The sequence below is a fragment of the Oncorhynchus nerka genome, linkage group LG24 (assembly GCF_034236695.1).
Source record: "Oncorhynchus nerka isolate Pitt River linkage group LG24, Oner_Uvic_2.0, whole genome shotgun sequence".
Classification (NCBI taxonomy): Eukaryota; Metazoa; Chordata; class Actinopteri; order Salmoniformes; family Salmonidae; genus Oncorhynchus; species Oncorhynchus nerka.
Genome location: NC_088419.1, coordinates 36,173,269 through 36,295,265, shown reverse-complemented (window position 1 = coordinate 36,295,265; position 121,997 = coordinate 36,173,269). Strand labels below are relative to the sequence as shown.

The 121,997-nt window shown below is 43.9% G+C and overlaps 3 protein-coding genes across 8 annotated transcripts; 1 reads left to right on the top strand and 2 right to left on the bottom strand.

Annotated features, from left to right (window-relative positions):
• Positions 1-10,939: 10,939 nt before the first annotated feature.
• On the bottom strand, positions 10,940-15,324 carry LOC115107332 (prostaglandin E2 receptor EP2 subtype-like). Its single transcript, XM_029630733.1, has 2 exons — positions 14,349-15,324; positions 10,940-12,262 (listed from the first exon to the last, which is right to left on the bottom strand). Exons 1-2 carry the CDS (start codon positions 15,141-15,143, stop codon positions 11,969-11,971), a joined length of 1,089 nt encoding a protein of 362 aa, XP_029486593.1. The 5' UTR covers positions 15,144-15,324; the 3' UTR covers positions 10,940-11,968.
• Positions 15,325-45,105: 29,781 nt separating this feature from the next.
• On the bottom strand, positions 45,106-120,057 carry rad51b (RAD51 paralog B). Of its 6 annotated transcripts, XM_065008851.1 has the most exons (12): positions 119,481-120,057; positions 116,495-116,584; positions 116,199-116,312; positions 116,017-116,121; positions 115,771-115,907; positions 115,479-115,598; positions 115,118-115,301; positions 111,307-111,379; positions 105,648-105,757; positions 99,394-99,472; positions 79,937-80,067; positions 63,305-65,634 (listed from the first exon to the last, which is right to left on the bottom strand). In XM_065008851.1, exons 2-12 carry the CDS (start codon positions 116,576-116,578, stop codon positions 65,569-65,571), a joined length of 1,203 nt encoding a protein of 400 aa, XP_064864923.1. In that variant the 5' UTR covers positions 116,579-116,584; positions 119,481-120,057; the 3' UTR covers positions 63,305-65,568. The 6 variants fall into 6 exon arrangements, with proteins under 6 accessions (XP_064864924.1, XP_064864923.1, XP_029487552.1 ...); XM_029631692.2 differs by lacking the exon at positions 116,495-116,584 and having other exon boundaries at positions 119,481-120,056; XM_029631690.2 differs by lacking the exon at positions 119,481-120,057 and having other exon boundaries at positions 116,199-116,374; positions 116,495-116,578.
• On the top strand, positions 48,302-53,747 carry zfp36l1b (zinc finger protein 36, C3H type-like 1b). Its single transcript, XM_029631693.2, has 2 exons — positions 48,302-48,479; positions 50,761-53,747. Exons 1-2 carry the CDS (start codon positions 48,429-48,431, stop codon positions 51,817-51,819), a joined length of 1,110 nt encoding a protein of 369 aa, XP_029487553.1. The 5' UTR covers positions 48,302-48,428; the 3' UTR covers positions 51,820-53,747.
• Positions 120,058-121,997: the final 1,940 nt, after the last annotated feature.

Here is a 121,997-nt window from a genome sequence, read left to right as displayed (position 1 = left end):
GGTTGTGAGGGCCGTCACCCACCCAGAGGATTGGGTGATCTCGCTCTCACAACATGCTATTCCAGGGCACGTTCTCAGAGCATGCACAGAACAGCTGGCAGGCATATTCACGGTCATTTTCAATCTCTCATGGTGGTTGATGGTTGATGGAGTTGCAAGGGTGTGCCTGGACGGTGCGTTGGGTGTCATTTGCAGATAGAAATGTGTTCAACGTCCACTGAAGTAGCTAGCAAGTTAACTAGATATCTACACTAGTTGCCTTGGTAACCAAAGACATAGACTTGCTAGTTAGCTAAACAAACCATCAGTCCTAGCTTGCTATAATGAACATTTAATACAATACTGCAATAATGTTTTCAATTGGACTTTTGCTTTCAAAAGCAGCTCAAACATAGAACATGTAAGAATGAACTATAGCCATTGAATGATATACCATGCATTATAGGGAAATAATGCACACTCTAGAGTGACCTTCAAGCCAATCAGAAATGAGTATTCAACAATGCCATTGTCTAAATTAGATAATGAAGTGGGTGGTTCGAGCCCTGAATTTGGATTTGGCTGACAGCCGTGGTATATCAGACCTTTTTTCAGATTGGAGTGCAGTTGTGAGTCGCCTTTTGATTTGTACCCACCTCCTAAGGATGAGGAGTCTCTTCAGCTTTGGCTCAAAACATTGAACTTGAAGAAACCACCAAACCGTGTGTGTGTTCCTGTCACTTCTTGGACAAGAGGCCGACTGAAGAGCATCCTTTCACTGAGAAGTAGTTGGGCTATTTTGCTCCAGTACAGACCAGAAGGTGACGTCTCATCATGACATCAACAAATACAGGCCATGTAGCTGTTAGCTAGCTGCTGCTCGCTAGCTATTGTCACAGATGGGGTGTTCCAAATCAGGCAGAAATTTCCTAGCTTAGCTATGTTAGTAGTAGGTAGCCACTCCTAAGTCCTAACATATTGTAACTAGCTACATACTGTACTCACTTAGCTAGCTAGCTTGGGGGCAGCCCATCTGAGACAGTGTGCTCACTAACTAGCCTAGCTAGTTAGTCCCTACATTATTAGCTATCCAACAACTAATGTCTGAAAATGTCTCCCCCATGCCATGACTACATTGCTGGCATGCCACTGGTGATGCTCATGAAATGTCTAACTAGCTAAATTATTAAATGTTCAAGTGTTTTTTTACCTAACCATGACCAGTAGGCTGTCTGTGTATTCTTGTTTTGTTAAACTTGTGGTCTCTCTTATATTTGCTTGACAGATGAAGACAACTGTGATGATGCAGAGTCTGATCTGAGTGTGCCAATGCCACCGCAGCATAAAGATGTTGATACTCAATGGAGGTTCCAGCACTGACTGATCACAGCTACGTGTCAAGAGAACCAGTTAACAAGCCCACCTGCCACAAACAAACCCAATGTGGTAGTGCACAGCCATTGACCCATACCATCCTGAAGAATGACACTAGCTCAGTGTTGTATACTGGCCTTCTTAGTGTTTTCCTTGACCGTGTAGAATAAATTCTATATGGCTAGCTTAAAAATGCATATCACTGATCAAATACTGATAACCTTTATGAAGCTGAAGCTGAATCTTCTCCAGGGTGATCTTGCTGAAGGCTTTGCTGTGTCCCAGGGAGTAGTGAGCAGAATCTTTTCCTACTGGATTGACACAATGGAGGAGCACATGAGGATCTATATTCCATGACTGCCGAGGGAGACAATCCAGAACACAATGCCTCAGTGCTTCAAAGAGAAGTTCCACAACACTACATGCATCATTGACTGCTCTGAAACCACTCTTCAGAAAGCACACAATATCGATTCCAGAGGGGAGTCAATCAGCCACTATTATTCCAGCAATACTATCAAGTATTTGGTTGTCATTGCTCCATGTGGACTCATTATGTTCATTTCTCCTGCATATGGAGGCAGATGCAGTGACAAGTTCATCACCCAAAACTCTGGCTTCCTGGAATACCATAGGCCTGGCAATGAAGTAATGACAGACTGGGGCTTCACCATCTGAGAACTGCTGTATGAGAGGAAGGTAAACCTTGCCATACCAGCCTTCACTCAGAAAGGAGGCCAGCTGTCTGATGAGAATGTCACAAGCACAAGAAGGATAGCTAATGTGCGTATACATGTTGAGAGAGTTATCAAACTACACAAGGTGTTCAAAAATCCTCTCCCAGACTGTTCCCATCAACCTGACACACAAAATGGACAACATCCTTAGAATCTGTGCAGCACTTGTTGACATGCAGGTTGAAATCATTCATGAGAAAGCCGAGTGAGCAGTGAGAATGTTCATACATCCTAAATGTGACTTTATACACTATAATGTATGTGTGCGTATGAATGTATATATATATATATATATATATATATATATATATATATATATAGTTTCCTGTTTATTCCGAATCATTTGAATGTTTCTACATTTGAAATATACTGTAACTTTGCCTGTTCCTGATAATTACAGGAATCCACTAGGTGCCACTATCATGCCTTCTTAAATCTATTTTAAATACATTTTCTTCAAAATCAAAATATCTAACGGACCAAGAGGGAAGACAACTGTTTATCAAGTGCCACACAGTTTTGTTCATTTGTGGTCTTGAAAACCAAATCCCGAATCAAACCTGAAAACACATTTGAAACCTTTAGACATGCCTCCTCGTCCTTCATTTCAAAATGTTAAGAATCAAAGAAAATGTCAACAAGTGGAATTTCATCGTGTTTTTCTTCACGCCATAATTTGCCACGAGCAAGAGGAGTTACTGTATGCTTAGATAAATTCATAGTGCCATATGAGAAGAAAGAGATATACAAGGTACAATAAAAAATATTCATACATCATAAGGAGTTATCCTTAGGCCTTAAATAAACATGTACTGTATGAAAAGAGCTGTACGAGGCAAGACATAAAAAACACCATGAAGAATTATGCAAATATAATCAGGTAAATGTGCATATATGAAGAGAACTGTACAATACAACAACAAAAAAACACGGAGTTATACTTAGATACGGTAGAGCTAACAGAGTGAGCTTTAGAACACAAAATAACACAAAATAAGAACTATTTAAAAACAAAGTATTAGGCCCCGAGCCTAGATACCACACAAAATAACATATTTGGAGCACAGACTTAGTATATCTGTGAAATAAAATGTCTTCAGTTTAGGGATAACATCAGCACAGAACTTCACATCAAAAGGCACATCAATAACAACCTGCTCGGGATGGAGCCCAGACAGCAGTTTGTGTCTCTCCAGTCCTGTGCAGAACATGCCCATTTGCGGCCGGCATGTAGTACCCACGGGCGCCATTCGGTTGCAGCTGAGGAACCCCATCCACCAGCTTCACATCGTGAGTTTGCTAGAGAACAGTTCAGTCAGAGATTCACACTTCTTACTCAGAACAGGACATTTGATTTCTAGAAGTTCTTGAGAGTTTAACATTATCTGGGCTTGCAGAAAGCCATGGCTCCTTGACACTCACTACTGTGCCTCTACTCTCTAGACTAATGTGTAGGCCACCTGCTTGTTCTACTTGCCATATGTGCTTGCTGCGTTCCCATGGAACCTGGGGAAGAGATGCTGCCGCACAAAGTTGTCTGGATTTGTTGAGGTGTGCACAGGAACCTTCTTTGCTGAGCTAGCAGTTATCCAAAGTTTACGTCCTTCATACCACGCATAGGAGGCACTCTGTGCTTTAGTGACCTCCTCCAAGCTGGCACATTTCCACTCCTCCAGCTTAACATAAACGTCCTAAAATGACAAGCATTTCTGACACTGCATGTTGATGCCGTGTTCAGTGCCTTAGACCGCTGTGCCACTCGGGAGCCCTAAAACGGACTACCATTCAAATTGGAGTTAATGACAATGCTATACATAAAAGACTATAAATCACAACTTAAAGCAACCACTAAGACGAACTGTCAATAGACAAACAGAGAACACGGGTATAAATACACAGGGGATAATAGGGCAGATGGGCGACACCTGGAGGGGGGTGGAGACAATCACAAAGACAGGTGAAACAGATCAGGGTGTGACTGTACCCCCCCCTCTATGGGCGCCACTTGGCGTCTCACCTGGACGCATACCTGGTTGACCGGGGTGTTGGTGGTGGAAGTCGGCGCTGAGGGCTGGATCCAGGATTTCTCTAGCGGGGACCCAGCAGCTCTCCCCCGGGCCATAACCCTCCCAGTCAACCAGGAGGGGTGGGCCTGGAAACAAGACAAAGGGCTGTAACACACGGGCTTAATCCTAGACACATTGAAAGTATGGTGAATAAAGAGGGTACGGGGTAACAAAAGACAAACAGCAGTGGGGCTAATGACTCTAGAAATGGGAAACGGACCGATGAAATGGGGGGAAAATTTACGGGACTCCACCTAGAAGGGCAGGTCGCGGGTGGAGAGCCATACCCTCTGCCTGAGCCAATAGCGTGGAGCAGGGGTCCGATGGCAATCTGCTTGTCATCTATACCTGGTAGTGGTCTTCAGCAGAGTGGCCTGGGCTCTCTTCCAGGTATGGCAACAGTGGGGGATGAACATCTGGGCAGAGGGATTGCTGACTTCTTCCTCTTGCTCTGGGAAGAGCGGAGGCTGGTATCCCAAGGAACACTCGAAGTGCAAAAGACCCGTGGCAGAGCAAGGGAGGGTGTTGCGAGCATACTCAACCCATACCCGTTGTTGACTCCAGGTGGGAGGGTTGGCGAAGTCTAGGCAGCATCTCTCGTCTCCAAGTTCTGGTTGGCTCGCTCTGACTGGTCATTGGACTGGGGGTGGAATCCAGAGGACAGGCTGGCCAACGACCCAATGAGCGTGTAGAATGCCTTCCAGAAAAGTGACGAGAACTGCGGACCCCGGTCGGAGACCATTAGTATACTACCTGTGGTGTCAAAGGTTGTTGAAAAGTGTGTAGCAGAACAACTGATTGCCCACCTCAACAACAGCCCCTTCACATTACACTCCATGCAGTTTGGCTTCAGAGCGAAACACTCCACAGAAACGGCCAACTGCTTTCTTCTGGAAAATGTGAAGTCCAAGATGGACAAAGGGGGTGCTGTTGGGGCTGTGTTTCTGGACCTAAGGAAGGCTTTTGATACTGTTAACCATGAGATTCTCATCACAAAATTGTCCAAGTTCAACTTTTCCCCTGATGCCTTGAGATGGATGAAATCATACCTTGAAGGCAGAACTCAGTGTGTCAGAGTGAGCAATGAGCTGTCGCCCACTCGTAGCTATGATGTGGGCGTGCCCCAAGGGTCAATACTGGGGCCCCTCCTGTTCAGCCTCTACATTAATGATCTGCCTTCTGTCTGTACTGGGTCTGAAGTTCAAATGTATGCAGATGATACAGTGATATATGTGCATGCAAAGAGCAAACAACAAGCTGCACAAGAACTCACTACTGTAATGGTCCAGGTTACAAAGTGGCTCAGTGACTCGTGTTTGCATCTCAATGTGAAAAAAACTGTTTGTATGTTCTTCACAAAGAGGGCAACATATGCTACTGAGCCAGATGTCTATGTGTCAGGGGAGAAGCTCCAGGTGGTATCCGATTTTAAGTACCTTGGCATCATACTTGATTCCAACCTCTCTTTTAAAAAGCATGTGAAAAAGTTCATTCAAATCACTAAATTCAATCTAGCTAATTTCCGATTTATACGAAATTGTTTGACTACAGAGGTAGCAAAACTGTACTTCAAATCTATGATACTCCCCCACTTAACATACTGCTTGACTAGTTGGGCCCAAGCTTGCTGTACAACATTAAAACCTATTCAGTCTGTCTACAAACAGGCTCTCAAAGTGCTTGATAGGAAGCCCAATAGCCATCATCATTGTCACATCCTTAGAAAGCATGAGCTCTTGAGTTGGGAAAATCTTGTGCAATACACCGACGCATGTCTTGTATTCAAGATCCTTAATGGCCTGGCTCCCCCTCCACTCAATATTTTTGTTAAACAGAAAACCCAGACATATGGCAGCAGATCCACAAGGTCTGCCATGAGAGGTGACTGTATAGTTCCCCTAAGGAAAAGCACCTTTAGTAAATCTGCATTCTCTGTGAGAGCTTCCCATGTCTGGAATACACTGCCATCAGACACACATAACTGCATCACATATCACACTTTCACAAAATGCTTGAAGACCTGGCTAAAGGTCAATCAGATTTGTGAACATGGTCCCTAGCTGTGTGTTGCCGCTTTCCATGTTGTCTGTTGTCTGTAGCTTGTGAGGTGTGGAAACACTTTGTTGCTTTTATGAATTTTGTCTTGCTGCTTTTTGTTCTATGTTGCTCTGTCTGTATGCTATGTCTTGCTTGTTCTATGTTGCTATGTCTTGCTTGTTCTATGGTGCTATTGTCTATATTGTAATTGTTTTTAATAACCTGCCCAGGGACTGCGGTTGAAAATTAGCCGGCTGGCTAAAACCGGCACTTTTACTGAAACGTTGATTAATGTGCACTGTCCCTGTAAAAATAAAATAAACTAAACTAAACCATGTCCACCGGGAATCTGTGGATCCAGCAGATGTGCTGCACCATAAGCTGGGCCGTCTCCTTGGCCGAGGGTAGTTTGGGGAGAGAAATGAAGTGGGTGACTTTGGAAAACCGGTCGACCACAGTCAGGATGGCCATATTTCCATCAGACAGGGGGAGACCCGTGATGAAATCCAGAGATATATGGGACCACAGACGATGAGGGACAGGCAGTGGTTGGAGAAGACCAGCTGGAGCTTGCCGAGGAGTATTGTTCTGTGTGCAGACCGTGCAGGCGCCAACAAACGCGGCAAGATCCGGAACCATAGTAGGCCACCAAGAGCGTTGTCGCACGAAAGCCAGGGTCCGACGAGAACCCGGGTGTCAAGCAAGCCTGGGGGAATGGGCCCACTCCAGGACCGCGAAGCAGAAAGTGTCAGGCACAAACATCCGGTTATCTGGGCCCCCCAAGGGTTTGGCTGGGACCGCTGCGCCTCCCGGACCTGTTTCCCTATAACCCAACTGAGTGCGGTCGCCAGACACGAGGTAGATAGGATGGTCTCGGGCTCCGGCGTAGTAACCGTGTGGTTATAGTGGTGAGACAGGGCCTCCGGCTTGACATTCTTGGACCCCGGCCGGTAAGGGAGGGAAAAGTTGAACCGGGTAAACAACAGGGCCCATCTCGCTTGCCTGGAGTTGAGGCGCTTGGTGGTTCGGAGATACTCCAGGTTTTTGTGGTCGGTCCACACAATGAACGGATGTTCCGCCCCTTCTATCCAGTGCCTCCATTCCTCCAACGCCATCTTCACCGCGTGATGCTCCCGATTCCCCACATCGTAGTTCCTCTCCGTGGCTTTGGGGCGGTGGGAGAAGAAGGCGCAGGGGTGCAGCTTAAGGTCCAGGGTACAACGTTGGGATAGGACAGCCCCCACTCCGACATCCTTAGCATCGGCCTCCACCACAAACTGATGGGACGGGTCAGGATGAACCAGGATAGGAGCAGTGGTGAAGCTGTGTTTAAGGTCCCGGAACGTACGGTCAGTGGCAGATGACCACGTGAACGGAATCTTGGTACATTTACATTTACATTTAAGTCATTTAGCAGACGCTCTTATCCAGAGCGACTTACAAATTGGTGCGTTCACCTTAAGACATCCAGTGGAACAGCCACTTTACAATAGTGCATCTAAATCTTTTAAGGGGGTGAGAAGGATTACTTTATCCTATCCTAGGTATTCCTGAAAGAGGTGGGGTTTCAGGTGTCTCCGGAAGGTGGTGATTGACTCCGCTGTCCTGGCGTTGTGAGGAGTTTGTTCCACCACTGGGGGCCAGAGCAGCGAACAGTTTTGACTGGGCTGCGCGGGAACTGTACTTCCTCAGTGGTAGGGAGGCGAGCAGGCCAGAGGTGGATGAACGCAGTGCCCTTGTTTGGGTGTAGGGCCTGATCAGAGCCTGGAGGTACTGAGGTGCCGTTCCCCTCACAGCTCCGTAGGCAAGCACCATGGTCTTGTAGCGGATGCGAGCTTCAACTGGAAGCCAGTGGAGAGAGCGGAGGAGCGGGGTGACGTGAGAGAACTTGGGAAGGTTGAACACCAGACGGGCTGCGGCGTTCTGGATGAGTTGTAGGGGTTTAATGGCACAGGCAGGGAGCCCAGCCAACAGCGAGTTGCAGTAATCCAGACGGGAGATGACAAGTGCCTGGATTAGGACCTGCGCCGCTTCCTGTGTGAGGCAGGGTTGTACTCTGCGGATGTTGTAGAGCATGAACCTACAGGAACGGGCCACCGCCTTGATGTTAGTTGAGAACAACAGGGTGTTGTCCAGGATCACGCCAAGGTTCTTAGCGCTCTGGGAGGAGGACACAATGGAGTTGTCAACCGTGATGGCGAGATCATGGAACGGGCAGTCCTTCCCCGGGAGGAAGAGCAGCTCCGTCTTGCCGAAAGGTTGGTAGAGGTGAGTGCAGACAGGGGGAAGGCCAGGGTGCTGTAACCCCAGATAAAGTGGCGATACAAGTTGGCGAAACCCCAGGAAGCATTGCAGCTGCACCCTGGACGTAGGGCCAATCCACCACCGCTCTCACCTTCTTGGGATCCATCTGGACACTCCCAGCAGAGATGATGTAGCCCAGAAAAGGAATGGTGGAGCAATAGAACTCGCACTTTACCGCCTTAACAAACAACTGGTTCTCCAGAAGGTGCTGGAGAACCTTTCGGACATGGAGCATGTGTTCTTGGGGGGAGTGGGAGAAGACGAGGATGTCATCAATGTAGACAAAGACGAACCGGTTCAGCATGTCACAGAGAACATCATTCACCAGAGCTTGGAACATTGCAGGGGCGTTGGTGAGGCCAAAAGGCCAGACCAGGTATTCGTAGTGGCCCTAGCCGTGTTGAAGGCAGTCTTCCACTCGTTCCCCTCTCGTATCCGCACGAGGTGGTAGGCGTTTTGTAGATCCAGCATGGAGAAAACAGTGGCCCCCTGGATCGGCTTGAAGGCCGGGGAAATGAGTGGTAGCGGATAATAATACTTCACAGTAATGTCATTGAGTCCCCGGTAGTCAATGCATGGGCGCAGGGTCTTGTCCTTTTTCTCCACGAAGAAGAAACATTTCCCAGAGGGAAAGGAAGAGTGACGGATATATCCTGTAGCTTGGGAGTCCCCAATGTAGGTCTCCATAGCCTTGGTCTCTTGTCCCGACAGAGAGTACAGACGTCCAAGGGACGGCTTGTTGCTAGGGAGAAGGTCAATCTCGCAGTCATAGAGGCGGTGCGGCGGAAGGGAAGTGGCCCGGGACTTGCTGAACACCTCCCGGAGGTCCTGTTACTCCGCGGGAATGGCTGAGAGGTCCGGAGCAACTTCCGAGCCCGCAGGAAGATGTCCAGGGGCAGATTGCGCCGACTTCAGACAATGGGCGTGGCAGAACAGACTCCAGCCCATGATAGCACCCGTAGACCAGTTAATTTTATTTATTTATTTTTATTTATCCGTTATTTTACCAGGTAAGTTGACTGAGAACACATTTTCATTTATTGCAACAACCTGGGGAATAGTTACAGGTAAGAGGAGGGGGATGAATGAGTCAATTGTAAACTGGGGATTATTAGGTGACCGTGATGGTTTGAGGGCCGGATTGGGAATTTAGCCAGGACACCGGGGTTAACACCACTAGTCTTACAATAAGTGCCATGGGATCTTTAATGACCTCAGAGAGTCAGGACACCCGTTTAACGTCCCATCCAAAAGACAGCACCCTACACAGGGAAGTGTCCCCAATCACTGCCCTGGGTCATTGGGATATTATTATTATTTTTTTTATAGACCAGAGGAATGAGAGGATTGTGTCGCTGGAGCCAGGAGAATGGTCTCACTGTGATTCCCTGATACACATAGTTTGATGGGATTGGTGTTATGGGTGACCTGATCAATAGAGCACCCGTCCAGCGCTCTAAGTCCCTGGACGTGCGAGCGGAATCGAATTTCCTCTCCATCCGTCGTTCCCACAATCGCCCATCGATGCAGATGGTCAAAGCGATGAGGGAGTCAAGATCTGTGGGTAAATCCTGAGCAGCAAGCTCGTCCTTAACCTCCTCCGAGACGCTGTGCAGGAACATGTCGAACAGTGCTTCCTGGTTCCACGCAGTCTCCGCAGCCAACATGCGGAAATCCAAAGCATAGTCGGCCACTCTGAGGGCATCCTGCCGGAGCTGGATTAGCTTCCAGGCAGCTTCTCTCCCGGAGAATGGGGCATCAAAAACCTTCCTCACCTCCCCCATGAACCCCTCCAAACTCATGCACATGGCCGGCTGCTGTTCTCATACGGCGGTGGCCCAGGTGAGAGCCTTCCCAGACATCAACGTGATGAGGTTGGCTATCTTGGAGTGATCTGAGGAGGGCTGAAAATACGCCCGACAGGTGCTCTCCATTAAAGCATTCCGGGGGAGGTAAACAAGGCTCCCAGGAAGGTGGAGGGCCGGTGGGGCACTGCAAACCGCCAAGTTTTAGGGGTGGTACATGTTGGCAGGCAGGCTCAGGGTCAGTGGCAGGCAGAGTGGTCAGGCAGGCGGGCTCAGAGTCAGTACAGTCAAGGGTCAAAACCAGGAGGGCGAGAAAAAGAGAGACTGGGAAAGCAGGAGCTAAGACACAAAAACACTGGTTGACTTGACAAATAAGACGAACTGGCAACAGACAAACAGAGAACACAGGTATAAATACACAGGGGATAATGGGGAAGATGGGCGACACCTGGAGGGGGGTGGAGACAATCACAAAGACAGGTGAAACAGATCAGGGTGTGACATAATGCAAACATTCAATACAATACATACACATTATATTTGGTTCTCCAATCAACAGCCAGTTTAAGATTAGCCGACTTGTGATTGTCATTGACCTTCATAAATACAGTAAATACTCGACCCATTCATCCAGAAGTAGTTTGGTCAAATTTTAATTTCAGTCCTATAAAGTGCTGATAATAAACCTTTTTTAATAAATCAATGATATAAATAGACACATAATGAATTCTTAAAATGCTAAGTCCTATTCCAAATGCATATTGTATGGGTATAACCTATCAGCGCCACAGCCAGCATTTCACTACATCTGCTAAACACATGTATGTGACCAATAAAATTTGATTCGATTTGATTTGACCCCAAAGTCTGATCTCTTCCTAGATGTATTCCAATCTCAGCTACATGTATGTTGACACTTTGATGTTGATCTGAGCTTTGCTGTTGGAAACTACAGTGTCTGACATGGAAGTCAGTAAGTGAATGTCCCCTATATTATTGAAGACACTGCACTTCAGTGTCCGGGTGTCCTTTCAACCAGTCAGTGGATGTCTGACAAATCACTTCCTGTGACCTCTTGGGCTCCTGCTGATGTCAGAGGGTTATTATTATGCGACAGCCAAAAGTCGGACACTGTAGTTTCCAACAGCAAAGCTAAGATCAACATGGCAGTGTCAACAAACATGTAGCTGCTATTGTTTCTAAAAGTTTGTCTGTATAAATATCAAAATACACTTTTCTGTATCCCCATATCACACACTCACAAACTGGAAACATAACTTGTGTACAATTCATTGGTTCTTGAGAGATCTCAAATATCACTTTTCATTTGTATCCCCTGGAACTTTAGAATCGTTCAAAGTTGATTCCTGTTTCAGTCATGTATTTGACCACATGCGCGTGGGTCATAAAATAAAAAAAAAGAATGATTGGTTGACCAATAGTGCCTCGCACAATGCAGGCAATGGCTGCATGGTGCAGTTGGTGAGAAGCAACTGCTGCGACTTGAAGACGACTTCATCAAGAACTGCATGACATTTGATCACGTAATTTCATGCTGTCGACATGTCAAGTCGGACCATTTTTATAACCATAATGCAACACACTTTGAGTGACGGTGACCAATGATGGTCAACGACTTGACGAATGTGATCCGCTCCAACGTGCCCTATGTCTTGTCCACTCCCTCCACATCGTCGTTCTGGAGCTCGATAAGTGGGCTTGGCAGAGGGAGTTTGCACCCAACTGGGAGAGACTTTTCCTGGGGGAATGTGGGGGCCTCTGGAGGCCTCTGGGCCTTACTCAGTGTCAGCTTTCTCCAGAGGAAGCGCAGCACTGATGGCCTGAGGATGATGAAGACCCAAGGGTTGATGATGGAGTTGAAGGACAGCAGGCGAAGCACAGCGAGATCGGTGGCATGGCTCTCCTTTGACCTGCCTGTAAAGTTGACATACACACGGAGCTATATGGGGGAAAAGAGAAAAGGCATCACAGTCAACAAAATCAACAAAACCATGTAATGGTCATCAATTAAGACCAAATGTTTCATTATTATTTATTACAATCCAGGTAGTCTTGGTAGTAGTAAGTAGGCTTAGGCTATAACAGGTGCAAGAAAACTACAGTAAGTAGGACGCAGCGGTCTAAGGCACTGCATCTCAGTGCTTGAGGCATCACTACAGACACCCTGGTTCGAATCCAGGCTGTATCACAACCGGCTGTGATTGGGAGTCCCAAAGGGCGGCGCACAATTGGCCCAGTGTCGTCCGGGTTTGGCTGGTGTAGGCCATCATTGTAAATAAGAATTTGTTCTTAACTGACTTGCCTAGTTAAATAAAGGTTAAATAAAAGATCAATTAAAAGGGCCTGGCAGTGGCGGTCTTACCATTAGGCAGAAAAGTAAATACCTTCAGGCCTCACATCACAAAGGCACCTCATGAGCTGGGCATAATTTTAAAACCAGCTGGAAGCTTCAAAAGTTAAGATTGAAATGGGAAGGGAGGGGTTTTGCCTGGCCACTGTGCCCAGCGGTGGCAGTCGATGCCATATAAGATAAGGTTTTTAAAGATTTTTTATTTTCATGAGCATGACCTTATTTCTATTACAGCATATTGGATGACTGTCATTCATATTCCAGTCACTCAGTTCAATGTATCAGCAAGAGGTTTAGGCTACGATATGATACTCAAATTTGACCTATACCCTAGCCAATGAATGAATGTCTACAACTTAGTGCACACAGGTCGATAGAAAACAATTGAGGTGACAGACAGTGACACATGGACAAACAATGAAACATTCAATACCACCTTGCACACTCTTGCCTGCATCTATCTGATATAGGGTGTAATCATTAGTCCAACAGTTGCAAACGAGAGTTTCCCTTCGCTTGTGGACTTCAATGCACAACACATCAGCTGTATATGACCATGCGAAAAAAAACTTTCCAAACAAAACCATATCATAACCGCTACACACAGCCTACATTGTTGTCACCATATTAACTAAAGTAATGTCATAGTCAACACAGCTAATAGAACTAATGCTTTAGTAAACCCGCTACAATCATGCAGTAACCTTGCAGTGTCAATAAGCAGTTTAGCACTTACACCGGCGGGCCCAGATGGCAATAAATTAGTATAACCAAAAGCTTACCTTGACTTGGAAGAGTTCCAGTGTTGTTGTTGGACAGTCATAGCCAGCTAGCTAACATAGCATCCCTCTGTTTGAGTAGGCTAAACTAGTGAATCAAAGTATTTTGGAATAAATGAATTTGTACAAAACTGGTTAACTATTGTCTTTCTCTCTTTTTGAGTCAACTACTCACCACATTCTATGCACTGCTTGCTAGCTGTAGCTGATGCTTTCAGTACTAGATTCATTCTCTGATCCTTTCACTGGGTGTACAACATGTCAGTTCATGCTACAAGAGCTCTGATAGGTTGGAGGACGTCCTCCGGAAGTTATAAGTTATACTCCTAAGTTATAATTACTGTGTAAGGCTATGGAAAGGGGTGCGAATAACCATGAGCCTCCTAGGTTTCATAATTCATAATAGATCAATATACATATATTTCATATCAATATTAAAATCCAAGTTTTTCTCATAATAGTAGAAACAAATGTTATTAATTACCCATGGACTGGTTCATAATAATGGACTATTTCACCCTGGCCGAGCTCCCATGCATTGTTTCATGTGATGTGATTGCAAATGTGACTTTCTTTTAAATTAAGCTGCAGCAATGAAGTGCATTCAGATTGGGGCCTGAGACTGGTCTGCCTGGGGCCTCCAAATCAATGTCTGCCTCTGGGCCCTGGTAATATGTCATCAATAAATAATCATAATTTGTCAATGGTATTGCTCCATGTAGGCTATGCCATTTGTTCTGTGCAAGTTACATTTGAAATGATGGCTTATTTCTAGATGTAGCAGAAGCAGAAGTGGTGATGTGGAAGACCACAAGAAAAATCTCCACTGCACACGTGACTGTCTCAATATTTTCCACATTTAGACCAGCTTTATCGAAACGAATGATCTTACTTACCACTAAAGGAAACGAACAGATGACGAAAGCCACTGTTATGAACACCAGTAGCAGAAGATGCTCCACTTCCTCAGTCATAGCGAATGATTTTTGGTAGAACCGTATCCGTCGCGTAACTCCCCCACGGTGCGCTTTGCACATCCGATACATTATAATCAAATGGTAGACGACAGATAAGTTACTAATTAGTGTCGTCGAAATCATGATAAGAGCCAATGACGCATACACACCGACGTAGACTTTGTGTTGGGTCACGTTTGGGTTCATGTCAAAGAAGCACCAAGTCCCTGGGCAATATTGGACGTAGTCTCCAAAGCCCATAAAAGGTGCTAGGCAGAAGAAGATGCAGACCAGATAGATGAGTGGAATGGTGATATATCCGCAGCGCTTTGTCAAGTGCCGCTCGTAAAAATACGGCTGTCCAAAGGAGAGGTAGCGCTCCAAAGCCATGGCGCACAGAATGGCCAAAGTGGCGAGGCTGAAAAAAGTCATGCTGAAACCAAAGTAGGCGCATACTGCTCTGTTTTTACTCATATCTACCAATGTCCTGTTTTGTGTATAAGAGGCTAGTACAAGAGGACTGATGGATAAGGAACCTAGTAGGTCTGTAGTCACCAGTGCAGTCACCAGCACCTGGAACAAGGATGGAATTTGCCGCCGGCGCCGCATCTCCAAAAGGACCAAGGCGATTAAATTGCCTAGTACCTCCGCAGAGAAGATTGCCGCGGAGATATAGGGATTCCCCGACGAGACAGTGACTCTGTCATGGCAGGTTATACTATCATTGTATTCCATAACAACTGGTCGTAGCCTACTCCCCTAATCTTGAACTGATAAATATCCCTTTTGCTCACATCAGTGCAAACAAAAGAGGAATTAAGTCCGCATCCAACTCTTTCACTGCCATATGAAATGAGGCTCATGCTGGCTCCTCTGGTGTCAACAAAAACTGATGTTAATCTTTCCGGCACAACCTAGTGACCCACCCACTCACACACAACCATGCGTGTTATAGTGCTGAGAGTGCAGTACTGTCACACACTGTCAGCCCACTCAGGATGGAGAGGGCGCCCCCGTGCATTTAATTTGTTTTCGCTTTTTGTTCATTTGTATTTAAAAATATATATTTTTTGTAGGCCTATGCAGCCTCCGTTTGTATAGGCCTACAAGTCAATAGAGGTGGCTGATGGCAGGGTAGTAATGGCTGGAAACGAATTTCTGGGCGTGTATATCAAACACATCCAACAAATGGTTTCCATGTGTTAGATACCATTCCATTCTAGCCATTACTATGAGCAGCCCTCCCCAAACCAGCCTCCTGTTCTTTCCGGGATGTTTTTTTCATGAAGAAGATGCTGAATATAGATAAAGTATAAAGATAATGTAGAAGACAAGGCATGCACACATGACTGTAAGTCACTTTGAAAAAAGTATCTACTAAATGGCAAATGTTGTTATTAATATATTATAGATAACGCAATCTGACAGAGGTTTCCCATGTATGGAAGGAATCACAGTTATCCCGTCTCCCTGTTCCTAAGGTAAGGTAAGAAGGTAAGAATACATCAGTTCTATATCTATGCTGTCAATGGTCAACCATCCCATACAAACCAATAGCTCTGGGGCTGTATGTATCAAGCATCGAAGTGCTGATCTAGGATCAGTTCCTGCCCCGTGTCCATGTAATCTTATTCATTTTCATCTAAAAATCTAAATTGATCCTAAATCAGTACTTCTACTCTGAAACCATTTATGAATACTGGTCCAAATAGTAAAACATATATCAGAGGCCTGTATTTCAGATTACATTTCTGGTATGTGACTTGTCCTCAGAGCAGAATTCAGCTCAGCTGTTGACTGCTATGGACTTTCTCCACTAGATGGCGATCTTATCGTGGATATTGTCAACTACAAAATGCTTATGGCTATTCAGCTTTAGCTTACTCAAGACAGTAAAGACTAATGGAGACACATAACAAGGGAGACAAGAAAGGTTCTACTTCATTGGATATTGCTATGGCCTACAATATGCACTCGTAGTGCTAGAGGGTTATGTGTATTTTGTGTGTGATGATATCACTGTGGATTAAAGATTGAAGCCCCCTTTTTTGACCACTAATTCTGTCATGTCATGGTCATGGAAGTGGATGTAACATGCTACAGCACATTCATCCCTCTGTTGGTATGTTGAACGAATGGGACATCTGACTAAGACCACGGGTCTGGAAGGCAAAGAGACATTCCAACAAACATGGTAGCACACACTAAGTGCTTTCTCACTCACCCAGAAACAGAAGCCACATAATTCACAGCAATTAAAGAACCACAGTGGCCTGGGAGAGAATGAGGGAGAGAGGGGAGGGTGGATGGGATAGAGGGAGGGAGAGAGGCGACAGAGTCTCTCTCTCTCTTTCCCTCTGGCCGGTTCCCAGTTCTACTCATTTTTGCAGTTTAAAGAGAATGTCCTGCAATTCTACCCATTTGCCATGACTTATGCCTTGTTAATGATATCTGAGTGAGAGTGACTAACAAAATCAATGGGGGCCCCCTGGAGGTCAGGACCCCTGGTTTCTCCGTGTGTTCTAAAATCTCCATATCACTGGCCATTAGCATAGAAGGTCCTTGAATTGGTGATGGAAATGGGCACGTCACGGCATTGCCTTTGAAACATTTTCTTGAAAAAATGGTGTTTGGCTAGACACGATGCTATTTTACAGTAAACAAATTGACAACAGACTTTCAGCACTTTTATAGGGAAGGACATTCAACAAGCACGGCACTTACACAAATTACCTATGATTGGCTGAGAGAAATTGATGATAAAAAGATTGTAGGAGCTGTTTTGTTAGACTTCAGTGCAGCTTTTGACATTATTGATCAGTCTGCTGTTGGAAAAACGTATGTGTTATGGATTTACACCCCCTGTTATACTGTGGATAAAGAGTTACCTGTCGCAGAACACAGAGGGTGTTCTTTCATGGAAGCCTCTCCAATATAATCCAGGTAGAATTGGGAATTCCCCATGGCAGCTCTCTATGCCCCGTACTTTTTTCAATCTACTAATGACATGCCACTGGCTCTGAGTAAAGCCTGTGTGTCTATGGGGTGGCAAGGTAGCCTAGCTTTGGACTAGTAACCGAAAGGTTGCAAGATCAAATTCCTGAGCTGACAAGGTAAAAATCTGTCGTTCTGCCCCTGAACAAGGCAGTTAATCCACTGTTCCTAGGCCGTCATTGAAAGTAAGAATTTGTTCTTAACTGACCTGCCCAGTTAAATAAAGGTACAAAAATGTATTTTAAAAAATTTATATGGATGACTCAACACTATACACGTCAGCTACTACCTTGAGTGAAATCACTGCAACACTTAACAAAGAGCTGCAGTTAGTTTCAGAATGGGTGACAAGGAATAAGTTACTCCTAAATATTTCAAAAAGTAAAAGAGTTGTATTTGGGACAAATCATTCACTAAACCCTAAACCTCAACTAAATCTTGTATTAAATCATGTAGAAATTGAGCAAGTTGAGGTGACTAAACTGCTTGGAGTAACCCTGGATTCTAAACTTCCATGGTCAAAACATGTTGATACAATTGTAGCTAAGATGGGGAAAAGTCTGTCCACAGTAAAGCACTGCTCTGACTTTTTAACAACACTATCAACAAGGCAGGTCCTACAGGCTCTAGTTTTGTCGCACCTGGACTACTGTTCAGTCGTGTGGTGCCACAAAGGGGGACCTCGGAAAATTCCAATTGGCTCAGAACAAGGCAGCACGGCTGTCCCTTAAATGTACACAGAGAACTAACATGAATAATATGCATGTAAATCCCACATGGCTCAAAGTGGAGGAGATATTGATTTCAACACCTCTTGTTTTGACTAGAAGTGTTGACATGCTGACTGCACCGAGGTGTTTTAAACTACTAGAACACAGCTTGGACACCCATCCATACCCCACAAGACATGCCACCAGAGTTCTCTTCACAATCCTAAAGGCACTACATAGAGCCATGTCTACATGGAACTTTTCCACTTCGGGTAACTGATGGAAGCAGTAGAATCAGATTTTAAAAATAGATAAAAATACATTGCATGCAATAGCGGGGACTGTGAAGAGACACACACAAAGGCACAGACACACATTCACATGATAAGACACGCCCTCTACATACATGGATGTTGTATTGTAAATATATGATAGTGGAGGAGTGGCTTGAGGGAACACACTAAATGTACTGGGTAGTGTTACTACATGTAATGTTAAGTAATATTTTAAATAACTGCCTTAATGGTGCTGGACCACAGTAATAAATATAAAAATACAAATGGGATTCCTACCCACACACACACACACACACACACACACACACACACACACACACACACACACACACACACACACACACACACACTGTGGCCTCAGACACTCTCTCCCTCTCTCCTCTCCTCTTGCATTTATGCAAACACACATGTTGTGAAAGAGAGGTCTTAGGTGACCAGGTTTGAGGTTTTAAATGGGGGGTGTTGGTTTACCTGTCAGTGTTACTGGGGACAACTGAGTGGGAACACAATCTGTCCCCTAAGCTAGACTATTATTTAACCCAAGACGCCCTAGTTCACCCTCCTCCGAAGTCATAGTTCATGCGGACTCAATCAAACAGTGTGTGCGTGTGCGTGTGTCTGTATGCGTGTGTGTGCGTGTGCGTGGACAAGAGGCATGTTGTTCCATTGAAATAATTACATGTGGTTATGTAGTTGAGCTGTCCTATAATAAGTAGGGAAGAGAAAAGCCCACAAACCTGCTCACTGAATGGGAAACTAGGGCTTTTCCTGTCGAAAATGACTGGTATTTACATACTTTGTCCCAAATATGTTTCCAGTTTCAGTATTAGTAGGCTTCAATCTCTTTACACGACAATGCTGTATATAAGACTATGTTGATCTTTACTAGTATATGAAATGGATTTGACTCTAGGCGAGAGAAAACAGCATTTTTTTCTTGCAATCTGAAAGCTGAACTTTCTTACGTAAGAGCATATTTGGGTTGTCTGTATGTCTATCCATCCATTGCATGCTCCTCTTTGCTATCTCCCTACACCAAATAGATATACGAATCAACAGATCCGAGTTATCCTACAGCGTTGCATACTGTTATAGGATCTATAGTTTCTCAAGTTTGTACAATCCTTAGGATTCGATGACAATGAAAATAGCTCTTCACGAGGCATCATTGAGGGGGTAGGAATGCTATCGGACCACAGGTTGGGTTCCTGTAAATAAGAAACCTGATGATATCCTAAAACAAACATGTTGGCTTTGCTAAAGACGTGACGGCTGCCAAGACACAGAGAGGTCCAGCCACTGACCACGAGGAGACCAGACCTCCCAGTCTTCCTCTGTCTCTCCCTCCCTCCCCTCTCTGTCTCCCCTACCTCCCCCTAGTCTAAGAGGGAGAGTGAGAGAGAGAGAGAGAAAGAAAGAGAATGAGCCTGCTATTACCCAGGGTGCTCTGCAGTGGGAGTGTGTGATGACCACAGAACAAACGAATTCCACTCCGACCGCACGCAAGTGGTTCAGCAAGTTCAGCCAAGATTGCTCAATGCAGCGGTCACTCTCTAGAGTGGGGCTTGACCTAAACCCTTGCCTGGTCACGGTCACAGAGGTTGAACACTATGTGACCGCTGGCTGGTCAAGTGCCCAGTGTGATCACTGATCACTTAAGAGCATATTGTGTTTTTTCTGCCTTTCCATTTTGTTCTTCATCGGTTTTAACCAGCTCTGGATAAGAATGGGCATTTCCTAGAACACTGCTTTACACTGACCCAACGCGCATTAAAGATCCAATGTAGCCGTTTTGACCTATATATGAAATCACTTCGGGGTAACAATTAAGTGCCTTACTGTGATTGTTTTCAATTAAAATGGGCAAAAAGTAGGGGGGAAAAAAAGAAAAGAATATTAGAGAAGAAAATAAAAGGAGAGAAGAGAAGAGAAGAAAGAGGGAGGGAGGGAGGGAGGGAGGAGGGAGGGAGGGAGGGAGGGAGGGAGGGAGGGAGGGAGGGAGGGAGGGAGGGAGGGAGGGAGGGAGGGAGGGAGAAATTGACTGCTATATTTGTTTTGTGTGTAGTCCTTTTTTACTATATTACCTGGGACATTATTGGACTAGATTAGTTGAATGTATTCACCTTTGTCACCTGATCAGGACTTACTGTTATAACATCTATCTCCATAACAGCTCCTTGGATAACTTACAGCTTATCTATGTGCAAGATAGAGATGCCTTCAGGCAGTCATTGAACAGCTCAATCTATGTGTCATGAGCCCCGGTGGTAATCTGTTCATGTAGTGTGAGAGGGTAGAGTACAGCCAGAGGCTGGGAATGTGAGTGTGTGTGCGTGTGCGTGTGTATGTGTGTGTGTGTGTGCCTGACGGTGAGGAAAAACATCAGTCAGAAACCCTCACAAAGGCCCTGCAGCCACAGTACTCACATGTCACCCATCCACCCTGTTACAAACGGCAGAAGGAGTGGCTCTTATACCGCAACTACGCCCCTATACCCCACAGTGCTCCCCTTCTCTATCCCCCTCCTCTGTTCCCCTCTTCTCCCTCTTCTATTTCTTTACCCCCCTCTCTTCTTATTTATTCTCTGCATTCACAACCACAAAAATATGACCTCTTTTATTTGTAGTCCTACCCCCCCTCACACCTCTCCACCCGACCCTGTCTCATTCTATTCATCACCACAGACTGCAGTGAAATTGAAGGAAAAGAAAGAATAAGGAAAATAAAAGTGGAGGCTGGATGGCTTCCATCATGATTTAGTCAACTTTTACCTGTGTGAAATGTTGGCTTGCAGCCAAAAAGTGAAACAATACTCTTTCCAGGCCCAGAGTCATTAGCTGTACACAACTCAACTCTGTGTGTGTGTGTGTGTGTGTGTGTGTGGGTGCACGCGTGTGTGTGTGTGTGTGCGTGTGTGTGTGTGTGTGTGTGTGTGTGTGTATGTGTCAGCATGTGAGTGTGACTGTTAGGGGTGTGGTTGAAATAAAGTTGGGTCATAAGCACCTCGTGAAAAGAAGACTGTATATCCGCCATACTATCAATACAATTAATCACACAAAAACTCACACACCCACTCATACACACAGACTGCCCAGTTAGCACATAAGGTTCTGAGAACCATAGCTTGGTGAGAGCTCGGTTGTCCTGTGGTTATTTTGCATACAACCTTCCAAGAACTTTCTGGTAACGGTGCAGGATAGTTGCTTGGCTTTGGAACATTCTCAGCATATTTAAGGAGCTTGACATTATCTTCTTGATATTTAATTACTTTAACAGAACGTGGTGGTCTTAGGTAACGACCGTAAGAGGAAAACACACACTGTAAGTCGCTCTGGATAAGGGAAGGGAGAGGAAAAGGAGATACCTAGTCAAGTTGCACAACCGAATATGCCTGTTGAATGACTGAAATGTAATGAAGTGAGTATCCTACCGCCCCGCCTCACATGTTACATAACCCTTCTGGACTTTGTCTCTGGCCATGTCATGGCTGATGGTCTGTTCGCTGCTGGAGCCATGGTTGGATAACCCCATGAGAGTTCATCATACCGCTCCACCCTCCTCTCCTCTAAAGCGTACATAACATGGAGGAGAGGGAGGAGGGGAGGAGGGGGATGGTGGAGAATCAGAAACCATGTTGAAGAGTAATTGGTGTCCAAGAACACCAGGCAGTAGACTTAATCTAGCAACACAAGTGAAACCACCTGTTTCCCCTCTCAACTAGATAGTGTGGTTAATTCTGAAATGGCACACTATTTCCTATATATGCACTACTTTTGGCCAGGGTTCATAGGACCATAGGGCTCCTGTTGATACCTGGAGTTGTGATACTGTGTACTTTAAATGATATGTACTGTATCTCTGAGAACTGTAACACTGAGAGTGAGTGTCAATTTGCTTTGGCCCTAGTGTGGACACTTTTCAATGACATTGTGTTTGGCATGGCACAAGTCTATTTTGTTTGAGTCCAAACTTCTGTTCCATTCTGTCGGAGTAAACAGACCAGTAGTAGAGTTGTATATCCACCTCGTACAGTATTGGGACTTTGGACAGGAGGACTGGAGCTGAAACATGTAAGGAGGACGGGAGGGCGGCAGGAAGAGGAGACAGGGAGGTAGGACTTCAGATGTGAGGGGGCTTTCTCTGCTAAACTCATCATTGGTCTTGGAGTATTGGGAGATGTCACTCATAGTGGGCCCGCTTTACGTGATTTCACATTGGCTGCATGGATTCCGCCCTGATAACATCATCGTTATGAGAGCCCACCTGTGTAATGTCAAACATACACTGCAATTCCGTATTTTCACAAGCCATTGGTGCACTTTCCCCAGTGGCTGAAGAACAATTGACTTATTATGTTTTATTGGTTGTAATGAGAGCAAACTATGTCAGTACCTCCCTTTTCTCTTATCATGAAATCATATTGACACTTGATTGGAATAAAACTGGAAAGTCTATTGACTCATTTAGTTCTATTCATCTGTGTGTATTTGCGCCCGTTAACCCCTTGTAAAAGTACTAAAGACATGATATGACTCAAAGTTGAAGATCAGAGCTCTGTTTATCAGGGTTGCAGTGGAGTAGTGTGGCAATGACTGTCTGCTCATATCTGTGCCAGACAAGGTTGTCATGCTGTGTTTGAGATAGTAAAAACGGAAGAGGCCCGAGAGAGTGTATGGGGGAGGAGAGAGGGTGTGTGGTGTGGTGTGTGTGTCACAGGAGGTTGGTGGCACCTTAATTGGGGAGGACGGGCTCGTGGTTTACATTTACTTCGTTCCAGCCATTATTATGAGCCGTCCTCCCCTCAGCTGCCTCCACTGGTGCGCGTGCGTGCCTGTCTGTCTACGCTTATGTACTGTATGTCTGCGTACAATTGTCTGTTTACCATGGGGCAAATCCCCTTCCTCAAACTGACTTAATGACAGGTCTTAACTGGGGTCTGTGGGCTGCAGGGCTGGAGGCTTTGGGAGTTGTGGTGGTGAAAGCATGATGGGAACCAAGCCTCCTATCACCATCTCTCTTATTGGAACCAGGCCTTGACTATCTCCTGGAGAGGAACTGTCTACATGAGCCCCCCCCATCCTCTGATGACTCCCCACAAAACCTCTACACAGCCCCCCCCAACCAACCCCTGGAAACCCTCCTTCCCCTCATCCTCTCTTCCTTCTCCAGTCAGAACAACAAACCCGTGCAACTGAAGCCTGCGGCCTGCAGTGTCAGTCTCCTGTGACAGGAAGCCACATGAGAGAGAAACTGCCAGGGAGAGCAGAGAGAGGCACTTATGGCTGTAAGAGAATCTCCCTTTCTCTGTTCCTCTGTTCCCCCACTGGAAAAGACAGAATGAGAAGTTCCCAGTCCCATGGTGATCCACTTAACCCCCCTTGTTCTTATCATCTCTCTCTCTCTCTCTCTCTCTCTCTCTCTCTCTCTCTCTCTCTCTCTCTCTCTCTCTCTCTCTCTCTCTCTCTCTGGATCTCTCCTTCTATCTTCTGTCACACTGATGAAAACCAACCACGCCAACCCCAATAAGGCTCACAAACTCCATATCTCGATCACCCTCATCATTAGACCGAAGCTCTACTCATCCTAAAATCCTACATGAACTGAACTCGGTATCCAGCTAAGCCAAAACAGCCCTAAAATCATTCTATCATACTGATTGCTCGAGTGAAGAATACCTCAAAATCCCAATCAACATTGTCTGCATGGCTTAAGACTTGTTTGTTGAAAAACAAAACAACATTAATTTGATATCATATTAATCATCAGTTTTGTCTGTATGACGAAGACGGACAAAAACAATAAGGCATTCATTAAAATTGTCTTGAAGCCAGAGCGCTCTGTTTCTGGTTAGGTTTTAAAACTCTTTCCTGTCTAACGGTTTCTCTCTGGCTCGGCAGGATTAAGGTGCATCCTGGGAAAGTGGTGAATGACACACACAAACACACAAATGACAGTCTTTCCTGTCCCTCCCCCTCCTCTGATTAGTGCTGGACACTTGGCTCTGATGCAGCCTGCTTATTAATTGGTCCTTTCTCAGTTGGATCCTGGAGAGGCTCCAGAGCATGTTATGTGTCTGCAATTAAACTCTGGCCCACAGAGAGGAGGCTTGTGTGGGTGGGGAGGGCACAGTGTGTGTGTGTGTGTGTGTGTGTGTGTGTGTGTGTGTGTCATGGGGGATCTTGTGGGTTAGGATGTGTGTGTGTGTGTGTGTGTGAGAGAGAGAGAAAGAGAGAGAGAGAGAGAGCTAGAAAGATAAATAGAGAGAGCTAGAGAGAGAGGGGGGAGAGGAAGAGAGGGGGGGGGGGAGAAAAGAGAAAGGTTCACGTCACAGTTATCATAGCTCCTCTCGAGACGACTGCACTCTACACCTTAGTTAGGACCAACAGAATCAAAATGTTTTTCATTCATGTTGTTGACTCACTTGCTGAGTTGAGTAGATGTCATACTCAGTAACTTGTAAAGACTTGCGGCGCGTCCGTGAGAAAGAATGCAACAGTCAGTCGTGGAAAGGGTGTTTCTCCGTACATGTATTTGTCTAATAACCATGAGCAAGAGCAATGGAAACAGGGTTGTACTGGTGTCGTTTGAACCTTTGGATGACACCGTCCCAAAGAGAAACATTGGAAGAGTGCACTAACTGTCTACTCTGGCAGAGGTCCCAACCTCTGCTAATGTCATGCTAATTGGAACCAAATCTCCTGTCACTCCAGCTCCATTTCTCAAACTGGTACCAGTCCAATACTAGAAGAGCTTTACCGTGGATCTACCTTTTCCATCCAAAACATCAACCTGCTATTATTAAATGGCATCCCTGGCCTGGCGTGTCACTTCCCTTGCCGTTGGTTGAATCCCTGGACGATGTTGGGGCTCCAGCGAGCTGTGTCTCCGCCCCACATGTGAAAACCATCGAAGCCCAGGCCGGAGACACAGGACTGGGCTTGGATTGGAACACTGCTCCCTCGGAACACGCTCAGGACCATGCCTTCTCAGAGAGGTTAGGGCCAGGGCGGGTATGTGTGTTTGGTTAGAGCCAGCAACAAGGCAAAAGAGCAAGCCTGTATGTGTGTTTTAGCATGTGTGTGTGTGTATCTATGTGTATCGGCATCACTCCGTCGATACGGGCAGGGTCTGTCTCAGCCTCAGGACTCACTGATGTGGCCATTACATTCACAGGAAACCCCCCCCCCACATTCCCCCTCTTCCCATTACAACCGGGCAATTGGGAACGACAGCTGATTCCGGGAAACTGTCTCGCTGCACCGTCAAAAGTTTATGATTAACAAACAGCCGGAGGAACTCAAACCCTATGTAATGTTGGTGTGCTCTCTGTGGGCTGAAACTGGGGGCTTTTGTTGGCAACAGACTGAACAGCTCATACATTCTAGATGGATGGAAGTAGTTAGACTGGTTTGATCTGGATCCAAAACAGAGGGAAGATGTCTGACAGAGAACAAAACTTTGGCCTACTACAGTATGTGTCTTACACTTACTGGAACATGCAAGTCATTTTCCTGAATTTACATTGGACACATCCTAGTGTAAATTTTGTTTTCCGTCATACCTTGCTGCTCTCCCTGTAGAGATCGTTGGTGATTATGGAGGAGAGAAAGATTGATTTGTAATGCAGCTAGATGTGGTGGGTGGGGTGGACCCCCACTCACAGGAAGAGAGATGTATCCTGAACTGGTCCATAAATCCACAGGTATTTCAGGAGGAGGACAGATCTAGGCTTAGGGAAATGGGCCACTTTTCTACATCTCTCCAGACCTGACAACACAGCCCTTCAGGCCCCAAGCCCTCCCAGCCCTCCCGGCCCTCCCAGCCTACCCCCCACTAGCACCCTAGTACAGTCGGAGTTGAGTATTGAATCTGTGGCACAGCAGCTACAGTATGATATGAGCACGACTGTAAACATACACACACACACACACACACACAAACACACACACAACCCCAAAACAGCCTCAATCCTCAATTTCCTCCATTACATTATTATTAATTTGACATTTAAAAGACAAAAACCCAGTTCCCCGTCTAAAAAGTACAAACATTTGATACAAAAGAGCTATTGTGTTATCTGACGTCAAATGCCATGAACAGGAAGGATACAAATAACGCACCAGGAATCCATACAGGATGTTTTCTATACTTTATATTGTGCCTTACTCTGGACACTTTGTTTCCCAATGCTTCATTCACTTGGCAGTTGTTTTCATGAAAGTAAATCCTGGAACTGGTAGAAGAATTGAGAGAATAAAATCTAGAACTGGCAGAAACCAGGCTGCAAAAAAAAAAAAAAACACAGGGACAAAATGAGCACCACCTCTGTAGGATGTTTACTGTAAAACGTACAGTAACTGTTCAAATGTCACGTGTGTAAAGTTTCCTTAGCTTGTCAGTACAGGTACAGGTAACTGCCAAAATAAAGGAAACACCAACATAGTGTTTTAATAGGGCGTAACAAGCCAGAACAGCTTCAATGATTCTTGGCATAGACTCCTCAAGTGTCTGGAACTCTATTGGAGGGATGGGACACCATTCTTTTACGAGAAATTCCATCATTTGGTGTTTTGTTGATGGTGGTGGAAAACATTGTCTCATGCTATGCTCCAGATTCTCCCATAAACATTGTCTCATGCTATGCTCCAGAATCTCCCATAAACATTGTCTCATGCTATGCTCCAGATTCTCCCATAAACATTGTCTCATGCTATGCTCCAGATTCTCCCATAAACATTGTCTCATGCTATGCTCCAGAATCTCCCATAAACATTGTCTCATGCTATGCTCCAGATTCTCCCATAAACATTGTCTCATGCTATGCTCCAGATTCTCCCATAAACATTGTCTCATGCTATGCTCCAGAATCTCCCATAAACATTGTCTCATGCTATGCTCCAGAATCTCCCATAAACATTGTCTCATGCTATGCTCCAGAATCTCCCATAAACATTGTCTCATGCTATGCTCCAGAATCTCCCATAAACATTGTCTCATGCTATGCTCCAGAATCTCCCATAAACATTGTCTCATGCTATGCTCCAGAATCTCCCATAAACATTGTCTCATGCTATGCTCCAGAATCTCCCATAAACATTGTCTCATGCTATGCTCCAGAATCTCCCATAAACATTGTCTCATGCTATGCTCCAGAATCTCCCATAAACATTGTCTCATGCTATGCTCCAGAATCTCCCATAAACATTGTCTCATGCTATGCTCCAGATTCTCCCATAAACATAGTCTCATGCTATGCTCCAGAATCTCCCATAAACATTGTCTCATGCTATGCTCCAGAATCTCCCATAAACATTGTCTCATGCTATGCTCCAGAATCTCCCATAAGTGTTCAATTGGGTTGTGATCTGGTGACTGAGACAACCCTTCAAATGGCAGAAGATGGCAGACGCTTAACGTGCCCCCAGCCAATTGTGTTATTTTTATTTGCTTATTTGCATTGTTTGTAACTTGGTTTTTTTCAAACTTATTTTGTACATAATGTTGCCACTACCGTCTCTTAAGTACCGAAAATAACTTCTAGACATCAGGACTGCGATTACTCACCATGGACTAGCAGAATCCTCTTTTCCTTTCACGACTCTGACTCTGACGCGAAGGATACGCTGCTTCCTCGGGAACAGGTCCTGATCCCCGTGATCTGCGTGAAAAGGAGGTGGAGAAAGAGGGGCCGAAGGTCCTGCTGCCTTCTGAGATTTCGCAGGTGATGGAATAAACCCCCACTTCCCTTCATTCTGCTAGCAAACATGCAATCTTTGGACAATAAAATTGACGAGTTACGCGGACGATTAAACTAACAACGGGACAATAAAAACTATAACATCTTATGCTTCACGGAGTCGTGGCTGAACGACGATAACATCAACATACAGCTGGCTGGTTATGCGACGTGCCGGCAGGATGGAACAGCTGCGTCTGATAAGACAAGGGGCGGCGTTCTATGTATTTTTGTAATCAACTGCTGGTGCACGATATCTAATGAAGTCTCGAGCTATTGCTTGCCTGAGGTAGAGTTCTTATCTAGGTGTTTTATTTCTGTTGGCCTGGTATGGTTCCAAAACAGAGGCAGCTGTTTATCATTGTCTCTGATTGGGGATCATATTTAGGCAGCCATTTCCCCACTGTGTTTGGTGGGATCTTGTTTTTGTGTTGAGGCCTGTGAGCACTACAGAACATCATGTTTTGTGTATTCTTTATTGTTTTTTGTGCGGTTCACTTAAATAAAAAGATGTCGAACCGATTTCACGCTGCGCTTTGGTCTGAGTATGCTTACAATGACGATCGTGACAGAAGATCCCACCACAACAGGACCAAGCAGCGTGCCCGAGAGGAGAATGTATCCTGGGCTTGGTAGGAGATGAAGGAGGAGAAGACATCCTGGACTTGGGAGGAAATTATTGCAGGAGACGAAAGCCTTCCGTGGAAGGAGACGTAAGGAGAGAAGGGAGGATAGCGACGACGCCGGGGTTTGCGGCCACATAGAAAGCCCCCCCAAAAACTTTTGGGGGGGGCACATGAGGTGGTCGGCAGAGCGTGCCAGAGCCAGTCTGGGAGAAGACGGTCCACGGTCCGGAACCTCCTGCGACGGTCCATGGTCCAGAACGTCCAGCACCAGGACAGGAGCCTCTCTCTGCGCCAGTGCCCAGTCCAGGCACGGCGTCCAGTCCAGCTCCAATGCCAGAGTCTTCCTCTGCACCGGTGCCCAGTCTAGGCACGGCGTCCTGTCCCGCGCCAAGGCTGTAGCCTTCCTCTGAGCTGATGCCCAGTCCAGGCACGGTGGCCAACTCAGCTCCATGGCCGGAGCCTTCCTCGGCGCCGGTGCCCAGTCCGGCATCCAACCCAGCTCCATGGCCGGGGACCTCCTCTGCGCCAATGCCCAGTCTGGGCAGGGCGTTCTACCCGGCCCCATGGCCGGACCCGTGGTCTGGGCGGGGGCAAAGGTTTTGCGGCCGGAGTCCGCACCTTTGGGGGCAGTACTGTCATGCCCTGACCATAGAGAGCCTTTTTATTCTCTATTTTGCTTAGGTCGGGTGTGACTAGGGGGGGTGTTCTTATCTAGGTGTTTTATTTCTGTTGGCCTGGTATGGTTCCCAATCAGAGGCAGCTGTTTATCGTTGTCTCTGATTGGGGATCATATTTAGGCAACCATTTCCCCACTGTGTTTGGTGGGGTCTTGTTTTTGTGTTGAGGCCTGTGAGCACTACAGAATATCACATTTCGTGTATTCTTTATTGTTTTTTGTGCGGTTCACTTAAATAAAAAGATGTCGAACCGATTTCAAGCTGCTCTTTGGTCTGAGTATGCTTACAACGACGATCATGACAGCTAGTGTTATTCATTATGATCTAAAAGGCTAAACTGATCCTAGATCAGCACTCCTAGTCTGAGATGCATTAGGAATATGGGCCCTGTACATGGCTGTTTGTAGGAAGGGTTCATTAGAATGTGAAGTAAATGAGGGACCTAACAGACCATCTCCCTGCAGCCCTGCACTTTGACCTGCTCTCCTGCTATAATTTACAGCCCTCTGTGTGCTGTTGTCTGTTGTATTTAGGTGTGGTGACATACTGATGGATTTGTAATCAACACTCCTGTTTGTTTGTCAGGTCTCAATCGTTAGCAGTTTGTCTGACCTTGCAGACAGAGTGCGTAATCTTTCTCAGGTAGCCTACACAGACGTGACATCAAGAGTTGTAAAAGCTGCTCTTTCTGGCCTCTTTTCTGGCATTGAGGGAGGGGGGAATGTTTGTGTGTGTGTCTTACTCGCAAACTTAGAACAAAAGCATGGTGGACAGGTGTTGTGTGCAGGAAAACATTCCCTCCCCATACACACTGACCCATTTCTGTTGCTTCAAGGAAAGGAACTGGCAACACTGCTGCCACAATCACGTAGGTTAGACACACACAAACACACACGCACACACACACACACACACACACACACACACACACACACACACACACACACACACACACACACACACACACACACACACACACACACACACACACACACACACACACACATACACTAGAGGCATCACCATTATTCATTACAGATCAAAGACCTTGAATCAAATCCAGGGTGCCACAATTAAACATTAAGGAATGCACGATCTGTGGAGTGCTGTTGCATAAGTTCATGAAATATGGAAAGCTTCAGAGGCTGAAATATGTGTCTCCCTAATGTTCTAGCTCTGACATGGTCTGTGACGTTATTTAAGGCAATAGCATTCCTCGGAACCCCTGAGATAACATAAAGCACTGGAAAGGAGGGAAGAAAGAAACAAGCCCCATTTGTGTATTCACTCTATACTAACAGCACTGAGCACCTCTTTCATTGTAACTCACATGACACCTCCTCAAGTCTCTATGGCAATTGTCCATAATGACCAATGTGTAATTTGTTATGATGACCTCATCACTACTCGCCTCAGGTCGAGCAGAAAGTACAGGAAGTTTATTTTTATTTAACCAGGCAAGTCAGTTAAGAACAAATTCTTATTTAGAATGACATCCTACTGGGTAACAGTGGGTTAATTGCCTTGTTCAGGGGCAGAACGGGGCAGAACATTGTCAGCTCAGGGATTCGATCCAGCAACCTTTCAGTTACTGGCCCAACGTTCTAACCACTAGGCTGCGCCCCCAACTTTAGATTGAGGTCATATGTGCTCTCAGTTAGGTGGGTTAACATCAACAAAACCGCACAATGACATAGAGTTGACACTTGACACAAGCGCTGCCCATTGCCTTTACGGCTTTGAACACTTAGGAGTGAACAATGAAATGGACACGGGAGAGGCAGGCTAAAGCTAACTTTACCATTCTGTCATCTTCGGTCAAGTGCTGAAGCACAGCAAAGCTATGATGGGCATGATTCATTATGGAGGGTTCACTTGAAAGCTGTAATTCAGATACGTCAGTTGACTGTGTGTTTATCAAGTTTTGAAGCAAAGGGTCAGATGCATTGTGAAATGTCGAGTGTTTGATTTGGCAGTCCAGCCGCAGTGCAAGGTCCACTGTATTACTTTTGGGTTTGAGACTGCCAAGGAGAGAGAGAGAGAGAGAGAGAGAGAGAGAGAGAGAGAGAGAGAGAGAGCTCACCCTTCTCCGTCATTTCATTTTGAAAAATGAGTTTTACCATACCAATCAGAATCCTTCTCAGAGCAGGCACTGGAAACAATTTAGTGTAAAATAGTCTAATTTTCCTAGAAAAAGTGGAGGACATAACCACTTTATTTTTACAGCGTGCTTCAAAAGTATTCTTCAATCTCTGTGGCTATGAACCATGTCCTGACTCCTCAGCACAAAGGACCTTTGTCTTCACGCGACGTGACAGACTATCTCTGACATGTTCATGGTCGACAATGAGGCGACCGTAACCCAGACCGTTACTGAACCGGCATCTCTAACCACACATGCTGGGTGAGACGGTCGAGTCAGCTTCCAGCCGTATGGTTTGATGTCACCTCCAGTTTCAAGCTCTAGACAGTGATGCAGGGGGGACAATAATGGTGACAGATAATATATCACTTCTCCTCAAGTCCCCAGAATGTCACATCTCTTCCTGTCCATCCTAAGGCTATGGGCCACTGACCTCAAAATACAAACCCTGGGGGTGGACAGGTATCATATGGCAAGTAGAGGTGACTGTGGTGGTAATAGCAGACACCCAAGCTATTCTCTCAGGGAAGTGGAGGGAACTATGGAACTGCACCCTGTAGCCTGGACCAAGATCTGTTTGTGCTGCTTTATAGCCAACTTGTTTGGAATGACATTGACCTTGGGAGTTGACAAGACAACACAAACAGATCTGAGATCAGGCTACATATAGAGAGCTCAACAGGAGAATGTTATGACCATTCGCCAACAGTCTGGGTTGGAGGTTGAAAGCATATCCCTCTATCAGATGATGATAATCAGATAAACATTATGTCATTCACATCAGGTGACTAGCAGGGCTCTGAGCCAAGTATGACATCTTCACTACCGACCACAGAGCTCAAAACATAGCTTGCCGTACTTCCTCACAAATCCTAAAAGCAATGTTAGCTCACTTCAAGATGCCCTAGGAGGCCCCACCAAGGGTTTAGTTTCATAGCTAACTCGAACTCGGTGTGTATGTGTGTATGTGTGTGTGTGTGTGTGTGTGTGTGTGTGTGTGTGTGTGTGTGTGTGTGTGTGTGTGTGTGAGTGTGTGAGTGTGTGAGTGTGTGTGTGTGTGTACTCATATGAGTCATTCTAATATTATTCGCAAATTTTTTATCAAAACTGTCTTATATAATATAGGATTGTATAGTATACATTTCATTACATAATTGTACACATATCATCACTCTTTCTCTTTATTATGTATCCCTGAGTTAATAGCCTGATTATTATCTTGTCATTTCGACAGTGTTCTGGTTCAGTTTGAAACCTAATGGCGATGTTCCTTCCCAGATATAATTCTAGATGATGAGACCCATGAGTCCAACGCTCTTGTCTTCGCCAGAGGAACAATGTGGCTTATGTAATATCGCTGACCCTCATCCAACCATCTGCTCGCGGATTCGAGGTGATCAGTCAAACCAATGACAGTCACAAGTGTGCAGGTGGGAGGGGGGCTAACTACCCCCCCCCAGAGAGGCCTTCCTTCATTCGGTGGTCAGATAAATATGTTACAGAAAAACGAGGAGGGGTGAGAACAGAGTAGACAGGGGAGAGAGAGTGAGAGGTCCACCTCTCAGGCCCAGTGTTGATTCTTCCAGAATACATTGCTCAGAGGAATGCAGGGGTCAACACTCTATTTCAGCAGGCCTGTAAATCCTCAGAGCTTGTTTACAACTCCTTTCTGAATCGGAGAGACAGAGGGAGAGGGAGAGAGAGAGAGAATTTAAAACTGGGTCTACATGTGACTCCGCTCCCCCCCTTTCCTATCCTCCGCTATCTCCCTCCATCCCTACCTCCTCCTCTCACCTCCCAGGCTCAACCATGCAGCCCACGCTGCCAACACACGGACGGCTTCCTCAGATTACTGCTGTGAAAAATGGTTTAGTCACACCGGCAAGCGCACCCACAACATTCCTGAGGCATGACTGAGCATTTTCTCCCCACACACTCTCTCCATACAACTCTTTTTCTTCGACTCATTGCACTCAAGACCTTCTCTTTCACTTTCTCCTTTTTTCTTTTTGCATCGCTGGTCTTCTTCTCTTTTTGTCGTCCTCAGAATGGATCATGCCTCTCTGGTATCTCCAAATCAATTTCCTCCTTTTTTTCAAGCACACCATGAAATAGCATTAATCTTACACACAGCTGTTCTGTTCTGTTCTGTGTGTGTGTGTGTGTGTGTGTGTGTGGAGGAGGAGCCATCTAAACACGAGTGGTCAGAGGCATGTTATCCCTGTTTACGTGCCCACAAATGGACTTCGCTAGTGGAAAAATGCCTCCGTGGAGAACTGCCCGCCTTCTGCGATTGTTGTTTATTATTTCAAGCTTTCAAATTGTTGCATGTGTCGTCTTCCTCAGGGGGTGGAAAGCTCTGTTTTTGTTTGAGTGGTCTGAGCGTAAGCAAACAGAACCAACAGTGACATAGACCACACAACTCCAGATGTGTCCGTTCGTCTGAGGCTCTGAGCCCCTTGTCAGGCCTTCTCTCCTGCTGTGATTGAGGCCTCTCCCTAAGCAAACATGGCTTTTGTACGGCATTCAATGTCAGTCAACCCGACAATAAGAAATCTCACCCTTTTATTATTAGGCTAACACCAAGAAAAAACATCCTTGCATAATCATTTAACGGGCTCTATCCTGCCTTTCGATCATCTCTCCTTCATTTGGCGGGACAAATGAGAGAGTCAAAAAAAGAGAAGAAATCTCTCCGCGCACAAGGAAGGGTTGTCTCAAAGGCTAAGCGAAAGCTTTGCATTTAATCCAGTAAACATGACGGTGGAGAGACTTGATCAAACCTGGATTTGAATGGGGAGCTCTTATCTTACCACGAGCCTCTTGTGAAATAACATACCATGTATGAACTCAAAGAAATCACAGAGGTGTTCTTCAAACAGATTCCCCACCGCTTTCCTCTCCTCCCTGCTCTCCTTCACTCGCTTTCTCTCCCTCTCCCCCGATCAACAGCGCATAGACGTTAATCCACCACGAGCAATAACAAATAATGAAATTGGGAAAATAAGTTGCAACATGGTAGAAAGAAAATATTGTTTTCCCGAAAATAAACCACAGTCCGCTTTGTATTGCAAAACAGCACCGTGTCAACAGTGTCAGGCGTCCAACACCCCGCGCCAAGGTCTCTGGGCTCTGGTGGAGAAAAACATGCTGGTCGGAAGATTGCCATGGGAGATTGGAACAGAGACTGTAAGGAGAAATGGAGAGAAGTAGGAAGAGGAGAGAGAGAGGAGGAGAGAGAAAGGTGGTTTACAATTGGATTGCTGCTTCCAAATCTGCACATTGAAAGCTTTGTGGAACAACGTTCAGATACTGTAGTACACTGTAGCTGTTCCCATATATTCCTCAGCTACCAGAACAGCAATATTAACTGTATTGTTTATGCTTTCTACCCTCCTTTGTCCTCCCTAGCTCCCTCTCTTCGTATAATCTGTTCATCCTGTTTTGGGGGCTCTTTGTTACTTTTATCTTGTGCAGTAAGTCTTTTGGTATGTTTTTAAACTCTCATCCCCATGGAGGAGAAAGTGTCGGTCCTACATTCATTTCTCTGAAGGTAATTGCATAACCTGTGTAATTAATCATCCGAATTGACATAATGTATTTTTCCTGATGCCTGTTTTTTTTGTGTGACTTGATGAGGACCAGTTAATAACTCTGGCCCAAGTTCACCACCACAACTAGCCAAGTCCATTGGGTCGTCCGAATAAAGAGCATACAGTGATCCATTTGACTTGGCCGTCACGTTCCATCTCCACATCAGATCTCCTTTGCCTTCCAATGTTCTGGACAGTGTTTTATTTTTTACAAAACGGAATCTAAATAGTTGAAGGAGTCAGTCGCCCACATTGCTTGAGAATGACTCCTTCCCTCTGAGCGTACACTCCACCCAGCACCGTTGTGTGTGTGTGTGTGTTTGTGTGCGGGCTTGTGTGTGAAATTAGTGCCTTTGATATTTTAAGAAGAAATAAAAGCATGTTATGTTAGATGAAGTGCCATTTAATATATACAACATGGAGAATTCAATCAATCCGATTTTTAATATGAATAAAGACTTGCTGAAGTGGCAAGATTCAGCATTTTGACATGTCCATCCGTGCCCCATCTGTGACATCTAGGAAGATTTTAACCCACTGAACCCCAACATTTCTCCAGGTTTTCAATATAAAGCCCTAGTTATTTTGTTGCTTTGACAGTTATTACAGAAGATGATGATTTATTTCATGTGATTAGTGATTCGCGTACGTCTGTCCCTCATTTTTAAGGTCAACCCTGTTACGTGAACTGAACTCTTGTTTTAATATGGTGAAACAAATTTTTTTTTTTCAAATATTGTTTTCTGAAGAAACATTGAGCGTCTAATAGTCAAATCCTGGTGTAAATGCAGGTGAGCTGGTTCTACTCTTTTTGGCCATTTTCTGGTGTTTAGTGGTGGAAATGTTTTAACAATTAAAATGTTTTTGTGAAGTTTGCGTTCAATTGCCACACCCTGTTGCACACAACAAGCTTCCATTCCCCCTGTCACAAGGGGATTTATGGCTGATTTAAGATGAAAACGTGTTTTTTTTTTATGGAGTTAAATATGTGCTCTTTATAACAGAATGTTGAAATAAGTGAAATCAAACATTGCGTTTTTTTTTTTACTACAAAGTTACACTTCTCAAAAGGCACCGAATTGATGAAACCACCCATGAATTGGTCTCCAGTCTCACCCGGAGAGAGACAATGAAATGGTAGTGGAAAAAGGAAGTAACACATTACATGACATATTTCCTTAGGGCCCCGAGCAAACCAACAAGCTAGCTTCCTCCATCATGACCTGATGGTCATCTCTGTGTTTTGTCATAGCTAGTTTTCATCCATTTAATATTCTTTCTTAACGAATCACTTTGAATGTCAGTTCAAATTTGATTTGGATGGAAACTTAGTTTGTATAATCACTTGATTACTTTTCTTATCTCATACTACTTTGGAGGTTAGGAAACATTTTGAACAGGCTTTCCCACTGGGCACAGGTGTCAATTCAGCGTCTCTTCCATGTTGGTTCAAGGTCATTTTATTGAAATGACGTGGAAACAACGTTGATTCAACCAGTGCGAGTTGAACGGATTATAATGTACAAGGCCTTAAAGGGGAATTTCACCCTGGCTCTGCCACGACGTGTAGTCATTACTATATTAATAATATAAATTTTTATCATAAACATCACAATTATCTAAACCACTAGCTAGAACTTGCACATTTTCATTTTACTGGTAGAATCCGGAAGTTTCGACTCCCCGATGAACCACAAAGTCCAGCACTTATAGCGAATGCTGATACTGCTCGCTAGGTAGAGGGGGCGTGCCCAAAAACGTCAATAATGGCATTGTTTGCTATGAACGACCAACACGCAAAAATGTGTGTGTGTGTGTGTGTGCGGGCTTGTATGTGAAATTAGTGCCTTTGATATTTTAAGTTGAAATTGTACACCAATATTGAATTTTAAAAGCCTGTTATGTTAAATGAAGTGCCATTTAATATAGACAACATGGATAATTCAATCAATCAGATTTTGCATTGATGAATGTGTATAAATCGTCTATGGTTGGTTAGTTGGTTCTCAGCCAGTCTCAGCTGGCTAGCAATCTTGCTACCAATTTAGTGATGCTAGTTAGCTAACAGCAAGCTGACGATATTGAAATGTCCACGTTAGGAATGCTTAGCTAGCCAGTTTAATAGAGGTCAATACAATTAGTGGGGTGGTTAAATTGTGTATTGTTGTGACTACCTCAAGCTCTAAACCCTCAGAGGTGTGACTGGGGAAAAAGGGGCTAAACCACATGACCTTCTTACCAAACCACATGACCTTTGTTTTGGAAGTTCAGAACAAGGTTAAGTGTAGAGAAAGCTTGCTGGACATCAAGAAAGCTTTGTTGTAGAGCATTTAGCACAAAATCCGGGGAGGGGCCAGCTGAGGAGTATAAAACTGTATCATCTGCATATAAATGGGGGAGAGAGCTTCCTACTGCCTAAGCTATGTTGTTGATGTAAATTGAGAAGAGTGTGGGGCCTAGGATTGAGCCTTGGAGTACTCCCTTGATGACAGGCAGTGGCTGAGACAGCAGATTTCCTGACTTTATACACCGCACTCTTTGAGAGAGGATGATCTGTCAAAGTGAATTGGCTGGGGGAGGTTTACAGACAGTACTTTGGTTGTGCAGAGTTGTGCTTAGATAGTAAATATATCGTTGTGTATGAGAGCAATTGAAGTACCATTTCTCCTCAATCTCCCATACACAACCATTCATACTGTGTAAGTACTGCTTTCCTAGGACTTTTAACACCTTCTTTAGCCCCCCCCAGCCCATTCACTTTGTTGACTGATCATTCCTCTCAAAAGCAGCTCCCATTGTCCCCTCATTGTCCCTAAACCCTACACTAGCTGGTACCATTCAGTTGATACCTTTAACAACAAAGGCGTGTTGCCCTATGTCCCTTCCACAAAAAGTAGAAAATGCTAAGACCACAATCATGTCTTTCCAGGAGACGTGCAGTACCAGCAAATCTTCTGCAAGAGGAACAAACAGTTGGTGGTTAAGAAGCTCTACACCACTTTAAGTACAAAGAGTCTCAGCATCCTCAGCCCACCATTGCCAGTGTACCGAAGCCAGATAAAGGACTATGGATGCGTTCACACAGGCAGCCAATTCTGATCTTTTTTTCACTAATTGGTCTTTTGACCAATCAGATCACTTCTGAAAAAGATCTAATGTGCTTAAGACCAATTAGTGGGAAAAATATTAGAATTGGGCTGCCTGTGTAACCACAGCTAGTGTGGCTCAGCGTAATACCATGAAGAACATGGGTCTCCAACTGTGTTCCTGGAGAACTACGTCCTGTAGGTTTTCGCTCCAACACCAGTTGTAACTAACCTGGTTCAGCTTATCAACCAGCTAATTATTAGAATCAGGTGTGCTAGATTAGGGTTGGAGTGAAAACCTACAGGAGGGTAGCTCTCCAGGAACAGGATTGGAGTGAAAACCTACAGGAGGGTAGCTCTCCAGGAACAGGACTGGAGTGAAAACCTACAGGACGGTAGCTCTCCAGGAACAGGGTTGGAGTGAAAACCTACAGGACGGTAGCTCGCCAGGAACAGGGTTGGAGTGAAAACCTACAGGACGGTAGCTCTCCGGGAACAGGGTTGGAGTGAAAACCTACACTACGGTAGCTCGCCAGGAACAGGGTTGGAGTGAAAACCTACAGGAAGGTAGCTCGCCAGGAACAGGGTTGGAGTGAAAACCTACAGGACGGTAGCTCGCCGGGAACAGGGTTGGAGTGAAAACCTACAGGACGGTAGCTCGCCAGGAACAGGGTTGGAGTGAAAACCTACAGGACGGAAGCTCGCAATATATATAATCCCCTAGACTTATGGACACGTCACATATGCCTTTTAATGTGGCATAAACACAACCAGTCAAGATGTTTTCATCTGATTGTCAGACCATCATTTAACAAAGGCACTCCTGTAGGCTACCTACGCACAATCGTCCACTCACAAAATAATTTCAGCATACAAACCCCAATAGTGCACTAGCAATTTGATGAATGGAAAGAGACATCTGTTACTAAACACCAACATGAATTGTAATTCAATTTTGCGATTGTCACTTGCAGCCTGAATTAATGTATCCACTGTTGTTCACGTGCGCCTCGGTCTCGGCCACTCATCTCTGCCTTGCCGGCCACTCATCTCCGCCTTGATAAAATGGAAGTGTTCTCCTCAAACCACAACCCAATTTGGAGCATATACCACCCTGTTAATTCAAAGATGTTTCATGTGGCAGACATGCAGTGATGTTAAATAATGGTATAAAAGCCTCTAGTGTTTTTGGGCATGTTGTATCAATTGTGACGTTTTACCATACCACCTTACTTTCACCCCTGGTTACATGAGGTAATGTTATTTAAGATATTTGCAGACATCTTGTCTATTTCAAGTCTTCTCTCATTGATTCAGACATGTGGGTGTCCTCCTCAAAGGTCTTCGTGTCATGATGGCAGAGACTTAGTCTCGATCAATGAGTGAGAAGACTTTAAATACACATGATGGCGGCGCACATATTGTTGGATTACTTATGGAGCAAAACCATTTTTGTTTTAATAACGGAGCAATTCAAACTGACCCCCTGCAACTGGACACAGACATTTTACTCCTGTTTCCCTGAATTAAGACAAAGACGGCATCAGTAAGGTTGGTTGAAAATTCTCTGTGCTACACCAAACAGTACCTATCTTGTAAATCCCAGTAATGGATACCAAAAATCTTTGGTTAAATCTGGTGTAAGATAACTGGTGATCAGCAGATAATGGGAGAGGTCATAATGAAATTGTCATTCGAAAAAAACACAGTAAGTTCAGGGAATACTTCTAAAACTGTGGGAGGAGTGTTATGGTAGTGCTGCCATTCTGCTTCTCATGTGTAATCTGCTTGAGTGGGATACATTTCATGAGATACAGTCCTGCTACAATGACACACAGGCAAAGGAATTATGTTTCTGTATCTAGAATCTAATGCAGGAAGAAGCCCAGGCACCACATGATATCGCTTTAAAGACAAAAAACTAAATAAATTATACTCTATTCTACAGTTTGAACAACATTTGATCTGTGCCAGTGTAAAATCAACATTAGGGTAAACTAGTTGAACATGCATACATCTGCACAGGCACTGTTACGCGGAGTGGAACAGGGGAACCCAAGAGCAGACTCAGACGAGGAGACTGGGATGAAGTAAACAAGGTATTCATTGAAACACAGGGGGGAGATGGAGTGCAGGTTAGGGGAAGCTCGGGCGACTTGCTGGAAACCATGTGCGGAGGCTCAGGCTGGAGCGAGAGGGGTTGAGACAGGGTAAGCAGGTCCGGAGGGGAATCCAAGGGAGAAGTAGAGTGGGGAATCCAGGACAGAGTAGCAAGATGATGAGACAGGGACCAGAGATAGACCGGGAAGAACTGTAGCGGAGAGGAAAACAGCGTCAGGCAATAAAAACAGGCACAACAGGATAACAGGATCTGAATAGTAACAAACGGCTAGAACTTTAGACTGACTGACAAATCAACTGTACATTTCGGTGTTCCTCAAGGTTCCATTTTAGGACCACTATTGTTTTCACTATATATTTTACCTCTTGGGGATGTCATTCGAAAACATAATGTTAACTTTCATTGCTATGCAGGTGACACACAGCTGTACATTTCAAGGAAACATGGTGAAGCCCCAAAATTGCCCTCGCTAGAAGCATGTGTTTCAGACATAAGGAAGTGGATGGCTGCAAACTTTCTACTTTTAAACTCGGACAAAACAGAGATGCTTGTTCTAGGTCCCAAGAAAGAGATCTTCTGTTGAATCTGACAATTAATCTTAATGGTTGTACAGTCGTCTCAAATAAAACTGTGAAGGACCTCGGCGTTACTCTGGACCCTGATCTCTCTTTTAAAGAACATATCAAGACCATTTCAAGGACAGCTTTTTTCCATCTATGTAACATTGCAAAAATCTGAAACTTTCTGTCCAAAAATGATGCAGAAAAATGTATCCATTCTTTTGTCACTTCTAGGTTAGACTACTGCAATGCTCTACTTTCCGGCTACCCAGATAAAGCACTAAATAAACTTCAGTTAGTGCTAAATACGGCTGCTAGAATCCTAACTAGAACCAAAAAATGTGATCATATTACTCCAGTGCTAGCCTCCCTACACTGGCTTCCTGTCAAGGCAAGGGCTGATTTCAAGGTTTTACTGCTAACCTACAAAGCATTACAGGGGCTTGCTCCTACCTATCTCTCTGATTTGGTCCTGCCGTACATACCTACACGTACGCTATGGTCACAAGACGCAGGCCTCCTAATTGTCCCTAGAATTTCTAAGCAAACAGCTGGAGGCAGGGCTTTCTCCTATAGAGCTACATTTTTATGGAATGGTCTGCCTACCCATGTAAGAGACGCAAACTCGGTCTCAACCTTTAAGTCTTTACTGAAGACTCATCTCTTCAGTGGGTCATATGATTGAGTGTAGTCTGGCCCAGGAGTTGGAAGGTGAACGGAAAGGCTCTGGAGCAAGGAACCGCCCTTGCTGTCTCTGCCTGGCCGGTTCCCCCCTTTCCACTGGGATTCTCTGCCTCTAACCCTATTACAGGGGCTGAGTCACTGGCTTGCTGGGGCTCTTTCATACCGTCCCTAGGAGGGGTGCGTCACTTGAGTCACTGATGTGATCTTCCTGTCTGGGTTGGCGCCCCCCCCCCCCTTGGGTTGTGCCGTGGCGGAGATCTTTGTGGGCTATACTCGGCCTTGTCTCAGGATGGTAAGTTGGTGGTTGAAGATATCCCTCTAGTGGTGTGGGGACTGTGCTTTGGCAAAGTGGGTGGGGTTATATCCTTCCTGTTTGGCCCTCCGGGGGTGTCCTCGGATGGGGCCACAGTGTCTCCTGACCCCTCCTGTCTCAGCCTCCAGTATTTATGCTGCAGTAGTTTATGTGTCGGGGGGCTAGGGTCAGTTTGTTATATCTGGAGTACTTCTCCTGTCCTATTCGGTGTCCTGTGTGAATTTAAGTGTGCTCTCTCTAATGCTCTCTTTCTTTCTCTCTCGGAGGACCTGAGCCCTAGGACCATGCCTCAGGACTACCTGACATGATGACTCCTTGCTGTCCCCAGTCCACCTGGCCGTGCTGCTGCTCCAGTTTCAACTGTTCTGCCTTATTATTATTGGACCATGCTGGTCATTTATGAACATTTGAACATCTTTGCCATGTTCTGTTATAATCTCCACCCGGCACAGCCAGAAGAGGACTGGCCACTCCACATAGCCTGGTTCCTCTCTAGGTTTCTTCCTAGGTTTTGGCCTTTCTAGGGAGTTTTTCCTAGCTACCGTGCTTCTACACCTGCATTGCTTGCTGTTTGGGGTTTTAGGCTGGGTTTCTGTACAGCACTTTGAGATATCAGCTGATGTACGAAGGGCTATATAAATAAATTTGATTTGATTTGATTTGATCACTGAACAGAGATTACATTCTGGCAGTGTGAAAGTGACAGGGCTGAGTATTTGTAGAGGTCTTGATTATGGAACAGGTTGCAGCTGGTGGTGATCTGCTCTGACTCCAGCACAACTGTCTCCGCCCACACAATCACACACACAGAGAGAGAGGGAGAGGGAGAGAGTACTGGGGGAGTGAAGGCACGTCAAGGAGACACAGGATGAGAAGTAGAGGGCGGTGCAGGAGCAGATGTGACAGGCACACAGATTACATTTACAACTATATCTAGCCTAATAGTGTCACGTGTGCTCCCTCTTCGGCCTCTAGGTCACCAGGACTCCATCACTTCCCTGATTACCTTCCCTATATATGTCACTCCCTTAGGTTCCTTCCCCAGGCATTATTGTTTCTGTTCCAGTGTCATATCTGTTCGTGGTTCTTGTTTTTTTACTGTCACGTGTGCTCCCTCTCTGGCCTCTAAGTCACCAGGCTGCTCGTTATGGCTCACACTTGTCACCATCGTTACGCGCACCTGCGTGTCATCAGACTCACCTGGACTCCATCACTTCCCTGATTACCTTCCCTATATATGTCACTCCCTTTCGTTCCTTACCCAGGCGTTATTGTTTCTGTTCCTTTGTCATGTCTGTGCGTTGTTCGTGTTTCTTATTTTGTATTATGTTACATTTATTTATTTAAACACTCACTCCCTGAACTTGCATGCCGACTCTCAGCGCACTCGTTACAAATAGAAAGAAATATGGCATAACCCTCAACAATTGAACAGTGACAAGACCGTACAAATGAGCATACTGTAGGTAGGTATGCAGACAGTATCTACCTACAGCCATGTCTATCAGGCATGCTTAGGCAAATATTCGTTATAGTAAACCAGTGTCATTTTTAGAGATATACAACTGTAAATTGTTGTATTATTATTTCTCCTCATTGTTTGCTAGGTAACTTAGCTAGCTAGCTTGCTAGATATACAATACTTGATATTTAAATCTGTTTGGAATCCTATCTTGCGTCATGCCTATAATTCTGTGAGATTGAAATGCATCCAAGTTCATAATCATAACTGATGTCAACCCTCGTCAATTGTGTTACATAGCTAGCTAGTAAAATTATTTACAGTTGCTGATGTTATACCTGTTTGCTAACAAGTTACAGATACGAGCAGTGGTGTAAAGTACTTAAGTAAAAGTACTACTTAAGTCGTTCTTTGGGGTATCTGTACTTTACTTTACTATTTCTATTTTTGAAAAATGTACTTTTACTCTACTACATTCCAGAATAAACACAGAAATGTCTGCACTTATCAAGAGAACATGCCTGGTCATCCCTACTGCCTCTGATCTGGCGGACTCACTAAACACAAATGCTTAGTTTGTAAATGATGTGTCAGTTTTGGAGTGTGCCCCTGGCCATCCGTAAATTTGAAAAAAAAACAAGAAAATCGTGCCGTCTGTTTAATATAAGGAATTTCAAATGATTTATACTTTTACTTCTGATACTTAAGTACATTTTAGCAATTACATTTAATTTTGATACTTAAGTAGATTATAAACCATATACTTTTAGACTTTTACTCAAGTAGTATTTTACTGGGTGAAGGTGTCTTTACTTTTTAAGTATGACAATTTGGTATTTTTTCCACCACTGGATACAAGGCGTGGTGCATAACAAGTTAGCAGGCTCCAGGCTAGCCAACTCTAGCTAGCCAACTCCAGTCATACGCTAACATTTGCTGGTAAACCTAGCTTTAGGTGGATGGTTGTAAACACTGTAGCTTGCTGTTTAGTAGCTAGCCATATCTACCACTAAAAAGAGAATAGGTTTTACAATCGAGATACAAAAGATATCTGATTATAAACCTCTTTTCTATTTATTTATTTTTATTTTTTCCCCAAGTCAGTCTTGTACCATCGCTGCAATTCCCATAGTGACTCGGGAGAGGTGAAGGTGTCTGTCTATTTCAGACCTTATGGCATTTTTCAAGGATGAGCATAAGAGCACTAAAAGGGGAGAAGACCACTAAGTCTGGCCATGTGGAGAAGTGCAGCTATAGTGAAGGGAATCTTACCAGTTTGGTCAGGGCCAGCATGAGGGATAAAGTTTATCCCGTGTCAGTGAATGTAGCTGTTAAGTTTGAGCATCTTAGCAATACAATGTGTTCTATACAGCTGTCAACATTCTGTAAGAAAAGAGCCACTTAATCAATTATATAATCATTAACCAGATTACCCCGGATACCAGACTTTGATGAGTGATAACTCAGCTCTTGAACGGTATCATTGATGAGAATGAATCTAAAAATCTATTGACATTCAGAATTTACTTTGTTTTGACATCCAGCCTGTACTGTTTCATGACCAGAGACAAATCTTCAAAGGCACAGTATTTATATATTTGGAGTGGTACATGCAGTCACACAGTCTTGATTTATAGGATCCTTCCCACTATATGATTGATATGTCAAGTGGTAAAATCCCAAGTTATCAATAAACAAATTCAAAGAAAAAACTGCACTTGTCCTCATGTGAAAATTACAGTTGATGAAATATTCTACAGCTGTAATGTCATCAACCAAATCCAACTTTATTTATACAGCGCATTTCTTACAACGAATGCATTTCAAGGTGTTCAAAGTCATGCATGGAAAGGCATGGTGCACTTAACATCCTTCCTCTTGGCAGGCCTCTATTGGTGACCAGGGGATTCTCTCTACCACATGGGAATGCCTCCGTGAAGCTCATCAGTGTAGCCATGCAGCCAATTTTGGCAGTTCCCAATATCGGCCGTACGGATGTGGAGTGCGAGTGGAGGAAGCCAACCATGCCCAACCAGGTGCAGTCAGTTAGTGAAGGACCTGCACCCGGCTGAAGACTACAACCCTCTGTTCCGAGAGCCCACAGAGGAGGATCTTCAGTGGCTAAGGAACCGTCTCCGGGGCAGGTTCAGTGGAATATCATGTCTCCTTGAACCTGAGCCACAACAACCTCTACCCTCTCTGTCATCATTGTCTGTACCGGACATAGTTAAAAAACAAGGGCACCTGAGGCATGGAGGCATCCTGGCTGGCATGATGCTGTCGGTGGAGAAGCAGGAGGCTATAGGGCAGATAACAGTTGGACAGAGCACCAACCCCAACTGGCACACCAAGAGGAAAGGGAGGTTGAAGGCCAGCAATTATGGAACAGTGGTTAGGGCCAAGCGTGTTACTGCTTCGCTGCTAAAAAGGGTCCTTAGATCAGTCGTTGGATGAGGTGTTGTCTGTAAAGTGGAGCACAGATAATGAAGAGAAGGGCACCAGACCATCCAGTGAGGCATCATGGCAAATGACCACATAGACGGATGTGCAGGAGTCTGGGATTTGGGTCACGGGGTCTTGGATCCCGTGGGCCTCGCAGGATGGTCTGGTGGACAACACAGCAGTGGTGGATTTCAAGTTTCCCTTTGGTGCAAGGTACCTTACCATTGAAGAGGCAGTAAAGTCGAAGAATTTCTATTTCAAGGACGGAGGGTCTTACAGCCTCTGAAGACCATCCTTACTGGCACCAGGTCCAAGGTCAGCTCCACATCACTGGAAGGGACATCTGCTTCTTCGTTGTGTGTACCACCAAAGCTTCCATCACCATCCCCATCTGGCGTGACGACATCTGACATATTCATATTGCTCCTCTTGTCAGTACCCGTTTTCAGGGAAGACAATGGTCCAAAAATATTCCACATAGTTCATACACACACACACACACACACACACACACACACACTAGGCTCCCAGAATAGGTTATATTCCATACAGGTTTTGCTCAAAGCATCCAACTAAAGTAATGTAAGTTCAACCACAAAGGCTGGTCTGAGTGCATCTCAGTTTCATTCAGTAGTACAAAACAATTCACATTGTATTCTATCATGGGCACAGTGGGAATTTAAATCTGTGACGATTAAATTATGTCTTTCCCTCAGAGTGAGAGAGTACATCACATCCAGCATATTTTCTGAGGGTGTGGTTGATCATTTCTCTTTCCCGCCGGGAAATGACAGCTACAGACCCGAGTGTTGTCACTGGGTTTCTGGTCCACACATCTGAAAGACAAAAAAAAGTTACTTTTACTAGCTAGCTACGTTGATTACTAAAATGATAACATCTATACTAAAATACCATAACTCACAGACTTGACTATAGTAACGGTTAAATAGACTGGGCTTCGGTCTATCTGCACATTTACTATCCTGCTATGTAGATCGGGATTTCTGCTGGGATGGAGGAGTTATCTGGAATGCTCAACTAGATGATCAGGACAGTCTAGGGTACTACATGACCGAAGAGGTGAAGTATTGTGATGAGCTATACGACTGCTCTTATTACTCTACACTAATTCTCAAGAGGAAAGTTAAAATCCTCAGCCGTACGTAAGGTCACTGAGGAGGACCAACAGTGATAGGAGGATCGTCTGAAAGGGACTGACATGTAGGGATGTAACATAAGAATTTATAAAAAGGCTTTTCAACCATAATTTGCAAATAAATTCATTAAAAATCCTACAATGTGATTTTCTGGATTTTTTCCCCCCTCATTTTGTCTGTCATAGTTGAAGTGTACCTATGATGAAAATTACAGGCCTCTCTCATCTTTTTAAGCGGGAGAACATGCACAATTGGTGGCTGACTAAATACTTTTTAGCCCCACTGCATTTCATTTAAGTGCCAGACCTACTGTCCTTTCAAATCCACATTTTTCAGTTGAGTAGTTAGGTTCTTGCAAGAACCCCCACCAACTAAGGAGGTTTTTCGATTAATCCCACCTCCTGTGGGGTTCTTGGAAGAACCTATTGGGGGCAGTTTTCAGTGCCAAGAATCCTAAGGTTCTTTGAAGAACTTTGAGGATCTTAGAAGAACCCTTGTTGATCCCCTCATTTTTAGTCTACCCGAAACTCAGCGAGATGGCAGTGAAGACGTTAATCCCCTTTTATTCTACCTACTTATGTGAAACCAGTTTCTTCTCTCTTGCTGCAAAAAAATATAAATATCGCAGCAGACTGGCTGTTAAAAACACCTTGAGTGTCCCTCTCCTTTCCCCGAGGTTTGAACTGTTGGTTTCCAGGAGACGGACACACCCGTCTCAATGATTAGTTGAGTCAAACATCTTGTACTATTCTATTTTTTTTCCCGTTGGTATATATCGATAGAAGGAAAGATGTATTTGTTTATGAAGATTCAGTTGTTACATTGTTTTTATTGACAGCACAGATAATATGATTGTGTATAACGACTCAGTTATTTCTGTACGGTCTTGTCATTTATAAACAGACAGCCCCAGAACGAACACAGCCCATAAACAGAGCCCCTGAAGACCGCCCATGTAGAAAGCACAGAGAGCGACACTGTCCATGACTACAACACAGACAGACACAGGCAGGCAAAAATATAGACAGACAAACAAAGAGGAAGCCAAGTAAATACATAATTCATTAATTTTTATAAAGAAAAAGCGAGTTTCCATAATGTTTTACCAAAGCTGTCCCCAGAGGAATAAGGCCATGCCTTGCTGGTTGGTCCCTGGGCCCAAAAATGTTTGAAAAAGGGCTGCTCTGACAAGCAACAAATAAGTGGTGAGGGCAGACAGTTACTTGTGTCAATCACACTCAGGCCCCTCCCAGCAGACATAACCATGCATAGAGCTTTTAAAAGGGAACTGGCACAACTGTTGCAGGACAGAGGGGGCTCTCTGCAGGGCAGAAAGAACACTTCAATCTGGACTTACCACCAGCCCTGTGCTTTAGATAAATTATTTTATATTTACTTTACAGTATACACTCAACAAAAATGACTGCAAGTATCGCTTCTCCTTTCTTCGACTACAACGAAATGAACAAGGTAATGAATGTGTATTGCTTGCTTCGAGCTGAGAGGTAGCTAATTGCTAGCTAGCTAACTGGGTTAGCTTCGCCTAGTTCATTTAACTTTTTTTCGGGGTTGTTCAGCAAACGTTAGCGAGTGTTCTTTACACGTTTTGGATCGTAAGTGACAAACTGATGACAAAGTATAAAGTGTTTACTTTAATAATTAGCTAGCTCACCAGGCAACGTAAGTTATCGCTGCTTCTGTCACATGTTCTTGAGTAGTTAGCGTCGCGAACTTATCATTTATTTTAAATGTTAGTTTATGGTTATTTATTAACTAAGTGATCGCAAAAATGAATCTTTGAAAATGCAACACGTAGCTATCTGAGTTCACATCGCATGGCATGCCAGTTATTTTGGTTGAAAATGAGCAACAGGCGGATTCAATCCTAGCTGCTACTGGTTGTCTTGCAACAATTTACGCGCTTTTGTGTGCAAGCTGTGCTGTCGCACGGATAACGTTATGGAAATCTCTCACACACAGATTACCCGAAGTTTACTGGTTATCGTTTTCAATCTATTGTATTATCTAAGATGTCGAACTATGTAAAAGGCATTGGTGCCTACCAGTTTTGGGCATACCAGTTTTGCTGATTCTTCTCATCAAAATAAATCAATCGCAGCACGTTTTTGGACATATTCAGCAGCTATTACCTGATTGAAGTACGATACCATTGGAAATTCATGATGAAAGGTCATGTTTATATTCTTAACTTAAATTGAAATGCTGTCGCTGCTTCAAAAAACACATTTTGATAAATAGCCCAATGTCAATAGTTTTTTTTAATGTCCAAATATATAACCAGTATGCAGAAAAGGTGAAACAGAAAGTACTATGTTTATCTACACATGTGAAACCATAGTAATAATATTACATGTCTTTTTTTTAAACGAGCACCTTATCACTGGTTAGAGGACAACCTGAATGTTGCATTTTTGATAGACGTCACCAAAAGAAACCCAACACTGTTGTCAATATCGATTGTCATGTTTAAAATCAATTAGCTAGAGGGGGGGGAAGATGAGGTTCCACGTCCTGTTAAAACTAACACAGCTCAAAAATCCACTCGTAATCTGGAAATAATGTGTACATCACTTGTTAATCACTTCCATCGATATTATGCTGAAATCAACGTTTTGGAGTGTAGTGCTGTTTAAATGAACACTTCAATGGCCACACCGAATCATGGAATAACCTATACATGGTTGGTTAGATGAGAACTTTTGGAATGTCTGTTGATTGAATTAACATTGGAAGAAGCTAACCACTTAGCAAGATGGATAACTAGCTACTAAATTAGCTAACCAAATGCTGAACTGCAGAGCATTTGGCACATTTTAGGCAGTAACTTAAGTCACAAGATATCTAGCTTGTAACGATTTTGGTTTGAATTCTACACGGTAACTAGATCACCTGGCTGCACAACAGTGACTCAAGAGACTGGGGACCTGTTTACTTTATAATGAAAAATTGTGACCTGTGAAATTAACAATCTTCTATCTCAAGGTATTGCACACGTTGACTACAGGTATTTACTTAAAGTAGATACAAATAGATGTGTATGTGTTTCAACAGTATTGAAAAACCATCCCGTGTCTATTTTCAAATACGCCGGTATAACACCTACTAATCTGAGGTAAAAAAGGATGTATAATTCCTCTCAATTTAATTGGGTGAAATTGCAAGCTTTGTTTAAGGTAGTAAAACAAACTGTCCACATTAGGGGAAATTGACACAATATAAAATCATTTAATATGTCAAAATAATTCAACATGTCAATTTAAGATGATAGTTTCCTACTCAAACTGTTGCAACAATGACATTGTCACTCATTTAACCATTTAGAGTGTTAGGGGGGGGGGGGGATGCTCTCAATCACAATTTATCTGGGTGCTTTAGACTAGAGCCCCTATAGCATCTGTACAGCAGCCTGAGGGTTTGCGGTCTGTACTATCACTGTTGCGCCAACATCCTATGGCCATAATTGTTTGGCAGTGCTTTTTATTTGATTGACAGCTTGTTAGAGTAAATGGATTGCACAATTCTCTTTAACTTGTGACTTTGGAGACGAGTCTTTCTATAGTGCTGTTGAACTAGTAAGTATGTCATTAAGATCCCGGCTCTGCTTTTGTAATGGGTCTGGACTGTAAACTAACACGGCTAGCTCCAAACTTTTTGGGAGAATTGAAGTTTTATTTTTTTTTTCAGTACTGATTGACACTTTTATTAAGCATGACTATTCTTTTCTTTGCAGAACAATAAGATGTTTAACTACAACAACAATACTTTCGGTGGGCCCCACTCCACATCTGTCCCAGTCTGCACTGGTGCCAACAACCCTCCCTCTTGCCCCCCCACTGGTTCCCTGCTGGACAGGAAGGTAGTGGGGGCCCCCTCTGCAGGGGGCAGTGGGCTGTTCCAGCGCCGCCACTCTGTCACCCTCCCCAACACCAAATTCAACCAGAATCAGTTCATCAACAGTCTCAAGGCTGACCCCTCCTCGCTCCTGATTGGTGGTGGCAGTAACAACAAGGAGAACCGCTTCCGGGACCGCTCCTTCTCCGAGACCGGGGATCGCCTCAAGCCGGGCAGCCAGCTCCAGTGCCTTGGCGGCGGGCAGGGCCAGCAGCAGCAGCAGGTCAACTCCAGCCGCTACAAGACGGAGCTGTGCCGGCCCTTCGAGGAGAACGGCACTTGCAAGTACGGTGACAAGTGCCAGTTTGCCCACGGCATGCACGAGCTGCGTAGCCTGAGCCGCCACCCAAAGTACAAGACGGAGCTGTGCCGCACCTTCCACACCATCGGCTTCTGCCCCTACGGCCCGCGCTGCCACTTCATCCACAACGCAGAGGAACGCCGCGGCCCGCCGCCACCATTCTCCACTTTCAACAAGATGGAGCGCCCCCGCCTCCAGCACAGCTTCAGCTTCGCCGGTTTCCCCAGCCAGGGCGGTCTACAGGACAGCCCCACCTCGGTCACCCCGCCGCCCATTTTCTCCACAGAGGACCTGGGCGAGTGGCCTAGCAACCCCTTCACCTACTCCAGCCAGGAGTTGGTCAATCTGTTTGGCCCGAGCCTAGTAGGGGGGCCCCCTGTCTTGGAGCCCAACCTGCTGGCCCCGGCGCCGCACTCCCCCACTACCCCCTGCTTCTTCCGGCCTATGTCGGAGTGTCCCCCCAGCCCCCCGGACTCTCTCTCCGACCAGGAGGGCTACCAGAGCAGCCTGGGCAGTCAGAGTGGTTCCGAATCCCCCAGCCTGGATGCCTCGCGCCGCCTGCCCATCTTCAGCAGGCTCTCCATCTCTGATGATTAGAGAGCCTACACCCCCGGTGCCTGGGATGGATGCATGGAGTGAGAAAGTGAGTGCCTGTCCCCCTCGTCTCCTGGCCTTGTTTACAACCCAGAAGTGGACATGATTCTGTGTAGCAGTGTTGTAGCCACTGAGTCCAATCAGAAAACTCAGCTACCCCCCCCCCATCTCAGATGCCTCCAATTAGTCAATCGAGGTGTTTTTTTTTGCCCAAACAATCATTCAGCCAAGTGGTCACTCAATCGTGAGTAGCAAGTTGGCCCTGGGTGAAGTGCTACAATAATGGTGAACAGTAATCAGAGGGGATGGATAAGGTCTGTGGGAAGTTTCAGTATGTCCCAAGGCAGGATTTCCCTGTCGTTTTGTGTGTAGCGGTGCTGCATATCTTCACTTTGCCATTGCTGCCTGTGCCACAGCTATCTTCAAACATCCCATACTTTTACATCTCAAGAGGACTTGTGACAAATTCGTGCTCCATTTTTAAAGGGTCACATTTCTCCAAGTTAAACCATTAAAAAAATGATTGGACGACCAGATTAAATGAAGTGCCTTGGTGTTGTCCGATCAATGTGCGGGACTACAATTGTTACTTTTTCCACGTCCTAACGATTACAAAAATATTTTTTCAGCTTTTTTTTATTTTTATAAAAAGAAAAGTATATGAGGACTAGACAAACACAGATGTTTAAAAAAAATATTTTTTAGAATCAGGGCTGGAAGAGTTAAATTTTCTTTTGGCGCTACTAAGAACCCTTAGTAAATGTCTACTGGTCTGTTTGGTTTCTTTAGTTGTGTGGAAGGAGTAGGACTGTTCATCAATGTAAACTGGTCGTTAAACATTCATATGTGAGCTTGGCCTGTCCCCCCCCCCCCCCGTTCTCCTAGCCCCCACTCGGCTCAATAGCTGACTGAGATGACACCTCAGTCACCGCTGTCGAAAATCACATGAGCGCCATGCTCTCCCATCGATTCCACCTTGTTCAACTATATTGTTTTGTAAAACCTTCAAACGGAAGGTTTGCTTGTCACTGCTTATTTAACTTATCAAAATGTATTTATTGCTGATCTTAAAGCATTTTTTTTTATTTTGTATTTATCTGGATAATGAAACGATAGAATATATTTTCTTTTATGTTAAATTATGATCTTCCGTATTAATCGTAAGATTGTGAAGACTTTTTTTTTCTTTTTTTTTTTTTTTACAGGTAATATATTATACTGCAATGACTTTGTTTTAAATTTTGTAACTACACTTTGATTTATTTTGAAAGTGAATCTTAATTTAAATACAAAAATGCAAATGTTTTTGCGTTTATATTTATTGTTTTTCCTCTTCCCTGATATTGGACTGTGGTTTTCAGGTTCTCTATTTTGATGTCTTAATTTCTCTTCCAGTTGTGGGCTGCAGCAGCTCTCGAAGGCCCTCTAGAATGTAGACGAAGTTGAGTAACAGTCCTCTTCCTGTTAATTTACTGTCCCTTTGACTGGGAAAAAATATACATTTTAGTAATTAAGAAGTCACTTAGCCTATATAACCAGCAGTTATGCTGTAAACGACAAATAGAAAGCTCTTATTTTAATTAGTTATGGACGATCACCTATTCCGCAATACCATGCATACATTTACTAGCACTTTTAGTTGATGTGTTGTTGGACCACTCGTTCCCATAAGTGCCTATCGAATACATTCCAGGTATCCCCAAGTGTTGTGCCTTCATCACATGTTTTATAACACAGCAGATTTAAGCCCGAACTTGTAGTTAAGTATAAAGGTTAACAGGATTGACACATGACATGAAAAGCAACAGTTGAATGTATTCTTTATAGCAGCTGTTGCTGTTCACTACAGTAGTTTATTTGTTCTCATGTATTTTTTTTTAATGACCGATTGCAGTTTAAACTTAACTAATAAAACCCATATTTCTATTGAACATCTGTCTTCCTGATTGACAAGGGTTGTTTGAGGCCGAGGTTGGCAACATTTTTGTTGTATTATCACTGTTTATGTAATGATCATATACAGCAACCCTCACATCACATGACTAGGGTGAGAATATTTATCAGTGGAGAAAGCAGCCCATGTACTAGAAGCTGGCTCTATTTGGGCTGGGCATTGAAGGGGAACCATAGAGTTCATGTGGGTGAAGCGGTGCTATTGAAATATTGAGCAAACAGCCCTGCTTGTTATCCTACCACATATCTTTGACTTATCTTGCTACAGTCTCTACACCAGCAAACTGGGGAACTTTGTTTGAAAGTTCCCATTGAAAAGCTGCCCCCCCCCCCCCCACACACACACACACACACACACAAATAGTCAGACCAAAAAATTACTTAACAGTTTTCCAGGAAAACATTTCCAAGACAGGAAATCCAACTCCTGTGCTTTCTCTCTCTCTGAAATTATTGTTGAGGGTTGGTGTGCTGCTCTACTGTGATTTAAAGAAACTGAGGAACAGCAGCCACAACTTTCAGTGTTGCTACTTCTCGTCTTGAGGCCCTAGATCAGCCTTTCACCATGGTTACTGTAAGGTAGGAGACTTTAGCTTTTACAGTGTTGACTCTCCCATGCGTTTTGGCCAAGATTTCTCCCAGTCCCTCAGTTAGGCCTGTTACAGCTGATGAATTGCAGGTTCAGTTCATTTGTTATTCCACACTAGGCAGAGCCAGGGCTGGTTCCCCTGAGGCCTGGACTTATCTCCAATTTCCACAGAGACAAGTTAGGAACCCGGCTGCTCCATTAGTCTAAGTCAATTCAAACTTAAAGCAAAACAGTGGGGCTGCATGGAATGGTACTCAGGTTTTCATTGTATGCTAAGAAAAAACATCTCTAACTTCTTACCTCATGCGCCAGCTACGACCTTGTTGGTTTAGTACTCTCCCGGCTGCCTTAACCCTTTTGAATGTAGCCTAGAAACCAAACCACTACCTGCTAATGACTGAAACACCCAAGGCGTGACACTTTTTACTAGAGAAGTGTACTTGTTTCAACAAGTGGGTGGGTGTTGCCTGGGGTACAAGGAGTAAAATACTCAAGTGCTGCGAATCCTTAGCACATCAGTGATTTCTGATTCCTTTGAACAGACTTCTGCAGGAGGATCACTGTGCCTTTAACGGTCCAGTGCAGTCAAAATGTTCCTGTTTATATATTATATATATATATATTCAACCAATATAAACTCATGTAAAGTGTTGGTGTCATGTGCTGAAATAAGACTCCAGAAATGTTCCATATGCACATTTGTTTACATCCCTGTTAGTGAGCATTTCTCCTTTGCCAAAATAATCCATCCATGTGTCAGGTGTGGCATAGCAAGAAGCTGATTGAACAGCATGATCATTACACAGGTGCACCTTCTGCAAGGGGACAAAAGGCAACTTTATAATGTGCAGTTTTGTCACAACACAATGCCACAGATCAAATTGAAGTTTATTTGTTACGTGCGCCAAATACAACAGGTAATGCTTACTTACAGGCTCGAACCAATAGTGCGAAAAGAGGTATGGGTAAGTAAAGAAATAAAAAACCTGTAAAAAAACATTTGAAAATAAGAGTAGCAAGGCTATATACAGACACCTGTTAGTCAGGCTTATTGAGGTAGTATGTACATGTAGGTATGATTAAAGTGACTATGCAAATATGTTGAACAGAGTAGCAGTAGTGTAAACTGAGGGGTTGGTGGGACAATGCAGATAGACCGGTTAGCCAATGTGTGGGAGCACTGGTTGATCGGGCCAATTGAGGTAGTATGTACATAAATGTATGGTTAAAGTGACTATGCATATAAGATAAACAGAGTAGCAGCAGCTTAAAAGAGGGATTGGGGGGGCACACAATGTAAATAGTCTGGGTAACCATTGGTTACCTGTTCAGAAGTCTTATGGCTTGGGTGTAAAAACTGTTGAGAAGCCTTTTTGTCCTAGCCTTGGCACTCCGGTACCGCTTGCCATGCGGTAGTAGAGAGAACAGTCTATGGCTGGGGTCTTTGACAATTTTTAAGGCCGTCCTCTGACACCGCCTGGTGTAGAGGTCCTGGATGGCAGGCAGCTTTGGCCCAGTGATGTATTGGGCTGTACACACTACCCTCTGAACTGCCTTGCCGTCAGAGGCTGAGCAATTGCCGTACCAGGCAGCTGTCGAACCTTTTGAGGATCACGGGACCCATGCCAAATCTTTTTAGTTTCCTGAGGGGGAATAGGCTTGGTGTGCCCTCTACACCTGCATTGCTTGCTGTTTGGGGTTTTAGGCTGGGTTTCTGTACAGCACTTTGAGATATCAGCTCAGTCTTGATTACGTTGACGGATAGGTTGTTATTCTGGCACCACCCGGTCAGGTCTCTGACCACCTCCCTATAGGCTGTCTCGTCATTGTCGGTGATCAGGCCTACCACTGTTGTGTCGTCTGCAAACTTAATGATGGTGTTGGACTCGTGCCTGGCCATGCAGTCATGGGTGAACAGGGAGTACAGGAGGGGACTGAGCATGCACCCCTGGGGAGCTCCAGTGTTGAGGATTAGTGTGGCAGATGTGTTGCTACCAACCCTCACCACCTGGGGGTGACCCGCCAGGATCCAGTTGCAGAGGGAGGTGGTTAGTCCCAGGTTCCTTAGCTTAGTGATGAGCTTTGAGGGTACTATGGTGTTAAACGCTGAGCTGTAGTCAATGAATAGCATTCTCACACAGGTGTTCCTTTTGTCCAGGTGGGAAAGGGCAGTGTGGAGTGCAATAGAGATTGCATCATCTGTGGATCTGTTTGGGCGGTATGCAAATTGGAGTGGGTCTAGGGTTTCTGGGATAATGGTGTTGATGTGAGCCATTACTAGCCTTTCGAAGCACTTCATGGCTACAGACCTGAGTGCTACGGGTCTGTAGTCATTTAGGAAGATTGCCTTTGTGTTCTTGGGCACAGGAACTATGGTGGACTGCTTGAAGCATGTTGGTATTACAGACTCAATCAGGGACATGTTGAAAATGTCAGTGAAGACACCTGCCAGTTGGTCAGCACATGCCCGGAGCACACGTCCTGGTAATCCGTCTGGCCCCGCAGCCTTGTGTATGTTGACCTGTTTAAAGGTTTCCATGGACGAGTAGCCGCACACAAGCCTAAGATCAGCATGCACAATGCCATGCGTCAGCTGGAGTGGTGAAGCTCGCTGCCATTGGACCCCGGTTCCAGTAATGGGAAATCGCAACGTTACAGCATACAATGACTTTCTTTCCTGTTTCAGCATTGCAATGCCCCCGTGCACAAAGCAAGGTCCATACAGAAATGGATTGTCGGATCGGTGTGGAAGAACTTGACTGGCCTGCACAGAGCCCTGACCTCATCGCCCAATATCAGTGCCCGACCTCACAAATGCTCGTGGCTGTATGGAAGCAAATCCCTGCAAATCAAAGCCCCCCTTTGCTACTGGACCAACTCCATATTAATGCTCATGATTTTGGAATGAGATATTTGACGAGCAGGTGTCCACATACTTTTCATTTTGTGTATATCCACACTATGTGGTTTGAATAATACTGTGAAATTATGAAAATTATGATAATGCCCTTTTAGTGTAGGTCGCCTTACATTTCAGCCTATTTTGGTGGGATGGAGTTTTGGCCTGCCTGGCAGTTAATTAGTTCATAGACCAATAAGGAATAGTTCCAAACCTCTCTGCCAGTAGCCTATACCGAGTAGTCAGAAAACACTAATATACAGTTGAGGGATACAGTATTTTCAACCTAACTTCCATTTCCCCTGAAAAACGGAAGTGAGAACTCCGTTAAGGCGTCTTTCAACGCCTGCTACGCTAGGTTACTATGCCAATAACAGCTTGTTTTCAGCTTTCCCCTCCCCACTCAGACCACTGCCAGACAGTCCTAGCAAAATTCTTCCATGAGAAATAGCTCTTTGCTAAGAATCTATTTGTTTTTAATTTTAAATTTGAATTGAAAACAATCACAGTAAGCTACTTAATTGTTACCTAGAAATGTTTTGATACTGGCTGCATTGGGCCTTTAAGAAGTGCAACTGGGGGGATAAAGAGGAGACCAGACCAGTACTGTAGTTGATGCTATAGACTTCGTAATGCTTCTAGCAACTGTATTTTCCCATGTTTTTGAAACAGAGAACAAACGGAGCGAGAGACGGAGAGCTCCATACCTAATGGGTTCTCCCTATGAGAGAGAGCTCCATACCTACTGGGTTCTCTCTATGAGACAGAGAGCTCCATACCTAATGGGTTCACCATATTAGACAGAGAGCTCCATACCTAATGGGTTCTCCCTATGAGACAGAGAGCTCCATACCTAATGGGTTCACCATATTAGACAGAGAGCTCCATACCTAATGGGTTCTCCCTATGAGACAGAGAGCTCCATACCTACTGGGTTCTCCCTATGAGACAGAGAGATCCATACCTACTGGGTTCTCCCTATCAGACAGAGAGCTCCATACCTACTGGGTTCTCCCTATGAGACAGAGAGCTCCATACCTACTGGGTTCTCCCTATGAGACAGAGAGCTCCATACCTACTGGGTTCTCCCTATGAGACAGAGAGCTCCATACCTACTGGGTTCTCCCTATGAGACAGAGAGCTCCATACCTAATGGGTTCTACCTATCAGACTGAAGCATTTGGCTCTGCATACATTAATAGCACTGAGGAAGGACCAGATTTAAAAAGATGAGATGAGCGCACACATGGGGTAAATTAGGGGGAAGGAGTGTGAGAAGTTGAGCTCTATTCGTGGGGAGTGAAGGGGACTTGGGAACATCAACTTAAAGTAACACATGAGTAGGCCTATTTGACTGACCGATTCACCAACAGGCCTATTTGAATGACTGACAACAGTATTTGAGTAAGTTGAGTTTGCCAAAGTAAAGGCATTGGATGGAGTTGATAATTGACAAAAGTGAGGGAAATCGTTGTTTTACTTGACAGCAGCCCTAAAGATCCTGATTATAGCACCAATACTAAAAGGGGGAGCCTGACTCAGATATAAACCTTTAGTAAAGGTGTATTACACAAGCAGAGATAATAACAAACTAGAAAACTTAAACAAAAGCAAAGTGAATATTAGAGCAGTGGGGCCATGCAATCTATCTCCCGTCCAGGCTGTATCACATCCGGCCGTGATTGGGTATCCCATAGGGCGGCGCACGATTGTCCGGGTTTGGCCATCATTGTGAATAAGAATGTATTCTTAACTGACTTGCCTAGTTAAATAAAGGTTCAATTTAAAAAAATGAAATGTTCCATTGTCATTACCTTTCTCATTGGTTAGGAGACGGCTGTAGCGACAGGGATGAGCTGATAGGGATAGGGTGTTTTGTGTACTTCGCTCCCAGCCCCGTGACCCTGCTACAATTCCTCAGCCATTATATGACTTTTTCCAAGACTCCAGTGCTGTGCTGGCTAAGTCAACCTGCAGGAGCGGAGCCCGAGTCCAGTCACGTGGTTCTCCACCTCCCACAGGCCGTGTCATAAGTAACTCCTCGCTCCTGACTGGCTGCGAGTCAAGCCTACGGCGACAGCATTGGGGGGGGGAAAGCAGTTGCCAGGAGGAACTATGATTTGAGAAGTGCGGTTTTGGCACCGACTAGGGTTGTTTCTCGTTACAGACGAAGGCAGGGTAGTGTGAGATACTGCTGCGGGGTCTTTCTAACCATGATCAGGGTGTGTGAAGGAAAAAACAAAGGCTGACACCCCCGGTGAAGGAGTGCTGTCTGTCCCCGAGGCTGTGCTGGGGCCCTGTGACTGAACACTCTTAGCCAAGACTGAACAGCACTACTTTCTCCAACAAACAGCCTCAGACTGGCATACCTGTCAGCACTCATCATAAAGACTAGCTGTGTGTATGTGCGTGCGATACCTCACTGCTGTTCTTGTCTTTTCCATTAGAAGTGAAATAGTGGTGTGTTTGAACTTGACATAACGAACTTGACCAAACACAGAACATAAAACAGCGTGAGGACTACTAAGGGGAAAACTAAGGGAAACTCCCATTGCTCTTTGATTGGCGTGAAAAGAATGGCTCGAACCAACCGCATATGACTAAAAAGACAAACATACTGCCTTTTGATACTCATATGAATACTTTATTACGGTTCCTCCTCTCTTTGGCAGTGAGCTATAACACACACAAGAAAAAGCATGTGACTACTGTATGATGTATGTAAAAGAACACACACACACAGAGGGAAAAACAACAGAAAAAGGAGGAACTATCCAAAATAACACCATTGTTCAGCTAATCAGCCAAACTTCCCCTTAAAGCACTGGAGGAGCCATGGGAACAGAAGTCATGGGAACGGGAGGCATGGTAACGGCCTATCAAGTCCCATTCGAGTCAGCAGAAGATTGATGGGTTTTCCTCGAGCTAAAAGCCACTTAAAGGGTGTCAATTAGTAGCCGACTGAGAGGCACTTTTCAGTATCCCGGTAAACTCTAACAGCAGTGGCTGTGTGTGCATGTGCGAAACCTGTCCAGCCTGCTCTCTCCTCTCGCCTAGTGCCCCAGGGGCTTGTAACCTGCTGAGCCACACAGCAGAGCACTGTTTAACCACAGACGGCCACAGCTATACACAATGAGCCATTACACAGCAGCCACAGCACACAGAGCGTCAGAACTTACATACCACCACTCTGCAGGGCAGGGAGAAACATCCGTGTATACATTCAGGCCTGGTGGTGAACACTGAAAGGTCCAGAGTCCCAGATGAGTTCGTGCAATATGTTCTGTACTGTGGGATGATGATGGTACAGTTGAAGTCGGAAGTTTACATACACTTTAGCAAAATACATTTAAACTCAGTTTTTCCACAATTCCTGACATTTAATCCTAGCAAAAATTCCCTGTCTTAGGTCAGTTAGGATCACCACCGTATTTTAAGAATGTGAAATGTCAGAATAATAGTAGAGAATTATTTATTTCAGCTTTTATTTCTTTCATCACATTCCCAGTGGGTCAGAAGATTACATACACTCAATTAGTATTAGGTAGCATTGCCTTTAAATGGTTTAACTTGGGTCAAACGTTTTGGGTAGCCTTCCTCAAGCTTCCCACAATACGTTGGGTGAATTTTGGCCCATTCCCTCTGACAGAGCTGGTGTATCTGAATCAGGTTTGTAGGCCTTGCTCGCACACGCTTTTTCAGTTCTGTCCACAAATTTTCTATAGGATTGAGGTCAGGGCTTTGTGATGGCCTCCCCAAAACCTTGACTTTGTTGTCCTTAAGCCATTTTGCCACAACTTTGGAAGTATGCTTGGGGTCATTGTCCATTTGGAAGACCCATTTGTGACCAAGCTTTAACTTCCTGACTGATGTCTTGAGATGTTGCTTCAATATATGCACGTAATTTTACTTCCTCATGATGCCATCTATTTTGCGAAGTGCACCAGTCCCTCCCGCAGCAAAGCACCCCCACAACATGATGCTGCCACCTGCGTGCTTCACAGTTGGGATGGTGTTTTTCGGCTAGCAAGCCTTCACCTTTTCCCTCCAAACACAACGATGGTCATTATGGCCAAACAGTTCCATTTTTGTTTCATCAGACCAGAGGACATTTCTCCAAAAAGTACGATCTTTGTCCCCATGTGCAGTTGCAAACTGTAGTCTGGCTTTTTATGGCAGGTTTTGGAGCAGTGGCTTCTTCCATGCTGAGCGGCCTTTCAGGTTATGTCGATATAGGACTCGTTTTACTGTGGACTTTTGTACCGGTTTCCTCCAGCATCTTCACAAGGTCCTTTGCTGTTGTTCTGGGATTGATTTGCATTTTTCGCACCAAAGCACGTTTATCACTAGGAGACAGAACACGTCTCCTTCTTGAGCGGTATGACGGCTACGTGGTCCCATGGTGTTTATACTTGCGTACTATTGTTTGTACAGATGAACGTGGTACCTTCAGGCGTTTGGAAATTGCTCCCAAGGATGAACCAGACTTGTGGAGGTGTACAATTTTTGGCTGATTTCTATTGATTTTCCCATGATGTCAAACAAAGAGGCACTGAGTTTGAAGGTAAGCCTTGCAATCCATCCACAGGTACACCTCTAATTGATTTAAATTATGTCAATTAGCCTATCAGAAGCTTCTAAAGCCATGACATACTTTTCTGGAATTTTCCAAGCTGTTTAAAGGCAGTCAATTTAGTGTATGTGAACTTCTGACCCACTGGAATTGTGATACAGTGAATTATAAGTGAAATAATACGACTGTAAACAATTGTTGTAAAAATTACTTGTGTCATGCACAAAGTAGATGTCCTAACCGACTTGCCAAAACCATAGTTCGTTAACAAGAAATTTGTGAAGTGGTTGAAAAACGAGTTTTAATGACTCCAACCTTAGTGTATGTAAACTTCCGACTTCAACTGTATATACTGAATGTACAAAACATTAGAAAGACCGTCCTAATATTGAGTTGCACTCCCTTTTGCCCTAAGAGCAGCTTCTATTTGTCAGGGCATTGACTCTACAAGATGTCGAAAGCGTTCCACAGGGATGCTGTCCCATGTTGGCTGGAAGACCATTCTTGATACACACAGGAAACTGTTGAGCATGAAAAACCCAGCAGCGTTGCAGTTCTTGACACACTCAAACCGGTGCGCCTGGCACCTACTACCATACCCTGTTCAAAGGCACTTAAATCTTTTGCCTTGCCCATTCAACCTCTGAATGGCACACATACGCAAAGTAGCAGCAGCATAACGGGGGGGGGGGGAATAGTCTGCTTAGCCATTTGATTAGATGTTCAGAAGTCTTATGGCTTGGGGGTAGAAGTTGTTTAGAAGCCTCTTGGACCTAGACTTGGCGCTCCAGTACCGCTTGCCGTGTGGTGGCAGAGAGAACAGTCTATGACTAGGGTGGCTGGAGTCTTTGACAATTTTTTGGGGCCTTCCTTTGACACTGCCTGGTATAGGACCTGGATGACAGGAAGCTTGGCCCCGGTGAAGTACTGGGCCGTACGCACTAACCTCTGTATTGCCTTGCGGTCGGAGGCCGAGTAGTTGCCATACCAGGCAGTGATGCAACCCATCAGGATTCTCGATGGTGCAGCTGTAAAACCTTTTGAGGATCTGAGGACCCATGCCAAATCTTCTCAGTCTCCTGTGACATCAATAAGGGATCATCGCTTTCACTTGGTCAGTCAAAGTCATGGAAAGAGCATGTGTTCCTAATGTTTTGTACACTCAGTGTAGGCTAGTCTTTGAGCAGTGTCCAGGAGGAAATCCGCCCAGTTGTGTATATGAGAGGTTCTGTGTCTGGCTTTCACCTGTGTTCCTGACACCGAGTACCACTTCTATAAAACATTGACAGACCTGCCTGGCTGGCTGGTACTCCCATCAGTCTCCCCTTGAGCAAACTCTGAGCTAGCTTCCCTTTACCTTCACCTCAGAGAAGCCAGCTAGTAGACAGTGGCATTGTAATAGATCAATGACCAATCCTTCTTTCATACACACAGGAACTGATAAGGGGTTAATACAACACTGACTTCAGTCTGGTAGGTTGGTGAAGTGTTTTATTTGAATATATAGTATTGTACATGGTATTTTGAGAACATTTTGAGAACAACAAGGGAAATGTTAGACACTAAGTCACAAACACAGACAAGCAGACATGCGCGCACACACATTAAAACACACACACACATGGCTCTACAGTTCTTCCAAGGAGCACATGTGGTCCTAAGCTGAAAAATGTAGGAGCACAATGACAAATATTAAAGAGGCAATCCGCAGTTGAAATGATAACAAAAGGCTTGTTTCTGTAAAAGGTTACGGGATGGGGCTGGATAAACTCAAACGATAGAGCTATGGATGCAAGGACTAACAATCCATGATATCAAAATGTTCATTTTTTGTTTTGAGGCAGTCTTTGTTTACATTTACTTTGGGAAAAACTTATAGAAAGTTTATATTTATATTTTGTCTCCTAAGCTCATGGGGCATTTATAAATTATACTCCTCAAGAATCAATGGGTTTACATGATTAATTTATAAAAATAAAAAAAATGCATGTAGTAACAGCAGATTGCCCCTTTTAATAAGAAGAATTGCCAGCAATTACAAAATACAGGGTTTATCACCAGTAAAATAGATTTTTAAGATTGAGATATAGCCTACATTTATGGAATGGCGTTTCTTTATTCACATGTAAAAAAACACATCAAATAACACTATTTGACATGTCAAATAATACAATTCTATTGTAGAATGCTTGTGTGTGCTGAATTTGCACGTGCAAGCCAAGAGCCACCATTACGATCACAGTCAAGTGGTAGAATACTGCGTTGGTAATAAGGAATTATTTGTTTGACCGAATGGGAAAACGTCTGTGTGAGCATTTGAAATTAGATCAGGATCAAAAATGTTTGCAAATATCTCTGATACAGATGTTATCAGCAACTTCTGGGGTAACTAGCTAGTTTTAGCGGTGTACAAGATCTTCAGTTTCTTGGCAATTTCTCGCATGGAATAGCCTTCATTTCTCAGAACAAGAATAGACTAACAAGTTTCTGAAGAAAGTTCTTTGTTTCTGGCCATTTTGAGCCTGTAATCGAACCCACAAATGCTGATGCTCCAGATACTCAACTTGTCTAAAGAAGGCCAGATGTATTGCTTCAGAACAAGTTCAGGTGTGCTAACATAATTGCAAAAGGGTTTTCTAATGATCAATTTGCCTTTAAAAATGATAAACTTGGATTAGCTAACACAACGTGCCATTGGAACACAGGAGTGATGGTAGCTGATAATAGGCCTCTGTATTTCATCAGAAATCATCCATTTCCAGCTACAATAGTCATTTACAATGTATACTTTGTATTTCTGATCAAATTGATGTTATTTTAAATGGACAAAAAAAAATGCTTTTCTTTTTTTTCTATTTAACACGTTTTTCTTAACTTCTTAAAGCATTGTTGGTTAAGGGCTTGCAAGTAAGCATTTCACTGTAAGGTGTTGTATTTGGCGCATGTGACAAATAACATTTCATTTTTGAAGGCGAACTGCCAATTCTACTATTGTGGCTAGCTTCACATAGGTGGGTCCAACCACCATTAATCAAATAAGAACTGTCTTATAAATTAGGAGTATTTTAGATGACACCACCTAGCTAGATAGTTAACTATAGCTACTGAAACAGATGTCATTTTGCTATGTTTTTGGCAAAGAACATTGTTTGCATCCATCAGCTAGCTAGCTATTTTATGTTCAGCGGTGATTGTGTAATCAATGTGTAATAACTACGTAAAACATTACTGAACGTGTTCAATTATTATGTGACGTGTAGTCATATTCAGGTCCTGATTGGTCAACAAGCCTATTTGACGTGTCAAATTGTGTTAGCGTTACGTGACACGTCAAATAGCGTTATTTGATACGTCAAATAGCGTTATTTGACTTGTATCTTTTTTGACACGCAAAGACCCAAACACCGTTCCATATACATTGGGTCTATATGAATCCTCATCTCCTAAAAAATATATTTTCCTTTCTTTCTGTGCCACCATGTTTGCATACTACTGAGGCTGCGGAGAAATCATTACAACAATTATTACTTGGGTGATTTGTTTTCTATGGGCACTGGAATTCCCAAATTAAAATTCCTGGTCGCACAGCAAAATATTTAGGAGCATATGCCCCCAAAATGGTGGCACTGTAGAGCCCTGACACACACACCCACACACACAGTTCCCAGAGTCAAAGACGCTTCAGATGGCCAACGGCAGCAGGATTGGCTTGTGTCAGGTTGTAGTTGAATCCTGTCCTCACTCTGATCGGCTGGAGGCCCGGGTCTGTGCCTTGATGCAACACTTCCTGGTTATCATCATTTCCTAGAAAACACAATACAGGGCCCTTAGCATGTAATATATCTGGGTCCCACTGAAACAACAGAAGCGAGGTATTACATTACCAGTGTATATGGATTTTCTTACTCGTCCATCTGAGTTTTATTCTGAATGACAAATACCCCCCCATCACGAGTTCTCTCGGCGACAGCCTGGGGCTTGAGGAAATTGCTGGTCATTTGTTTGTTTCAATAGGTTACCATATTGGTAGGGAGTCAGAGACCGATGTGGGCTCGTGTGAGGTAAACATTTACAGAAAACGCTGATCCAAAACAGACTATGTAAAACAAAACCTGGCCCAAAGAAAAATAGGGGATGGATTACTGAGATACCTATGGACGTCATCGAGGGTATTTTTATAAAATCTCTTTGTTTTGCCATAATCCTTATCCATTCCTCAAGGGGAGAGGAGCTGGGTTCAGAAAGCACAGTGTGGCTACAGACCATGACAAACAGCAGTACGTCTGTTTGACTGCATGATGTGAAATGGGCCCAACTGACCAAATGCATATTTAACTTGTCAAAGTGTACTGTATGCAGTTTAGACAGGTGAGGAGTAATCGTGGAGCTAGGCTAACTTTCCTTTTCATTACTTATCCATGGTGTTTCTGTTAGGTGTGTTTCTGGTAGACAGGGTTGGGTAGGTTACTTTCTAAATGTAATCTGTTAGTTTCCTGTCCAAAATTGTAATCAGTAACATAATTTTGGGATTACCCAAACTCAGTAACATAATCTGATTACTTTTCCCTTAAAATGCATAAGAAGAAGACAAAAAGGACCCATCAAATGCATTTGGAATGTCATCAGTGGTTGGTCTCTGACTGGTCAGACTCGCTCCAATGGAACAAACTTAAACTTGAGCCTTTTTTCAATATTGAAAGGAATTGAGAAAACAGAAAGATGTCTATTAATATCCTTTCTGATTTTAAAAGTAATATAAGAAGTAATCTAGTTTCAAAAGTATCAGATTACAAACACACACAAAATCTGCTAACATAAGTGATTAGTTCATTTACATTTTTTAAATTCAGATGACATATAATCAGTTTCTCCCTAACCCTGCTACTTCTGAGGAGCTAGGAGGAGGTTCAAAAGGTGATAAACACCTGAATGTTTAGACTAGGCGTGGTTACAATGATGGAGCGATTATTTTGTTGCAATTCACCGCAATTTTTTCTCAAATCTACTGTTTCTAACCTACTAACGAAGACACCATGTCTTCAGATGACAACACCTTACCCAACCAGTGTACTGCCACCACAATGCTGGCCCGATTCACCCGGCCCACATTTAGCTTTTGATAACGATAAAAACTGTCTTCTTTAATCTCAAAAGATGATCTTGCTCCAGAAAAGGGCAGAAATCATAATCACAGGCGATTGTCCTGAGAACAAAAGGTCTTTTGGGAGAAGTCAATCCTAAAGGGAAGCAGCAGGACTGAGGACAATGAGGAGCCCAGGAGATTATTCTGAACCCTGCCTGGACCAAACCCAGCCGTTCCCCACCTGTTTCTGTTTCTATCACAGACGTCCCTAGACACCAGGAAGTAAGGAGCACTGAATCACAACTGTATCCATGGGAAATCCTGGTTTATAAATTATCGCTCTACTGCATGTCTGCTGATCGCTTTGTCTAATATTTGTCTTGTATAGCTACATCCATTGCTATAACTGTGAGATGGTCCACTTACAGTATGGGTCGTACAAGGCCCCTGGAGAATGCCCCCAGGATCCGCCCCGATTCGGATGCTGATTACATTTAGAAAGTAACATGATCACCGACAACAATGAGACAGCCTATAGGGAGGAGGTCAGAGACCTGGCAGTGTGGTGCCAGGACAACAACCTCTCCCTCAACGTGAGTAAGACAAAGGAGCTGAACCTGGACTACAGGAAAAGGAGGGCCAAACACGCCCCCATTTACATTGACAGGGCTGTATTGGAGTGGATCGAGAGTTAAGTTCCTTGGTGTCCACAGCACCAACAAACTATCATGGTCCAAACACACCACGACAATCATGAAGAGGGCACCTTTTCCCCCTAAGGAGACTGAAAAGACTTGGCATGGTTACCCAGATCCTCAAAAAGTTCTACAGCTGCACCATCGAGCGCATCCTGACGGATTGCATCACTGCCTGGTATGGCAACTGCTTGGCATCCGACTAAGGCGCTACAGAGAGTAGTGCGTACGGCCCAGTACATCATTGGGGCCAAGCTTCCTGCCATCCAGATCCTATATACTAAGCGGTGTCAGGGGAAGGCCCAAAAAATGGTCAAAAACTCCAGTCACAGACTATTCTCTCTACTGCCGCACGGCAAATGGTACCGGAGCTCAAAGTTTAGGTCCAAAAGGCCCCTTAACAGCTTCTACCCCCAAGCCATAAGACTGCTGAACAATTAATCAAATTGCCACCCAGACAATTTACATTGACCCCCCTTGTTGCTACTACTCGCGGTTTATTATCTATGCATAGTCACTTTACTCCTACCTACATGTACAAATTACCACAACTAACCTGTACCCATGCACATTGACTCGGTACCGTGTTACTTTTTACTATAGTTTATTTAGTAAATATTTTATACTTAACACTATTACTTGAACTACATTGTTGGTTAAGGGCTTGTAAGTAAGCACTTCACGGTAAGGTCTACTACACCTGTTGTATTCGGCGCATGTGACAAATGCAATTTGATGATGCAAGAAACATACAGAACATTAAACAACTCCCTCTCACAGCCACACTGAGTGGAAACCGTTGAAATGTGGGGGAAGTGGAGTAGACTGGTCTACGAGGATGGAGTGAAAAGTCTAGGAGGGGCACTTGATAAGAAGAAGATAGAGGGGAACACATGAGTGTCATTCCAGTTTCCAGAGGAGATTTATTGACTTTGTCCACCACAGAGGCCGGTTGCACCAGTTGGTCGCAACTCTAGGTCTGGCGTAAAATGAGCTCTATGTCGGGCCAAAAAAATGGACCTGTTGCACCACCTGGGCATAAGCCCTTCTATGAGCTACACCTGGGCACAGTGGTGTAAAGTACATAAGTAAAAATACTTTAAAGTACTACTTTTGGGGTTATCTGTCCTTACTTTTTATATTTTCGACTACTTTTACTTCACTACATTCCTTAAGAAAATATTGTACTTTTTACTCCATACATTTTCCTTGACACCCAAAAGTATTCGTTACATTTTGAATGCTTAGCAGGACAGGAAAACAGTCCAATTCACGCACTTATCAACCGGACTCAAACACTCACATGCTTCGTCTGTAAATTATGTGTGCCCGTGGCTTTCTGTAAATTTAAAAAACAAGAAAATGGTGCCATCCGTTTTGCTTAATATAAGGAATTTGAAATTATTTATACTTTTACTTTTGATACTTGAGCATATTTTAAACCAAATACTTTTACTCAAGTAGAACTTTACTGAGTGACTTTTACTTGAGACATTTTCTATTAAGTTATCTGTACTTTTACCCAAGTATGACAGTTGGATACTTTTTCCACCAGTGCCTGGGTGTAGCTTAGGGTGTTCAATTGGGACCATCTTCTTTTAAGATATGCACTGAAAATAATAGTGATCTATCCACTTCAAAACAATGTGAGTCTCGTGTTCAGATTTCAAAACCTCCGGGGGCTTTTCGAGTTGCCTATGCACGAGCCAATAATACACTTGATTTATGCTACATAGCATGCTAAATCTGTCTGATCAGATATTAGCAAACAAATAGATGAGCTGCCACCTCCAATTATTTGCCCAGACAGATCAAATAACCAAATATACAAACAGAGATTCAGTGAAACAAAATCGCATTGATTATCAGACAAGTCAAGGGCTTTCAGTTAGGATGTAGGCTTACGCGAGTGAAAAGCAAAATAATCAACCTGCTATACTAGGCTAGCGTAGGCTACATAGCTAGCTAACATGATAGCAAAGTTCTGAATACACTGTTAGAAGAGCAAATAAACAAAAAATTCAAATCATGAACACTCACCTCAATGAGTTTCCATGACATCATTGTCACACGCCCCCTTATTTCAGTCCCCAGAATCTGACCTCTTGACCTTCCAAGACTATCATACAGCACGCTGCTATGCCCTCCCTGAGACAAATACACACGTAGCCGAAAGATAAGCAAACAATAAATACAGACAAAACTAGTCTGGCGGTCCCCACATGCCTGGTAAATGTTCTTCTCTAAACAGCCCTCTGTGTTTCAGGCCTCAATTTTTCTATCTAGACTTTCAAACAATGGTTGGGTTGTACCAAAGCAGAAGTGACTGCTGGGGGGTGACGAGGAGGAAATGGTTCACTCCAGCAGTGAGATAAACTTCATGTGCATTTAATGTTCCGTTTCACTGCCTCTCTCTCTGTGCTGCTCGGCCTGTTATTACAATCACAGTCCGAGTCATAACTGAGGCAGCTCAAATTCATTTTTACGGCGTTTTAAAGTAACTGTACAATGAAAATCTCACTTTTGAAAGTTCACATTCTGTTAATTCATCCCCAAATAATATTATTGACTGTGGCCAAAGCACTTCAAAAACCCCACTTCAAACTTGTAAGTAAAAATGTTTTTATTGCCATTTACTCATCAAGGATGATGTCATCCTCCTGAGAAGGATGAGCTGGCCAATCAGCAGTCTATTCACAAGAATATTTGTAATGACCTGTATACGCCCACACCCTTCCAACACAGAAAAGCAGCTTTTTAACATACGTAATTAATCATTTTTTTTTAAAGAAAACTATTGCCCTCATATTATAATGAATTATAGATCATATTTCATAGAAATCTGGAAACACTAGATAGTTCTTTCAACACGACCACACTCATAAACAGGCCCAGAGATGAGTCAAGATAGTTATGGAGGATTTGCTTATGACGGACTTTTTCCCCCTTCCAAAAAGAAGCAAAACAAGACAAAATGGGTCACTAGTAGTGAGGCACTAGAGAGAATAACAACTCGGATGGAGGATGACAGATCCTCTCTTCTCCTCTACAGGGCATTGTGGGAAGCAGAGATGACATATTAGGAGGAAAGTGGAATTCAAGAAAAATGAGATGGTGTGTGTGCGCGTGTGTGTCATAGGGAGATGAGCGATAGAAAGCGCTCTGCAGGCAGGAGTCCATATCAGCGATAGGGGATGGGGAACAGAACAGGAGCTCTGCATCTGTCTGTCAGAGGGGGCTCCTGTATCCACCCCTCCACCTTTCATTTATGGCCCCTCAGACGGAGACAGTCGGGATCAGGGAAGGAGATAAAGGGGAGTCTTGAAATGAACACCTTGGTAAAAACTTGCCGCTGTATAAAGTAACGCAGGGCAGGGGGGGGGGGGGGGGGGCCTCCTGCTGGAGCTGAGCCAAGTCCATCTCCGCCCCAGCAGCCTCCGCCAAGCTCTCTGCTGGCCAGTCTCTGGTAACAACATGGGGCCTATAGGAGCCTAGGGCTATACTGTAGCAGGGTGTTAGCCCTAGGCACACACACACACACAGAGAGGGGGACTAACAACACTCCCACCACCATCCTCCAAGCCTCTCTGGTTCTCTGCTGGACTGAGCACTCCGCCTGTTTGAAGTCTTACATAATAGTAAATAGCCCCTTCTCTCTCTCTCAGTTTCACAGGCCCGGGCCCAAGACAAACCTCACCAATAATCAAATCAAACTGCTAAATTACAGAGGGGCTATTACCACTCGGCACGCAGTTCAACTTCTCAGCGCAGAGATTCAGCCAGTCATGGGAGCTTGACCCTTGCGGAGCTCCAGAACTGCAGCAAGAGAGCAGCTAAAGGGTTCCAGATCCACAGCCTCTGATTGCTAATAATGAGTCAGTGTGCTTGGAGCTTGTATCCCAGGCAGCTAGAGACTCTTCTGGGCCGTGCGGTTGTGTTTTTCCCCCCTCCCCGGTACTCCCCTACCCCACTCCTCCCACCCTCTACCCCTTAGGCCCGCTGGAAACATTGAGTCAGCCAAGCCAAGGCCCCTTTTGTTTCATGTTTATCTATGTGCCTCTAATGGGAGGCGTTGGACCACGCTGGGTTACAGAAGAACATTGCAGCTCCGCTATGCTGCTGCCGTCTGTCTTGGCTACTAATAAGAACACCAGGGTTCAAGTACTATTCAGAAATCTTTTAAACATGTTGATTGTTTGCACTAGCCTGCCAGAGTGCCAGGTGGGTGAGGTTTTACTTTAACTACTTTTCTACTGGTTCCATTGAGACAGGCAAGTTCAATCAAGCGCAGATAAAGAATTTAAAAGGATTTCAAATAGTATTTGAACCCAGGTCTGCTGCTAATAAACTCCTCGCTCCTCCTCAGCCCGAATTAAATAGGCCATCTTTAGAAAACATCTCTCCCTTCCGATGTCATGTTGAAATCGGTTGTTGTGTTGTGGCTCATGGAGCAGCAGGGAGAAGAACAAAAGGGCCCATAACATAACGTGGCCTGGCTTTAGTGTACGAGGGCTGAGCTGATGCTCTCTCTGTGTGCCAGGCCAACATAACGCTTAGGGTATAGTCATTAGTCACTGTGAAACTGAACAGGGCTGGCTCGTCTGATTCAAATTAGAGCTCATCGAATGGGAGCCAAAATGAAACTAGGATGATTCATAAACACTCCATTTCCCCTGTGAGTTTGGTTGTGTGTGAGTGTATGTGTTTCTGGTTTTACTATCCTTGTGGGGACCAGAAGTCCTCACAAGGATAGTAAAACAAGGAAAAGTAGGGACATTTCACCAGCCCCCCATAAGGAAAACGGCTATTTTAGCCTTAGGGTTAAGGTTAGGTTAAGGAAAATAAAATTTCGAAATGGAATCAATTGTTTGGTCCCCACAAGGACAATAAAATAAATGTGTGTGTGTGAAAGTGTGTGTGTGTTTGGTAACCACCAAACACTGTGCCTAAATATGGAGAGAAAAAAAGTGGTTGTGTAATTTCATTCAATTTATGTGCAAGTCAGTTAAGAACAAATTCTTATTTACCATGACGGCCAACCCCCGGCCTAGCCCGGCCAAACCCCGTCGATGCTGGGCCAATTGTGCGCCGCCCTATAGTACTCCCAATTACAGCCGGATGTGATACAGCCTGGATTCGAACCAGGGATTGTAGTGACGCCTCTTGCACTGACATGCAGTGCCTTAGACCTCTGCGCCACTCGGGATCCCATATACACTGAGTACACCATACATTAGGAACACCTTCCTAATATTGAGTTGCACCCCCTCAGAACAGCCTCAATTCATCAGGGCATGGACTGTACAAGGTGTCAAAAGCGTTCCACAGGGATGCTGGCCTATGTTGACTCCAATGCAACCCACAGTTGTCAAGTTGGCTGGATGTCCGTCCTTTGCGTGATGGACCATTCATGATACACACAAGAAACTGTTGAGCGCAAAAAACCCAGCTGCGTTGCAGTTCTTGAAAACAAACCGGTGCGCCTGGCACTTACTAACATACCCCATTCAAAGGCGGATATGGCACACATACGCAATCCATGTCTCAATGCTTAAAAATCCTTCTTTAACCGGTCTCCTCCCCTTCATCTACAGTGAATGAAGTGGATTTAACAAGTGACATCAATTACACCTCATTGCTTTCACCTCGATTCAACAGCTCAGTCTATGCCATGGAAAGAACAGGTGTTCTTAATGTTTTGTATACTCAGTGTATAACCAAAGCATTGAAACCATCACCAATATGGTTTTTGTTTAACAGTTGACTGAATGAGTTTGTGCAAAAGACACCCACTTCAGAACTCACACATGCTTGTACTCAATGACAACATCTCATTCTGTTTTGCCCAAGGATGACAGATGACTAGATACTTACACCATTGTCATGTTCGTTAGGCACCAAACAGATAAAAAAAGTACTGAAACATGGTGGGACGACCTGGATTTTTCTAATAAGAAATGCTCATTTTCGTTTTTAAAATTTTACTAGGGTGTGAGGTAATGAACACTACCCCATGCTCATTTCCCCACATAACCTCTCTTGTGAAAGCACCACGATGTTGTCCAGGTTCTGAGTCATATTTAACGGAGTAGGTGGTACATTTATTTGTCTTTTACGGCTGTGGTTATTAGTGTGTTAGTACATGTGATGCACTTGGCTGCCAGGGGAACACGCAGTCCTGGGAGGGTTGCAGCTGTGATAGAGGGTGACTCATTTTGGGGAGTGGGGTTCCAACTTCCAACACACACACACACATATATATATAAACACACACAAGTACATACGTATCTGAGGTGTTTGTCTGGGCACAGATAGATATTGACAAAATGTCTGAACACCTGCGTATGGCATAAACCACTGCTCCAGGAATGACTGAGAAGTGAACCGAAGCCATAGAGCCCAATGTGTTTAAATGCTGCTTTCTGTGTTTATAATAAAATGTTACACACACACATCTCTCCCTCTACCACACACACTTATGTCCCCATGACTATGTGGAGGGAATACTGAGCAGCAGCTGGAGAAGCTTCTGAGTCTAAACTGGAGAGCAAGCTAGCTACTGATGTGTAGTGATGAAAACCACCCATTCACACATCAGAGTAACACTAAATGAACAGCATGTGAGAGGTCACACACCCAGGCTATAAAAATACTCGTACTGTAAACAGAAGTGGTCATCAACACACTGGACATACGGACAAAAGCAGCCTACAACACCGTATTGTGTGGGAGTCAGTACGTGAAACAGTATTCCCACTACAATCTTTGTTTCCCTCTCAACCCCAGGCTATAGTTATAACTATCCCTCCCCTTACTCCAACTGCAGTCTTCAATATCCCCTTTCTCTCTCCAGGTTTTGACCCCGTTTCTCCTCGGTGCTCTTTTTTATGACCCCTCTATTCATGTGAGTGGAGTCTTAACTACCCTGGCCCTCTCTTTCTCCGTCTCTCGCTTTCTCTCTCTGGCACAGGAGATTAAAGTCCACCAGATTCCTTGCGCTGCTAGGGGGTCCGAAAATATTCTCTCTTTTTCATTTCCCCTCCCTCACCTTATTTTCTCTCCCAAGATAGTCTTTCTCGATATGCAGCAGCAGCAACCTTGGGACTATTCAAACCCTCTAGAAATTTGGGGAGAAATATTATCTTTTGAAGTGTAAGAAGGAGAGGGGAACAACTACAGAGGGCTTAGATAGAGAAGACATGGGGGAGCGCCCAATAAAATGAGTATAGAAGTGTAACAGAACGAACGAGACGAGAGCTGAGACAGAGAGAGCAGAACAGAGATTGAGAGAGAAGGAAATAAATAAAAAAGGGGAGAGAGAGAAGGGGGGGGGCATTTCTTTATAAGACGAGGGAGAGGAGAACAAAGAGGTCTTTGTGTGGAGTGCTGAGAGAGTGAAGTGGAGCCAGGGCTTAGGGAGTGTTTAACAGTGTACACTGACTGCATTCCAGCAATGTGATTACGAGCCACTTTTAATTTATTCTCCTCCAGGAAACAGACTTAACTCTTCCCTGCCCTTCCCTAGACTTCTAGTCTTATTACATTTTCTGTTACTCTTTTCTGTTTCGCTCTACTTTCTCCATAACTTTTCCCCCTTCCTCTCCAAAATGTGTCAGTTCTGCTATTATGCTCAAGATGACATTTTGACGGACAAATACTACACCGTGTATCTAACTCCACAGCACTAACGCGTTGCATTAGAATTCATGAGGGCTCAATTGCTAATAGCAATGTCATGTGCAGTTTTATAGTATTGACGTTCGAGTGGAATGGAGCACAGTGAGAAGGACTCATATGTGATTGGAATAAAGCAGAAGACAAGTTGCCATTGGCCAATAAAGTAATCTTATGAACACAGACCAAGTCTCTCTATACCAGGGATCATCAACTAGATTTAGACATGGGCCGATATTTTCTTGAGGGGATGGTCGGTGGCCGGAATATAATTACAAATCATTTGTAGACTGCAAATTGACCCCAAACAGATATATTTGACTAAAACTTAATCATTTCAAACCTTGAATACATTTGTATATGATCACGCGTCTCTCTACTATGCGTGGAAATACTTGGGAACAGATTTCCCAAATTAAGATCACTTGAAGCTGATTTCCTGGGGTTTTTATGTCCAGCAATAAATAAATACAAGTTTTGGAGCTCTTGGGGTTTGGAGGAGCGCCAGTTGGGGAACCCTGCTCTATACATCCCACTCTATATATTTCTAGCGCACACACACACACACACACACACACACAGTCCGGATATAGGATTTAAAAGACATGTTTACAAATCCCTTCTTATTACTCATAATCCCATGGAGAGGACACACTGGCAACAGACTTCCTGACAGATATGTACTGCAGAACTGGAAGCAGGCAGGCGAGGGCCATTCATCAAAACAAACACACTGCTTATGGGACAGGGGGAACACAGGTGCTCGTCTGGCCCCTTGTGTGTGTGTGTGTGTGTGTGTGTGCGGGAATATACAGTATGAATGCGTGAAGAGGCGCTACTAGGCCTGAATTAAAACTTCAACACACTCTCCCAGATAAAACAATGTGCGTAATTAAAAGTCTGGTCATTGATCTCTGTGCCTCCTGACTGTTGACTCTGGTCTCCGCTCAGTACACAGGAGGGTTTGACTGGGATGTGTCTTATGAGCCAGGCAGGCTGAAACTCATTCAACTATTTCATATTAACCACTTTAGCAAACGACAAAAAAATTAAATAATCATAGCCTTGTCCCAGATTGGTTTGAGCTGTTTTACGTGACATTGACCACATAGGAGTTGGAAAAACAGCACAAACAGATTCGGGACCAGGCTAAGAGAATCATGGCAAATTCAGATAGGCTCTCTATGGACTGTAAATTACAGTCAAGACTAACTAGAGACCTGGAGATCTAGGGCAGTGGTTTTCAAACCTCTCCTCGGAGACCCCCAGACTTTTTACAATTTTGTTGTAGCCCTGAGCTAACTCGCCTGGGCTTGATGATTAGTTGACAAGTTGAATCAGGTGTGCTAGCTCTGAAGTAGTTCAAATACATGGAACGTCTGAGAGTCCCAGAGGAGAGGTTTGAAAACCCCTGATCTAGGGCACTCAGTCAGTCTCCCCATTCTAGAGCCAAAAGTAGAGAAACAAAAAAGAGGGGATTACAACATGAGTACCTCAAGGGAAGCATATCTGTAGGAGGAAGTGAAAGCGTTTTCATTTCAGAGAACGATTAATGTTAATATACTGGTTTCATATCATTTTTATTGTTTCTAAATGTGTCATGTTAATAGCACTACACTCGGTGTTCTCATTTAGTAGCCTGGTGACACATCTATTTGTGCTGTGTAACCAATCCCTATGGGTTTGGCATTAACAAAGACCATGTAGGAGTTGGCTATACTGCACAAACAAGTCCGGGAACAGGCTACTCTTTTAGTGCTAATACGACCAAGGAAGTTGCTTATACTGCACAAACAGATGTTGGACCAGGTTACTTTTTCAGCCTGACCATGACAATTTCGGAGTTGGCTATACTGCGTAAACAGATCTGGGACCAGGTTACTCTTTTAATGCTAATGCTACGAAAAACCACTTATTGCGGAGTTCCACAGTGAGTCGGCAGAATGAGTGTGAAGTGTAGAATGTGACAGAGATTAGGTGTAATGGCTGCCCCTCCCCCCTCTATGACCCCGTCACAGTTTCAGATGTGATGTTGGACCACACACAGACAGAGGCAGAAACAGCCATAGCAGAGTAACCCACATCCCTACAAGCCCTGCGCTTGCAAGTCTCACCACACAGAGAGACAGAAAAAGAGGGTGGGAAAAGGGGTAGAGAAAGAGAGAGCAGGGGTGAATCAAACCGGCCCAACCGCCACCTCCTACCACAACTACCCAGGTACTCTCTGGCCGGTGCCTTCTTTCTATCCAGTACCCTTCTCTGGACAACTGCGCTGTCACCAGCCAGCTGTTAAGCATGAAGAGAGAGAGCGGTTGGTCAGTGGAACGGAGTGAAAGGGGAGGAGGAGGAGGGGGTGGTGGGCAAGGGAGAGGGCAAGTGAAAGTTGGCCCAAATAAAAAACCCTTCTCAAAGGGATCAAAGCGGGTGCATGGCAATTTAATTCCGAGAGGATATTGGTGTTCCCGTAGGCTTCCCCTGCTTCCTGCCTCCCCTACCCCTACCCTCGCGCTGAGTCTTAAGTCGCACAGCCACAGACCAAACAGGGGGACCATTATTCCCCACCCTCTGGCCTGCTTCGCTCCGCTCTTGCACCTACTCCACTGTTAACTCAGTCTCTCTGACATACAGTACCAGTCAAAAGATTGGACACCTACTCATTCAAGGGTTTTTCTTTATTTTGACAATTTTCTACATTGTAGAATAATAGTGAAGGCATCAAAACTATGAAATAACATATGGAATCATAAAGTAAATGGGGAAAAAAGTGTTAAACAAATTCTTCAAAGTAGCCACCCTTTGCCTTGATGACAGCTTTGCACACTCTTGGCATTCTCTCAACCAGCTTCATGAGGTAGTCACCTGGAATGCATTTCAATTAACAGGTGTGGCTTGTTAAAAGATCATTTGTAGAATTTCTTTCCTTCTTAATGCGTTTGAGCCAATCAGCTGTGTTGTGACCAGGTAGGGGTGGTATACAGAAGATGGCCCTATTTGGTAAAAGACCAAGTCCATATTATAGCAAGAACAGCTCAAATAAGCAAAGAGAAACAACAGTCTAGCAATACTTTAAGGTCAGTCAATACGGAAAACTTAAGTAACAGCCACATCTTAACATCAACTGTTCAGAGGAGACTGTGAATCAGGCCTCATGGTCGAATTGCTGCAAATAAGCCATGACTAAAGGACACCAATATCAAGAAGAGACTTGCTTGGGCCAAGAAACAAGAGCAATGGACATTAGACCAGTGGAAATCTGTCCTTTGGTCTGATGAGTCCAAATTTGAGATTTTTGGTTCCAGAGACGCAGAGTAGGTGAACGGGTGATCTCCGCATGTGATTTCTACCGTGAAGCATGGAGGAGGAGGTGTGATGGTGCTTTGCTGGTGACACTGTCTGTGATTTATTTAAAATTCAAGGCACACTTAACCAGCATGGCTAACACAGCATTCTGCAGCGATACGCCATCCCATCTGGTTTGCGCTTAGTGGGACTATCACACCTCCAGGCTGTGTAAGGGCTATTTGACCAAGAAGGAGAGTGATGGTGATTCATCAAATGACCTGGCCTCTGCAATCACCCGACCTCAACACAATTGAGATGGTTTGGGATCAGTTGGACCGCAGAGTGAGGGAAAAGCAGCCAACAAGTGCTCAGCATATGTGGGAACTCCTTCAAGACTGTTGGAAAAGCATTCCTCATGAAGCTGGTTGAGAGAATGCCAAGACTTTGCAAAGCTGTCATCAAGGCAAAGGGTGGCTACTTTGAAGAATCTCAAATATATTTTGATTTGTCGAACACTTTTTTGGTTACTACATGATTCCATGTGTTATTTCATAGTTTTGATCTCTTCACTATTATTCTACAATGTAGAAAATAGTAAAAAATAAAGAAAATTAATTGAGTGGGTGTGTCCAAACTTTTGACTGGTACTGTACAAGGAATGAGATTTACAGCACAAGACCTCTACTATGGGAACAAGGCTGCTGATGCTTATGGGTCAAAGTTCATAGGTCACAGGAACACAAAGCAACTCAGGTGGCCCTCAGAAAGAAACTGTAATCAATGTCTCTTACAATGAAATGCAGTAGTGAGAAACAAAGAGAAACAAAGAGGACAGAGCCCTATAGCCGTTTCATCACTACGTCTTCCACTGCAAATCTACCATTCCAGTGTTTTACTTGCTATTTTGTATTTACTTTGCCACCATGGCCTTTACCTCCCTTATCTCACCTCATTTACTCACATCGTATATAGACTTGTTTATACTGTATTATTGACTGTATGTTTGTTTTACTCCATGTGTAACTCTGTGTCGTTGTATGTGTCGAACTGCTTTGCTTTATCTTGGCCAGGTCGCAATTGTAAATGAGAACTTGTTCTCAACTTGCCTACCTGGTTAAATAAAGGTGAAAAAAAAACCTGTTAAACTGAGGAAATATTGAGAGAGTTCAAAAGGGGCCGCTGGTGCTATTGTGTGGCTGCATCTTTCCTGCCCTGGCGTTTAATAGCTATAGGCTAGTTTTCTCTCTGTGTGGTTGACGGTGGAATTAGGAAGTAGCTGCTGGCCGACCTGTGTACAGTATGTGGGTGTGTGTCTCGTCGGTGTGCATGTGTCCCTGTGTGTGTGTGTGTGTGTGTGTGCGCTTGTACTTGCATGTGTGTGTGTTGGCTGGGGGTCCTTCAGAGGATGTGGCCAGGGCAGGCGTGTGGTGTGGGAACGGGGCTGCGTGTCAGCTGTCAGGGCTGGAAAGGTCAGGCCGCAGGAGCAACACAGGGCAGCACTGTCTGTGTGGCAGGGCCGAGGGAGGGAGGGAGAAAAACAGACACAGAGAGAGAGAGAGACAGAGAGGATAGAGTGGGAGAAGAGTCAGCTAGACAGAGCGTGAGTGAGTGTGTGTACATGTGTGTGAGCGAGAGTGTGTATGTGACTGTGCATTCATACATGTTTGTAAAGGAGAGAACCAGAGAGAGAGAGAGAGCTAATCCCAGTGAACAGCTGCTGGCGCCTCAGACACATCAGGAAAAACAGCACCACTCCAGCCCTCTGACAGACAGACACCACTACTAAAGGTTAATGAATACGAATGAATAGGGCCATAATTAACCAACCCAACACCCTCCATAGGTACAGTGTGTGACTGACATAAAACATCAACCACAAACAACAGACTGTGTTCTGGTCTCCACAGTGGGAGGCAAGACTAGGGTTGCAAAGCTACCAGTAATTTACCAAAGTTACCGGCATCTTCTGTAATTTTGGTAATTAACAGAAAAACTATTGCAATCCATGGTAACTTTGGTAATTTATACTTGAATAACTAGTGCATATATAATGTATTCATATTTAGAATTAATTTTGTATATATGTGTCCATATTATGAGTTTCTAGCAGACAAAGCATATGGATCAAGAGAAAATAGTCTAATTAATGAAAAAAGCATCTAAATCAACAATGGCATTATCTGCAACTTTCCAACTATTGACTTTTTTCACAAATGCCACCAGTTTTACGCCAAAACATTGACAACAAATAAACTCAGCGAAAAAATAAAAACGTCCTCTCACTGTCAACTGCGTTTATTTTCAGCAAACTTAACATGTGTAAATATTTGTATGAACATAAGATTCAACAACTGAGACATAAACTGAATAAGTTCCACAGACATGTGACTAACAGAAATGGAATAATATGTCCTTGAACAAAGGAGGGGTCAAAAGTAAGTCAGTATCTGGTGTGGCCATTAAGTACGGCAATGCATCTCCTCCTCATGGACTGCACCAGATTTGCCAGTTCTTGCTGTGAGATGTTACCCCACTCTTCCAACAAGGCACCTGCAAGTTCCCTGACATTTCTGGGGGGGAATGGCCCTAGCCCTCACCCTCTGATCCAACAGATCCCAGGCGTGCTCAATAGTACTGAGATCCGGGCTCTTCGCTGGCCATGGCAGAACACTGACCTTCCTTTCTTGTAGGAAATCACGCACAGAACGAGCAGTATGGCTGGTGGCATTGTCATGCTGGAGGGTCATGTCAGGGTGAGCCTGCAGGAAGGGTACCACATGAAGGAGGGAGGATGTCTTCCCTGTAATGCACAGCGTTGAGATTGCCTGCAATGACAACAAGCTCAGTCCGATGATGCTGTGACACCGCCCCAGACCATGACAGACCCTCCACCTCCAAATCGATCCCGCTCCAGAGTACAATGCTCATTCCTTCGACAATTTACACGAACCCGACCATCACCCGTGGTGAGACAAAACCGCGACTCGCTGTGAAGAGCACTTGCCGCCAGTCCTATCTGGTCCAGCGACGGTAGGTTTGTGCCCATAGGCGATGTTGTTGGCAGTGATGTCTGGTGAGGACCTGTCTTACAACAGGCCTACAAGCCCTCAGTCCAGCCTCTCTCAGCCTATTGCGGACAGTCTGAGCACTGATGGAGGGATTGTGTATTCCTTGTGTAACTCAGGCAGCTGTTATTACTATCCTGTACCTGTCCCGCAGGTGATGTTAGGATGTACCAATCCTGTGCAGGTGTTGTTACACGCGGTCTGCCACTGCGAGGACAATCAGCTGTCTGTTCTGTCTCCCTGTAACGATGTCTTACATGCTGACCAGACCGGACACGTCGCGTGAGCGAGCATCGCAAAATAAATGTAGAAATCCATGTTATTCAATTATTGCACGCGCCAACGAGCGTCTGCGATGGCCAGGGCTAAAATATAACTCCTATTTCTGACGCAGATTGCGCTGCAAGTCCTGCCTCTCCCATCTCCTCATTGGTTTATAGAAGCAGGTACCCACGTGCCATCTCCTCATTGATTATACCCACGTGGGTGATTGAAAGATGAAATGTTTTGCCTGTTGTCGTGGTAATACTATGAAAGTGTAGATGCCAATCACCATATAAGTTCAAAGATGAAAAAGCCTGGAAGGAGGAGAGATGACTAGAAACATTTCAGTTTGCAGTTTTATGTGTGGATTAATTGTCAGAGTAGAGGACCTTGTGCATTTCAGGTAAAATAACAACTCAATGTTTACATCCCAGGACAAATTAGCTAGCAACAGCAAGCTAGCTAAATTGGACAAATTAGCTAGCAAGTGCAAGCTAATTAGCTAAATTGCCATACATGTTTAATGCTTTTCGACCTGTCCCCAAATGAATGTTATTGGTTCAGAGTTTGTTTTGATATTTTAACCTGCGTGTCATGATCGCGTTTGGTGTAGGGGGACAAAATGCATTTATTCACAATAGCGTACGATGGCGCATGCGCGCAGCCGGTTTGGGTTCCATGTTAGGCATCTCACAGTACGGGCATTGCCATTTATTTCCCTGGCCACCTCTGCAGTCCTCATGCCTCCTTGCAGCATGCCTAAAGCACGTTCACGCAGATGAGGGACCCTGGGCATCTTTCTTCTGGTGTTTTTCAGAGTCAGAAGAAAGCCCTCCTTAGTGTCTTAAGTTTTCATAACTGAGACCTTAATTGCCTACCGTCTGTAAACTGTTATTGTCTTAACGACCATTCCACAGGTGCATGTTCATTAATTGTTTATGATTCATTGAACAAGCATGGGAAACCGTGTTTAAACCCTTTACAATGAAGATCTGTGAAGTTATTTGGATTTTTACGAATTGTCTTTGAAAGACAGGGTCCTGAAAAAGGGATGTTTCTTTTTTTGCTGAGTTTATATACTGACATGGTAAAATATACGGAACAAAAATATAAAATGCAACATGTAAATTGTTGCCATAAATGTTCCATACGCACGAAAAGCTTATTTCTCTAAATTTTCTTTACATCCCTGTTAGTGAGCATTTCTCCTTTGCCAAGATAATCCATCCACCTGACAGGTGTAGCATATCAAAAAGCTGATTAAACAGCACGGTCATTACACAGGTGCACCTTGTGCTGGGGACAATAAAGGGACAAGACAGTGCCACAGATGTCTCAAGTTTTGAGGGAGCGTGCAGTTGGCATGCCGACTGCAGGAATGTCCACCGGAGCTGTCGCCAGAGAATTTAATGTCAATTTCTCTACCAACGTCATTTTAGAGAATTTATCAGTACGTTCAACCAGCCTCACAACCGCAGACCATGTGTATGGCATTGTGTGGGCGAGTGGTTTGCTGATGTCAATGTTGTGAACAGAGTGCCCCATGGTGGCGGTGGGGTTACGGTATGGGCAAGCATAAGCTACGGACAACGAACACAATTGAATTTCATCAAATGACAATTTGAATGCACAGAGATAATGTGACAGAGATCCTGAGGCCAATTGTCCTGCCATTCACCCGCCGCCATCATGATAATGCACAGCCCCATGTCGCAAGGATCAGTAAACAATTCCTGGAAGCTGAACATGTCCCAGTTCTTCCATGGCCTGCATACCCACCAGACATGTCACCCATTGAGCATGTTAAAGATAAACTGGATCGATGTGTACAACAGCATGTTCCAGTTCCCGCCAATATCCAGCAACTTAGGACAGCCATTGAAGAGGAGTTGGACAACATTCCACAGGCCACAATCATCAGCCTGATCAACTCTATGTGAAAGAGATGTGTCACGCTGCATGAGTCAAATGGTGTTCACATCAGATACTGACTGGTTCTGATCCACACCCATACCATATCTGTGACCAACAGAGGCATATTTGTATTCCCAGTCACACGTAAATGAAATACACCGCTGGAACGCCGAATAATGTCCTCATCATTCGAAAGATGGATCAGAAAAATCAGGTGTTTTAATTGGCGTATGCTTACTTCGATTTTGATCTGACGCAGATTAAGATAAAACAGAGTACGGTGTTTATATGAATAATGCGGAATCTGTCTACTGCCATAATCACTTGAATATCTAATTATTATTGTGCATGTAAAAGTTCTCAGTGACCAAATCTGGGAGCAGCCTTAGACGTTGACAGTGTGACCTCAAGCCTCTATTGTCCCACAAACAGATCTGGGACCAGGCTATTATCGTCCCACACTGACTAAACAATGCAGACAACCTGACATACCTGATCGAGCAGTGGGTTCACCATGGTCTACCTGATATAAACCACTGAAAACACAACTACTGATAAGAGAGATGTTGGATAAATTACAGAGTGGTTGCCAACGGTAATCACGTTTCACTCCTCAGACGAGGAGAAATATGTAAACAGTGCATTTCTATGTAAACTGGTCAGGACGGGCTTGCCGCCGACAAACAAACACACACACACACAAAAAGAGAGAGAGAGAAATGGCTTCCCATAGACAAACAGCACTCAATACTGTCATCAAACCATGGATGCCTCCATTCTAAACAGAGGAAGAGCCGAACCAAAACCCAGAATCGGATTTCAAACTTGGAGATTAAAATATCTTGGATGCCATCCATCTGACATTCCAGGGGTTTTTACATGTGTTCGGCAGTTGCATTGAGTTGCTCTGAAAAGCAGAGGAACTCAATGAACTGAACCTCAAGAAATGAAAGAGGGAGAATTGCAGAGGAGGAGAGGGGTGGATGAGGGATCAATAGAGAGTTCGGATGAAACTCAGACCTTACAAACAATCCCTTTGGTCATAACTTTGTAACAGAATGACAGGACTGGGACCAGACCATACAAGACAAAGACCCAGGCATATTTGCACTGCTAATCTGATCAAACAGTATTTCTGAAAACTTGTTGGGCAATTATAATATTGCCCAACAAAACCAGCCACGCAGACTTGCGAAGCCTATAATGTTGCAACCCGGCGTGTCAACACTCCAACTTTAGCCACCTCCTCCATCCTCCTAGGTAGGCGTTCACAGTAAACCAGGTCGGTGAAGGGCAATATAACGATAAAAGTACCGGGTACCGACACATCGCTACCTCATCTGAAGGCTACCTCATCTGAAGGCGTTATGATAGCGGAGTTCACAGTGTACTGTAGGTGGGTGGAGATTAAGAGAGAGAGAGTACATCTATCAGTAGCGGCCTGGGTCATGTTCAGTAGGGCACACAGTTTCAAAACGTTTTGCAACAGAAAACAAGCGCAGAAACTAGCTCCCGGTTTCACTCCATTTCGAAAACGTCTTCCAGGAAAGAACCTGATCTCATCTATCAGTAGGGGCCCTGTTCAGGCAGTATGACGCCATGAGGTTGTTCAATACACTGTACCCTATATACCACTGGGATCACTCTGGTTACATGGCCTCACATGTTCCACCCGATCCCCAGCTACAGATAACATGCACATTAAACAACAGACGATATTCAAGTAAAACCTCTCACTGTCACAATGATGTAAAACGAGGCCCAGACAATAGGTTGACACAGTGTTGGGTTTACTAAGATTACAGGACAACAGTGAGGAATCAGAGAAGCATGGTTGGGTCTTGGTTGACTGAAAGGGACAGGGGAGGATAGGGGGTCTGCGTCTTAGGTTTAATCCTCACCGTAGGGCTGGAAGATGAACCTGAATAAGTCTCCTTTGTCACACACGCACCCAACGACCTGTGTCTTTGACGCTTACACAAGTCTGAACATGTGGATGTCACACCACTGGGACCGGATTGGCAGAGAGCTGTTTGATGGGTTACACAATAACTTGTCATCATATATCCAGTCCTACTTAAGATTTTCTAAATCCGCCTTTCTTAAAGGGTCGAGGACCTGTTAATGGTTAATTAAAACCTCTTAAAGATCGGGTGAATTTTTTCAACTTTTTGTTAAAAATAGAGCAAATTTTCAACGTCCTGCTACTCATGCCAGGAATATAGTATATGCATATGATTAGTATGTGTGGATAGAAAACACTCTGACGTTTCTAAAACTGGTTAAATCATGTCTGTGACTATAACAGAACGTGTGTAGCAGGCAAAACCCCAAGGAAAATTGTTCACCAAAAAAATAAAAAATATCCCTCCGCCAGTTGTCTGTATTGTCTATGGCAAGGGAAAATAGATAGCACCCAGTTTACAATTCCTACAGCTTCCACATGATGTCGCCAGTCTTGGCAATTGGGTTGAAGTTAATCCTTGGTGAAATGAAGAATAGGCACTTCCTGTCATCGGGTACACCGGAGGAAGTTTTGAAAGAGAGAATATCGACCAAGATTTCAAGACCTGCTGCTATTGAATACAGATCGCCCCGTGATCAATTTGATCGATTATTAACGTTTACTAATACCTAAAGTTGGATTACAAAAGTAGTTTGAAGTGTTTTGTCAAAGTTTATAGGCAACTTTTTTAATTTTAAAAAATGACGTTGCGTTTTGGAAAGCTGTTTTTTTCCTGGATCAGACGGGCTTCATAAATGGACATTTTGGGTATACATGGACGGATTTAATTAAAAAAAGACCCAATTGTGATGTTTATGGGACATATAGGAGTGCCAACAAAGAAGCTCGTCAAAGGTAATTAATGTTTTATATTTTATTTCTGCGTTTTGTGTAGCGCCGGCTACGCTAATTATTTTGTTTATGTCCCCTTCAGGTATTTCGGGGGGTTGCATGCTATCAGATAATAGCTTCTCATGCTTTCACCGAAAAGCATTTTAAAAATCTGACATGTTGGCTAGATTCACAACGAGTGTAGCTTTAATTGAGTACCCTGCATGTGTGTTGTAATGAAAGTTTGAGTTTTAGCGAGTACTATTAGCATTTGGCGTTGTGCATTTGCATTTCCTGTTGGCTAAGTGAGACGCTAGCGTCTCACCTTGCTCTAAGAGGTTTGGTGGGTCGCAACGTGTCAGTGTACATTTATAATAGTTTAATTAATTACTGGAATTGATTTGGCACTTTGCATCTGCGCTCTCTGTTCAGTGCGCTTTCTGCTTAAGCAGCGGTCTCTGCTCAGTTTGGCAGCTGAGCGAATGTGAGAGGGAGATGCCTGTGTGCTTTGCTGTTTAGCGGATCTTTTTTCTGCAGTTTTCTTGAAGATCACTCCGCGACACACACAACGCAGCGCTGTCGTTCAGGCAGCAGATGATGTGCTGTCAGCCACTGACTTGTCATTCCCACTCGCCATCACTCACTCACTCATCAAATGGATTCATGCTAGCCACAAGTTCTGACTGAGCTCAATTGTCATGAAACGCAAATACAGCGATGAGTTTCTCTTCTCTTTCATACAAACGTACAACGAGGAGCGCCCACAATGTGTTTTGTGCGGGGAAGTGCTTAGTAATGAGACTCGCATAATGAACAATTGAATAAAAAGACACATCCTGGCCAAACATCCACAGCATGATGGTAAAACCAGGGAGTTCTTTTAGAACAGGGCAGAATGCTCCAGGAAACAGTGCTTCGACAGTGGAAAAGTAAGTCAGCTAACAGGGCATTGTTGTCATTTTATAACAGGTGATGATGAGCAGAAATAAGGGCGTACTAACTCTCATAGTAGTAGATGTGAGTTTCTCTTTCAAACAATCCCCTGGCCTTTTTCACAGCTAATAGCTAACATTCGTCACAGCAAGCTAGCTGCAGCCCTAAATAACAGTACAGATGAAGATGAAAAATTCAGGCCTTCTATACATTTAACTGTAGAAATGACTGTTGAAAACTAGTCTAGGTTGGAACTGTAATCATTTTTATTCTGAACTGGAATAAAATCATTGAAGCAAGACGCTTTTTGAGGCAAACACACTGAGCCCAGAATAGACATGCTTGATGAAAACTTCAACATACCACACAACTCTCATAAGGACTGTGTGTGTGTTTTCTGGTCTACAAATGTGATCAATCAGTTTATTCCAGTTCAGAATAAAAAAAAAATATGTCTATATTGCATTTATTTTAGGCATAAGGGCAATGAAATGTACCGATATTTATGTATAGTTGCATATTATCCTAAGCTTGGGTCCCAAGAAAACAGACTCTCATTTGAGTCCCAGGCAGAAAAAGTTCAAGAACCCCTGCTAAGTGTATAAGTAAACACAATATAAAAGTTGTCCTTCTAATGGAACCAACACAGAAAAATCTGGAGACTCTCTTACTAGCCCATATTCCATTGTCATCTGGTTTGTGAGTCTCTAAGTGTCTCTCCTGCAGAGACTGACTGCTTAAGCTGTAAAGTGGCAGTAACTGCATAGGACCGTAGGTGACCAAATGGAATGGCACAGACATAGCACAGCGAGCTAGCTGAGATAGGGTCCGTAGCCTTATAGAGTTACACAGTTACTCAGGGTTGTGCAGTGACAGCACTTTTTCGCCCGTAGTGAGCTGCCAGGTTGGCCCATAAGTAATCCTGAAAACAATAAGTGAATTCCCAGGCATGCGGGATCTTGTGGAGAGGAAGGTGCTTTTTCGCTGATGCTCTTTTCTCTCTCCAATCCCCCTATCCTCCTCTCTTTTTCTATTCTCTAACCCGCTCTCCTCTCAAGCACCTGGCTCGGGTTTGGTTCCTCTCTTTCTCTAGAGAGAAGCCCTTTGCTTTTCAAATCATCATCATCAGACCCGTCAGGGGATTTGCAGTTCCCTCACAATTACCCACCTCAACTCTTTTCCAACGACTTGAAAACGCACGGTACACAGATAAAGCTAGCAGCTAGCCCAACAGAAACGGTGACTGAAATATAGCCTTCCACACAGGTAGACTACACTTGTGTCTGTTCCCACTATCTTTGAGCTATGCTGGGAATGGTCTTTTTTTGTGTCTTTTGTGGCTTCCAAAGCTCCTGATGTGCTGTATTCTTCCACATTAGTTTCCCAGATGTTGCCTTGTGTATCTATCAGAATTCAGACCTGGGCTCAAACACAATTTCAAATCATTTCACCGACTTTAGCCGCGTTTGATTGAACTTTGCCATGCGAATAATAAAATAGTTGCAAAAATATAAATCCCACCCCTATGGCTCTCCAGGCAGGCTAGAGAAAACGCTCAAAGTATTTGAATGATTTCAAATACTATTTGTACTCAGGTGTACTAGTGTCTGTGCATGGTCTCTTCTGTCTCTCTCTCTGCGTGAAACAGAAACAGAGAACCCATCTGACAGGCGCGAAGAATGAGGGGGTTGACTTTCTGGCAAGGCTAGTCCCAAACCCCGGTCACGAAACAGTCTCCTGACAAAAGCTGAGGGGAAGGGAAGTTACGTAATGCCCAGGGATAGGATAGCTAGCTGCTGCTGCTCCTAATGAAAGCAATGTGCGATGGATGGATGGAATGGTAATGAGATCATTTAATGAGACGCAAGGAGAGGAGAAAGGGAGCCAACCGTCCACTGCCTGGCTAGGGGTGCGGAGTGTCACATTTAACTTCCACACACCAGTTGTCCAATTGGATTGGACGGGCAGATGTTCTTTTTTCCAGTAAAGCACACTTTCCCCTCCTTGCGTAACCATGTTGTACTTAAAAAAAAATATTTAAAAAATTATGTTTTTAAATAGCCATTTGCCAGCTTTTTGAGTAGGCCTAGCTAAAATTGTATTAAAATCTGCTGGAAATGTAATTCAGGTTTCCAAACCAGTTGGGTCGTAGAGGTTGGGGTTAAACCAGGTATTATTCATGACATAATTGTGTAATCGTGCACCATTATCATCGGTAACGCCAACAATCTACAACATGCTGCCATTGAGAACGGCAAACAACCTAAAATTACAGAGATACAGCATCTCAAGCCATGTCCTATCTCAAAGCAGCTTTCACAAATGATGATGAACACGTGAACAGCTAAACCCGACAGGGTCAGTTGTGTGTGTCAGCTACTTAGTGCGTGCATCAAGGGGACCGGTTGTTGGCATGACGATGCGATGGCAGGGTGAGAGTGAGTGAGCAGTGAACACTGAGGGCGAGTTTGTACCCACTGCATCATAAAGCCAAATCAAAGCCTTGGTGTATTCAGTGGGAAAAAGAAGAAACCACATTCTGGTAGGAGAGCTCTATTTGGAAGCTGGCAGGAAGCAGTGCTCACATCACATCAAAGACACACTTGTGAGGAGAAGGCCAGATTAACACAACCCATTCACTGGACGAGCGGGAGAGGAGAGAGAAGAGCTTTTCAAAGAAAGCCATACTGGAATACGACAAGAGGATACTAACGCTAAGGCTGGGAATTGCAAGAGTCTTCACAATATAACGCTATCACGATACTTCGGTGCCGATACGACATTTATTGCGATTCAATACTGCAATTGGATTGCGTTTCGACGTTCCAAACATATTGCTCACCATGTCTACTGTGGAGGGATAAGAGAGCCATAAAACGAGCTTTGATCAGTCATGAAAATAAAAGTGCTGAAAACATCTTAGCTTTTACATATAATTTACTCGCATAAAAAGAGACAAAACAATGCTCACTTACAATGGGGTCCGGAATTATTAAAGTTGTCACATGCACAAGTACAGTGAAATTCTTAACTTGCAAGCTCTACCCAACTGTGCAATAATCAATGTCAAAATAGTATATTTAGTATATCTGTACATATAGAACCAGTCAAAAGTTGACACACCTACTCATTCAAGAATCTTTCTTTATTTTTACTATTTTCTACAATGTAGAATAATAGTGAAGACATCAAAACTATGAAATAACACATATGGAAACATGTAGTAACCAAAAAAAGTGTTAAATCAATATATTTTTTCAATTTTCGATTCTTCAAAGTAGCCACCCGTTGCCTTGATAACAGCTTTGCATATTCTTGGCATTCTCTCAACCAGCTTCATGAGGAATGCTTTTCCAACAGTCTTGAAGGAGTTCCCACATATCCTGAGCACTTGTTGCCTGCTTTTCCATCACTCTGCGGTCCAACTTATCCCAAACCATCTCAATTGGGTTGAGCTCAGGTGATTGTGGAGGCCAGGTCATCTAATGCAACACCCAATCACCCTTCTTCTTTGTCAAATAGCCCTTACACAACCGAGGTCTGTTGGGTCATTGTCCTGTTGAAAAACAAATGATAGGTGGGACTAAGTGCAAATTTGATGGGATGGCGTATCGCTGCAGAATGCTGTGGTAGCCATGCTGGTTAAGTGTGCCTTGAATTCTAAATACATCACCGACAGTGTCACCAGCAAAGCACCCCCACACCACATCCTCCATGCTGGGAACCACATGCGGAGATAATCTGTTCACCTACTCTGCGTCTCACAAAGACACAGCTGTTAGAACCAAAAATCTCCAATTTGGACTCACCAGACCAAAAGGACAGATTTCCACTGGTCTAATGTCGATTGCCTGTGTTTCTTGGCCCAAGCAAGTCTCTTCTTATTATTGGTGTCCTTTAGTAGAGTGGTTTCTTTGCAGCAATTTGACCACAAAGGCCTAATTCACAGTCTCCTCTGAACAGTTGATGTTGAGATGTGTCTGTTACTTGAACTCTGAAGTATTTATTTGGGCTGCAATTTCTGAGGCTGGTAACTCTAATGAACTTATCCTCTGCAGCAGAGGTAACGCTGGGTCTTCCATTCCTGTGGCAGTCCTCATGAGAGCCATTTTCATCATAGCGCTTGATGGTTTTTTCGACTGCACTTGAAGAAACGAAGTTCTTGAAATGTTTCGTACTGACTGACCTTCATGTCTTAAAGTGATGATGGAATGTCGTTTCTCTTTGCTTATTTGAGCTGTTCTGGCCATAATATGGACTTGGTCTCGTACCAAATAGGCCCATCTTCTGTATACCCCCTACCTTGTCACAACACAACTGATTGGCTCAAAAAGCATGAAGGAAATAAATTCCATAAATACATATTTAAGAAGGCACACCTGTTTATTGAAATGCATTCCAGGTGACTACCTCATGAAGCTGGTTGAGAGAATGCCAAGAGTGTGCAAAGCTGTCATCAAGGCAAAGGGTTGTTTAACACTTTTTTGGTTACTAAATGATTCCATATGCGTTATTTCATAGTTTTGATGTCTTCACTATTATTCTACAATGTAGAAAATTGTTAAAATAAAGAAAAACCTTGAGTAGGTGTTGAGTAGGTGAGTAGGTGTTCTAAAACTTTTGACCCATAGCGCACGCGTGCGTGTATAAGGGCTGTCAAAGTTAACACGTTAATAACGGATTAATGCTTACATTTTTGGGAAGAAATTAAAGCATTTTCTTAGTTTGACCCCCTGAACCATGCATTGTTCCAACTTAAAACCCTGGCAGCCGATGCGCTAGTTTGACAACACCTTTACTAGCTAGCTACTTGTATGGACTGAATGATGGAGAAAGCTAGTGAGGGGCTTTTAAATGGCTAATTACATTTCAAATCCCTCCCAGATGGCTCTCTGGATTCATTTGCATCCACTGCAAGGCTGAATTCTTTTATTACCGAAGTACATCGAGTCTTCGGTATAATTTCCCCCCCTTTTATTTCTTATTTTCTTACTTAAAACACATATTTTTCTCAAAACTGCATGGTTGGTTAAGGGCTTGCAAGTAAGAATTTCACTGTAAGGTCTACACCTGTTGTATTCGGGGGATGTGACAAATACATTTTGATTTACAAGCGAAACATACCGTTGATGCCGGCAATACAAGTAACGTTACTAGTAGCAATGGAGGACATCTTCGGCAGGCTAAGCTAGAAGTGTGTGCGCACGAGAGGCCTATGTCGTCGAGCAGCAAGCTTAAACAAGCAATAGCCAAGAGGCTAGCTACAGCTTACAGGCCAGTCCACATTGTGGAGGACGAAGGCTTGAGGGATATAATTTGGATCGCATCAAACGACTCAACGTACGAGATACCCGAGAGCCACCGTCGTTAAAATAATACACAAGCTGTATGAAAGCGAGAGGGCTACAAAAGCAGGAGTTGAAGCATGCAACGGTTGGAAACTGCATTCACACGCTCTGGCCATAAGGAAGACAGAAGAGAGGCACTGCTGAAATGTGCCAGAGCATTTCATGGATCTAGCAAAACAGTAGAACATTGATAACAAAGTTAGCTCATTTTGCACAGACAGCACACGGAACTTGATTACAGCTGCGAGACATCTGCCTTTTGAACACATGCACTCCCATCAGTGTCCCTAGTACAGCAGGTTCGACAATGCCCTAGCCAAACGCCCGTAAAATGGTTGGGCATTTCAGCCCACCAAACGCTGCAGAACTAGAACAACATCAAGTTGCAAATGGGCTAAAGAAGGAATCACACGCACAAGATGTCACAACGAGATGAAATTCTACTCTGGGAATGGTAAAGCATGTTCCACAGAAACCAACAAACAAAGAGATGCTCTGGCCCAACAGAAAACAAACATCTCCATGCCAACCACAGCTGAACTGGAGAAACTGCAGAAGCTGAAGCTGGAGGTACTACTGGAGCCCTGCAGGTAATCTTACTATTAGTGTTATAAGATTTTGTGTTTAAGTGTGAGAGAGTGAGTGTGTAAAGTGTGTGTGAGAGAGAGTCTGTGTATAACAAGTCTCTCACAATTGACTGAAGTGATTTTGAAATATTTTTCACTGCAGGTACTTGACTGAACTTCTGGGAGGAGAGAAGTGCATTTCCTGCTCAGTGGTGTCGCCTGCTTTGTGTCATTTCCTTCGGGTGATGGAGTGCTCTGATGATGACCCTGCCTACATGGTAAGATTCAAGCTGACATTCACATGGCTGAAGATAGCCACATCACTCAACCCAAGGTTTAAGGACTGTCCACTACAGTGGTGGTCACAGCATGCAAGGGCACACACACTAGGCTGGCCTGCAAAGGTACCTGGCAACGCCTGCCACATCAGTACCTTGTGAGAGGTTGTTTTCACTCTGGGCATATCATACAAAAGAAGAGCGCAGCTTTATCATCTGAAAATGTCAACAGGCTTGTTGAAACTGGCTCAGTGAAAAGAAATAGGAGGACGACTGAAGTGTATGGTCACAGGTTTATGTTCTGTGGAATTCATGACATTGTTGGACAGGTTTATGCTCTTTGTTCCCATATAGATCCAGTTCTTTTTTTTTCTTATAGCCAACCCTCCAAATCAGTAATTGGGAGGACAATCATTTGGAATGGCTGAAGCTTCAACTGTGTGTGTGAGAATTTATGAGGGAACGTTAGTAGGCCTACTGGGAGCATTATTAAGTTACAGGACTTTTGTATTGCTTTACTTATGGGGAATTTGCCAATAAAAACTTTGATACAAAATAGTTTTGTGTTTGAGTCAATAAATGCCTGCTTAAAAAAAGTGAATGTTTTCATTTAGCACCAAATTTAAACAAATAGAAAATGTATGATTAACAGAATTTAACAATGAATTATTTGAATAGTTTGACAGCCCTAATATCTATTCCCACGTCCAAAACTCCTTTACCTCCGTCACACGCTGCTTGGTCCTTGCTTGGTAGGATATTTTGTCACGATCGTCGTAATGAGCGGAACAAGGCGCAGCGGGATTGACGTTCCACATCTTTATTACGGTGAAACTTGAAACTAAAAACAATAAACCAATAACGAAACGTGAAAGTAGTGGTGCACATGCACAAACACAAAACAATATCCCCCAAACACAGGTGGGAAAAATGGCTACCTAAATATGATCCCCAATTAGAGGCAACGATACCAGCTGCCTCTAATTGGGAACCATACAAAACACCAACATAGAAATATTGAGCTAGAACACCCCCTAGTCACGCCCTGACCTACTACACCATAGAGAACCAAGGGCTCTCTATGGTCAGGGCGTGACAACAGTGCCAATACCACATTTTCTGGAGTAGTTTGAGATAGAAATGTACATGTAAGCGGGGATTGGGAGAAAGTGACTGGTAACAAGTTAGCCTAGTGGTTAGAGCATTGGACTAGTGACCGGAAGGTTGCAAGTTCAAACCCCCGAGCTGACAAGGTACAAATCTGTCGTTCTGCCCCTGAACAGGCAGTTAACCCACTGTTCCTAGGCCGTCATTGAAAATAAGAATTTGTTCTTAACTGACTTGCCTGGTTAAATAAAAAGGTCAAATAAAAAAATAAAAATTGAAGAATGTTGAAGGCCACTGTGTTCTTGGGGACCTTCAATGCTGCAGAAATCTTTTGGCACCCTTCCCCAGATCTGTGCCTTGACACAATCCTGTATCGGAGCTCAAAGTACAATTCCTTCGACCTCATGGCTTGGTTTTTGCTCTGACATAGACTGTGAACTGTGGGACCTTGTATAGACAGGTGTGTGCCTTTCCAAATCATGTCCAATCAACTGAATTTACCTCAGGAAGACTCCAATCAAGTAGAAACATCTCAAGGATGAGCAATGGAAACAGAATGCAGCGGAGCTTAATTTTGTGTCTCATAGCAAAAGGTCTGAATACTTATGTAAATAAGGTATTTCGTTTTTTTATACACATTTGCAAAGATTTCTAAAAACCTTTTTTTCGCTTTGTCATTATGGGGTATTGTGTTTAGATTGATGAAGGGAGAAAATTATTTTATCCATTTTAGAATAAGGCTTTAATGTAACAAAATGTGGAAAAGGGGAGAAGGGGTCTGAAAACTTTCCGAACACACTGTACATGTACAGTTGAAGTCGGAAGTTTACATACACTTAGGTTGGAGTCATGAAAACTTGTTTTTCAACCACTCCACAAATGTATTGTTAACAAACTATGGTTTTGGCAAGTCGGTTAGGACATCTACTTTGTGCATGACACAAGTCATTTTTCCAAAAACTGTTTACAGACGGATTATTTCACTTACCACAATTCCAGTAGGTCAGAAGTTTAAATACACTAACTTGACTGTGCCTTTAAACAGCCTGGAAAATTCCAGAAAATAATGTAATGGCTTTAGAAGCTTCTGAAACGCTAATTGACATCATTTGAGTCAATTGGAGGTGTACCTCTTTGCTTGACATCATGGGAAAATCCAAATAAATCAGCCAAGACCTCAGAAAAATAATTGTAGACCTCCACAAGTCTGGTTCATCCTTGGGATCAATTTCCAAATGCCTGAAGGTACCACGTTCATCTGTACAAACAATAGTACGCAAGTATAAACACCATGGGACCACGCAGCCGTCATACCGCTCAGGAAGTACTTTGATGTGAAAAGTGCAAATCAATCTCAGAACAGAAAATTACCTTGTGAAGATAATGGAGGAAACAAGTACATAATTATCTATATCCACAGTAAAACGAGTCCTATATCGACATAACCTGAAAGGCCGCTCATCAAGGAAGAAGCCACTGCTCCAAAACCGCCATAAAATAGCCAGACTACAGTTTGCAACTGCACATGGGGAGAAAGATCTTACTTTTTAGAGAAAGGTCCTCTGGTCTGATGAAACAAAAATAGAACTGTTTGGCCATAATGACCATCGTTATGTTTGGAGGAAAAAGGGGGAGGCTTGCACCATCCTTGCTTCACCATCCCAACCGTGAAGCACAGGGGTGGCAGCATCATGTTGTGGAGGTGCTTTGCTGCAGGAGGGACTGGTGCACTTCACAAAATAGATGGCATCATGAGGTAGGAAAATTATGTGGATATATTGAAGCAACATCTCAAGACATCAGTCAGGAAGTTAAAGCTTGGTCGCAAATGAGTCTTCCAAATGGACAATGATCCCAAGCATACTTCCAAAGTTGTGACAAAATGGCTTAAGGACAACAAAGTCAATGTATTGGAGTGGCCATCACAAAGCCCTGACCTGAATCCCATAGAACATTTGTGGGCAGAACTGAAAAAGCGCGTGTGAGCAAGGAGGCCTTTACAACCCTGACTCAGTCACACTAGCTCTGTCAGGAGGAATGTGCCAAAATTCACCTTATTGTGGGAAGCTTGTGGAAGGCTACCCGAAACGTTTGACCCAAGTTAAACAATTTAAAGGCAATGCTACCAAATACTAATTGAGTGTATGTACACTTCTGACCCACAGGGATGTGATGAAAGAAATAAAAGCTGAAATAAATCATTCTCTCTCACTATTATTCTGAAATATCACTTTCTTAAAATAAAGTGGTGATCCTAACTGACCTAAGACAGGGAATTTGTACTTGGTTTAAATGTCAGGAATTGTGAAAAACGGAGTTTAAATGTATTTGGCTAAGGTGTATGTAAACTTCCGACTTCAAGTGTAAATAGGAGTAGTGACGAGTAGCAGGATTGATAGATAATCAATTATAATTTTAGCAGCAGGGTAGGATACACCAGTACTGCCTGCTGGACGGGTGCATGGAGAGCAGTCCATGTCTCAGGTGGCTGGAGTCTTTGGCAATTTTTCAGGCCTTTCTCAGACACCTGGCATGTATGTCCTGGATGGCTGGGAGCTCACCCCAAGTGATGCACTGGGCCGTCTGCACCACCTACAGTAGGGCCTTCCGACATTCCAGGCGGTGACACAACCAGTCAGGATGCTCTCGATGGAGCAGCTGTAAAGGTTCCTAAGGATCTGATGGGCCATGTTACGGACCATGTTACGTCCTCAGTGATGTGGACAGTAAGGAACTTGAAGATCTTGACCCTCTCCACAACAGCCCCGTCGATCTGGATTGAAATGTGCATATGCCCGTTTCCTGAAGTCCACGATCAGCTCCTTGGTCTTGCTGACATTGAGGGAGGGGTTGTTGTCCTGGCACGACACTGCCAGGTCGCTGACCTCTTCTCTGTAGGCGGTTTCATCGCCGTTGGTGATCAGGCCGACCACAATCGTGTCGTCAACAAACTTGATGATGGAGTTGGAGTCGTGTGTGGCCACACAGTTGTGAGCTCTATTTTCATATTGACACCCTTGATAAAGATGAGCAAAAATGACTGCATAAACAAACTTAAGCAATAATGCCTGAGAACCCGGGAATTATTGTGCAACAACTCTCGACAAGGGAGAATTGTCTTGCTGGGAGATCCATTCCTGGATAATAAAAGACAATAACCCCAAGCACACATCAAAATCCACAAAGAAATGGTTAATTGGCCACAAAAATCTACATTTTGCAATAGCCATCTTGGTCTCTGGACTTCAAACCCCTTGTAAACCTGTGGTTTGAACTTAATAGGGCAGTCCATAAGTGCAGACGAAGGATATCAAGGATCTGGAAGGATTCTGTATGGCAGAATGTTTTAAGATCCTTCCCAAAACATTTTAGAAAAAGGCTCAGTGCCGTTACCCACGCAAGGTGATGTATTGAAAAAAAAGGGGTGTCAATATTTTTGACCACTCCCTTTGAGAAAAAAAGATTACTTGTTCCACAAAACATCTTTCTCTGAGCAATTGTATTATAAAATAATATAAAATGCCCAATTGTTTGATCATACAATATAGCTCAGTATTTAAATTATTTATTTTTTACTGTCATTTTTGCTCATCTGCCATTTTTGTACATTCACACATGGATGAAGATAGGTGGCAACAAGTACTTTGTAGACATTCTACATCTCCTTGTGAAGAATAAGTACAACTAGGCCAATTTTTTTCAAATGCAATGCTCAATCTACTAAAGTGTGGAAAAAACAGTATAGTGTACCCCCCCTTAAGAGAATGTTATTTTGTGATATTACATTTCCTATAAAACTTTAGCGGTGTCTGGCACCAACATAGATCAACAGGAGCCTGAGGGCTTGTGGGTAAATCAAACGGTTCCAACTAATGAACTCTGACAGAGAGGCAGTGGGGGTGCGCAGGTTAAACAGGTTACGACTCTGAAACCCCACATACACAAACACCAAAATACCCCTCACCACACGCTCTTTTAGGCTTTGATTTATGTTACCGTGTTCCAATAAGATTTCAGGTTTCAGATTCGGAGTGAAAACAGCCCAGTGAGTTATGGCGAGCAGCTTGAAGGGCACATCTGTCCTGAGGGGGAATCTATGGTTTATTCAGTGGTCAGATACTACAGAAGGGGAAATGAAGGGGGGGGGGCAGGTGGGAGCGAAGGAGAGCTCCTCTTTCACTCCCCTCTTCCTGTTCTCCAGTTCACTGTATGTACTACTGGAATATGCAACATCAAGAGAGAACAGAGAGCTGCTCTAAGGTAATATTTCCATATGGAGAAAACCTGCTCTCAGTTTCCTAAAATCATAGTTAAATGACTATAAAGCCCTGAGAGGTGGGCTATTTGCCCCTTTTAACCCAAACGTGAGACAGGGTCATGGGTTTTGTACATTGGGTGAAGAAGATGAAGTCATCCAGAAAAAGCACTGCTGTATAAAATACAGTAAGTATTGGCTGGGAAGTCAGCTTCATTACAGGGAGGCCATCTGTATGGCCAGCTGACTGACTGTCGACTCACCCTCTAGACGGATGCCCTCCTTCTGGACGGTGTAGTTTAGAACAGCAAACGGGGCCACAGGTGACTTCGCTATCACAATCTGTGAAAGGGGGAGAGAGAGATTAAGTGAGAGAAGAGAGGAAGATAGAGATACGAAGGTGGGTTCACTGGGTTGTCAGACAGTCACATTCTTTGACAGAGCGTAAAACACATAAGTGAGAGATGTTACGCATCATAAAGAGATCTCCAACACGACGTGATCTCCAACACGACACTTGAACCTGAGAGGACACTCCCCACTAGCATTCAGACAGAGCGTCACAACCTATTGTCATGCAGGCAGTTTGAAAGTCAGGCGTCGTCGAGCAAAACATGACAACACGAGGACAACGGGGCACGTCGCCAATGGGTAGGGTGTTTTTGATTGGGCACAATGGGATAAGAGGAGAGGGGGAGTGAAAGGTTACTTGGGTTGCTCCGATGCTGCCAAGAATTTGCGTTTAAGCCACTTGAAGATGCCAACGTGCCCAGATCTGTCCCTTTTGTCCCCTAGCCACAACGCTGATATTGTTCAGATTCAGTGTTAGTTACATGTACAGGGTTGCAGGTATGATTGCAGGGTACAGTGAAAATCTTAGGCTCCGCGCTCCAACATGCAGGACTAAGTGAAATAAAACAATGAAAAATGGTAGCTAATAAAAATTAAAAAACATATCAATAGAAATATTGTAGCAGTGATGAATAAATAAATATCCATTGGGGTGGAGGCAGAGTAAAGACTGTAGAGGGGGTAAGGGGAAATGGCCATAATGGGAGCAGCAGTCAGACTAAATGACCAGAGGGGGTGTGGGGACCAAGTGAAGTAAAAAAATATACTAAACAAAAATAAAATGCAACATGTAGTGTTGGTCCCATGTTTGAGATCCCAGAAATTTTCAAAAATGACAAAAAGCTTATTTCCCTCAAATGGTGTGCACATATTCGTTTACATCCTTTTTGTGAGCATTTCTCCTTTGACAAAATAATCCATCCACCTGACAGGTGTGGCATATCAAGAAGCTGATTAAACAGCAGGATCATTGGATAACAAAAGACCACTCTAAAATGTGCAGTTTTCTCAGAACACAGATGTCTCAAGTTGAGGAAGTGTGCAATTGACATGCTGACTGCAGGAATGTCCATCAGAGCTGTTGCCAAAAAATGTCATGTTCATTTCTCTACCATAAGCCACCTCCAACGTCGTTTTAGAGAATTTGGCATTACGTCCAACTGGCATCACAACCATAGACCACGTGTAACCATGCCGTGGCTGGAGTCCCCGATGATCTTCTTGGCCTTCCTGCGACACCTGAGTGCCTACCTCCTCCCTCTAGACCAGGGACCAACAACTAGATTCAGCCTCGGACTGATTTTTTCTTGAACATAATTACCAGTCATTTGTAGACTGCAAATGACCTGCGTGGGAGTACTTGGGAACAGATTTCCAAAATTAAAATCAATTGGAGCTGATTTCCTGGTGTTTTACAGTCTTATCTCCAAAAATGAAATGTATAAATTATAAAAATCAGAAAACTTTGAGACAAATAAAACCAGCGGCACCAGTTGGGGAACAGTGCTGTAGGACGTCTCGTTGTTGTTGGTAATCAGGCCTATTACTGTTATGTTGTCAGCGAACTTGATGATGAGAGTTGGAATTGTGTGAGGCCACGCAGTCATGCGTATACAGGGAATACAGGAGGTCACTGATGACGCACCCTTATGGGGCCACAGTGTTGAGAATCAGTGTCGAGGAGGTAATGTTGTGAAAATTCTGTGCAACTTCCGGCGCATGTTTACTGTGAACAGTGAGGCTGTACTCACTTTAAGTTCATTTTAACAGTGGTCAAGTAGGCTTCTGTGGCTATTTGATCATAATGTAGCCTACCAGAGTGGAGGAAATGCATCCCATAACATTTTAACATGGAAATAGCTGTTCTATCATTCAGCGTACAGTAGCAGCCAATGTGTGGTGTTCAATGTAGGCCTACATTCAATGACACATTTGAAAAAACATGCAGGGCTTGACATTAACTTGTTTATACACTTGTCCTTCAGACAAGGAGGTGACTGAAAATGCACACGTTTTTCACATTTTGTGCTCTTGTAGGAAGCAATCACTCCCTCATTGCTGACTGCAATTGATCTATAACTGGTCTAATAACTCACTAAATAGCAAAGGATATGAACACATGTGCACGTCACTACATGTAGCTCTTATTTTGATCTCAAAACAAGCACATCTACACACGACCGTTGATGCTGTAAACACAGTACAGTTCAAAGTGAATGGCACTGATCCATATGGCAATGGTCTATTTGCATTTCGGCCAACTGCACCTCTGATTGGTTATGGCGCACCGGTCTGTGTAGAGTATGTGCCTGCCAATGCAATAGAATCCTACTCTGATGCGTTCTGCCTTGCATAGTTTGTTTTGGTATGTTGCATTGAAAGTGGGTAATATACAAACGTGTGCAGCTTAGAGAGAATATTGTCTTTGACTAGCCTCTCGATGACTGAAGTGAGTGCTACTGGTTGATAGTCATTCAGTTCAGTTACTTCCCCTTTCTTGGGCACGGGGATAATAGTGGACATGAAGCAGAAGGGTATAGTCGCCTGAGCTAGAGAGAGATTAAAAATGTCAGAAAACAGCCAGCTGGTCTGCACATGCTCCGAGGGCACGACTAGGGATGCCATCTGGGCCGGCAGCCTAGCGAAGGTTAACACGTTTGAATGACTTCCATACGTCCTCAGTGGGTACAGTGAGAGTATGTAGCCCACGTTGTCATCAGGGGCTTTCCTCGGCAGCTCAGGGTCATTGTGCTCGAATCGTGAGAAAAATGTGTTTAGCTCATCCGATAAGGTAGCATTGGTGACCACAATGTGGCTGGCTTTCTTCTTGTAATCCGTGATAGTCAGGAGCCCCTGCAACATACGCCTTGTGTCCAACCTGCTGAATTGCTCCTCCACTTTGTCCCTATACTTGTGTTTCGCAATCGTGATCGATCTGCGTAGGTCGTATTAGTACCAAACTATTTTCCCCGGTTACCTAGCCCCATTTACATGCAGCATCTCGCTCTTTTAGTTTCCCTCCAAGGCTGCTATCAATCCACGGTTTTTAATATGGCTATGTTTTTAAAGACACTATCGGTATCAAATCATCTATGCATTTTCTGATGAATCCGGTGTATGAGTCAGCGTATTCATTGACGTCTTCTCCAGAAGCGATCTGGAACATATTCCAGTCCACATGATCAAAACAATCTTGGAGCGAGACTTCTGATTGGTCAGGTCTGTACAGCGTTGGGCCGACCACCGGAACTTCCCTCGAGTCTATGTTTGTAGGTGGGGAGAAGCAGGATGGAGTCATAGTCGGATTTGCCTAAAGGAGGATGGGAGAGGGCCTTATACCGGTGTCGAAAAGGCGTGTAGCAGTGGTCATGAGTAAAATTTCCGAGAGTTAGATGCATGTTGGTAATAACTCAAATTACTTTTGTTAAAGTCGCAACAAGTTTGTTCAGGGTCCAATGAAGAACTTTGAGAGCATTGCTAGTGTCGGCTTGGGGCTGGATGTACACCAGCCATGACGATAATCCCGGAGAACTCTTGGAAGGTAAAAAGGGCAACATTTGATGTCAGAGTATTCCAAGTCGGGGGAGCAGAAGCTTGCAGGTTCCTGCACATTTCCCCTATCGCATCATATGTTGGTCATAAAGCAGAGCCCACCACCTTTACTCTTACGAGAGAGAGCCCGGTTCAAAAAACTGTAAAGCCAGCTGGTGGTATGTCAGAGGAGGAGAACCAAGTCTCAGATCAACTGAATATGTTGCAGAGTCCCTCTGGAAGGAGATCCTAGCTCGGAGTTCGTCAAGTTTGTTCATTAATGATTGAACATTGGCGAGTAGTATGCTCGGTAATGGAGGACGGGTTGCCCAGCATCTTAATCTCACTAAGACTCCCCCACTCTGTCGGCATCTTCGCTTCCTACTCTCCGGTAGGACTCCCAAGCAGCTAGGCGCCTCACCGAAGAAGCTAGTCCATTGTTCCGCCATCTCAGGGTATTCTGGGAGGTTGGGTAGACGTTGAGTACCCAATAGTTCTACCCAGGTGTATGAAGTAATGCACGAAAAAAACTGAAAAGTCTAAACTTGCAATGTTTTATTTGAGCTCGAGTCAAAGCACCCTCCGTCAGCGCCATGTGGCATGGTTGGCGTGGTGTTGCTTTAGCGTTAGTCTCTCTAGACAGTTGGGTTGCCTCCCACAATGTACCAATGCTCCAGCTTACACGTCTGTAGAAGTCAGACAGTTGGGATAGAGAGGACGAGTCAGAAATGGGACATGCGTCACCAGTTATGTTACTGCCGTATCCGCTTGTTGTCCTAGCTAAACATGAGCACAATTCCATCCCACATTTTCAGCTCCGTCTTAACCAACCTATTGATTTGTTTGGAGAGTTGTCTGTCTGAAGAGGACCCACACTGGAATAATTTTTCTCCAATTACAAAATGTCCAAGAGAATGAAACATCCTCCCCAGACTTTGTGCGGTCGCTCCAAGCTCTGGGATTTCCGATACTACTTAAGCCTGGTCCCAGATCTCTTTGTGCCATCTTGCCAATTCTAGGTCATTCAGTACAAACACATTTGGGGCCAGACTAGTGTCGCATGGCCTGGCTCAGTTCAAACCAGCCTGGGCCTTTCAGCTACCACCATCTAAAGGAAGAACTAAGCAAAAACAAGACATTTGAGGTTGCTGCAGCATAAATAGCTGTAAACAGTGCAGAAATAACGAGTGCAGTGTCAGTGTTTTTGGAAGCGCGTTGAATCACGGCTGTGATAAATGTTATTGTGAAATGACCAGTCAAAACAAGGAAGTGACATTTTCTCAGTGTTCTTGTTTCATCAGGCTTGACAGACTCTTGGTGGGTTGAACGAGAGGTCATTCTAACCATGCTGAACCTCTGTATGAGCTTTAGACATAGAAAAGTAGAGAGACGGAGGCAAAAGTGCAGACACGGAATAAAGATACAAATCACCTTACAGTTTTCTTTGGGACAGCATTAGCTGTGAAGCGCTATGTGTCTACATACTCATTCTACAAGCTTTAGCCATAGGCCTACTGATCGTTCTTTACCTTCAGTGAGCACACTCACTGTGCATCCAGTCAGTTAAACATTTACTATGAGGGGGGGGACCTCAGATTTGCACTAGTGGAAAGAAACAATCCCAATGGCATCTAATCATTTTAAACGTTTTATTTCCTGAGGTGCAGTTTCAACATGAGCATATATCTCTACTTAGGGCCTAACCAGCTACAGATGTCTGCTTTAACTGCTGTTGCTTTATTTCAGTTAAAAATAAACGTGAGTGCTATTTCACTGAGGGGGATTAGATTACCTGTGGTCGGTAATCAGTCATTTTCGCTAAACCCACTTGAATTAGGACCAGTGTGAATAAATGCCGTCTCAGTGATTTTCACAGGCATGCAAGGCTCTGCGGACCGCAGCGACCAGTCAGCTCCCTGTTTTCAAAACCGCCGCGCCCACAATAACATGTCATTAACTCTGACAGAGACAAGTCTCCCTGCATAAAGCCATCTCATGTTTTCGCAAATCAGTTATTTTATTTTATTAACCTTTATTTAAACAGGGAGTCACATTGAGATAACTCTTTTACAAGAGAGCCCTTAAATCTACAAGGAAATTGTGGCGGAGATGAACGTTTTGGAGGCTAGATAGATGACTGTCCTGTGTTCATTTGAGCATGGGCAAACCGACAGAGCAGCCGGAGCATATAGGCAGAAAGACAGACAGGCAGAGGCACACACACAGCGTCAATGAACCAGCCCGAGGACCCAATGGACCCAGGCACCAGACTGAAGCCTTAATGGACCAGCAGTTGAGGACCGCTGCTTTTCCTTTCATGCTGGTTTTCTTTAGGGGGATTTGGATCGTAAAAAGAAAAACACAGCCTTTCGTTTGGGCCTCCGAGGCTTTTTGGGAGTTGACTCTGGAATGCACCCGCAGCTCTGAGTCGTGCAGGATGAGACTAAAGGGAGAGTAGTGTGTGTGTCTGTCTGACCGACCACACTATTTCCCCAATAGAGAATCTAAGCATAGCCATAGTTCAGTCGTTTTAAACGGTGTGTTCTGTGAAAGTTGGTTAATAACAGTTCTGGATAAAGCCCAAAGAAGACATAGTAAGACAAAATGGTATCCTCCGTGACATATCGTATATCACCTGTCTTTGGTGTGCGTCTACATACTGGACAATGAGGCGGGTGTTGACGCTATGACTCCACGTGTTCCCCAGTGCCGCCGTCACATACCCAGAATCCCTCTCATCGGATGCTGCAACACACAAACAAACATTACAGGGGTTGAGTTCAATTTTGAACTGCACTTACACTTGTGTGATGTGTTATCTTTATTTATTTCATACAGGGGTCATACCATGTCATTTCAGCAAGCCATGACACCCACCATCAGATTGTTCTGAAATAGTTTCTGTAGTTAGAAACAAATAAGATTAGTATTCCTGAAACAATTTGTTGAAATGAATTTGCTCTCTGAGAAATTAAGCTAATTCATTGCACCCAAAATTGGCCATTATAATTTATAGGATTCATATAATATTCAACTATAATACCTAACATCAGATTTGGACCAGAATTCTTCCTAACAATTAGTAAGACATGATGAATCCAATACAATGATCAAAAGCCACTCACGGGCCCCCCACCCCAACAACCAGTCTACAGTATCAGTGCTCTATGTCTGACAAGCTGCTGCTTGGAGTATTGCTTCTTCAACTTATGTACTCCCTGTAAATCTGGTGATGTTTTTTTCCCCCTGTTCAGAGAAATCAGCCATTGAAGCTTGCATTCTATACAATAAAATAGTGTGAAAGTACCACGTTTTGCTCACTAGATGCCGCTGCACCTGCTACTGCAACAACTATCAATTTTTCTGGTCTCTTCTGTTTTTTAAATGGATTGCAACATTTTCTTTGCAACTTTGGGTAGAAAACCAATAGCTTTTGCTCATAATGAAAATAAATTGTGGTAAAGAATGCAAGTGACTAAAAATTAAAAAAATTGCCAATTTGGATGAAATCAATGACCTTCATTTCAACAAAATAATGTTTCAGGAGTGCTTATCTTGTTTGTTTCTAACAACAGAAACGATTTCATAACAATCTGAGATGTTGGGTGTTGAAATCCTCTTTCTTGTACTTTTTGAGTTGGAATGACTCACTGACTGTACAGAAACTTGGCAAATTGCAATCAATTTGGTAACTGCAAATTCAAAACAAACTGCCTTGAAGCCTGAAAAACATATCACTATACAGTAGGTAATGTAAGTATCGTCATTGATTCATCCCCATGATTCATCATTATTCCCAATTTCCACTGTGTGTGTGTGTGTGTGTGTGTGTGTTTGACCCTGCAGGCTATGTAATGACCATTAACCAGAAGACAGCTCCAGCCGCCTGACACACTGTTATTATCGCTTGCTTTTGTGTGACCATGGTTCCCTCTGCTCCCATGACACCAATAAACCTTGGCTGGGCCTGGGATGCTAATTCTGTCTGCTGAAGGATGAGCCCTGGCGGGTGGCGGTGTGTGTGTCTGTGAGTGTGTGTATGAGTTTGCGAGTGTGCGCGTGTGTGTGTGTATGTCCGCAAGCGTGTGAGTGTGTGTGCGTACCCGTGTGTGTGTGTGTGTGTATGTTGCTGTGTCCTTTTCATCCTCTTCCTTGATGTTTTTTTCCATGGAGTAAGCAGGGATTCTGCTCGCACAAGTGTCCTATCAGCAACTCTCACTTCCTCAAAACATTTCCTGTGGAAATGTGTGCAAGGCAGAGAAAATAAAATAGCTGCACGACCATGTGACGGAAGTTCCCCCGGCCGGGAAGAGCAGCAGCAGCAGTAGAGAGAAACGATTCATTTTAATATCACAATATACTAGGTAGGAGACATACAATAGACTAGAGTAGTACTACAAACAGGGAACACTGGTTAAAGGCAATTAAGTTGAGATAGGACTGAATAAACTACGGGACAAAAACAAAAGACACACAGCACTAGAAGACCAGCAGTTTCAGAGTCAAACCAAAGTGGAATATAACTGAAAGCATTGGGCCTTAGTGCATCTAGCTAACCATTAGGGCTCTTTCACTAACATAATCGGTGTACAACTGGCTCACGAGTTTGGGAGCTGAGGCAAAAGAGACGAAAAGAGAAGGAAAGAGAAGGCCGGAGGGACTGAGAGGCAGACTAAACAAACTCCATGTGCGCTGCAGACATCTGCTGCACAGCTCCCTGGAGAAGGATGGGGGGCACGCTATCAGCCTCTTTCCCCTGCTTAGCTCCCCCTCTGCCTGTTAGAAAGACCTCTAACACAAACACCCAAACCATAACACACACACACACTCCTTCATTCTATACCCCTAACCCCCATCCTAAACCTCCCCTGATCCTACAAAGCCAGCAGCCCACACATTTTCCCACAACTGGCCAGGAACAGAGAGCAGATAGTGTAGAGTCCAAAATCCTGTCCAGTGTTTCAACACTGTCTATGTAACGACTTGTGCTCGCTGGATGGCTCCTCGAGTGCCACAATAAGTCCTAGCGCAATAAAAGTGTTTTAAAACAACATTCAAGGACATGTGTTACTAATATATAGCTAAAAGGCCTTGTCCAGCTTGTGTATAACAGAAAACCATACAGTGTTTGCTCTCTATGCTAATAGAGAGAATGGATATCATATGGATGGATAGCCATCTCTGATCGAGCGAGAGCTCTCTGGAAAGGCTGCCCCGCTGTGCAGAGGAGGAAGTGGCTCAAATAAACATGTCCAGTACAGATTTCAACCTCCCCCTTTTCCCCCTCTCAACAACTCTCTCGCTCAGCATCCCATTCAACTTTTCTCTAGTTGTTTCTCACAAGCTGTTTATCTCTCTCGTTCTACAACAAACCCAACCCAATTGGCACTCCAGGCAGGCTAAAGCAGACATAGTATTTGAAACCAGGTCTACAACCCTCTCTCCCCCTCTGCCTTCTGTTTTCCTTTACCCTCTGTCCCTTAGTAAACCCTATTGGTCTAGTGGCTGGAGAGCTCTGTGCAGTGTGGCTGTGTGTGACCAAGCCTCGAGTGTAAGACGGGCGGTCGATTAGGGCGACTGGTTGGGGGGGAGGAAAACCCAATCATGTAGATAAAGTGAGGGCATGGAAAAGTGTCTCAGTGTGTTGCTGGCTGGCTGCACACAGTGGCTCTCCTATCAGAGGCAGTGGAGGAGCTGAGGGGCTTGGATCATTGCAGCCTCAGTCACACACAGTCAATGAAGGAGCCCTGCTGTTGACAAAGACAGGATGTCTGTATGTCTGTCTGCTGAGCCCTGCTGTTGATTAAGAGAGTGTCTGTCTGTCTGTTGGGCCCTGCGCTTGACAAAGAAGCTGTCTGTTCATTGCTGACCTGGGTTCAAATACTGTCTGCTTTAGCCTGCCTGGAGTGCCAACTGGGTTGGGTTTGCACTTTTGAGAACATTCTATTAGTTACATTGCACCAGACAAGCTCAGTCAAACACAGCTCAAGTATTTGAAATTATTTCAAATAGTATTTTGAACCCAGGTCTGCTGTCCTCTGGGCCCTGCTGTCTGTCAGTCAGTCAGTCAGTCAGTCTGCTGAGCCTGGCAAACAGAGGCCAACTGTCTGTCCACTGGTCCCTGCTTTCCCACAGTGACTGGCCTGTGGCCCCCTCACTCCCATCTAACCCTAGAGGGAGCACGGGGTTAAACCACCCCGGAGGGCCCAGTTTAGCCTCTATTAAAAGGCTATTTTTATTTACACACAAACACCCCGCACAGAGGCAGGTGTGCACACTCATACACACACGGAACACTTCACAGGAGCATTCACATAGCAACTAGTCCCTCCATGCACGGAGTGACCGTATCATTACTTCGCTGTGTTAAGTAATGAGCTCACTTCTCACACAAAGATTCCCTTAGGTGGTTGATTCCTCTTTAGTCCCTACCCATATTTAGATGATTCATACGCTTCAGTATAATCTTGGTTACCCAGAAGTAAAATTCACGTGAAAGTTGTCACTTCCACAAGAGATTAGCTCAAACACTACGTTTACTTTTCATCATGAAGTTTATGTTATGACAAAATAAACGCTTGTCACGATGACCTCTCTCCATTACACTAGGAACACCAACCCTCATCCATAACTTTAAGTTTTACACTTAGGCCGTCATTGAAAATAAGAATTTGTTCTTAACTGACTTGCCTGGTTAAATAAAGGTAAAATACATTTTAAAAAATTAAAAAAAGCTTTACACTTGCTATTGTGAACAGCTAGCTCAGCCAGCTAAGAGTTTGGGGGATTTTCTATGCCTTGCCTTGGGCATCGCCTGTTTCAAATGCTGGCACCAAACTACTGTTGGCACTGGGCTGGCTATTGAGTTGAGTTTTCATCAAAATGAGGTCAGAAAGAGCTTCAGTTGGACAACTGCAGTTTCACTAGATTAAACACAGAGAGCTAGGACAGACCTCATAGGCATCCAATGTCCCTCAGAGACTGAACTCTTTTCATCTCTAATATTACAAATAGCTACAGAAATAAATCTTTCCGACATGAAAAAAAAAGTGTGTGTGTGTGGGGGGTTCCAATAATGAAATGCTACCCATTCAGCTTCTGGCACATAACACTGAAGACAAGCAAAGGATGATAGCAATAATCAGACATACGAATTCAATAATACATTCTCTCTGTACTGATAGCTGGGCTAGAGCATGTGTATAGGTCAGTCCAGCAACCAACCCATCTCTACCTAGTAGTTTCTCTACACACTCATCAGGCCTCCGCAGTACCAGAGGCTACCTAAAGCCCACTTCAGGCCCACCTGAGTCACAGTACTGATCCTAGGTAGAAACCAGACTCCCCCTTTCCCTCTCCTCAGACTAGACAAAGGGCCTTTTCAGACCTTCCATCACGCTCGCCACCCCAGCCAAATCCCAGGAGACCATCGATGGGAGAATCCCAAAGGCGACGGAGGCTGACATTTGACTGGAAACCCGAGACGCAGGGATCTCTGGTTGAAAACAGCATAGGTAAAAACCTGCTTGCACGAGACAAAAGGGAGAGAAAAAAGGTGCGGGAGATAGAAAGGGAGGGATGGCGGGGCTAGAGAAGAGTCAGACCCAGGGAAAGGAGATGTGAATCTGATTACATTAGCAGAGAGGGGTGAATCAGATACACCCTACTGTCGAACTCTCCCCGCCTCACCCCTCCATCCAAGGACATATGGAGAGAGAGAGAGAGAGAGAGAGAGAGAATGAGAGCAAAAATTGAAAGAGAAAGAGCGAAATGAGAAAGAGGCAGTCCTTCCTCGAGGGGGAAATCACGGTATTTAATGAGAGAGTGTAGTTGGTGAAAGAGGGAGTACAGTTACAGGTCAATGCCATGTATCTATTCGATAACGTAAGAGAAAGAACCCGTATCCCTTTACTCAAAGGCTAGCTTCAGCATAATGTTGTCCCAACATTCACTGGTCCGACTACACCGCCTGAGACACAGATACATATCCACACACAGGCTATACTAAGGGAGTGATGAAGAGGGGGACATTATAACAATACAGGATACAGGTCATAGAATAGCTCTGTTACCAATATGATGGTAAACAGTAAGATCAAACAAATCTCTGTGACCCATCAGAGACGCTCCATGTGTTTCAAAGAGTCACACGCAAGGCGACCGGCTACAAACATCCTCGGTGCATCACTACATTAGTATGTGTTGAATCCAATGTTTCATTGGATGGTTAGTATTGCAGTTACATTCAGATGTGATCAGTTAACATGGAGGCTATTTCGTTTGTGTTTGTTTACCTCCCCTGAATGACGCAGCGCCTCTCTCTCCTCGATCGCCCACATGCGTCGTAATCTGGTTGGTCAAGACCACCTAGGAGGGAGAAAAATAGAGAAGCATGAAGAGAATATCATGACGTTAATACCTTCCACAAAGTGCTGGTTTGCCATGCTAAATGTTAATTTCAAGGTTTTTAGGCAATATCTCAAAGCAATATACCTTAGACTGTGAACACAAAATATACCAAAATTATTTTTTGGAGTTCTGGTAAGTTATTTCTTCAAATGTGTTTTACTTGTCCTCAGATGACTGATGGTCAATAGTAGGTTGGAGGTCATCAACATTAAACGATATGGATGGTCAATATGTATCCAAACCCAACCAAGCGGGAGACAAAAGTATTCTGAATATCATCCGGTCCAAGTCTGACACAGCAGAATTGAGTAAATTCCCTCGAATAATCAGTGGTGGTGGCTCAAAGTAGCACTTGGTGAATCAAATTGGCCTTGATAAAATACCAACATGATAAAACTGTTGCCAATACAACAGACTCATAAAAAGGTAGGCCCAAGGCCTACCGTCACATGAGCTATAATTGTCCTTTAAGCCTCCAGCTTGACAGAGCTACACTGTGCATGTGAGCCAACCGTGGCTGACATGAGTCAAAGTCCATATGTCAACAATAAGGCTACAATAATAAACTCATGTTTGGGCAGGCAATGAGCTCCCCATGTGTTGTTCTAACTAGGAGAAATCCAGAGAAACAACACAGTTAAACTATGAAACCTTGGCTAGGCAACAGATGTAGGATCTTAATTTGATCCAGTTTGGTACAACAGGAAAATAACCTGAAGCACCAGGAACTGTGAATTATAATTAATGAACAATTGTGTAGGGGTCGATACATTTTTCATAACGGAAAATATGTCTGACATTTCAAATACATTTTAAACCGCAAATACACTACAAGTATTACATGTCCCGAATTTCACAAAAGTTCTCCTGCAACAGGGTGATCAAATCAAGATCTTACACCTGTACATCCAGTAAACTCACACCAAATCAACAATTCCACACAACCTAGGAGCGGAATGGAAGCAAAGGGCTCCAATCTACCACAGTCATCCAGTCTCGCAAAATTTGGCACTGTGTCATACATCAAAACAAGAACTAGTACATTTAACAACCTGGTTGGTTTGGCCCTGGGTGCTAATAACAAAAGTCTTTACTTGTTTAATCATGATAGCCCTTATAAAATACTCAGTGGGCCACGAGCAAGGTAGCCTATCCTCACTGTGGTTTCTTGTCAGGGCACATTTCAGTTAATAATATGGAGGAGGTGAAGGCAAAACGCTCTGTCAAGTCCAGACAGACCTCACATGAACCACAAAATGCTTGTACGCCAAAACACGGGTGTGGAAAATAGCATATGACTTACACCGAAGCCTAATGATCACACAAAGGCACACATACAAAGTAAAGAAAGACAAGTTAGCTGGCAAATAGGTCATGAATGAGCTTAGATGTTTAGTATAGCATAGGATAGGCTTAGAGCCCTCAAATTAGACACACAGACCTCAAGGCCAGTTCCGCTGTTTATTACTATTTATTTTGTTCATTATTCGTCTCTAAATCGAGCAGATTTAGACCTATGACACCAGGTGGGTGCAATTTATTATCAGGTAGAACAGAAAACTAGCAGTTGTCCAACTCCAGACCTCGCTCGTGGGGTAAGATTTTGATACCCCTGGTGTAGAGTATAGTATAGTCTATTATAAACTGGGTGGGTCGAGCCCTGAATGCTGATTGGCTGAAAGCTGTGGTATTGGCTGATAGCCACGGGTATGAGAAAACATTCATTTTTACTGTTCTAATTACATTGGTAACCAGTTTATAATAGCAATAAAGCACCTCAGGGGTTTGTGGTATATGGCCAATATACCAGGGTTAAGGGCTATATCCTGGCACTCCGCATTGCGTCGTGCCCAAGAACAGCCCTTAACTGTGGTATACTGGCCATATACAACACGCCCCTCATGCCTTATTGCTAAAGTATAATAATATAGTATTAAGCAGACACTTACAGTGTTCAGTAACTGTCAGGATGATCTTGTTGCTATGTAACGTCAAGGTATGTTAACATGTACATACAGTCATTACATTCTGACGTGGCCACTGCATCCTTTACAGACATATAAAAATAGCTACCAGTAAATAAGCTGTCCATCACTACTATACACGGACAAGCGCCAGACTCTTAGAGCCCCTGGGCAACAGCTGTAATAAACGCCACCTGTTCACCTCTGGCGGAGTCCAGAGTCCTGTGTTATTAGCGGGGAGATGGATGTAAGAACTCAGGACACACTACCAGGGGACTGAGGAGGAAAGCTTGAGTAACACCAGCCAGGGACTGAGGTGGTGACTTAAGATTTGTATCTAGTGGAAAGTTCAGGGGAAAGTTGGGTTGGTAGACTAGAAACTGATTTGAATCCCCAGTGCTAATAGCCTGGCTAATAGCCTGGCAGTTGTAGTAGGTACCTAGTAGGTGAGGTGATACATCTTCAGTGCTTTCCTGCCCTCTAGTGTTGAACTGTGTTACTGACACAAATGAGGATGCACTGGGTCAAATAGGGCACATGTATTATTCCTTGTGAGATATGGTATGGATTAGATATTTTATTCCATTTTAGATTTCAGGAAAACATTTCCTACAGCGTGCAATGCACTATTGCCTTTCACCCTTTCCTTCCAAATCCCAGTGGGCAGGTTCTTTTTTGTCTTGGATTACTTTGTGATAACGCTGACATCTAGTGGCTGAATGGCGGTTCTGCAATATATTAGGCAGTCAGAAGTGGTATTAAAGGGACTAATGATGTGATTGGCGGGGATTACTTTTTAAAAGGGTAATTATAATGCAAAATGAAGGAACATAAAATTACGCTGATATCTAAAATATAACAGCCCCTCCAGAAATGAGCCCAATAACATATTGGCCCATATTATCAGTCAGGTGTGTTACTTAGCAATAATCATTATCACCTGATGTAGCCCATCTGATACAGCATAGGGTCTATAAATTAATAAATAGGCTGACGGTTTCCAATCTGAATTTACCCCATCAGTCTAATTAGCTAGATCACAAAATCCTAACAGTCTCTCTTGTTGCTAGTTAGCAACATATTGATGACTTGAATGCCCCAACAAAAAAAGCATTCCACTGGCACTCAGGCAAGGATCATGTACTGTGAATATAAATTTGGCCTACCTGTTACGCCTGACCCTTGTTACATTTAACACTGGTCTTCCCTATGCACTCAACCCAATGGCCAATGCTAATGCGGGTAAACCATGCCGCTGCTAAAAATAAATATGGTTCTAAAATTGTGCATTTTAGCCTTCTAATTTCTTGGATTTGAGAAGTGTAGCTTCGTAACACTTCAGAAATCGGTGATTCTCCTCTTTTAATAGTGGCCATCAAAACTGCTTTCAAAGTTGTTTTTTAACGCGACTGCATTGAGAATGTTGTACGACTGGACATGCATATTTCTTCCCCTGTGCGGCAATTTGAATGTGCCTCGAGATTAATATTACTTTCTCGCATAGAATGCGACAGGCTGAACAATTGAATAATTGAATAAGTAAACTATTCTGGTATGGGGTAGTCTAATTTTGCCATTGCTTGCTCGTGTTTTTGGCTGTGGAAAATGAAATGTGGAGAACAATTACAATAACCAAAGCAGGTACCAGGTCTCAGCGCCACCTGGCTCTCATTTGGATCATAGGTGCCTTGTCTCAGATCCAGCCCAATTTAACCCCTGCACACACACTCACAGGGATGTGAAAGGCCTGAGCCAGATATTTGAGGGTGGCAGCCTCCTGGCCCAGCAGGTTGCTGCGGTGACTGAGGTTCCCAGGAAGTGTTGTGTCATACTCCTTCCTCACCACTGAGGCCACCGAGTCAAGAATCACCAACCCAGCCTTGGAGGAGATTATGTCCTCCTCCAGCCTCTCCAGTCTGGAAGGAACCAAAACAAAACTTTATCAATACCAATATCAGTATTAGAAATAGTCCCGTTCACACAGTTCGCCATCACCCAAAATGCTTCATGAGTCCAAAACATGCTTGAGGTAAGTGAGAGGAGACGATTGAATGACATATTTCAGAGACTGAAAGCAACATGGCGGCCTGTACCTGTCCAGGACATCCTGACACGTGAGCTCCTGAAAAAGGTGGACACGTCCAGCCATCTCCAACACACGCTCCTTCTCACAGAAGTAGTCTGGAAACCTGCTCTGAGCAATCTCCACTAACCTGGAAGTGGCAAGAACAAAACATTTTAGGCCACACAATGCATTTATAAGACACTGAAGATAAGATTATAGAAGACATTACATAATAGAAGATTATAAAAGATATGACAAGATAATGGATATACAGGAGGGGAGAAGAGAAAAGGAGGGTGATGAAAGTAAGTCCCAATCACCTCTCCGCTGAAAAAGCCGCCTCTGTATCTATGTAGATAACTCCGCTGTCGAGGCCACCCATGTACTTTGGCAGAGTGGCCAGCACACTGAGCATCATACACACCTGGCTCTTCCCACAACCTGAGGGGCCAGTCACCTGAAAGTGGGAAAGGAAGTTTGTGATACATTTTTTCTCTCTCCCTCCATCTCCTTCACCATTATAAACCTCATCACCATCTTTATACTCAGTAAGGAAGGTGTACAACCTCTGTGAGTGTCCCCCGTGGTAGCCCTCCCTGAAGCAGTCTGTCCAGAGCAGGTAGGGACGTGGAGAAACACAGGTCAGCCCTCTGCTTCCACACCTCCAACGCCTGAAGAACAATAACAATTTCATAAGACAGAACAGTGAAGTATGACAGTGACACTGGTGATGTTGTTGTTGACTTACCGTGGTCATTGAGGGGGCACAGGCCTTGCTGACTGACTGAAGTAGCATCAACACCTGTTGGTAACTCTGCCCCGCGAGGCGCATCACCTCTAGAGGTGTGAGGGACAGCAGGTCCTGGTGACAAGGGGCATAGTAGTCACCGTTGCGAAAGGCATCTCGTTTCTACTCCATCTATTCTTTGATGTGAGAATATTAGATAATGGTAACATTTCACATGATATAAACTTGTAATTCACAACGCTAACAGCAACACCTAATGTAATAACCACCTCGAGAAATGAGACTCTACCTCTTACCTGGCAACTTTCAATTTGGTGGCGCTTGAGTCGTTCGCATACTTCGAGTGACACACCCGTTCTTCTGAGCTTTTTACTTGCCATAGTTAACTAGTTAATACAAAATGACAAACTCAAATACACTGGTTTCCCCTTTTGTCTGTGACAAACTTGTTTTGTTAGCTAGCTAGCTAACTTCAGCAACAACGAGTGGCTAAAGTTCGCTCCGCAAGTGGCAAACGCTAGAATCTAATTGCTCTAGCAAGCAAATTATGGCTCAAATATAAGAAATTCCACGTTTTGCAACATGATTTAATTTATTTCACGGCCCTGCTAGCTAGCTACATGAGTTCTGTTGCCTTGACAGCAGTGTGGCAAATACCCCCACTTCTGCTTCGTCTTCTTCTTCAGTGGAGTTTAAAGAGGGTTAGCGTCCAATATGTTGCATTACCGCCCCCCAACTGAACTATTGTATAAATACATTACACTTGGTGAACACTGGTGGAAACAGTACCCAACTGTCATACTTGAGTAAAAGTAAAGATACCTTTATAGAAAATGACTCAAGTGAAAGTAACCCAGTAAAATACAACTTGAGTAAAAGTCTAAAAGTATTTGGTTATTAATATACTTAGGTATCAAAAGTAAATGTAATTGCTAAAATATTCTTAAGGTATCAAGGTAAAATAACAATTATAAATCATTTCAAATTCCTTATATTAGGCAAAGCAAACGGCCACATTTTCTAGTTTTTTATTTATTTACAGATAGACAATTTTCCTGTCCTGCTAAGCATTCAAAATGTAACGAGTACTTTTGGGTGTCAGGGAAAATGTATGGAGTAAAAAGTACATAACTTTCTTTAGGAATGTAGTGAAGTAAATGTAAAAGTAGTCAAAAATATAAATAGTAAAGTAAAGTACAGATACCTGAAAAAAAAAACTTAAGTTGTACTTTAAAGTACTTTACACCACTGTTTGTGATACAAAATGGGAAAGGGGAAGTAAGAAAAATATATATATTTTGGCTAATTGGAGAGCTGAACCCGCCCCCTCGTCAAGACGCAGCTGTCTTCAATTACCCATTCCTTCTGAAGCTATATAAAAGCCAGTGTTCTGATCAGAAGAGAGATCATTACAGAAAGATTGATTGTGATATAGAGTATTCAATTGCTGAGAGCTGTGTTGGTTGTTTCTCAGAAAGTGATTTGGTATATACTATGTTAGTTGTTGCTGAGAGAGTGGATTGGTTATGTCTGGTATGTGTCAATAGGACGCACTGTTTTGATTATGAAATGGTTTGTTATCCTGTTTCATTTGTTCCCAGGGGGGAAGGTACCTAGGGAGTGCTTAGGCAAGAGGCCCGTGGGCATACATATACCCGTAGTATATTCACTGTCTAGGCACACTAGGTAAGACCTGGGTGGACCACCCCCTCGTATTTTGGAAAACTGTCAAGCTTGCTCATCTCCTTTTCTCTAAGGTTCTTTAATTGCATCAGATCTTTGGTGCATTTAATGGCTACCACTGACTTTATATTTGAAAAATTCCCATCTACTTCCATGACCAAAGTCTTTCCTTGCAAAAAATATCTTTAGCTAATGATTTGATGTTTTCAATGAGAGTAGCATCTTTAAGAAGTGTGTTTAATTTCCAATATCCTCGAGTGTACCTTTTAGATTTTTTTTAGTAGCTTGTAAATTCAGGGAAATCAATTTGATCAGAAAAGGGAGCCAACTGATCTACATCTGTAACAAAAAAGGGGAAATTAGGAATAAATCTATTCTAGATTTGTGACAGTTTTGTTGGTCCAGGTATGCCTGAAACAATGTCAGGCATCCTCAACACAGAGATCCTTGCATGATGTAATGATAATGTTATGAGGGTTTTGACTCGTTCTCGGAGGAAAACGATCAGCAGATGCATCAGGTGTTTCATTAAAATCCCCTGAAATAATTCGAAAAGCCTCTTGAGTATTTGCTTACATCCTGCACTTTCCTGGTAAATTGGGTAAAAATGGTCTTATTAGGAGCAGGTGAGTTATGTCCGTATACATTAGATTATGAAAATGGCATTGTCAAGTTTAACAGTTACTATGACCCATCTGCCGTCTTGTGAAGATGTAGATTCTAGAATGTCACCTTTAAACTTGTGAATAAGTGTCAAAACACCAGAAGAATGATTTGATCCATGACTGAAATAGGCCATATCTCCCCATTGTGCTTTCCAAAATTTCAAATCACTTTCACCCGAATGAGTTTCCTGAAGGACAAAATCTGCGTTGCTGCATTTACAGTATAAAAATAAAACGTTCCTTTTTGTAGGATTCCTCAAACCCCTAGCATTCAGACTAACGATATTGAGTGAATTGAAAAGGAACTCCTGCATTAAAAAATAACACATAACAAGTATTAATGTGAACAATAAAACAAACAGTGAACCTTGAGAGGATTACTCCGACGGAAAACTACGCTCAGCTGAGGTAGCGGTGGTTAACATAACATCTATTTACTTTTCTTTGGCAAGTGTTCATCAGTTGTAGTTCGAACAGTACATTTATTTGTGGCAGTACATTAACTGTACTCATGGTAGTACTCACAGTTCCAATTTTGTTAATGTCAACAGTACCCAGTATTCATTCTTCCTTCGATAAACGCGTGTGGAACCTTGAACCCAAGGTAGCGTCGCTGTGAGAAGAGTGTTTTCTCGCTCTTCAAAGCAACATTGAGGGTTAGGTGGTGAACAGTTAAATATTGGCTCTTAATATTGAAATAAACTAACTTGTTTTATGGACATGGGATAAGTTTAGATTTCGTTTTTGTCAAGTTGAATGGGAAGAACACGACAGAAAGACACGAGTAGACGAAATATCCAAGTCTCACAGAAGACGGCAGACATGCTAGCTAGCCACAACGAGAACCAGAGCAGCATGGATACACAAGAAGCCGCAAACTCAAGCAAGAGAAAGAACAAAACTGACCAGGATGAAATCCTTGCAACCTCTTTACCTCAGACCCCAAGTTAAAATCCCCGGTGAAAAAGTAAAAGAAGACATTTCCATGTCGGAACTTTTCTCTGCAATCCGGTCCCTGTCTACAAAACAAGACGTCACGCTCTTCAAAGTGTCCATCATAGAGTGGGCTACGAAAGAAACATCAAAGATCGATAATTTGTCAGAAACTGTCAAATCAACTCCACAAAATTGTGAGCGAGAACAAGGAAAATATAACGTTCCTAGAGAATGAGGTGAAGAAAATGCAATCCAAAAATAATGAGCTGTGTGAGAATGTAACTGAACTTCAAAGGTACTCTCGCAGGTGGAATCTGAAAATCCACGGTGTAAAAGAGGTAGAGGGAATTAGAGAAGTAGTCATTAATATCCTGGGAAAAGTGGCTCCGTGCATCAAAGACAGGCTAAGAGACGTGATTGATGTGGTACATCGGCTTGGGAAACGAAGATCTTGATGGACCCCCTCGCAATATGTTGCGCTTAACTATGCGCCATTACAGGGACATCATATAGAAAATGGCCAAGGGGAACAAGTTTCTGGACGAGAAGAAGCTCCGCATCAAAGAAGCTGTGGCCGCTTATACAGAAGGCACGACAAGAGCCACAACACACGTGTCTGGCTGCAAAGGTGCATTGTGAGCGACGTCAGCAGTGTGCGCTCAGCTCGTGCACAGGCAGCAGAAGGCCAGCAGAAATTTCAGCAAATTGCAAATCATTGTTGGCTGACTGCAGCAGCAGTAGTGCGGGTTCGACGAGCCAAACCCAATTAATATAGTTGGTCACGAATGTTTGATCTTGAACAGAACTTACAACATCAATCAACATGTCTCAATCAAAATTGTACAGCCATAAGTACAGAAAAGAATGGGAGTCTGTCTGTACCTGAACAAATGTCAAGTCATATTTTTTGCTGAGATGGCCAGTCAATTTGAGTAACATTTTTGTGTAATGACACAACGTCTTTTAGCAACAAATCAACCTGCCTCTAGCAACTTACCATGAAAATAAGTTGGCAACATCTATTTTCTGTGACTTATGTTCCATCTCTGCAGTACAGTTGATAACCATTGCTATGAACACTAAGAAACCCACCTTACTGAAACATATGTAACTCATTGGCCTATCCCTCTGTTCTGGCACAGATCTACTATTGACAGGGATCCTCTCAGAATCTCTCGCCCTTAATCCACCCTCTACTTTCTTCACTGCCTCAGCATACGACTTCTTCTTCACTACTCTGACCCTGGCCACCTTAACCTGCCTTTCTCGCACCGGACACCTCCGATCCCCAGCAAGATGGGTACCCGTACAGTTGACACACACAACCTTTCCCACAAAAACTACACATTCCTCTGTCCCATGTCCTCCTGCACACGTTCTACATCTTGGAATCTCCCTCCTACACACTGCTGCGACACACCCGCAAACGTAGCACCTATAACACCGCAGTATATTCGGCCCAAAAGCTCTAACAGAATAACTCGTATATCGTGACATTACTTTGTCAGGTAAAGACTGAATCAAAGCTCAAAAGAACAGACTGTTTCACCACGCTCCCCACCGGATCTGCGTCGCACTAGATGGCGGGCGTCACAAACACCACGAATCTTCATCTTAAATTGCTTAACCTCCACACTTAACGCTACCCCAGAAATCCCGTCAATGGTGCCTTGTACCTAAACACAAAGCAAGATACAGATCTTTCCCCAAGTTGCGTTGCACGGAGCACCTGCTCCCTCTGATCACAAACATCACAAGTCCAATTTGGGTTACCTTCACCGACTCAACAGCACCCACCATCTATTCCACCCAACCTGAAACCACCCATGCATCAGCTAAAAGTCCTGGTTCCACCCTCTTCAAAACTATCTCTCGCACTGGACCTAACTTATCTTTATCATAACCATGTCCATCAATGCAAGGCTCGGGCGCCAAGCTCCTCACAACACCTTCTACCCTTTCCATTTCACCTCCAGAACTTAAACTGTCATCCAGCTCACTCTGTTTGAACTTGACACCAATCTTCCCCGTTGTTATTACTGGCTTCAACAGATTCACACCCATCCTCTGCCTCCCTCAGTCTTTTCAACCTCCGCTCTCTTTCCCTCCAATCCTCCTCCCTTAACCAATTACCCGACTCCTTCTGAAAATATTAAACTTTTCCAAGCCTTCATCTCTTTTTAGCCTCCTCGAGAGACATGTTAAGCCCTGTACTCCGTCCACTTCAAACTCGTCTGACCCATACCGCCACTTCGCTTTGGATTTTGGTAAATGTAGTCATATGGGACTGTCAAAACCACTGCACTGGGTCCCGATGCAGTCTTTTTTAGGCCTGGGTCAGCTTGATGCATTTCTCATGAAGAATTAATAGAAAACAAAACACATTCTTTCAAATAAAATATATTGAACATTTTGTGCTATTGTGATGTGGTGAGACTGTCAAATAGACAGCAGCAGCAAACATCATGACTTGAAGCAGTCTCACAGGGCTGTGTGATGAAATTCCAATCTCAAA

Excerpts from the sequence above, each read along its gene's own strand:
- LOC115107332 (XM_029630733.1), bottom strand. The coding sequence starts at position 15,143 with ATGGAATACAATGATAGTATAACCTGCCATGACAGAGTCACTGTCTCG. Across the intron at positions 12,263-14,348 it reads TCTGTTCGTTTCCTTTAGTG|CTCCGTGTGTATGTCAACTT; the intron begins GTAAGTAAGATC and ends TCCCCCATATAG.
- zfp36l1b (XM_029631693.2), top strand. The coding sequence starts at position 48,429 with ATGACTGCAAGTATCGCTTCTCCTTTCTTCGACTACAACGAAATGAAC. Across the intron at positions 48,480-50,760 it reads ACTACAACGAAATGAACAAG|AACAATAAGATGTTTAACTA; the intron begins GTAATGAATGTG and ends TTTTCTTTGCAG.
- rad51b (XM_065008851.1), bottom strand. The coding sequence starts at position 116,578 with ATGGCAAGTAAAAAGCTCAGAAGAACGGGTGTGTCACTCGAAGTATGC. Across the intron at positions 115,599-115,770 it reads GCGGCTTTTTCAGCGGAGAG|GTTAGTGGAGATTGCTCAGA; the intron begins GTGATTGGGACT and ends TGCCACTTCCAG. Across the intron at positions 105,758-111,306 it reads CGCTGCGTCATTCAGGGGAG|CATCCGATGAGAGGGATTCT; the intron begins GTAAACAAACAC and ends TGTGTGTTGCAG.